This window comes from Euphorbia lathyris, chromosome 5 (assembly GCF_963576675.1).
Source record: "Euphorbia lathyris chromosome 5, ddEupLath1.1, whole genome shotgun sequence".
Lineage (NCBI taxonomy): Eukaryota > Viridiplantae > Streptophyta > Magnoliopsida > Malpighiales > Euphorbiaceae > Euphorbia > Euphorbia lathyris.
This window is the reverse complement of record NC_088914.1, coordinates 10,324,833-10,469,011: the sequence shown is the minus strand read 5'-3', so window position 1 is coordinate 10,469,011 and position 144,179 is coordinate 10,324,833. Positions and strand designations below refer to the sequence as shown.

Sequence of the window (144,179 nt, the reverse complement as noted above, 5' to 3'; positions counted from 1 at the left end):
CATTTCATTGATAGTGTTGGCGAGTACATCATCGGATTCAAATAAAGCAGTAATACAATTTTCATCATTCGAGTTCTCGTCCACCGCTCCCACAGTTGCTTCAATAGTGATGACCTGCTCCTCAGCATTCAGATCTAACATCATGATCTCCTCGACGAAGCAGCTCGCCTCTCCTTTGCCCCCACTGGTAACATCATTGAAAATCTCAAAACCTGGCAGGATCTTTCCTTCGGTGCTAGTCCATGACTCGGAAGTCCCCGAATAAACCTTTCCGTGCCCCTCATTCACAAAATACTTCTTTAGGCCCACCTTTCCTTCACCACCTGTGTTGGACGGACCTCCCAGCTCATATCCCAAACCCCTCCGGGTTTTCTGACTCTTGAAGTCCGGAAACTCTGGCAACCCTTGATGGTGTGCTCCCAAGCCCATACTAGGGATGAAGCCTCCTTTCATCATCTTCACCACATCGGTGGTCATGCTAGACTCGTAGATCCCAGAAACTTGGAATCCGGAGAAAAGCTGAGGCTCAATTCCCAATGCCGCCACTGAACTCAATTTCTCAGCTCTGATCGTCACTATCTCCTCCCCGAAGGGGAATTTGATCATTTGGTGGAGCGTGGAGGGCACACCTCCCAACTTGTGGAACCATGGACGTCCCAACAACACGGCAAACATCACCGGTATATCCAGCACAGTGAATTCAGTCTCTTCTTCATGCGGCCCTACTTTCAGCTTAGCCTTGAAGACTCCTTCGATGTGCCTACGGTTATCATCATAAGCCTTGATCACGGTTTCCGAGGCCGTCAGATCTCCTCTTTCTACTCCCAACTTGGACAAGAGTTTCAGCGGGCAAACATTAATGGTCGATCCATCATCAACCATCACACAGCTAGTCTTCTTCCCGTTAATTTCAGCTCGGATGTACAAAGGCTTGTTGTGAGCCTTACCCTCCTCCGGGAGATCTTCATCGGTAAAAGTGATTTCAGTCTTCTTCCGGGCCATAATTGCCCCTACTAACGCTGCCGGCTCAGTGTCGGTAGAAATGACCAAATTTTGCAGCTCCTTCATCAGATTCTCACGGTGGTACTTAGAATGGCATAGGACTTCCCACACCGTAGACTTAGCTTGTGTTTTCTTCAACTGCTCGAGGACTTGGTCATCTGGCTTGGGAGCCGATCCTTCCCCTATTTCTATCTCAACCATAGGCGCCTTCCCTTCGGCCACTCGACCTGATCTTGTCATAACGTCAATTTCCGGCTCATCATCAGATTCATCCCAAATATTGATAGGAATTCTCCGATCAGCGTCCTACTCGTCCGAGGAACTTTCCCAAATGTCCACAACCATTAGGTCCATCACGTGAGGGACATTTGGATTTAAATACAAGGGATCTGCCGATCCATACATAGCCCAGCCTATCAATTCATCATAGTTCCGGAGAAACACCCTGTTCATTCTTCTTGCTGCTAACGGAATAGCACCTCTCTGTATGCTCATGAGCTGCACCTTATCGCTCATCATTTCATGACATAACTCGTAGCGGTACCTCCACCTCCTAACATAATCCACGAATGGTTCCTCGGGGAATTGCCTGATCCTATCCAGATCTTCCAGGGATCCCGTCCATGGAACGTACATCTCATATCTCGACACAAAAGCATCCCTAAGAGGTATCCAATGACCCATTTCTTCCTCTGATAGGCCTTGGTGCCACAACAAGGCTTCTCCCATGAGAGTTTCTGGGAAGTGTTCATATAATTCACATTGAGGGAACCCAGCGTCATACATATGGTTGCGGAACAACCTTGCATGCTCAATAGGATCCCGGTATCCACCATACCGGGGCATTGCCAACACCGCTTTGGGTGTTTCATAAGAGGGTGAGTCCGGGGTTTGCTCCGCAAGCATCCATACTGGATATTCCTTAATGAACCTCTTGGTCATCGTGGCCCAATCACACTTAATACGCATCGGGAGAGACATATACCACATCAGCGGCTCCCCCATCAGTGAATTGCAAAACAGACTGGTGATCTCTTCTTCCTTAAAACCCAAAGGCCCCATGACCGATAAGTAGAAGTGAAGGTGTTCCATTGGATCCTTGTTGCCATTATACTTACTGACCATTGGCAAAGGGCGCTTGATAGGCCCAATCTGCAACGCGAAGTGCTCTGACATCCTGTTCTTAGTGTTCTTGTACTTTTCAAGGAATAGATCGGACAATTGTTCCCAATCATGCTTGCAAGAGTCGGGTAATGAGTGAAACCACCCCAAAGGCTCGCCTATCAGCGAATGGTGGAACCACTGAGCAATCTCGTCCACCCCGAAGGATTCAACAAACATATCATGCATATACTCACGCAAGTGCACATCGGGATTCTCTCCTCCACTAAATAGGCTCAATTCTGGCACAATAGTTCGAGACGACCCTTCCCCGGTCTCTTCAGCACTATCTTCATCATACGGTGCTCCACCGTCTAACCCTTCATCCATCGGTTCACCCTCCTGCTCATTGCCAAGGAAGGACACATACAAACCATTTCCCACATTGCTCTTCTCATCGGAGACCAACAACTCCTCTTCATTTTCCTCGAAGGATTTCATAACCACGCTTTCTTTCAGCCCAAATCCGATCATGCTCACCCTATGATTAGGCAGTGGATTACGCCTAGTGGAAGGGTTTGCTGACGAAGGATCAGCTATCTTCTTCTCCTCAATCAAATCTTGGATCTCGTGCTTCAACCTCTCACAGTTTTCAATAGTATGCCCGTAATTACTGTGGAACTCGCAGTATCCCCTAGCTTGTATCTGCGGAGTAGGCAGCGCCTTGTTATAATGAGTGAGGGCTTTCAATAATCCCTTTTTCTGCAATCGTTCGAAAACTTTTGCGTCGGTCTGATCAAACTTGGCGAACTGCCTTTTCTCAATAGCGTTAAGATCAAGCACTTTCACTGCGGCCGATTCTGTACTCGCGCTTGGCCCTTCGGCACTATATCCATACATTGTCCACTTGGTATAAGCTTTCTTCGGCTCTCCATCCCCCTCGACTGTCAAGGCGCAGCTATACATTTGACTGAAATCGGTAAAAGGCATATACCGCAGCTCATTCTTAATATACGGTAATGTGTTGCTAATTACCATTCGGATCTGATCCTGCTCAAGCGGCTTCTGTTTCATAACTGCGGCCTTGGCCCTTCATCTCCTCATAAAATCGGAAAAAGATTCCCCAGTCTGTTGCTTAGTGCTCTCTAGCTCCTTCAGAGTAACCTCAAGCATGGTGTTGAAGCTATACTGAGCGATGAATGACTTCGCTAACTCCTTCCAATCTCTCTTCGTAACCATCGGCAACGTATGGAACCATACGAGGGCAGCCCCCTCTAGATAAGTATTAAACAGCCCCAGGACTTGATCCTCAGTCAGGATCGTGTGCTTCATTACCGCGACATACTGATTCATGTGAGCCGTGGGATCTCCAGTTCCATCGAACTTCTTCATGTCCGGGAGCCGGAATTTCAAAGGCAAAGCAGTTGCCGACAAGCAGTTTTTCAAATTTTAAAAGTCTTGACTCCCGGAACTTCCCCCACGCAGATCCTGCACTTCCTGAGTGATGTGCTGCTTCCACTCCTCTTCCTTAGCTTTCTCTTTCTCAAGCTATTTCTGGAAATAATCCTGATAGTCATCCTCGTTCCCGAAGCGGGGACCGGTGTTTACTTCATTCTCAGCGCGTTTGCTACCACTCTTGTTATCCTTCAACGCTAGCTCAGCGAGCTGGGCCAAAATTGCGGCCAACTGATCGTTAATGTTGTTCACAGAGTTTTCCAATTCGGCCACCTTTTCATCGGTCGCAGACATACTGACAGAAGACTGAGTATACTCGGACGAAGATGATTCAGAAGCCACAACTGCCGATTCGGAATTGTCAATTCGTAGCTGATCAAACTGCCTGACTAGCCGGCTACTCTCGCGAAACCACAACCGCTTAATGATGAAGTCTACGTGAACGGTATCCATTAGTATGTATGCATGATTTTATATGCATGATTCGTGGTGTGTGCGTTTATTATTTACGGATATATAAGATAAGAAGAACAAACGTTAGTCTAATTACACGTATCACAACATCTCTCTTCCACCCTTATTCCTCCACACACTCGATGGTCTAAGTCTCTTTCCTAGGATTTTGGTTTGGGGCTCACATTGCGGCCCAGGGGACGCGTGATGCCGTCGATTATTGCGGAAAAAGTAAATCATCCATCAGACAATACAGTTCGTTTTTGACGTATCAATATCCAGTGACTAAGATATCGACCAAATGGATTGTCCTTTCGAATAACTCGTCTTTTGTCATTTCACGAGATACATTAGTTCGGGTTTTGATTCCCTCTTGAGCGTATCTCGAATTTAGACGTGGTATGAGTTATTTTTCTGGTTCAATCATTCGTTATTGACAATGACTCGTTCCCTTTTATTCGCGCGGGTTCGTGTCTCGATTTTTGGATTACAATGGGATCTTTTTGGATCTATCGAGAGACGTAACCACGTGTTCATTTAGTGATGAAAGAACTTTTTATTTTAAGGAACGGACTCATCGCGTAACGTGTTTGTTTTTAGCGTTAAGAATCTGTTTCGTTTTGGCTACGTAAAAAGACGACGAGTCTTATTTGAGCGCACGGTAATCTTTCGGCTAGCAACAAGTTTTTATTCCTTCCAATCTACGGGATATACCACCCTAGCGTGGTTATAGAAAATCAACTTTTCGTTGAATCGCATGCTTATTCGAAGCAGGGATATTATCGTTCTTTTTCAGTTAGGCACGAGTCAAGCAAACACGCAGATCGGGCCATACTTCTTGTAGTTTTGGTAACGGTCGAAATGATCGAGCCATTAATCAAACCCACAGTCTCGTCCATATGGCGCAATTATGCGGTTTTAGCTTAATTCGGCTTTATGATTTTAAACGGCGTACATACCGGCTCGAGGCACGTATTTAACGGCATTGGTTCATTTTCTTTAACTACCCTCGGGATGGATATACATCGTAGATACAGAATGATTTTGGTCGTTTGTTTATTTTTGCTTTTCTTTTATTTTCTTAGTCACTTTCGCGGACACGTCCATTTCTCTTAAGAACAACACAAGGCATAACGTAAGAGCTCGTCTTTTATTCGGAAGGGACGGTCCACGTTTGCGAAACTCTTTACGTTACAACGGGGTCATTCGAAACAAAAATGTTCTTTGTTTTCGTTTTGTCATAATCTCGTTTTATCCCAACCTATTTAAAGAATGTGAACAACGGCTACGATTAATATAGTCTTTTGAATCGAGATATAACTATCGTTAATACCAAACCGATTCGTATTAATACGTGCTTACGTCATAGCGCATTTCCTGAACATGTGCCTTCTTCGGGACACGGAAAGGGACCAGGCGGGTCGCACAAGTTCATTCATACGAGATGACTAAGTCGTCTTTAGTTCGAATCGTTTCGATGTTTTGGGGTAGTTTGTATATCGGTTTAAGAGTATATATTAACGTACCGTTTCATTTTCTTTACATATTTTAGGATTAGACACGTATCATGGCAATTTGAAAACACGAACAGATTCATTCATCACACCAAAAATAGTAGAGCGATGAATGGACTCTCGCTAGAGGTTTCGCGGAAATTACCCAAAAGGTTTGCAATAATGCTTATGAATGCATACGAAAAGGAATAATACGATATGTCCCCGTTAAGGGCTTAATACACGCCTTCCGGAATCAAATTTCTCGCTTCCCCAGCAGAGTCGCCACTTGTTAGACAAGGTGCCGAACGGCCTCGCCCGGGCGGACCGGGGGGTGGACACCTCATGGCGACGTAAGCGGTGATTGGCGCCGAAAGCAACCAATCGTGGAATCAAGCTGCTCGGCAGGACCAGAGCTCGGAGTATGGAAGAGTCGCCACCCACGAATGGGAAAATGAACACCGATCCCTTGTGGGAGACCGGTGAGGGTTCGGGAAACTTAGGTACGAGCCGAGAAGGCTAGCTCCTTTCCGGAGAAAGGCTACTAGGCACCCCGACATCGCCCGGTTATGAACCACCGGCCTCCTACTCAACGTGTTAGGCGATAACGGACTAATCGCATATTTCTTTAAGTTTAAAATTCATTTGAAACCTTTTCTTTCTCGCTTTGAAAACCGTTTTGAGCATGTCATTGAAAGCCATTTTAGTAAAGAATCACCCATTTTGCATAAATTTAAAGTATACATGAAAGAGAGGGGGAGAAGAGAGAATTAATTTATTCACAGTGTGATTTTATGCTTTAGACTATACACTAACTCTAAGCTAATCTCACTCCCTGAAAAGCGAGTTTATTTACACGGTTCGTACCTTAATCGCCGTTGGAACGATTTAGGTACGTTTCAAAACCCCGTTAATTTACATGACATCGAGTCGAATCGCCGTTGGAACGACTCAAGCGTTTGAAAACGTTTGAACAAGAAGTTTTAACCAAAAACATGATTAAGCATACAAGTTCATTCATTTTGTATAAAACTGTTTAGTTAGGAAAACGATTCAAAACTTCATTATTTACAATGAAAAGAAACGATTTTAATTACAAGGTTCGCTTAATCCGTCGTTGGAACGAATTAAGGTTTTAAAACGTGATGTTTAAGAAGATCGTTTGAAATAATAGAAAAAGCCTTTTATTTACTCTTTAGGAATATCTAGAAAAACTTTTAGTTTAAATAAGCAAATTAAACTCTCTTTTTGTGGTTTTATTTTCCCTTTTTTCACTCAATTAACCTCTAATCACAACAATTAAGAAATATAGTCTAAATCAACCCAAATATATTTATAGAATATGTACATATAGAAAACCTAAAAGGAAATAAATATCATATTTATACATATATACAAGAATGGTAAAAATAGTAATAATATATGTAGGTTAAATATATGGTAAGAAATAAAATAATAGTACATATATATAAGTGAAAATAGAGATAATACTAATTAAAATACCCTTTGATTTTGATTTAAGAAACAATGTAAAAATAGAGAATAAAATCCATAAATAAGAAAGTTAAATTCATCCCAAAATAGTTTTACATAATAAATATATAGAAAATAACCCCCACCCTAAATAATGGCTAATATAACTCAAATAAACTAAAAAACTATATATATATACAAATATGTTACTTTACAAAACTAAATTGATGTAAATTAAGTTTAAAATATAAAGTAGATAGATAAATAATATGTAATTAATAGTTATATAACCCAAAATAATTTTCATAAATACATTACATAATTATACACATATATATACAAGGACCAAAAGTCTAAAAGTTGAGAAAGAAGGACCAAAACAGCATTTTTTACATTTCAGCGGCTTTACCGACGGAAAATCCGTCGGTAAACAGCCTTTAGTGACAGAAAATGGAAAATTACAGAGTTAGTCCAACAATTTCCAGATTTATTCAAAAGCTTTAGATTAGATCTATTCTATCATTTTGGGTCCCCGAACTACCAAAATTGGATCATAGTCTATAACGGGGACTCCTAAAACGATGTTTTATTTTAAAACGTTATTTAGAAATATTTTCAAAACTTATAATTGCAACGTTTTTTTTAATCCCGAACTACCTTTGAATCGGATCACGGTTCGTATTGGGATATTAAAACGAGGTTTTTTATTTTAAAACAAAACCGAACATTTATTTAATACGAGACGAAAATTAAATAAATACGAAAAATTAAATAAAACGTGATAAATAAATAAATAAATAAAATTATAACATGAAAATAAATAAATAAAGGAAATAAATTAAATAAAACGAGTCTAGTCCTCGGATAATACCTCAAGATCGGTATCTGACAGTCGAAGTCGGTTGATTCCGCGAATCGTGATTTTTCGGTGTTTTTCGGGTTTTTAGTAAAAATTTAACTTTTAGGAAATTCGGACTTTTTGAGAAAAAAAATATTTTTCTCAAAAAAATTCACTTTCTCTCTCTAAAAATGTCTAGAGTGAGAAAGTTCTCCAAAATTCCCCTCCTCCAATGCATGGGGATCCGTGCCTTTTATAGGCACGGATCCCAAAAAGTTTTGGACGTAGCCCGACGGGCGTCGGGCTACGCTCAAAACATTTTGGGCCTACGCCCAAAATGTTGGGCGGACGCCCAAAATCAGTTGGGCGCACGCCCAACTGATGTTGGGCGCGCGCCCAACGAAAGTTGGGCGTTCGCCCAACGTAGTTGGGCGTCTGCCCAACGATGTTGGGCGTTCGCCCCACGTCGTTGGGCGCTCGCCCAACGGTTATCGGGCGTGCGCGCCCAGCGGCCGCTGGGCGGGCGTGCGCCCCGCGCTGTCGGGCGCGCGTCCAACTGTCGTCGGGCGCGCGCCGACTGCCACTAGGCGCTCGCACCACGTTGCCGAGCACTTTCGAACCGTCCACTCGACGACCGCAACTCTTACTGACCTCTCGTTTTTTATTATATATATTTTTTGCTTTTAAAACTTCCAGAACCAACCGCTTCAACCGTCTTCGTTACGGGTTTTCGTCACAGGTTCTCCGACTCGGTGTCTACAGCTGTCCATTACTCGGTCTCCCCTATTCTTCGGGTCTAACTATACCTTCTGGAAGAATAGGATGAAAAATTTCATTCAGGCTACAAATATGAGTGCCTGGCTATCCATAGTCCAAGGCCCATTTGTACCTGTCGAAGTTGTGGCTGGCCAAACAGTGGTTAAAGCTGAGGCCAAATGGACAGAGGATGATCTCAAGAAGCTACAAAATCATGCTTCGGCTATAAATATGCTTCACTATGCGCTCGATGCTGCAGAATATAATAAAATCTCAGGTTGTGAGTCGGCGTAAGAGATCTGGAAGAAGCTGGAGGTCACCTACGAAGGAACCAATAAAGTAAAGGAGTCCAAGGTGAACCAGCAGATGAGACTGTACGAGCTGTTCGAAATGAACAATGATGAGGGAATATCTGATATGAACGCAAGGTTTACCAACATCATCAATGAGCTCAAGAGACTTGGGAAGATCTTCACTGAGGAAGAACAAGTCAAAAAGATACTCAGGAGTCTTCCTAAAGACTGGCAAGCAAAGAAGACCGCTATTGAGGAAGCTCAGGACTTAACCACCTACAAATATAACGAACTCATCGGCTCGCTGCTGACCCATGAGATATCAATGAAAAACTTCGAGGTGAAGGAAAAGTCTGAAGACAAGAAGCAGAAGTCTCTTGTCATGAAAGCTGACTCCACTGATGGGAGCTCAACAGATGATGAAGAGATGGCTATGTTCACAAGGAATATGAAAAGGCTGTTCAGAAAGAATAACAAATATTCTAAGAAGCCCTACAGAAAGTTTGATAAGTATAAAGCTGAGTCCAGCGACAGCAAATACAAGAAAGACAACTCAAAGCCCATTACATGCTTTGAATGTCATCGAACTGGCCATATCAAGTCAAGCTGCCCCACGCTGAGGAAAGATAAGAAGAATGGCAAAAAGTCAATGGTGGCAACATGGAGCGACAGTGATTAGTCTTCATCAACAGAAGCTGAGGCCACCGAGTCAGCAAAGATATGCTTCATGGCTGACGAACTTGCTGAGCCATGCGTCTCTGAGCATGCTGACCCCTCCATTGCATCTGACGATGAGGAGCAATCAAATGAGGTAGTATCACTTTCTCAGCTCAGAAACGAAATGGGTAATGCCCTGAGTGACCTCTATACACTTGTCAAAAAGTGTAATAAAAAAATTAGAGCACTCAGCAGGCGCTGTGACGAGGTTGAAGAGGTCAAGCTAAGTGACCTCAGATACCTTCTTCAGGACAACTCAACTTTGCATGATAACATGGAGATCATACATAAATCTGTCTCTGAAGTCCAATCAGATTCAAAGAAACTGAGAAAGGACGTCACAAATATCCAGAACCAACTAAAGGTTCAAAACAAAAGAAATATTCCTCTGAATGCTCAGTACCGAAGTACTGGCTCGTGAACAGTTCAGCATACTGAGAGAAGCCATTGGTATGTTTAATCCTCTTCAGTAAATTCCTGTTCTAAAATATAAATTTATGCTGAGTGAATTACTATGCTGAATGATTTATGCAAATGCATACTGAGTGATTGTTATGCTGAGTACTTAACGCAAAATACATATCAATACTGAGTAAATATGCACACCGAGTAGTAATCTCAAACTGAGAAATCATCCTTTCATATACTACTGACCACTCAAAATATAAAATGCTTAGTATTCTAAACGCTGAGTGTTAGATCCGTTGCATTAAATGCAAAAGCACGCGAATAGCCACCTAGGATGACGTATGCGTCGAATGTGTCATAAAAGCTAGGATCTTTGTCGGTTGACAATCCCAAGGCAAAACTGACACATGGATTCTATAAGATCCACTCTTCACCGCTATAAATAATGGGTAAATCCCCATTTTTTATTTTCTTTACACTTACCGAATTTTCTGGCAAAGCATTCTCTCTCTAAGACTCTCAAAGCCTCCCAATCTTTTTCTGAAACAATGACTAGAGTTTCCGTCAACATCTCCGGTGCCGGTCACCCTAAGACCAGCTCCGATGAACCCTCCAGGCAAACTACTGTGCCTGAAACCACCAAGGTCACTACGCCGAGCAAAGGCAAAGCTGGCCAAGCTACCTCATCTAAGGGAAAGCCGACCAAGGCCAGAACCTATACCAAGGTATTTGAAGACATTAGTGAATGGAAAGTAGACTTCTCACGATGGGTTTCTGAGGCCTTCGTGACATCCGAGCAACCCTTCTGCGAATGGATATCGAAGAATGGCTGGACAGAGCTGTTCTCCATTAGAGATCACACTTATCCTGACCTAGTAAGGGAGTTCTACCACAATCTCCGAGTTGCTGATGATAACCAGGACTATCTGGTAACTGTGGTAAAGGAAAAGACCATTTTTATAAACCCTACTTATCTCGCTAACTTGCTGAAGTTAAAGAATGAGGGAACAAAACTGAGGCGATCTGGAGATCATGAAGGTACTGGGTATGATACCACCTTCTGTAAACCCTATGGCCATGTTGTCCTGTAAACAGACTCTAGCAAGTGCACTAGATACAAGTAATAAAGTGATAAGTGAGTATCGTCTCCACAGGGATTGTGATACAAATAAATAAGAGAAATTGTTGCTAAACAGTGTGTGTCATACAAGTGGCTTCCTTTATGGTTGTTTGTTTGATATTGGTTGTTTTAGTGACTCAGGCAGGATACTCAATCAAGAAAATAAGGTTACTTTTCAACGATTAAAGGAAGAGAACAGGCTTTACATGACCGAACACGGTGTGTTACATCTTACAACATTCGATGAATAAAAGATAATGCCAACGAAGCCAAAGTATCAGTTTTTGAGTGAGTTTGAGTCAACTGTCGTGTGTTCTCAAACTCCTAAGATTTACTAACATCTTTAGCGTCCTAAAGATACGTTCTTTCTAGCATTAAGAACAAAACTGCATTTCTAGATGAGAAAACCCTCGACACAACCTTCTAACTTGTCAGCTTCGAAGTTGGGAGATCAATAGAGATATCGGTGAAGATGAAAGCAGTGTCCTAACATTCATCTAACACATACATACATGCTTACGCAAGAAAGTTAAATCCTCATTGATCACAACATTGGCAAAATACTAAATATCATTACAACGTTGTAAAACTTACATCACCGGGCCGGCCATGCCGTGCCCGTTCAAAATGTCTACTCACTCATATCGAGCAGTGAGCAGAGGAAGGTTGTTGTTACAGCTTGAGACTCCATGAGAGCTCTCTTCTCCTTCTATTCTACTTTTTAAAAAAACTAAAGCTAAGAAAAAAATATCCGATCCCTAAACCTTCTCTGCTTTTCCTATTTAAAGGGAAAAGACCGAGACTGTCCAAAATTAGTACAACTTTCGTACCCTTCTTACAAACAAAGTCAACTACTTACTACAATTATCAAACTAAAGAAATGATTAACTTTTAGATTAACCCTTGAACACTCAAGGGGGTGAGACTTCAAATCATCATGCTACTTTGGGCAATCCCATCGCCACACGTTTTCACCTGCCCCTCCTGCCGCTTTCCTTTCACTGCCACCAACGATCTGTCGCTGTCCGTCATTGGATAATCCGGCGTTTAACCGCTGGACACAAGTAAGGCTCCACTCCTCATTGGCATTAGCGAAACAAGCTGTTTCCAGCGAGTTTGGCATTTTTCTTTGCTTATCTGCACAAGGACATTAATTATCCCTTATTCCTTACAAAATGATATAAAAATTACCCGAATTCCCTTATAAATTATCTGTTAATCTTAGTCAATTTCATGCCTAACAGGCCACTCTGGAGAAGTCTCAAGTACCTCAATGGGTCAGCACCAAAAGATGGCTCACTATCTGCTGACCTACTTCATTTATCCCAAGATCAACTGCACCACCTCAGCAACGAATTTTGAGCAATGCTTCATATGGCATATGCTGACATACAAGCCGATCAACATACCAGTATTCTTGATTGCTGGCTTCCTAAGGAGCACTGGAACTCTCAGGCTGGGATCACTCATCACCAGAATCCTCTTAGATCATCAAATTGATCTATCTGAGGAAACTAAGGCTAGAGGATCTGAGATAACCGCTGCTTCGCTGAGGGCTTTGAAGTTCAATCATCCACTAAAGAAAGGAAAAGCTGTTGCTGAACAACAAGCTGAGGAAACAGCTCCAAAACAAAGCAAAAGGACAAAGGCTCCAGCTGCCTGCAAGAGGAAAGCTGTTGGGACTCCTTCAAAGAAGGCTGAGCCTCAGGCCAAGAAGCCTAAGTCAGCTGCTGAACCTGGTCAAGAGAGACCTAAGTCAGCTGAGAAAAGGAGCAGGCAAGATGAGCCTGAAATTGAGGAAAGAACAAATGCTGATGAGCAACCTCAAAAGAAGCAGAAGTCTTCTACACTGACTCCTATTAATGCTATCCCTACTGACGTCGTTGTTCCTGGTGATTCTCACTACACACAGTGTCTAGGAACTGTAGCTGTGCATCAAGAAGATGATGTGCATTTGGATGATCAGTTCATTGCACAAGTTGAGGAAGAGTTAGATGGCGATAGTGAAGAAGAAGCAAGCGGTCAGGATGACGCTGAGGACACTGAGGAGATAGCTAGTGAGGTTGGAGCTGAGCCAACTAATACTGAGTTGGCTGCTGGAGATGAACAAGAACCTGACCAACCCAACGTAGTTCAAGAACAAGAACAAGCTGACAAGCTTAATGCTGATCAAGAAGAAACTTCCTCCTCAGGAGAGTCTATTCAAGCTGACACTCCTCCTCGAAGAAAAAGATTAGTTAAGGCAAGTCAGAAGTGTGACGTCGTCCCTCCTGTTCAGAAACCAACTGTCCCTGACTTTGTTATCCAGAAGCCGACCCAAGACCCTTCTAAACTCAAGCTGAAATTTTTCAGAAAACAACCATCTTCTACTCCATCGGCTTCCCTTGAAAAGCAAGCCTTTGTTTCTTCACCAAAGGAACACGCCGACTTGAATGCTTCTGCTAACTCTACAAGCCAAGTGGAGCCAATTCCTGTCAATACTGTTGCTACAAGTATTGTGCTGACTCAGGACATTCCTGCTCCAGTCAGCACAGACAGCATTCGAATTACTTCTTCTCCAATCAACACTTCTGCCGATCAATCAGTTCTACCCGAGACTCAAGTGCAGATTGGAAACACACTTCCAGTCACTGACCATGTTATTCCTCTGACTCCTCTTCCAACCGGTCATACTGAGGAAACTGGACAAGTTCATGAAGGCTCTCTCAGCTACTTACATGCCACCGAGTCTGGAAAAAGAATCATCGACTCGGTGCAAACATTAATCAAAGACCTTCATCAAACCACTCCACCTGCTGATGGGTCTTCTACTGTTGAGACAACTCAGCTCTCCCATGTAACTCAGCTTCTCAATGAAGTTAAGGGATTCAAGGATTTACTGAGTGTCATAGTCTCCTTTCAAGCACATCAACCTAAGCAGGATTCCATCACAAAGCTGGCTGAGCTCCAGCTGACAATTGTTCAACATCTCAACTCTCTTCAAGGTCAAGTTCAGACCCTGTCAGCTGCGAACACGCGATATGCCACTTCTGATGAAGTTAAAATGCTCTTTGCTCAGCTTCACACCGAGCAAATCAAGACCAACGAGCAAAGGGTCTCCTATTCTCAATGCTCAGTGGAGCAAATTGGTGAGGCTGTTCGACTGTTGAACTTGAACAAACAAGAGATGGACACTGACGCCATGAAGCAAAATGAAATATTGTCTGTCACCAGACAAACTTTCAACCATGTACGTCACAGCAATATTCAGCGTCAATACTACGACACATCCTTACTGAAGACATTTCATCAAGTCGTTGCTGGTCTGTCCGAAGCACTTACCTGGATAGGTAAATCTCAAGCTTTCATAGTAAGCATGATCAGCGCTGCTGAACTTAATATACCCGCCGAGGTCTCAGATGATGGAGTTGCTATTTTTGATGGTGTCAATGAAAGCGCCGATAGACTTAAGGCGCTGTCCACGGAACTGACCAGAGCCATCTTAACCGACGCCTTTAGGATTCCTCCTCCCGATGCTGACAAAACGGGGGAAAAAGAACAAGCTAGAACACAGCATGAGCATAGTCAGTCCAAGCAAAAGAAAAAGAAATAGAAATTAGGCTAGCTCAGTTATGCTAAGTTTGTAGTCTCTATGTTTATGCTTTTCTTTTGTTGTATACGCTGACTACTTCTAGTAATATCAATACTTGCATCTTTTTATCCAAAAACTGAGTTATGAGTTATTATCTATGATGCTGAGTATTAAGTCATTATGTATCTTCAATTACATCAGCTATGGTTAATGCTTATAAAACTTATTGATTGAACCTAATGCTAATAACATGTTTGACATTGACTTGTATGTTTATATAACATTGTCTTATAAGACTCATTGAACAACAAATTACTCATCGCCCTCTGAATGCTATAACTTCCGCTTAAACACTGAGTAAAATAGAATATGTTCCATGAGCTGACCTATATCTGAAAACTGACCTTAGACTTACTCGATTAAACCTTCAAATGTTTAGAGTAAAACTAAGTCAGTAGCTCAACCCTGACGGGGGAGTTTGCTAAGTTATATTAGGTCAACTATCATGGGGGAGCTCAATACTGAGTTCTTCGCTGAATAGTTTTGCCAACATCAAAATAGGGGAGTTTGTTGAAACACCTTTCCACATAATTTTGATTTGACAAAATTGTTTAAGTATAATTAAAAACATATTCTAAACACACTAAGTTTAAATGCTTTGATTTATTCTACTAATGTGTTTGTTCAATGTTGAGTTAAATTGTTTATAAGACACAAAGATTAAAAGGCCCAAAGCCCAATATGGAAGTCAAAGCCCAAGTCAAACAGTTAAAGGCAACTCGGCCCGCGTATGTCAAAACGCTGTCGTTATGTACAAAACGCAGCTCAGCGGAAGAAGGATCTAGAAGACCTTCGTGGAACAACTTCGGGACGAAGCTGCTGAGTTGATTCGACAAAGAGTACAAGACAGCAGCTGACTAAGAACAACTTCCAGACAAAGTGTTTCCACTTTGGGTAAAGTTCAGACGACACAGAATGCTGTCTAGTTGACCTTACCATAAATGGAGAGACATTCTGCCGAGCTGACCAAAAACTGACCGAGGACAGAAGATACTCAAATCTGATTGGCCGAGAGCTCTAAGCAAGACAGGATGACAACGACAGGAAGCCGTTTCCCTCCAACGGTTATTTCGAAATTCGAAATGACCGATGCCTCAGACGTCTCTATAAATAGAGCCCTTCAGTTGCTTCATTCAACACAGAACTTGATCAAGCCATTACGCTGACCAAATCTCTACGCAAAGTTCTGCAAGAAAAAGCAAAGCAATCTTACACTAAATTTCATATCTTTTGTGTAAAAGTCTAGAGTGATTATTCAATCATCTAAGGTGTCTTAGTAATCATTGTTTAGGACAAACACTTATCATTTCTAGAGATTAGAAAGGAGAGGCTGAGTACTCGGTTATAGTACTCAGCGAGAGATTAGGATTGAGTAGAGGTATAGAGGAAGGTACTCTTGTTATACTCAGTTGCTAAGATTGTAAAAGGTTTGATGCTTTACCGTTAAAAAGCTCAGTAGAGAATTCAAAATCTCAGAACGTGTTCCGGGGACAGGACGTAGGCTTGGAGGCCGAACCTGGATAAATCTGCTGAGTAACACATTTCTAACCTTAAACTCCTTTATATATTTATTGCTTGCTTAAACAAAAACTGACCAAGTAAAGAGGTCAAGCTGAGTTGTGCGCATTGAATACCTGAACTCAGGAATAGACTCTAAGTGTTATCTCCTGACTCAAGTAAAGAAACTGACCTAGTCACCAGTTGACTAAGCCAGTATCTTGCTATTCACTCAGCGCCGCTGTTAAAACCTTTTTCTCACGAAAAAGAAGTCTGCCCTAACTTAAAATTTTTAAATAGTTCCTAACCCCCCCCCCTTGGAACTATACTTGTAACGTTATAAGGGACCAACAGTATCTCATCCTCCCAAGATCTGTCATGTCAAATTCATTCTTCATAGAACTTTTGAACTCAAATATCATCAACTCATCTTTACCAGAGACAATAAGATCATCAACATATAAACTAACAATTACCATTTTATTGCCTTGTCTCTTTATGAACAAAGTATGTTCATATTCGCATTTCTCAAGACCTTCCTTCATGAAATATGCTTCTATGCGACTATACCAAGCACGTGGAGCTTGCTTAAGCCCATAGAGTGCCTTTTTCAGTTTATACACCTTCCTCTCTTTTCCATGTTGAATATAACCACTTGGCTGCTCCACAAAAACATTCTCAGTTAATTCACCATGCAAAAAGGCCGATTTCACATCTAGTTGATAGATAGGCCATCCTCTTTGAGCTGCTAATGCCACAACCAGCCTAATGGTCTCCATGCGTGCAACAGGTGCGAATACCTCCGTATAATCTACTCCATGCTGCTGCGAATACCCCTTCACCACGAGCCTAGCCTTGTATTTATCCACCTCTCCATTCTCATTAAATTTGGTCTTATACACCCATTTGACTCCTACCTTCTTTGCTCCCTTTGGTAATTCTGTTAATTCCCATGTGTTATTCTTTTGTATAGCTTCAATTTCTGCATCCATGGCTTTCCTCCATTTCTCACTTTTAACAGCTTCTTCAAAATGAACAGGATCTTGAGTTGTGGACATCACCATGTAAGCTTCATTATCTTCTTCTGACAACCCTTCTCTAGTCGCATAATCTCTCATCCAGGTAGGTGGTGCTTTTGCTCTATTTCTCCCTTCATCTGTACTTGAAGAATAATCTCCACTCGAGTAATCCGAGGAAGGATTTTCTGCATCTGTATCAAGTTCAGCATCTGTATTGAGTTCAGCTTCATCTTCTTCTGCATATTCATCAGTTCCATCTATTTCATTTTCTTTATCTCCCCATTCTAAGTCACATACAATAGAGCTATCAAACTTTGGTTCCCAATCCCAAATCTTGTTTTCTTCAAACCTAACATCCCTACTGATGATTATTTTTTTGGAATTGGGATCATAAAGTCTATAAGCTTTTAACTCATCACTAACTCCCAGTAAAACACAAACAATGCTCTTGTCATCTAATTTAGTTCTTTTTTTTATCAGACACATGAACATGAGAAATGCAACCAAATACACGAAAATACTCAACTGATGGTTTGGCTCCACTCCATGCTTCTTCTGGAGTTTGATTTTTAACAGCAAGAGTTGGACTTCGATTCAGAACATGTATTGTCCAATTGACAGCTTCAGGCCAGAAGGTTTTAGGAATCTTCTTTGCGGAGAGCATGTTGTGTACCATATTCATAATGGTTCTATTCTTGCGTTCTGCGACACAGTTTTGTTGTGGTGTATACGCAGTTGTCAGTTGTCGTTGAATGCCATTGTCATTACAAAATTTTGTGAATTCATGTGATGTAAATTCTCCTCCTCGACCAGTTCACAAACATTTAATAAACGAATCTGATTCATTCTCAACATGAACTTTAAAATTTTGAAAAACAATGAAGGCTTCCGATTTTTCTGTCAAAAAATAAACCCAAGTTTTTCGACTGAAGTCATCGATGAAAGTAATCAAGTACCTTTTTCCACTGTTTGAAGTAGGTTTAATTGGTCCACAAATATCAGCGTGGATTAAATGAAGAATTTGTGGGGCTCTCCAAGTGCTGTTCTTTGGAAATGGCGCTCTTTGTTGCTTGCCCACCATACAGTCCTTGCAAATCTCTGATGAAGATCTGAGTTCGGGTAAGCCATTCACCATATTCCTTTGTTGAAGTGTCTTCAAACCTTTATAACTCAAGTGCCCATATCTGCAATGCCAAAGCTGAGTTTTTTCTTCTGTGAGAGTGCTGAAACAGGAAGGTGTTGCAGTTTTAGCATAAAGCTTGAACATTCGATTCGCAGCCTTCTTTGTATCCATGATCAAACCTTTCTCAGAATGATACATGATAGGGGCGTTTCGTCCCTATCTTTTAGCGTGATTTATGGTTTAATTTTAGAAGAAATAAATAAGTTTAATTACAAAAATAAAGCGTTTTGATAAAATAAAGAAATAAGAATAAATTTCGTACCTTCAGTTAATTTTCCGTGTTTTTGATTAGTTTAGAAAATAAAAACGTCAAGCTAACTCGGCTCTTAAGATTTGTATTTCAGGTACGAGCAAGGAGCAAAAATCTACTCAAATATGCGGGGCGTATCATCCTTTACGCAGGGCGTATCATCCCTTACGCGGGGCGTAAAACATGGTGTCAGCAATAATTGCCTTATCCGCAGACGCCATGTGGAATTGACTCAGCATACGCGGGGCGTATATCATCCTACGCGGGGCGTATGACACATGTCAGAAATAATTGGCCTAATCCTGAAAGTCAGACTGCACTGTCTCCCCGAGTTAACTCTCCATACGCGGGGCGTACCACCATATACGCAGGGCGTACCAGGCAATTCCTCAATGATAAAATCTCAGAAACTCATTTACGCGGGGCGTACTTCAGCTACGCAGGGCGTGTTTGAGACAACAAGACATATAATTGGTCCACATGCAGGAGATTTCTGATGGAATGGGCACTTACGCGGGGCGTATACCACCTTACGCGGGGCGTATCATGGGTTTTCTGCACCAAATAATGTTGCTCCATACTTGTACCTTGTGAAGTTACAATCCTACCCCTAGCTTGATGTATAAATAAGAGTGACTAGCACTCATTTAGACATCTCTTGACACCTTGTACATAGCTACATCTTATTTCTTTTGATAGAATTCTTCTTGTTTTAGATTCAGTTTTATGTAATAAAACTCTACCACCTCGAGAGCTTGTTCATTTGATCCGTCATTTCCTCGAAGTTCCGTTCCACCTTCGTTCACCAAGCTCGAGAGTTCCACCTCCAAGTCCTAAGAGACGGCCTTGAGTCCGGTTAGCTAGTCCCGAGGGCCGATTCTTCCCTGTTTACTTGCTAATTAGCTTGATCTCATCATATGTACTAGGCTTGGTTGTATTCTATATTTTTATCCTCCATATTTATAATTTATGATTTGCAATTTCCGTTTCTATATACGTGTTGATGTTTATTGCTTGTTTTGATACTCATAATTGACTATTGTGTAGGGGAACGCGATTTCCGACGCCATTCGGGCTATCTTTAGGGATGCATATAGGTGTTGCCTTACCGGAAGTGACAAACCGGAAACCGTAGGAATTGACAAGCCACGGAACTTACGAGCCCTAGTTTCTGATCCCCAGCATTAGACACGCCTTGACTAGGAACCACGTAGTCTAAGTACTTCATGGGTCGGTCGAACTACACGTAGTCGTCTTTGCAAGAGTAAATCGTCAACCGAATATATTCGGAGTTATTGCATATTATATTTATAACTTATCGTCACCCATATCACTCCGTGGAGTTTTCCATTACATAAATCTGTGTCACCAATAGGTTAGGAGTAGTTTGTAGTTGTGTCTCACACCAACTCAAAGTATTCACCGCTTAGATAACGTATAAAACCGAGTCGTCTAATACTTGCAGTTATAAATCCCGTGGATTCGATACCCGGTCTTAACCAGATTATTACTTGATACAACGGGGTACACTTGCCCCTAAGTAGTCGTGACGTCTAGTAAAGATAGAGCATTTAGAAAGATCACATCCATAGATATAGAGTCCGCACTCATAGTATATACATTTCATCGTGAAAACACTACACTAGACGGTACGCATCAAGTTTTTGGCGCTTGTTAAACGAGGTGTCGCGGCCTAATCTCCCGGGCGGACCGGGGGGTGGACACCTCATGGCGACGTAAGCGGTGATTGGCGCTGAAAGCAAACAATCGTGGAATCAAGCTGCTCGGCAGGATCGGAGCTCGGAGTATGGAAGAGTCGCCACCCACGAATGGGAAAATAAACACCGATCCCTTGCGGGAGACCGGTGAGGGTTCGGGAAACTTAGGTACGAGCCGAGAAGGCTAGCTCCTTTCCGGAGAAAGGCTACTAGGCACCCCGACATCGCCTGGTTATGAACCACCGGCCTCCTACTCAGCGTGTTAGGCGATAACGGACTAATCGCATATTTCTTTAAGTTTAAAATTCATTTGAAACCTTTTCTTTCTCGTTTTGAAAACCGTTTTGAGCATATATTATTGAAAGCCACTTCGGTAAAGAATCACCCATTTACATTGATGCCAAATATATATAAAAGAGAGAAGGGGAGAAGGAAGAATTGATTTATTTTACAGTGTGTCTTATGCTTCGATTCACATGTTAACCCTACACTAAACTCACTCTTCGAAAACGAGTTTATTTACATGGTTCGTACCTTAATCGCCGTTGGAACGATTTAGGTACGTTTCAAAACCCCATTGATTTACATGGCATCTACTCGAATCGCCGTTGGAACGACTCGAGCGTTTGAAGACGTGGAATAAAGAATTTTAACCCAAAAACGTGGTTAGACATACAAGTCAATTTATTTTGTACAAATCATTTAAGAAAACGATTCAAAACTTTATCATTTACAATAAAAACGATTTTAATTACAAGGTTCGCCTAATCCGTCGTTGGAACGGATTAAGGTTTCAACACGTGATATTTTGGAAATAGTTTAAAAGGGGTCAAGAAAACGTTATTTACACTTTAAGAATATCTAGAAAACTTAAGTTTAAATAAACAAATTAAAGTCTCTTTTTGTGATTTTATTTTCCCCTTTTCACTCAATCAACTCTTTATTCACACATAATTACACCAATGAACCAATTAAACCAAAATTCACCAAGTAAAACTCATTTGGAATATATACATGTATACCAAAAATAAAATAGAAATACATATATATATATATGATTTTATCTAAAGATAAGGATATATTATATATAAAAATAAGCGAGAAATACTATATGATATAATAAAGAAAATGAAAAAGAATACAAAATATAATACATTTTCATCCTAACTAAAACTATGTAAAATTAATGGAAGACCATAAATGCAAAAATTGATATAATAAGTATATAGAAAACCCCTCCCCAAATAATAGCTAAACCCCACATTTTGATAACCCAAAATATATATATATGTACAAATAATGAATCAAAACAAATTAAATTTCAAATATGGAGTAAATAACTACATAATAGATAATTAATAGTTATATGACCCCAAAAATAATTTTTATAATCATATTATATAATTACATACTTATATATAGAAGAATCAAATACCAAAAGGTGGAGAAAATGGGCTAAAAAGATGAATTTTCGTTTTCCAGTAGATTACAGACAGAAAATCCGTCGCCAATCTGCTGTTAGTGACAGAAAAGGGAGAATTACAGCAGTAGTCCAAAACTTTCCAGATTCGTTCAAAAGCTTTAAATTAAGTCTAATTCGATCGTTTTGGATCTCCGAACTACCAAAAATGGATCATAGTCTATAACGGAGTTTCCTAAAACGACGTTTTTATTTTAAAACGTTATTTGGAAATATCTTTTTAAACTTATGATTACAACGTTTAATAATACCCGAACTACCTTTTAATCGGATCACGGTTCATATCGTGATATCAAAATGAGGTTTTTTATTTTAAAACAAAACCGAATTTTTATTTAACACGAGATAAAAATAAATAAATACGGGAAATTAAATAAAACGTGACAAATAAATAAAACTATAACATGAAAAATAAATAAATAAAGGAAATAAAATAAAACGAGTCTAGTCCTCGGATAATACCTCAAGTTCGGTATTGACGATCGAAGTCGGTTGATTCCACAAATCGTGATTTTCCGGTTTTTTGTGTTTTTCGCCTTTTTTAGTAAAAATTTAACTTTTGGGAAATTCGGACTTTTTGAGAAAAAAAATATTTTTCTCGAAAAAAATCACTTTCTCTCTCTAAAAATGTCTAGAGTGAGAAAGTCTCCAAAAATCTCCTCCTCCCCCTAAATGCATTGGGATCCGTGCCTTAAATAGGCACTGGATCTCGGAAGCTTTGGGCGTCGCCCAAAGCCGGTTGGGCGAACGCCCAACTTATGTTGGGCGAACACCCAACTTTCGTTGGGCGGACGCCCAACATTAGTTGGGCGAACGCCCAACATGGTTGGGCGAACGCCCAACATGGTTGGGCGAACGCCCAACTATCGTTGGGCGTCCGCCCAACGTCGCCGGGCGCTCGCCCAGCGGCCATCGGGCGTGCGCCTTGTGTTGTCGGGCGCGCGCACCCCACGGTCGTCGAGTGCGCGCTGAACGGACGTCGAGCGTGCGCCCCGCGCTGTCGAGCGTGCGTCCAACTGTCGTCGGACACGTGTCGGCTGCCGCTAGGCGCTCACACCACGTCGCTGAGCACTCGCGAGCCGTCCACTTGACGACCGCGACTCACATTAACTTTTCTTTTCTTATTATATATTCGCAGTATCCCCTAGCTTGTATCTGCGGAGAAGGTGGAGCTTTGTTATAAGGAGTAAGAGCTTTCATCAACCCCTTTTTCTGCAATCGTTCGAAAACTTTTGCGTAGGTCTGATCAAATTTGGCGAACTGCCTCTTTTCGATAGCATTAAGATCAAGCACTTTCACTGCTGCAGATTCTGCACTCGCGCTTGGCCCTCCGGCACTATATCCAAACTTCGTCCACTTGGTATACGCCTTTTTCGGTTCTCCATCCCCCTCAACTGTCAAGGCGCAGCTATACATTTGGTTGAAATCGGTAAAAGGCATGTACCGCAGCTCATTCTTAATATACGGCAATGTGTTACCGACTACCATTCGGATCTGGTCCTGCTCAAGCGGCTTCTGCTTCATAACCGTGGCCTTGGCTCTCCATCTTTTTACAAAATCGGAAAAAGATTCCCCAGTCTGTTGCTTAGTGCTCTCTAACTCTTTCAAAGTAACCTCAAGCATGGTGTTGAAGCTATACTGAGCGATGAATGACTTTGCTAACTCCTTCCAATCTCTCTTCGTCACCATTGGCAACGCATGAAACCATGTGAGGGCAGCCCCCTCCAGATAAGTGTTAAACAGCCCCAGGACTTGATCCTCAGTCAGGATCGTGTGCTTCATCACAACAACATACTGATTCATGTGAGCGGTAGGATCTCCAGTTCCATCGAACTTTTTCATGTCCGGGAGCTGGAATTTCAAAGGTAAAGCAGTTGCCGATAAACAATTCTTCAAGTTATAAAAGTCTTGGCTCCCGGAACTTCCCCCACGTAGATCATGCACCTCCTGAGTGATGTGTTGCTTCCACTCCTCTTCCTTAGCTTTCTCTTTCTCAAGCTGCTTCCGGATATAATCCTGATAGTCGTCCTCATTCCCAAAGTGGGGACCATCGTTCATCTCGTTCTCAGCGCGCTTACTGCCACTCTTGTTGTCCTTCAATGCCAGCTCAGCTAGCTGGGCCAAAATCGCGGCTAACTGCTCATTAATGTTGTTCACAGAGTTTTCCAATCCGGCCACTTTTTCGTCGGTTGCAGACATACTGATTGAAGACTGAGTATACTCGGACGAAGATGATTTGGAAGCCACAACTGCCGATTCAGAATTGTCAATCTGTAGCTGATCCAACTGCCTGACTAACTGGTTACTCTCGCGAAACCACAACCGCTTAATGATGAAGTCTGCGCGAACGGTCATCCATTAGCATGTATGCATGATTTTATATGCATGATTCGTGGTGTGTGCGTTTATTTATTTACGGATATATAAGATAAGAAGAACAAACATTAGTCTAATTTACACATATCACAACATCTCTCTTCCACCCTTATTCCTCCACACACTCGATGGTCCAAGTCTCTTTCCTAGGATTTTGGTTTGGGGCTCACATTGCGGTCCAGGGGACGCGTGATGCCGACGATTTATTGCGGAAAAGTAAATCACTCATCAGACAATACAGTTCGTTTTGACGTATCAACGTTCAGTGACTAAGATATCGACCAAGCGGATTGTCCTTTCGGCATAACTCGTCTTTTGTCATTTTGCGAGATGCATTAGTTCGGGTTTTGACTCCCTTTGAGTGCATCTCGGATTTAGACATGGTACGAGTTATTCTTCTGGTTCAATCGTTCGTTATTGACAATGACTCGTTCCCTTTTATTCGCGTGGGTTCGTGTCTCGATTTTTGGATTACGACGGGATCTTTTGGATCTATCGAGAGACGTAACCACGTGTTTGTTTAGTGATGAAATCACTTTTTATTTTAAGGAACGGACTCATCGCGTAACGTGTTTGTTTTTAGCGTCAAGAATCCGTTTGCTCGTTTTTGCCACGTGAAAAGATGGCGAGTCTTATTTGAGCGCACGATAATCTTTCGGCTAATAACAACTCTTTATTTCTTCCAATTTACGGGACATATCACTCTAGCGTGGTTATAGAAAGTCAACGTTTCGTTGAATCGCATGCTTATTCGAAGCAGGGATATTACCGTTCTTTTTCAGTTAGGCACGAGTCAAGCAAAACACGTAGATCGGGCCATACTTCTTGTAGTTTTGGTAACGGTCGAAATGATCGAGCCATTAGTCAAACCCACAGTCTCGTCCATATGGCGCAATTATGTGGTTTAGCTTAATTCGGCTTCATGATTTTAAACGGCGTATATACCAGTTCGAGGCACGTATTTAACGGCATTGGTTCATTTTCTTTAACTACCCTCGGGATGGATATATATCGTAGATACAGAATGACTTTAGTCGTTTATTTCTGTCTTTCTTTTATTTTCTTAGTCACCTTTGCGGACACGTCCATTTCTCTTAAGAGCAACACAAGGCATAACGTAAGAGCTCGTCTTTTATTCGGAAGGGACGGGCCATGTTTGCGAAACTCTTTACGTTACAACGGGGTCGTTCAAAACAGAAATGTTCTTCGTTTTTGTTCTGTCATAATCTCGTTTTATCCCAACCTATTTAAAGAATGTGAATAACGGCTACCGTTAATATAGTCTTTTGAATCGAGATATAACTATCCTCAATACCAAACCGATTCATACTAATACGTGCTTACATCATAACGCGTTTCCTGAACATGTGCCTTCTTCGGGACACGGAAAGGGACCAGGCGGGTCGCACAAGTTCATTCATACGAGATGACTAAGTCGTCTTTAGTTCGAATCGTTTCGATGTTTTAGGGTAGTTTGTATATCGGTTTAAGAGTATATATTAACGTATCGTTTCATTTTCTTTACATATTTTAGGATTAGACACATATTATGGCAATTTGAAAACACGAACTGATTCATTTATCACATCAAAAATGGTAGCGGGTAATCCTATGGCAACTTCTAAGGCTACTATATGCTGACACGGCTGATCGCGGGACCTCACAGGACCGCACAAATTCGCCCCTAACGAATGGATGGGGACCCTTTGGCGCCTTACTGTAAGGGGGAACTTACACTAGCCTCTTTCAAGCGACGAATGGACTCTCGCTAGAGGTTTCACGGAAATTACCCAAAAGGTTTGCAATAATGCTTATGAATGCATACGAAAAGAAATAACACGATCCGTCCCCGTTAAGGGCTTAATACACGCCTTCCGGAATCAAATTTCTCGCTTCCCCAACAGAGTCGCCACTTGTTAGACGAGGTGCTGCGGCCTAATCTCTCGGGCGGACACCTCATGGCGACGTAAGCAGTGATTGGCGTCGAAAGCAACCAATCGTGGAATCAAGCTGCTCGGCAGGACCGGAGCTCGGAGTATGGAAGAGTCGCCACCCACGAATGGAAAAATGAACACCGATCCCTTGCGAGAGACCGGTGAGGGTTCGGAAAACTTAGGTACGAGCCGAGAAGGCTAGCTCCTTTCCGGAGAAAGGCTACTAGGCACCCCGACATCGCCCGGTTATGAACCACCGGCCTCCTACTCAGCGTGTTAGGCGATAACGGACTAATCGCATATTTCTTTAAGTTTAAAATTCATTTGAAACCTTTTCTTTCTCGTTTTGAAAACCGTTTTGAGCATATATTATTGAAAGCCACTTCGGTAAAGAATCATCCATTTACATTGATGCCAAATATATATAAAAGAGAGAAGGGGAGAAGGAAGAATTGATTTATTTTACAGTGTGTCTTATGCTTCGATTCACATGTTAACCCTACACTAAACTCACTCTCTGAAAACGAGTTTATTTACATGGTTCGTACCTTAATCGCAGTTGGAACGATTTAGGTACGTTTCAAAACCCCATTGATTTACATGGCATCTACTCGAATCGCCGTTGGAACGACTCGAGCGTTTGAAGACGTGGAATAAAGAATTTTAACCCAAAAACGTGGTTAGACATACAAGTCAATTTATTTTGTACAAATCATTTAAGAAAACGATTCAAAACTTTATTATTTACAATAAAAACGATTTTAATACAAGGTTCGCCTAATCCGTCGTTGGAACGGATTAAGGTTTCAACACGTGATATTTTGGAAATAGTTTAAAAGGGGTCAAGAAAACGTTATTTACACTTTAAGAATATCTAGAAAACTTAAGTTTAAATAAACAAATTAAAGTCTCTTTTTGTGATTTTATTTTCCATTTTTCACTCAATCAACTCTTTATTCACACATAATTACACCAATGAACCAATTAAACCAAAATTCACCAAGTAAAACTCATTTGGAGTATATACATGTATACCAAAAATAAAATAGAAATATATATATATATATATATATATATATATGATTTTATCTAAAGATAAGGATATATTTATATATAAAAATAAGCGAGAAATACTATATGATATAATAAAGAAAATGAAAAAGAATACAAAATATAATACATTTTCATACTAACTAAAACTATGTAAAAGTAATGGAAGACCATAAATGCAAAAATTGATATAATAAGTATATAGAAAACCCCTCCCCAAATAATAGCTAAACCCCACATTTTGATAACCTAAAAATATATATATATATATATATGTACAAATAATGAATCAAAACAAATTAAATTTCAAATATGGAGTAAATAACTACATAATAGATAATTAATAGTTATATGACCCCAAAAATAATTTTTATAATCATATTATATAATTACATACTTATATATATAGAAGAATCAAATACCAAAAGGTGGAGAAAATGGGCTAAAAAGATGAATTTTCGTTTTCCAGCAGATTACCGACGGAAAATCCGTCGCCAATCTGCTGTTAGTGACAGAAAAGGGAAAATTATAGCAGCAGTCCAAAACTTTCCAGATTCGTTCAAAAGCTTTAAATTAAGTCTAATTCGATCGTTTTGGATCTCCGAACTACAAAAAATGGATCATAGTCTATAACGGAGTTTCCTAAAACGACGTTTTAATTTTAAAACGTTATTTGGAAATATCTTTTTAAACTTATGATTACAACGTTTAATAATACCCGAACTACCTTTTAATCGGATCACGGTTCATATCGGGATATCAAAACGAGGTTTTTTATTTTAAAACAAAACCGAATTTTTATTTAACACGGGATAAAAATAAATAAATACGGGAAATTAAATAAAACGTGACAAATAAATAAAACTATAACATGAAAAATAAATAAATAAAGGAAATAAATTAAATAAAATAAAACGAGTCTAGTCCTCGGATAATACCTCAAGTTCGGTATTGACGGTCGAAGTCGGTTGATTCCACAAATCGTGATTTTCCGGGTTTTTTGTGTTTTTCGCCTTTTTTAGTAAAAATTTAACTTTTGGGAAATTCGGACTTTTTGAGAAAAAAAATATTTTTCTCAAAAAAATCACTTTCTCTCTCTAAAAATGTCTAGATTGAGAAAGTCTCCAAAAATCTCCTCCCCCCTAAATGCATTGGGATCCGTGCCTTAAATAGGCACCGGATCCCGGAAGCTTTGGGCGACGCCCAAATAAAATTAGGCGTCACCCAAAGCCGGTTGGGCGCGCGCGCCCCACGGTCGTCGAGTGCGCGCCCAACGGACGTCGAGCGTGCGCCCCGCGCTGCCGAGCGTGCGTCCAACTGTCGTGGGACACGCGTCGGCTGTCGCTAGGCGCTCGCACCACGTCGCTGAGCACTCGCGAGCCGTCCACTTGACGACCGCGACTCACATTAACTTTTATTTTCTTATTATATATTTTTGTTTTAAAACTTCCGGAATCAACCGCTTCGACCGTCTTGTTTACAGGTTTTCGTCACAGGTCCTCCGACTCGGTGTCTACAGCGCTGTTGCTAGGGATTTATAATTTCTTGCAATATTAGACAAAAACGTTTTATTGTTAGTCTGAGCATTTGTAAATATCATTTTCTTTTTGTGAATAATTTATTTTGTTTCTTGATGTTACTAATAAGTTTCTTTCCATGGTATGACGTCTTATAATTGTCATATGTGGGACGACCTCATGGATGACGAATGTTCCCACCAACAATCTCCCTCGCAATTTGATGTGGTAATCTCTATCCTTAAAGATATTCAAGTGAGATTATCTAACAATGAGGCATATTGCATGGATTTGGGAAATCAAATCACTAGATTGACGTCTCGTATTGATTCAACCGCGGACGAATCAATTCGAGACGCCAATCCGGGTGGTCAAGTTGTAGGGGTCGAGTTAATTGAGCCCTCTCAAGAGGAGTCCCCAAGTCATGTAGGATGTCTCAACTGCGAGGAGCCGGAAATCCTAATCGATAAGCCGGTTGTGTGCGGGCCCATGGAAATAAATCCAAAGCTAGAAGAGTTTGAGGTTCCTTCTACCTCGGAATATTTCACTCTTTTTGAACTACCAAAGGAGTCAAAAAGGGAGCAAACGAAACTCTTCAATAATTTCTGTAAATATAGTTTTTGGTTTTTGTTAAATTCTTTTGAAGCTAACAATCCGTTTTGTAGGTACGGATTGTTTATTCAAGAATTTGCATTTCTAACGCGAATGGAAGCATACACCTAGGAGGAAATGCTAAGTCGAGCTCACTGACTATAACGTAGCGCTTCTTGGGAGGCAACCCAAGCTCGAATAAGGGAGTTTTCTTTCCCAACTTTTATTTTTCGCATGTCATTTCTTTTAAAATAAAATAAAAAAAAATCCCACTTTATCCAAAGGAGAATAAGCCACGCGGGGCGTACACACCTATACACCCCGCGCACCGTGCTTGTTATTTCTGTTTTTGCGTGAGTTAATAACATTCACGCGGGGCGTATCCCTATTACGCCCCGCGTGCTCCACCTTTTCCATAATAAGATGGCTCAGAGCTCGGAACACGCGGGGCGTCCCTCTACGTGCACCCCGCGTATCTGAGTCTCTGGCCCCGGTGCACTTAAAAAGCCTCTTCTACGCGGAGCGCCCCCAGAGATACGCCTCGCGTAGGATCTGACCTTAAGGGTCCCTTTTTCAGCTCATTCTTTATTTTTGTTTTTGTTTTATTTTCTTTTTGCGAAGCCCTTGGAATAGGCGTCATTTTAATAACGCGGAGGGACGTGCAACCCCGCACTTTTAGTTTGGTTTGCACTAACAAAAACAAAAATAAAAATCAAATAATTATCAAAATAATTAAACAAATTTATTAACTCTTGAAATTCTTCCGACACGCTACACCTCCCTCGGAAATTAATTAAAGTTCTGTTATTTGTCGTTAAAAATAAAAACATCGGAACACAAAGGATGGTTTAATTGAGAAATTTTAGTCTTGGTTTTGAAGTTAGGGAATTTATGAAAAGCTTAGGCTAGTACTAAACAAAAGCATTGAGTCCTAACTCACATGTCATCTCCATAATGAACTTTAAAAAGGCAATAAAAACGGGATAGTTGAGAATTTAGCGAAGACTTGATAGTACACAATTTAAACCCGAATCTTTGTGAGGTATTTTTGAGCCTAAAAGAGTTCGTACGAGAACTCTAATTCTTTCACAATTTTTTGAGAGCTTGGACTTCACTCGACTCATAGAATTTGCATCCAATTCCGGGTTAAGTACACTTATTTTTGGTAAAAAGGCAATAAATGATAAACTGAACCTACTTAGTCTAATTTTTCTTAATTTATTTTTCTCGTTTTCATTAAACATTAGGAAACCCCTTCGAGCCTATTAACCAACTTTTTTGTTAATACCCTTTTAACATTTAACACTTTTTCCTCTTGTTCAAATACCGACAAAATCAATTTGCACCCGAATAACCCGAAATAAGTCATGGCCTTAGCAAATGAGCACCATAAGCTTTCAAAATATTGTTTTTGTGTCTCTATCAAAACAAAGGATACAATAAAAGTAAAAAGGCATTCTCAAGCTCCACCCGAGCAATTTTGAAGTATATCTTGTAAAATTCGCTAAGGCCGAAGCAAAATACGGTGCGATCATAAGTCGGTATTTTGGAACTTGAGTCTCTTTAAACTAACCACTAAAAAGCCACTCACATTACAACCCCCATCCGAGTTCATTTTTAATGTTGCCTAACCATGCTATAGGAGGAAAAACCCGGATGAAAATGCAAATTCAACATGATCTTGAGTAAGTGCAAGGAGGAGTGCGAAAACACCGACCCACCAAAAATTGAGCGTAAGAGTGAAATTCCTTGGTGAGGTACTACCGAGTTCTCAAAAGATGATCGGCTCCCGTTAATATCGCCTATTAAACTTAATCATGGAGGTCTCAAATAAGTTTTTGTACTCAATTGCTTACGTAGGTACTTACCGAAACCTTTGCATAAAACCGTAACTTTGAAATCACGCACTTGGTAAAACCAACCTTCGGTTTGTTTCTCAATTATCTCAATCCCTTGTCTTTCGATTTCTTTTACTTGAGGACAAGTAAAACTTTAAAGTCCGAGGAGGTTTGATAGAGGCGTTTCGTCCCTATCTTTTAGCGTGATTTACGGTTTAATTTTAGAAGAAATAAATAAGTTTAATTACAAAAATAAAGCGTTTTGATAAAATAAAGAAATAAGAATAAATTTCATACCTTCAGTTAATTTTCCGTGTTTTTGATTAGTTTAGAAAATAAAAACGTCAAGCTAACTCGGCTCTTAAGATTTGTATTTCAGGTACGAGCAAGGAGCAAAAATCTACTCAAATACGCGGGGCGTATCATCCTTTACGCGGGGCGTATCATCCCTTACGTGGGGCGTAAAACATGGTGTCAGCAATAATTGCCTTATCCGCAGACGCCATGTGGAATTGACTCAGCATACGCGGGGCGTATATCACCCTACGCGGGGCGTATAACACATGTCAGAAATAATTGACCTAATCCTGAAAGTAAGACTGCACTGTCTCCCCGAGTAAACTCTCCATACGCGGGGCGTACCACCATATACGCGGGGCATACCAGGCAATTCCTCAATGATAAAATCTCAGAAACTCATTTACGGGGGGCGTACTTCAGCTACGCAGGGCGTGTTTGAGACAACAAGACATAGAATGGGCACTTACGCAGGGCGTAGACCACCTTACGCGGGGCTGTTGAAACACCTTTCCACATAATTTTGATTTGACAAAATTGTTTAAGTATAATTGAAATACATATTCTAAAACACACTAAGTTTAAATGCTTTGATTTATTCTACTAATGTGTTTGTTCAATGTTGAGTTAAAATTGTTTATAAGACACAAGAATTAAAAGGCCCAAGCCCAATACGGAAGTCAAGGCCCAAGTCAAACAACTCAGTACAATTCGGCCCGCGTTTGTTAAAACGTTGTCGCTTTGGACAAAACGCAACTCAGCAAGAGAAGGATCTAAAAGACCTTCGGGAACAACTTCAAGATGAAGCTGCTGAGTAGTCTCGACAAAGCGTACAAGACAGCAGTTGGCTAATGAAAACTTCCAGACAAAGTATTTCTACTTTGGGTAAAGTTCAGACGACACAGTATGCTGTCTAGTTGACTTTACCATAAAAGAAGAGACAGTCTGCGGAGCTGACCGAGGACAGAAGATACACAAATCTGATTGGCCGAGAGCTCTGAGCAAGTCAGGATGACAACGACAGGAAGCCGTTTCCCTCCAACGGTTATTTCGAAATTCGAAATGACCGATGCCCAGACGTCTCTATAAATAGGGCCATCAGAAGCTTCATTCAACACAGAACTTGATCAAGCCATTACGCTGACCAAAATTCTACACAAGTTCTGCAAGCAAGAAGCAAAGCAAATCTTACACTACAATTCATACATTTGTGTAAAAGTCTAGAGTGATTATTTCAATCGTCTAAAGTGTCTTAGCAAATCATTGTATAGGACAAAACACTTATCATTTCTAGAAATAGAAAGGAGAGGCTGAGTACTCAGTTATAGTACTCAGCGAGAGATTAGGATTGAGTAGAGGTATAGAGGAAGGTACTCTTGTCATACTCAGTTGCTAAGATTGTAAAAGGTTTGAGGCTCTACCTTTAAAGAGCTCAGTAGAGGATTCGAAATCTCGGAACGTGTTCCGGGGACAGGACGTAGGCTTAGAAGAAGCCGAACCTGGATAAATCTGCTGAGTAAAGTATTTCTTACCTTTAACTCCTTATATATATTGCTTGCTTGAAATAACCAAAAACTGACCAAGTAAAGAGGTCCAGCTGAGTTGTGCGTGTTGAACATCTGAGCTCAGGAATAGACTTTAAGTGCTATCTCCTGACTCAAGCTAAGAAACTGACCTAGTCACCAGTTGACTAAGCCAGTATCTTGCTGTTTACTCAGCGCCGCTGTTAAAACCTTTTTTCCTTAGAAAAAGAAGTCTGCCCTAATTGCGAAAAAGTTTAAATAGTTCCTAACCCCCCCCCCCCTTGGAACTATACTTGCAACCTTATAAGGGACCAACAAGTGGTATCAGAGCTTAAAAGCTCACTGTAAAACGTCTAACAACCTTGAGCTGATCCCTACCATGGGCGAAAATAGCACTCGGTTTCTCCCTGGAAACCAAACAACTCAGATATTGCCTGAGGGGCTGTCCATTACTAGGCCTCCCCTATTCTTCGGGTCAAACTATACCTTCTGGAAGAATAGGATGAAAAATTTCATTCAGGCTACAAACATGAGTGCCTGGCTATCTATAGTCCAAGGCCCATTTGTACCTGTCGAAGTTGTGGCTGGCCAAACAGTTGTAAAAGCTGAGGCCAAATGGACAGAGGATGATCTTAAGAAGCTTCAAAATCACGCTTCGGCTATCAATATGCTTCACTGTGCGCTCGATGCTGCAGAATATAATAAAATCTCAGGTTGTGAGTCGGCACAAGAGATCTGGAAAAAGCTGGAAGTCACCTACGAGGGAACAAATAAAGTAAAGGAGTCCAATGTGAATCAGTAGATGAGACTGTACGAGCTGTTCGAGATGAACAATGATGAGGGCATCTCAGACATGAATGCAAGGTTTACCAACATCATTAATGAGCTCAAGAGACTTGGGAAAATCTTCACTGAGGAAGAACAAGTCAAAAAGATACTCAAGAGTCTTCCTAAAGACTGGCAAGCAAAGAAGACAGCTGTTGAGGAAGCTCAGGATTTAACCACCTACAAATATGACGAACTCATCGGCTCGTTGCTGACCCATGAGATATCTATGAAGAACTTCGAGGTGAAGGAAAAATCTGAAGACAAGAAGCAGAAATCCCTTGTCATGAAAGCTGACTCCACTGACGGGAGCTCAACTGATGATGAGGAGATGGATATGTTCACAAGGAAGATGAAAAGGCTATTCAGGAAAAATGACAAATATTCTAAGAAGCCTTACAGAAAGTTTGATAAGTATAAAGCTGACTCAAGCGACAGAAAATACAAAAAGGACAGCTCAAAGCCCATTACATGCTTTGAGTGCCATCAAACCGGCTATATTAAGTCAAGCTGCCCCACATTGAGGAAAGACAAGAAGAACGGCAAAAAGGCAATGGTGGCTACATAGAGCGACAGTGATGAGTCTTCATCTACAGAAACTGAGGCCACCGAGTCAGCGAAGATATGCTTCATGGCTGACGAACTTGCTGAGCCGTGCGTCTCTGAGCATGCTGACCTATCTGTTGCATTAGATGACGAAGAGCAATCAAATGAGGTAATTACTCTTCCCCAGCTCAGAAACGATATGGTTAATGCCCTGAGTGATCTCTACACACTTGTCAAGAAGTGTAATAAGAAAGTTAGAGCACTCAGCAGGCGCTGTGACGAAGTGGAAGAGGTCAAACTGAGTGACCTCAGATTCCTTCTTCAGGACAATTCAACTCTGCATGATAACATGAAGATCATACATAAGTCTGTCTCTGAAGTCCAATCAGTTTCAAAGAAACTGAGAAAGGACGTCACAACTATCCAGAACCAACTAAAGGTTCCAAATAAAATAAACATTCCTCTGAGAACTCAGTACCAATGTACTCAACAGAGATGGAATCCCCAGCGAAAAGTCCAGTGTGACTTTTGTGGGAAGAAAGGACACACCACTAAGGTGTGCTGGCACGCTCAGCACTGGGGTGCTGACAAGTCAGTGAAACATCCTAAACAGAAGGTCAGTTATGACTTCTGTGGAAAGAATGGCCATACTGTCCATGTATGCCGCCATAAAATAAAATATGATGCTTTACCTGTTGCACCTAACAAGCAAGGACCCAAAAAGAATTGGGTACCTAAAAGTAACTAGTTACAATGCAGGTAAGCCTGAGATGTGCTGAGAAGTCAAAGATGTGGTATGTTGACAGCGCATGCTCAAGGCATATGATGGGTGATGAAACTCAGTTCATCACGTTTGAGCATAAACGAGGAGGGAGCGTAAGTTTTGGAGACAACAAGAAGGGTAAGATAGTAGGGTCAGGAACCATCGGAGGTAATCCTACTATTGAATCTGTCTCCCTAGTCAGCGGACTCAAATATAACTTACTCAGCGTAGCTCAGCTATGTGACAATGGGAGAAAAGTTATATTTGATGCTACTGGATGTAAAATATACGAGGATAAAACAAATGAGTTAATCTTAACTGCCCCTCGCATAGATAATGTCTTTATGCTAGATTTAGAGAAAAAGTTTTCAAAAACTGTGTGCTTAGTATCAAAGGAAGAGAATTCCTGGCTATGGCACAGGAGACTTGGTCATGTAAGCATGGACCTCCTGGCCAAACTAGCAAGAAAGCAATTGGTTGAGGGACTGCCTGAACTTAAATTTGAAAAAGATCAATTATGCCACGCTTGCCAAGCTGGAAAACAAACCAAACAATCTTTTCACAGCAAAAATATTGTCTCAACTAAGCGTCCGTTAGAGTTACTACACTTGGATCTCTTTGGTCCAGTCCAGCCGCTGAGTCTGGGTGGAAGAAGATTTTCCTTGGTCATTGTAGATGACTTCTCTCGGTACACGTGGGTCATCTTGCTGACCAGCAAGGATGAGACCTTTGAGACATTTTCAAATTTGGTTAGAAAAATTGAAAATGATAAAGACCTAAAATTAGCTCACATCCGTAGTGATAATGGTGGAGAATTCAAAAACCAAAAGTTTGTTGAATTCTGTGAAGCCAGCGGCATTGACCATAATTTTTCTGCTCCTAGAACACCTCAACAAAATGGGGTTGTTGAAAGGAAGAACAGAACTCTGATTGAAATAGCCAGGACAATGCTGGATGAGCATAGGCTTCCAAAGTATTTTTGGGGAGAGGTTGTTAACACAGCGTACTATATTCTTAATAGGGCTCTAGTTAGACCTATACTCAAGAAAACCCCCTATGAACTTTGGAAAGGACGAAAGCCCAATATTGGATACTTTCGTGCCTTTGGCTGTAAATGTTTTATTTTAAATACCAAAGATAGCTTAGCAAAGTTTGCTCAAAAGCTGATGAGGCTATCTTTTTGGGCTACTCAACAAACAGCAAAGCATACAGAGTTTTTAATAAGCGAACACAAGTTTTAGAAGAGTCAGTACATGTAGAGTTCGACGAAACTAACCCTGCAGGAAGATACCAGCCGCTGACCGAAGATGATCCACACTCAGTAACCACCGCTGACCAAGAACCAGCTACTGAGTCATTCACTAAAAGGCTGACCAAGAGTAAGAGTGAACCTAAGATTACTTTTACTGACCCATCTACTTCTGCAGAGATTGTTGAAACACAGACAGCACAAGACATGAATCTACCTAAAGAGATAAGGATCCCAAGAGGGCACTCAGAGAGTGCGATCCTTGATTCTGCTGGGAATACCCTGATGACGAGGAATCAACTCAGGAAGTACCTCAGCAATGTTGCTTTCGTCTCAGTACAAGAACCGAAGAATTTTGCTGAAGCTGAGTACGATGAATTCTGGATGAACGCAATGCAAGAAGAGCTCGATCAATTCAGAAGAAACGATGTATGGGAGCTAGTGCCTCATCCAAAGAGTCAAAAGACCATTGGAACAAGATGGGTCTTCAGGAACAAGATGGATGAACAAGGAAATGTAGTCAGGAACAAAGCAAGGCTTGTAGCTCAGGGCTACAGTCAGCAAGAAGGTATTGACTATGGTGAGACCTTTGCCCCAGTGGCAAGGCTAGAGGCAATTAGAATTCTATGTGCATATGCATCTTACATGAACTTTAAATTATTCCAAATGGATGTCAAAAGTGCATTTCTTAATGGAGTTATAAACGAGGAGGTTTATGTTAATCAACCTCCAGGTTTTGAGGACCCTAAGTTCCCAAACCATGTTTACAAACTCAAAAAGGCTCTGTACGGCCTCAAGCAAGCACCACGTGCTTGGTATGAGAGGCTGACCAGTTTCCTACTGACTAGAAACTACGTCAGGGGCAAAGCTGATACAACCTTATTCATTAAGAGAAAGGGTAAAGATACCCTGCTGGCCCAAATTTATGTTGATGATATAATATTTGGTGCAACTAACGAATCAATGTGCAAGGAGTTTAGCAAACAAATGCAGACTGAGTTTGAAATGTCCATGATGGGAGAACTCAACTTCTTCCTCGGTCTTCAAATTAAACAAGGAAAGAATGGCATCTTCATCAGTCAAGCCAAATATGCCAAGGAGATATTAAAGAAATATGACTTGGAGAATTGCAAGCCAATATCCACTCCTATGGGCACTGACACTGTCCTCTGCGCTGACGAGAATGGTAAGTCAGTAGACAGCAAATTATATCGAGGTATGATAGGCTCTCTACTTTACTTAACAGCCAGTAGACCGGACATTCAGTTTTCAGTATGCTACTGTGCTAGATATCAATCTAACCCTAAGGAATCTCATTACATTGCTGTAAAAAGAATCCTTAGATATTTGCAAAGCTCAGTGAACGCATGTTTATGGTATCCCAATACTCATGATTTCACACTCATTGGATACACTGACGCTGACTATGGACGGGATAAGCTGGAACGTAAAAGCACCTCTGGAGGATGTCACTTCTTAAGAAGCTGTCTTGTATCCTGGTTCAGCAAAAAGCAGGCGTCAGTAGCCTTGTCTACCACTGAAGCTGAGTACATTACTTCTGGTCATTGTGTTGCTCAAGTCCTATGGATTAAGCAACAGCTTGAAGACTATGGTGTTCAAACGAAGACAATTGAAGTCAAATGTGACAACAAAAGTGCAATTGATCTTTCAAAGAACCCAATTCAACACAGCAGAATGAAGCATGTCAGCATCAGACATCACTTCATTAGAGACCATGTACTCAAAGGTGAGATCAAGCTGACCTTTGTCCCAACGGACGAACAGCTTGCGGATATCTTCACGAAGCCACTGGCTCGTGAGCAGTTCAGCATACTGAGACAAGCTATTGGTATGTTTAATCCTCTTCAGTAAATTCCTGAACTAAATGAATATGCATGCTGAGTGAATTACTATGCTGAATGATTGTTTTTGCTGTGTACTCATTGAAATTAATTAAACAGCAAATACTGAGTAAACTTGCACACTGAGTAAGTTAGTTTAAACTTAAACTTAGAAATCATCCCATTATGCAATACTGACCACTCAGAATATCAAACGATTAGTATTCTAAACGTTGAGTGTTATATCCGTTAGAATAATTGCAAAAGCACGCGTATAGCCACCTAGGATGACGTACGCGCCGAATGTGTCATAAATGCCAGGATTATTGTCGGTTCACAATCCCGAGGCAAAACTGACACATGGATTCGATAAGATCCATTTCTCACCTCTATAAATAATGGGTAATTCCCCATTTTTATTCTTTACGCTTATCGAACTCTCTGGCAAAGAAATTCTTTCTCTCTAAAAACCCCTCTAAGCTCTCAAATCTTCAACAATGACTAGGATTTCTCTCAACATCTCCGGCGCTGGTCACTCTAAACCTAGCTCCGATGAACCTACAAAAAATCCTCCAACACCCAGCAAAGGAAAAGCTGGTCAGGGAAAGCCTGAAAAAGTTAGGACCTATACCAAGGTTTTCGAAAACGTCCGCGAATGGAAAGTTGAGCCCTCAAGATGGGTATCTGAAACCTTCGTACAAAACGAACAACCCTTCTGCGAGTGGATTTCACAAAATGGCTGGACGGAGCTGTTTTCGATTAGGGATGACACCTACCCTGACCTGGTAAGGGAGTTTTACCACAACCTTCGCGTTGCAAATGACAACACTGACTATCTGTGTACAGTGGTGAAAGAGAAAACCATCTTCATCAACCCTCTCTACTTAGGAAATCTGCTCAAATTAAAAACTAAGGGAGCAAGGCTGAGAAGATCTGGAGATCAGGATGGTACTGGGTACGAGGTCAACTTCTGCAAACCTGAGGGTCACTCAGGAGAAGTCTCAGCTTCATCTATGGGTCAGCACCAGAAGATGGCTCATTATTTGCTGACCTATTTCATCTACCCAAAGATCAATTGTACTACCTCAGCAACGAACTTCGAACAATGCTTCATCTGGCATATGCTGACGTATAAACCAATCAATATGCCAGTTTTTCTTATCGCTGGCTTCCTACGCAGCTCTGGTACGCTGAGGCTAGGATCGATCATCACCAGAATCCTAATTGACCATAAATTTGATCTTGAAGGTGAGGAGAAGACTCGAGGATCTGAGATCACAGCGGCTTCGCTGAGAGCCTTAAAATTCGGACAGCCTTTGAAGAAAGGTAAAGCTGCTGCTGCTGAACAGCAAGCTGAGGGAACTGCTGTGCCAAAGAAAGGGAAAAGGACTAAGGCCCCAGCTTCCCAAAAAAGAAAAACTGCTGAAACTCCTTCCAAAAATGTTGAGTCTCTAGCTAAAAGGCAGAAGTCAGCTGGTAAGTCAGCTGAGAAACGAAGCAGGCAAGGTGAGCCTGGAACTGAGGAAACTACTGAGCAACCTCAGAAGAAGCAGAAGCCTTCTACACTGACTCCCCTCAACGCCATACCTACAGACTTTGTTGTACCTGGTGACTCTCACTTCACCCAGTGTCAAGGTACAGTAGCTGAGCATGACGAACATGAGGTACAACTGGATGATCATTTCATCTCACAAGTTGAGGAAGAACTTGATGGTGATAGTACAGAAGAAGAAGAAGAAGAAGAAGAAGAAGAGACCAGCGGTCAGGATGACGCTGAGGACTCTGAGGAGATAGCCAGCGAACATGAGACTGAGCATGCTGCTGGAGAAGAGCAAGTACTTGACCAACACAATGTTGATCAAGTCCAAGTGCAAACTGACCAACCTAATGATGAGCAACACGAATCTTCTCCTTCCCACTCAGGAGATGCTATTCATGGTAACACTCCACCACGAAGAAGAAGAAAATTGGTTAAGGCCAGTGAGAAGACTGTCAGTGAACCTCCTGTGCCACCACCAACTCTTCTTGAGTTTATTATTTCAAAGCCAACTAAGGACCCCTCTACAGTCAAGCTGAAATTTTTCAAACGACAACAAACCTCTACTGCTTCAGCGTCCTTAGAAAAGCAAGCCTCTGTTTCTTCTCAACAGGAACATGCCGACCAAAATTCTTCTGCCACCTCAACCAGTCAGGTTGAGCCGATTACTGTGAATGCTATTTCTTCAAGCATGGTGCTGACTCCACACACTTCTGCCCCCGTCAGCACAGACAGTATTCGTATTACCACTTCTCCAACTCATCTATCTACCGATCAATCAACTATACCTGAAACTCAAGTGCAGATTGAAAACACTATTCCAGTCACTGACCAGGTCACTCCTTTCACTCCTCTTCCTTCCGGTCACACTGATGTCCCTGAAGGCTCTCAAAGCTATCTGAATGCCACTGAGTCCGGCAAAAAGCTCATTGACTCAGTGCAAGCGTTGATCAGAGACCTTCAACATTCCACTCCTCCTGCTGTTGGGTCTTCATCTATTGAGACTACTCAGCTCTCCCAGGTCACTCAGCTTCTCAACGAAGTTAAGGGACTCAAGGACTTGCTGAACGTCATCATTTCTTTTCAAGCACAGCAAGCTAAGCAGGATTCAATCGCCAAGCTGGCTGAGATCCAGCTGACAACTGTGCAACACTTAAACTCTTTACAACAACAAGTTCAGACATTGTCAGCTGTGAACACCGACTATGCCACTTCATCTGAAATCAAGATGCTCTTTGCTCAGCTTCACACCGAGCAACTCAAGACAAATGAGCAAATGGTTTCTTACAATCAGTGCTCAGTGGAGCAAATTGGTGAGGCTATTCGCTTGCTAAATCTGAATAAGCAAGAGATGGATACTGACGCAATGAAATAGAATGAGATGCTGTCTATCACACGCCAAACCTTCAACCACATTCGTCATACCAATATTCAACGTCAGTATTACGACACCACCCTTTTAAAGACCTTTCACCAAGTCTTTGCTGGTCTTACTGAAGCACTCATCTGGCAAGGCAAAGCTCAGGCGTTTAACGTCAACATGATCAGTGCTGCTGAACTCAACATACCCGAAGAGTTATCCACTGATGGAGTTACAATTTTTGACGGCGTCAATGAAAGCGCTGAGAAACTCAAGGCGCTGTCTCAAGAACTGACTCGAGCTGTCTTAACTGATGCCTTCAGACTTCCTCCTCCTGATGCTGACAAAACGGGGGAGAAAGAACAAGCAGCTAGAGCTCAGCATAAGCGAAGTCAGTCTCAACACAAGAAAAAGAAATAGATAGGCTAGATCAGTATAGACTAAGTCAGATGTAATCTATATGCCTTATCTATAAGTTTTGTTGTGTAAACACTGACTACTATCAATATATCATATCTGCATCTTTAATTCTATTCCTGAGTTATGATATATGTTATACTGTGTACTGAGTCATTATGTATCTTCCATTAAATCAGCTATGTTTAATACTTATAAATCTTATTGACTGAATCAAATGTTGATAACATGTTTGACATTGACCTATATGTTTATAAAACATTGTCATATAAAACTCATTGAACCAACAAATTACTCAGCGCACTCTAAATGATTAAACCTTCCGCTTAATACTGAGTAAATAGAATATGTTGAATAAGCTGACCTATATCTGAAAACCGACCTTAGACTTACTCGATCAAACCATTAAATGTTTAGAGTAAATCTAAGTCAGTAGCTCAACCCTTACGGGGGAGTTTGCTAAGTTATACTAGGTCAACTATCATGGGGGAGCTCAATACTGAGTTCCTCGCTGAATAGTTTTGCCAACATCAAAATGGGGGAGTTTGTTGAAACACCTTTCCACATAATTTTGATTTGACAAAATTGTTTAAGTATAATTGAAATACATATTCTAAAACACACTAAGTTTAAATGCTTTGATTTATTCTACTAATGTGTTTGTTCAATGTTGAGTTAAAATTGTTTATAAGACACAAGAATTAAAAGGTCCAAGACCAATACGGAAGTCAAGGCCCAAGTCAAACAACTCAGTACAACTCGGCCCGCGTTTGTTAAAACGTTGTCGCTTTGAACAAAATGCAACTCAGCAAGAGAAGGATCTAGAAGACCTTCGGGAACAACTTCAAGATGAAGCTGCTGAGTAGTCTCGACAAAGCGTACAAGACAGTAGCTGGCTAATGAAAACTTCCAGACAAAGTATTTCTACTTTGGGTAAAGTTCAAACGACACAGTATGCTGTCTAGTTGACTTTACCATAAAAGGAGAGACAGTCTGCTGAGCTGACCGAGGACAGAAGATACACAAATCTGATTGGCCGAGAGCTCTGAGCAAGTCAGGATGACAACGACAGGAAGTCGTTTCCCTCCAACGGTTATTTCGAAATTCGAAATGATCGATGCCCAGACGTCTCTATAAATAGGGCCATTAGAAGCTTCATTCAACACAGAACTTGATCAAGCCATTACGCTGACCAAATTTCTACACAAGTTCTACAAGCAAGAAGCAAAGCAAATCTTACACTACAATTCATACATTTGTGTAAAAGTCTAGAGTGATTATTTCAATCGTCTAAAGTGTCGTAGAAAATCATTGTATAGGACAAAACACTTATCATTTCTATAAATAGAAAGGAGAGGCTGAGTACTCGGTTATAGTACTCAGCGAGAGATTAGGATTGAGTAGAGGTATAGAGGAAGGTACTCTTGTCATACTCAGTTGCTAAGATTGTAAAAGGTTTGAGGCTCTACCTTTAAAGAGCTCAGTAGAGGATTCGAAATCTCGGAACGTGTTCCGGGGACAGGACGTAGGCTTAGAAGAAGCCGAACCTGGATAAATCTGCTGAGTAAAGTATTTCTTACCTTTAACTCCTTATATATATTGCTTGCTTGAAATAACCAAAAACTGACCAAGTAAAGAGGTCAAGCTGAGTTGTGCGTGTTGAACATCTGAGCTCAGGAATAGACTTTAAGTGCTATCTCCTGACTCAAGCTAAGAAACTGACCTAGTCACCAGTTGACTAAGCCAGTATCTTGCTGTTTACTCAGCGCCGCTGTTAAAACCTTTTTTCCTTAGAAAAAGAAGTCTGCCCTAATTGCGAAAAAGTTTAAATAGTTCCTAACCCCCCTCTTGGAACTATACTTGCAACCTTATAAGGGACCAACAGGGGCGTATCATGGGTTTTCTGCACCAAATAATGTTGCTCCATACTTGTACCTTGTGAAGTTACAATCCTACCCCTAGCTTGATGTATAAATAAGAGTGACTAGCACTCATTTAGACATCTCTTGACACCTTGTACATAGCTACATCTTATTTCTTTTGATAGAATTCTTATTGTTTTAGATTCAGTTTTATGTAATAAAACTCTACCACCTCGAGAGCTTGTTCATTTGATTCGTCATTTCCTCGAAGTTTCGTTCCACCTTCGTTCACCAAGCTCGAGAGTTCCACCTCCAAGTCCTAAGAGACGGCCTTAAGTCCGGTTAGCTAGTCCCGAGGGCCGATTCTTCCCTTTTTACTTGCTAATTAGCTTGATCTCATCCTATGTACTAGGCTTGGTTGTATTCTATATTTTTATCCTCCATATTTATAATTTATGATTTGCAATTTCCGGTTCTATATACGTGTTGATGTTTATTGCTTGTTTTGATACTCATAATTGACTATTGTGTAGGGGAACGCGATTTCCGACGCCATTCGGGCTATCTTTAGGGATTCATATAGGTGTTGCCTTACCAGAAGTGACGAACCAGAAACCGTAGGAATTGACAAGCCACGGAACTTACGGGCCCTAGTTTTTGATCCCCAACATTAGACACGCCTTGACTAGGAACCACGTAGTCTAAGTACTTCACGGGTCGGTCGAACTACACGTAGTCGTCTTTGCAAGAGTAAATCGTCAACCGAATATATTCGGAGTTATTGCATATTATATTTATAACTTATCGTCACCCATATCACTCCGTGGAGTTTTCCATTACATAAATCTGTGTCACCAATAGGTTAGGAGTAGTTTGTAGTTGTGTCTCACACCAACTCAAAGTATTCATCGCTTAGATAACGTATAAAATCGAGTCGTCTAATACTTACAGTTATAAATCCCGTGGATTCGATACCCGGTCTTAACCGGATTATTACTTGATACGACGGGGTACACTTGCCCCTAAGTAGTCGTGACGTCTAGTAAAGATAGAGCATTTAGAAAGATCACATCCATAGATATAGAGTCCGCACTCATAGTATATACATTTCATCGTGAAAACACTACACTAGACGGTACGCATCAATACACCTTGCATCTATCATTTTGAAACAAAATAGCCAACCCCTTCTCTTGCAACTGCCCTATACTCAGCAAATTATTCCTCAAGTCCGGCACGTAAAATACTCCTGTGATGACCTGCACCAACCCATTTACATGCAGTCTTATATTGCCCTTCCCAATCACAGCCAAGCTTATGTTGTTGCCTAGCTTCACCATATCTTTAAAATTTTCATCAAAGTCGATGAAATATTCTTTTTTCCCGCACATGTGATTGCTACATCCTGAATCAAGAAACCATATATCTTCTTTATTAATGTCTTCCACATCCAAAACTGCCATCAGCAACATTTCTTCCTGGGTTTCTGCATAGTTTGCTTCTTTGCTGGAACATTCCCATTGAAAATGTCCTAGCCTGTGACATTTATAGCATTCTACAGTGGATTTGTCAAAACTTTGTCTGCCTCTCCCTCTTCCTCTTCCTCTGTAACCACCTCGTCCCAGACCTCTTATGCTGAATTGTTCTCCAGAGGAAATCTGCAATGCCTGCGTTTCTTTAACTAGACAATGCATATTCATGCATTGTTCATGTACCAATAAGCTGCTCTATAATTCATCAACAGTTAAGATGCTTGTGTCTCTAGATTCCTCAATGGAACACACAACATAGTTGAACTTGGAGGTCAATGATCTCAATATTTTAGAGACCACATCAGCATCTGTCTTGTTCTCGCCATTTGATTTCATCTTGTTGACTATTGTGAGAGTTCGAGCAACATAGTCATTGACAGATTCACCAACCTTCATTTCGAGAATCTCATACTCCTTTCGTAAAGCCTGTAGATGTGCACGTTTCACCCTTGTTGCTCCTTGAAATTTCTGTTTCATAGAATCCCATATGCTTTTGGATGTATCCTTAGTAAGGATTGTCTCCAAAATCGAACGATCTAATGCCTGGAATAGATAGTTCTTTGCCTTCAAATCTTTCAGTTTTTATTCCGCAACGTATTTATTCTCCTCTGTTGCTGCTGCAGGTACCCCATTCTCAATTACAATCCAATATTCTTTGGATCGTAGAAAATTTTCCATGAGCATTGCCCAGTGCTCATAGTGACCATCAAATTTGGGAACAGCTGGTTGAACATATGAGCTTTCTGTTGCCATCTTGAAACACTCACTCACTCACTTTAGAGAGCTGCTGCTTTCTGATTTAATCAAATGGCTCTGATACCAAATGTTAAAATAAAGAAAAGAGTCTGAGATAGATGGAAAAACTATGTTATTGAAATAGGGAAAATGGCTTTATATAGCCATACATTACAACAGCGAAGAGAAAAGAAAGGAGTCCAGTACTCCACAAGTTTGAACAATTCAAACAACTAAATATCCCTACATATCAGGGATTTACTAGATATCCCTACATATCAGGGATTTATTAAACAACCTAACAGGTTGTGCACTGGAACCTTTCCACCCACTCTTTCAATGATTTGCTAGTCTCTTGCACAAGATAATTCAAATCTTACATCGTCTTATTCTTAGGGATGGAAGTAATGAAATGATCAGCAAATTCTTTAGACATTTGCTTAAAGGACCTGATGGATCTGGGCAACAGCTGGCCATACTAATAGGCAACCGAACCTCTCAAAGTTATAAAAAATAATCAGCACATGAGGGCATCTATTGTCGTCGCAGTTTGAAAAGCCTTGAGAAATTTTTTCACATGAAGAGTAGGGTTGGTCATACCATTATAATCTTTGAGAAGTGGATATTTGAATCCTTTTGGCATAGGTTGACTCATGTTTTTTGCATTGAGAGGAGTATCCACATCAGTAGTCTTTAGCATTCTTGATCCTAACCATTTATCCTTCATGGCATACTGAAGCTCCTTTCTAATGAGCTTATAAACTTCTTCTTTTAAAGAACTTGCCTCTTCTATATTCGGTTTTGGTTTTTCCCTTTGGTTTATTTGATTTGGAGATCTGGAAACCTCCGACCATTTCTTGTGTGTTTCATAACGATGAATCAAGGATTTGGTGGAATCATGACGAACGCCTCTACGTCACTTTGGAGATCTTGAACTTTCACATTTTGGAATCTGTTTGAGAGGTGAAGGTGACGGATAACGCCTTCAGTATAAAGGACTGACATGTTTCTCTTTGGATCTCCCACGAATCACTTCAAGCTGAGATTCTTTTGAGAATCCTCTCTTCTTCGGACAAGTTCAGACTTCAGGGTATCATGTAGAACAAGCCATTGATCCATGCCTATCTCGATACCTACCATCTTTCCTTGCTTCAATCAGGTCAATTTTCATGACTTACATCTGAGTTGCATGCTCCGTTCTAAAAATGTTCATAGACTCCTAGATGGATTTGATGTTTTATCAAATGCTTCGTATGGCCATCCATAAGCCGACATTGCTCATGATCTAAGGATCCTAAACAAGCATCAATCCTCTGATCTAGAGCCGAAGAATTGTGCAACAGTTCTAGTGGATTATTGCTAAAATCCACTAGACCACGATTAGGTGTAGCCGATGTGCTTGGAATATCTACAGTTTGTTAGAGAACTGGTTGAACTATGAAATTATGTAAATGAGTTATTTACATGAAAATTGTCCACATTCACCACACCAGTTGATGTCTTCAATTCTGAATACCCTTTTCAATTTGTCTTCTAGTGACCTGAATCAATAGCAAACAATCATGGAGGGGCCAAAATCTGATATCCCTTATTTGATGCTTAAGTTAGTAGGATACTTAGGAGTAAGTAATAACCTGAAAGCATTTAATGAGAGATTGTGAATAGTGAACATACTTGGATCTCAGTTTCCAAGGTTATTTATAGATAATCACATACCTAAAATGTAATGTACTTTACATGTGTCAGCTTCTGATTGGGTTCAGTCAAGTGCCTTTCCACGTGTAGATCGTTGGTTGGATTCAGACTCCTTTCGCTTTATGTCACTCCATAATATCTGGTGTGATCTAGGGAATAAGAGCGTACCTTTGAGGTTTGAAGCTCCCATTGGTCCTCATGTGAAACTAGATGACTTCTTATTAATGTTTCTTCTTAACTGCCTAAATCAGCTTCTTTAGATTGCTTTGATATTGGCCCTTGGTTCATGCCCATTAGATTGATTCGGTTAGGCCTTTATTCAAGCCTTAACTCTTTTATCCTATATCATCGGGTTATAAGGTTGTTGTTCATTCTTTACAACTATCTTTATCTGTATGATCTTCTTCCATTATGAATCAACAGTTTTGGAGGTTTTAATGGTCAGCAGAAGCATCGGCTAAATTTCTTCATAATGTCTGGTGTGCAGCAACAAATATTCTACCAAGTTCTTATAATCTCTCAAAAAAGGGAATTGATTTGTGTGATAGGTATATCTTTTGTAGCTAGTCAGAGGATTCTCTATTCACCTGTTTAAATTCTACTTGATTACTAAGCTATATTGGAAATCAATTGTCAGTTAAAGTTTATTAATTAACAAGTAGTGATTGTCAGGATTGGGTTTCTATGGTTTTTAGTATTTATCACAAGAGGAATGACTATTTTCTCTGGCATGATATGGGTTGTGTGGTATGAACGCAATCGGGGTTATCATGGCCAGCCTAGGCTTGGATCGCAACGGGTTGTGGAGTGTGTGTACTCGGTCTTGAATGGGTTCTTATAGGGTCAGGTGGTGGGTTGTACTCGCATTGTTCAGGAATTTACTAGGCAAGGAACGACTGGTTCGGTCTACTGGTCTCTACAGCTGCTTCATCAGTATAAGCTTAATTGTGATGCGACGTACTCTGTTTGGTCTAATATGAGTGCTTTTGGTATATTTGTTTGTGATTATGCATATATTTAGTCGCTCTATCGGGTGGAGGACCAATGTGTGTGATTTTGTCTGCTTTACCTGCAGAATTATTGACAATTTTATCATCAATACATGTTGTTTGTGAATCGGGATTTCATTCAATTCAAATTGCTTTGGATTGTCTATCTGCTATTCGTCTTCTACACGGTGAAGAAAGTACTTATAACTTATTTGATGTGATTGTTAATGATATTCTTAAAGAAATAAAGTCATTCTCACATATTGAATTTATTTATGAAAAGCGTCAAAAGAATATAATTGCACATAATCTGACTGTCAGTGTTAATTTTCTTTACATTAATAAATTTCTCATTGTTTTGGTTTGTATTCAAATTGAGTCTCATCTTTTTAAATGGCCATTAAGTAACAAATTTAATCTAATATTTACTCTTTTTACGAAAATTGAATGATGATTAGGTGTGAGTTTAAGTGTGACAACTAAGCAAAACACATAAAATTAAAATTCCCTAAACTATATATTATATATTTAATAGTAACACCACAAACCTTATCTTTGAAAACACAAGCTCAACACACGTTTGATTGGGCATTTCTTTCACATACCACGTGTCCACTGTTTACCAACCACATGCCTAAGATACTAATTAATTAAAATAATTTGCTTAATCTAATTTTAGAGATAATAAATTGTGAATTCTTATAAAAAAAACAAATTAGCTAAGAAATAAATACATTATTAAAAAAATTTAATTTATCTGCATGTTATTTTATTTTATGTTTTTTAGTTAAATTATTTTAATTGGGTTATAGTATTATTTAAATAATTGAAAATGTTAAAATTCAATTAAAATTTTGAAAAACTTAATTTAAATGAATAAATTATATTATTATTAAAGAAAATAAATGGTGGACCCAAAAAGCCATAAATAAGAGCATGCTGGTTGTACTGACTGATAAAGCAAAATATTCCACTTATATAAAATGGCTTATCCATCAAAGATTCCCTCCACGTGCCATTTTCTCTCTTTTTGTCTATTGTCTTCTCTTTTTCTTTTAATCAAACAAAGAGAGTCAAATTTTCTAAATATTTTATTTAAGGGTTAATTATAAAATAATATGTGATTACACTGATTTAAAGATTAAGATAGAGAACCCATTGGACTGAGCGAGGGGATGGTTCTTAGTAGACGTCATGTGTGCCGAGGCACCTGTGTCTGGATAGCGGGTAGAATCATCAAGTTGGAGGGCAGCAAGGGATTTATTTCTGGAACCAGCTGCAAGCGAACATCGAGGGGGTGTTCTTCCTTGTGCCTTCCCATTCCCGCATTCGAGAGCAGCTACTTCTCCCCCTTCTGTGGCATTTGTCCCGGAGACTATTGCTGCTCTTCTTTTCTTAGGCCGATTTTCCAAGATTCCTTTCGGAAAGGATCTCGAAAAGAGCAGGTTTAGTTAGGCAATTCTTGGTGAAACCGGTAGCGATGGGGCTCTCAACTCACACCACTCACACTTCAACTCTCGGCTCACCCACTCAAGAAAGTAGAAATTCCTGTCAGTGAGGAATGGAATAACATATGAATGAGAGTCTCGAGCAAGGCGAGAGGAACGAAAAGTAACTCGAGCAAGGCGAGAGGAACGAAAAGCAAAGATTTGGAAGCCTGGGATTAGTTCAACAGAAAGGGAGCTCGGGCTGATTGACCGATTTGTCCATCTAGTGAAGGACTATCTGAAACTCCTCCTTTAATTCAGTAGTGCTCACCTGAATCCTGAATGACCAAATCAATTTAGTCATTTACTGTTAGTAAGTTTACACAATTTCAAAGAAAAAATTGAATTACTGTAAGCAAGTTTAAGGGTCAATAGGTCACTTTAAACAAATTCAGATAACCAATATATTAGTTTAACCAAGTTGAGTGAGCTAATAAAACACTTTATAAATTTAGGGGTCAATCAAGTTTTTGGAACAAATTCAGAAAAACGTTGATTATTAAACCACTAATTTAATATAAATTATTAAATAATTATATACTTATATATTACTTTTAAAAAAACATTATTATTTATAGAAGAAAAATAATTAATTTGATCATTATTTGTATATCTCTAAAGTTTGACTAATGGCATTAAAAGGTTTCTAGTAGTTGCTTATGGTTTTTCAAAAAACCATATGATTTTAAATATGACTAGAGGCATTTTAAACATGATTTTTGGTTTTAATAATTTGTTAATTGCATTATATGCAAATTATTATATATTATTGTACAAAAGTTTTCTTCAATCTAATCATTTTAATTTTATTCAACTACATTTTTGGTTGGATTTTGCTGTTTTGAACTTATTCATTGTACAATATGCAAATTGTTAAAAAAAATGTATATGATAATTTTGTTTAATACCAAAAGTTTCATGTATCCATATTCTCTTATCATATCTTGTCTCATTGTCTGTAAACCATAATATAATATATGCTTAAACATATTTTGATTTTAATATTCACAATTTGTTTATATTATTTTTTATGAATTTTGTCGGAATATAGAAAATAAATAAATAAATAATTCAAATCATTTTTTGAAGAATAAAAAATACATTAACTCATAAACAGTGAATATTTACCAAAGGCATCAAGTAACCAAATAGGAACCGAAAAAGATAATAACTTGGCTAGCAATGAACTGGAGATGTGTCGTGTAACGATATGGATTGTTCTGTTTGCTAGCCTAAATAAAAAAACACTTGAAACACTTGGAAATCGTGTCTGCTAATTAAAAGACATTTACAATCCTGAATAACAATCGAGCTTGGCCGAGTTTACCCCATTACAGCTTCTTTAGCATCACATTCAATTAGTTTATATTCTTTTGGTGGAAAAAAAGTGTGTTAAATATAGGTCTATCCACTCCCTTCAGGACAAACACATGCCTCGATGAGATAGCATCTTTTTTATTAGCTGTTAAATTTTTACTAGTTAATTAATAATTAACTAATCGAAAGTCCGTATGATTTTCAGATTATGAAATTATGTTATTATTTTTTCAAAAATGATAAGTAATTAGATAAATTTTATAGTTTAATTAGGTTAGTGTATTACATAGTATATATAATATTTCATATTTAATTTAGTTTTAATTAAAAAAAACATTAAATTTAAATTGTGTAAATTAAATAATTTTTTTAATTTTATTTTTTTAGCATAGATGGATACATTTAATCAAGTATGGATACATTCAATCAAGTATTATTACATATTATTTTTTATACAATATAAATATTAACATTATCAAATTTTAATATTTTAATTATATGAACAAACTTTTTATGACAATTTTTATAATCCAATTAATAAAAATCTATAAATTATTTATATTATAATAGAAACAGACCACTCCCATCTAAAATATGGAGAATTAGTCATTATTTGACAGGAAGGTAAATGGAGGTAAATTAGAATAATGGAAGGTTAAATATCACATTAACCTTGTTTAGAAATTGTTTTTGGAGAATAAATAAAGGTTAATGAAAGTTAAATGTCTACTTTCTTTAACCTCCAAACCCTAACCATCAAATTTGGGGTTAATGAAAGTAATGTAAACTTTATTAGAAAAATTTATCTATGCACGATAATTTTAACTTTCATTCCCCTGCATATTTAAACTTTCAAAAACAAAGTTAAACTTTTAATCTCATTTGTATTCTATAAACTCCCAAACGAGGTTAATTTTTAATTTTCATTTCCATAACTTCTATTTTATTTCCATTACCTCCTTTAACTCTCACCCCCATTAACCTCCAAACATCCAAACAAAGGCTTAAGGTTAGGGTTTTGTAGCCTAACTGAATACTATAAATAGAAATTGATCCCACAGAATACATAATTCTCTTGTGCCTCCTCCCCCTTCTACGCCACCCACTCTCTATATTAGACGTCAGCTTTAGTTCATGGACTCGCAGTTTTCACCCCGTGCTTGATATCTACGTGGGTGATTGTTTCGTTACTTTATATTCCCAACAAATTCTGCCTACAAGAGGTAAACTTTAAATCTGTGTTTATATTATGATTATTTATTAGAATAATCCCTTCAAATTCATATTAGCATATTTTGATGAATATATAAATAAATATAATTTAAATAATTAAATTAATAAAAATATAGATTTTTCCACCAAAAGAATTAAATATATACTATTACAAATTTATATATTAAACGACTTATAAATTTGAGAAAAGAAAAATAAATTTCATTAAAATCTAAGAAGGGTAAATAAATGAAATTTGAAATTTTGTTCAAAATGAATAGATATAGGTATGGGATATTATTAGAGCAACAGTCTCTTGGTTTGACTCTTAATTTAAAATTTGAATAGAAAGAGTTAAATATCGAATTTAATAGTAACTTTCTACCTCTTCAAATCATTGAAAGTCGCTCAATCATTTCTATTAATGGAGAGCGTCTAACAATCTCGTAGTGCCTTCTAATTTCATTTTTTTATTAATAATTTTATTTTTTTCTTAATATTTTATTATTGAGGAGTCCATCTTCTTTCACTATTGTTGAATATAACTATAATTAATAATTTTAATTATAAATAATAAATAAATAGTGAATACGAGGAGTATTGTTGGAAAATTATATATATTAGTCACTCGTAAATCACTAAGAGTCAATTATTTATATTAATTTTAGACTATGAATTAAAAATTTCTATGCTCTTAGACCTCATTTATTTATAGAAAAATATTGCGTAGAAAAGTATTCGCCTAATTTTCCGATTTTTCTTCATTAAAAAAATTAATCGATAGAAAATTTTAGATTAGTCCATACGAAAATTTCTGAAGAGAAAAAAGTAAATATTTTACTTTATTTCATTCCTTTTTACCGTTTTTGATTGAAATTAGTATTCATCTACTATTTATTCTTAATTTTCAGTATTACAGTCAAACACCGAAGAATAACCCAAAAAGTTATGGATAACATTTGTAATTAAAATGACAACATAATTCCGACATATAAAATCTCTAAAAATTCTTACCAAAAAAAAAAATCTCTAAAAATTGACATCTGTAATTAAGCTTTTGACTGCTGAATATTAATAGTAATTAGCACTAATCATTTGCTTAAACAAAACCATAATTTCTCGGTTTGTTCTCATCTGCATAAACTGCAAAAAGACACCATTTTCGATCATTTAATCAATATAATACTCGAAATTCAAAAGAGATTTCACAAGATACAGTGATGGCGATTGCTGTTTGGTACACTTATTTATACGAATCCTACGTTCTTCTCTCTTCAGCTCCGTAGGTCTTTCACCAACTCTCTCTAAAGTTTTCACGTGTTTTCCTGCTTTCCTGCACTGTTTTTCCCTTTTCTTCTTTGTCTGTATATATATATCAGCATAACTCCATTAACAGCGACTGTTCATTGTTTCTTTTTTGATGATTGTTTTCTGTCTGTGTTTTTTTTGGTATTTTTGGCAGGTTTTCCCGAATTGATATTGGTTTTGATTGGATTAGAAATATGATAAGCTGAGGATTTTTTGTTTGATTTCTAGATCCAGAGAAATAGCCAATGTTGAGTTCTTTGTAGTGTTAATCGCTTGGTTTTTTATGGTAATGTTGATAAAGAGGAGAGGTGATTTTAAATTTTAATTCAAGCATGGAACAATCTTCATCTTCCCGTTCTACCAGAGTCACCATTACTGTGCTCTGTAATTTCTTGATTTCGTCTCTCAATTTTGGTTTTGGGCTATATGAGTTTTGGAATCATCGGATTGTTGATTATGGTTTCATCTTCTTTGCTCTAACATGGAGTTTAGCTACTGCTGTTTCAATCTATTGTAAAAGAACAGTGTTAAGAGAAGGTAATAAGTGGCCTTTGGTTCTGATTCTTTGGTGGGTGTTTTCCTGCATTTTCTACTCACTTTCTGTCTCCATTTACTTGCTTACCTGTTTCACCTCCGTTGAGTTTTCTGTTCCATTGCCTGAATTCAGCAATGAAATCTACATTGTTGATTTTGTTTCCTTCCCGTTGTCAATACTACTTTGCTTCCATGGTTTAACGTATAGTGGTAGTAGTAATAAGATGCAAAGTGATGTTGAAGAATCTTTGCTTGTAAAAGATCGTGAAATCAATTCAACTAGCTTGGGTAATGCTGGAATTTGGAGCCAAATCACATTCCAATGGCTGAATCCACTGTTTAGTAGGGGAAGAAGGCAAAAACTGGAACTATCTCATATACCAGAAGTTCCACAATCAGAAACAGCAAAGCATGCTTCCTCGTTGCTTGAAGAATCTCTTGGGAAAGGGAAGACTGAGACCTCTAACTTGCCAATGGCCATTTTCTATTCTGTGAGGAAATCTTTGATCATAAATGGGATATTTGCAGGTAACTTGTTGTTTCTTACTCTTTGGATTCTGTTTATAAAGCAGATTTTATCCCATCTTTTTGAACTTCTACTTTTCATCTTTTGCAGGCATTAATACGCTTGCCTCCTATATGGGTCCTCTTCTGATAACAAGATTTGTTAGTTTCTTATCTGAGAAACATGATGATTCGAGCCATCTCTATGGATTAATTCTCGCATCCATCTTCTTCTTCTCGAAGACTATAGAATCATTAACTCAAAGACAGTGGTATTTCGGAGCTCAGAGGATTGGCATACGAGTAAGAGCAGCGCTAATTGTAATGATCTATAAGAAATCTCTATCTGTCAAATATGCTGGTCCGAGCAGTGGTAAAATAGTAAATATGATCAATGTAGATGTGGAGAGAATTGGAGATTTCTGCTGGAACATCCATGGAGTTTGGCTGCTGCCACTTCAGGTCTTTTTAGCCCTTATAATTCTTTACATAAATCTTGGTGCTGCCCCTTCATTGGCTGCTCTTTCTTCCACAATTTTAGTAATGGTGAGCAATACTCCCTTGGCTAATAAGCAAGAAAAGCTTCACTCTAAGATAATGGAATCTAAGGATTCTAGAATTAAAGCAACTTCAGAAACTCTTAAAAGCATGAGAGTTCTCAAATTGTATTCATGGGAATCAACATTTTTGAACAGGCTTCTTCAACTTAGAGAAACAGAGAGAAATTGGCTAAGTAAATACTTGTATACAAGCTCAGCCATAGCCTTTCTGTTTTGGGCCTCACCGACTCTAGTTTCTGTTATCACCTTTGGGGTCTGCATCTTGTTAAAAACACCATTAACAACAGGCACAGTGCTTTCTGCTTTAGCTACTTTCAGAATTTTGCAAGAGCCAATTTACAACCTACCTGAGCTCATTTCCATGGCTGCTCAAACTAAAGTGTCCATTGATCGAATCCAGGAGATTTTAAGAGAAGAGGGTCAAAGAAAGCAGATACCGTCCAATGTTCCATCAGTATCTGACCTTGCAATTGAACTTGAGGCGGGAGAATATGGTTGGGATACAAGTGACTACAACTTCAAGAAACCTGCCATAAAAATTGTAGACAATATCAAAATAATGAAGGGCTACAAAGTTGCAGTTTGCGGATCAGTTGGGTCTGGAAAATCAAGCCTACTTTGCAGTATACTGGCTGAAATCCCCAGAATTACCGGAGCAGCAATAAAGGTCTTCGGAACAAAGGCTTATGTTCCCCAAAGTGCTTGGATTCAAACAGGAACAGTGAAAGAAAATGTGCTGTTTGGCAAGGATATGAATCAGGCCTTCTATGAAGAAGTTCTGGAAGCTTGTGCTTTGAACCAAGATATTGGGGCATGGATTAACGGGGATTTGACTTTGGTAGGAGAGAGAGGGCTCAATTTGAGTGGAGGGCAGAAGCAGAGAATTCAACTTGCGAGGGCTGTTTACAGTAAGTCGGATGTTTATATCCTGGATGACCCTTTCAGTGCTGTTGATGCACATACTGGAGCACATCTGTTCAATGTAAGCGCCTTTCTGTTATTATTTCAAGCTCTTTGTATGTAACCAAAACAATCATGTATCTCTAGCTTTATCTAAATGTTGGAAAAAAAATTTGTGCAGAAATGTCTGATGCAACTCTTGTCTCAAAAGACTGTCATATATGCTACACATCAGCTTGCATTTTTAGAATCTGCAGATCTTGTTCTGGTAAATAACTAGTAACTTTCTTCCTGATTTGAAGCCTATCATTTTTTTACTGACAAATGGATCCTTTATAGGTGATGAAAGATGGTAAAATTGGTCAGTCTGGGAAATATGAAGAGTTAATTGCAGATCCTACTGGTGAACTTGTCAAACAAATGGCCGCCCATAAGAAGTCTTTAAACCAAGTGAACCACCCCGAAGAAAAAGACAAGGTCTTAACCAGTGTAGCCTCTCAGCAAACTCAAACTGAAGTTACAGAAGAACTACCAGTTAGTAACAACAACTTTTTGGAAAAAAATCCTGAAGAAGAGACTGAAACTGGTAGAGTGAAATGGAGTGTTTACTTAACTTTTGTTGCTTCAGCTTATAAAGGAGCTTTGGTTCCCGTGGTCCTCCTTTGCCAAGTCCTCTTCCAAGGACTACAAATGGGCAGCAATTATTGGATTGCTTGGGCATCGGAGGATAGACACGGTGTTTCTAGGGAGAAAATGATTTGGATATTTGCTTTGTTATCTGGTGGAAGCTCTGTCTTTATATTAGGAAGAGCAGTTTTGATGGCAACTATTGCTGTTGAGACTGCTCAAAGACTTTTCCTGGGAATGATTAGATCAGTTTTTCGAGCACCTATATCGTTCTTCGATTCAACACCTTCAAGTCGAATTCTCAGCAGGGTAAGAATCTCCATCTAATTCTCAGTTCAGTAGCTATATTTCTGTGTCCGCCTTTAGAAATTGATGTCATTCTTTGTCCTTGCAGTCTTCTACAGATCAAAGCACAGTTGACACGGACATTCCCTACAGATTAGCTGGACTGGCATTTGCGCTAATTCAGCTGCTAAGCATAATCATGCTAATGTCTCATGTTGCTTGGCAGGTCTTCCTTCTCTTTCTCATCGTTATCGGAATTTCTATATGGTACCAGGTAAGAACAATTAATCATTCAAAATATAACATTCCCTCACTTCTCGCATTACATTTCTCCCAATTGCAGATATGGATTACAGTTTCTTATTCGTGTTTTATGGAAATTTCTTACAGGCCTATTACATTACAACAGCAAGAGAATTAGCAAGGATGGTTGGAACAAGAAAGGCTCCTATCTTGCATCACTTTTCCGAGTCAATTGTTGGGGCACCAACTATTCATTGTTTCAATCAAGAAGACCGTTTCTTGATCAGAAACTTGAAATTGATCGATGATTATTCGCGTGTTGACTTCCACAACACAGGCACAATGGAATGGCTATGCGTTCGAATCAACTTTCTATTCAATTTCGTGTTCTTTCTAGTTCTGACCATCTTGGTTAGCCTGCCTAGATCAGCTATTGATCCCAGTAAGTTTCTCCGGACCTTAATCCATTGAATTTTCACTTTAGACTATGTCAATGTTAAACTAACGAATGCTCAACCGAATGACAGGCTTGGCAGGGCTAGCAGCTACATATGGTCTGAACCTAAATGTTCTTCAGGCTTGGGTTATATGGAACCTATGCAACGTTGAGAACAAAATGATATCAGTTGAAAGAGTTCTTCAATTCACCAACATACCTAGTGAAACTCCGTTGGTGATCGAAAATTCCAGGCCGAATCTCGAGTGGCCAAGCGAGGGAAGAATCGAATTAATGAATCTGTGTGTTCAGTATTGTTCTTCTCTCCCAATGGTTCTCAAGTCCATAACTTGCACTTTCCCTGGAGGGAAGAAAATTGGTGTTGTTGGTAGAACAGGAAGTGGAAAGTCTACTTTGATTCAGGCTCTTTTTCGGGTCATTGAGCCTTCGAGTGGACAGATTTTTATTGATGGATTGGACATATCCACAATAGGTCTGCATGATTTGAGATCTAGGCTCGGTATAATCCCTCAAGATCCCACATTGTTTCAAGGAACTGTGAGAACCAATCTTGATCCTTTGCAGCAACACTCAGATCAAGAAATATGGGAGGTAAGCATCGAAAATCTTCTTTCGAAGCAGGGTTTCGAAATTATATGTACTCAATCTATGTGTTTCCTCAGGTTCTCAAAAAGTGTCGCCTGTCTGATACAGTAAAGCAAGACCGGAGGCTCCTTGAAGCACCAGGTACATTCTCATTACTAGAAAATTCTGAAGAAAGGTTTCTTAGTGTGATAAAAATCACATTTCTGTAATCAATACTGAACTCTCCTGGATGATGCAGTAGCAGAAGACGGAGAAAACTGGAGCGTTGGTCAGAGGCAGCTCGTTTGTCTAGCTCGAGTTCTGCTAAAGAAGCGGAGAATCTTGGTATTAGATGAGGCCACAGCTTCTATTGACACAGCAACAGACAACATCATTCAGGCAACAATAAGAGAAGAAACAAGCCAATGCACAGTCATAACTGTAGCGCATCGAATACCTACTGTTATCGATAATGACATGGTTTTGGTTCTCGACGAAGGTAAGCTGAAGAACAGGAATGAGTAGTTATTGTCAAAATTGCATACATACTCTTTATCTGAACTAATTGCTGCTATGTTTATGAATGTAGGCAAGGTGATCGAGTTCGACTCTCCTGTACAGTTGCTCAAGGATAATTCTTCTGCATTTTCGAAACTGGTTGCAGAATTCTTGAGGAGATCGTCGAAGAGAGAGAGAGATTATCTTAAAGTAGGAGAGATCAGGCTTCATTATCAGAAGCTCATAGCAGTAAAGCAGAAGGCAAAGCTAACTAGGAGAATTTGAACATAAAAGCCCATACATTGTACAGAAGAGAAGACTAGGTAGCAAGTAAAATCATAGTGCAGATAAATTTTTGATGAGTCTTAATTTCTAGTGTAGGATTTCTAACGGTGTAGCAATTCGGGTTATAGTGTCATAATCGTGTTATGTTATCCGTATATTCCATTTGATTAGAAAAAATGTAAATTCAATAAAAATGATAATTGTGACGCGTATAAGTCATGTTACTGTATCACAAGTTGCCACCCGTAATGAGTATACACTTGTGCAATAACCTGAATAAACTGCAGATCAGTTAGAAGTTACATTTTGATGAATTTGTAATTCATGATTGAGAGATTGAACTAGAGATCAATCAATCTGAAGCATTTCTTATGTTTATAATGATTTCCCGTAATACTCCTTTCATTAGTGGAGTGTACCATGATAACAGTTGGAATTGTGAATAGAAGGGAAGTTTGATTAGGAGTTTGGGTGGCAATTCGTGCTAATGGGTTTGTGTTGGTGTCGTGTCAATTATCAAGTTAACACCAAATGAGTCAATGCTATAATTCAAAAAATTTAGTTTCACAATTGTATCAGTCAAATTAGATTTGTGTCCATCTTGTATCGTGTAACATGTAAAGATATTGCTAGATCCGAATCATATTTGCAAGGCGCTTGTATGTTATTACCTTAGTTAAGATAGAAACATGACCTAAAAATTTAGGTGTTAATTTTGTGTCAACCCTAAAATAACTAGAGCGTAATGTAGTTGAGCTTTGACTTACTCATGCTCGGTTTGTTAGGAAGTTGATGAGTTCGACCTCAACATCCTATTCGTGAGCTTGTTCATGAGCTTTGATCGCGAGCATTAATTCTGTTAATGAACTTTGCTCGCGAACAAGTATGCTCATTTAAAATTAACACAAAACTACATAATTTTGAAACCAACAAAAGTTTATACAAAATTACGTTGTTTTCCATTTCCCCATTTATAGAAATACTATTACGTTGTTCACGAACTTATTAATGAACCTATAACTGAGTATGTTCGCGAACTTTCAAATCGAGTTTCACCATGCTGAAGCTCCGTTCATTTACAAATCGAGCAAAACACAATCATACTTTTATCGAGCCATTTGCAACCCTAAAAATAACTCATTACATATTTATTAAAACTCACAACTCACTAAATTCATATTGGGTCCATATTGTGTTATGGTGTCAAGGAAACAAAGCTACTGTATTTTGGGCTACATTCAAACAAACAATATATTTAAAAAGCAAAAAATATTTATACATATTAACGACCTATTCTAGATAAGTCGTTTGGTTCAACTTTTGTTTTGTTACTTGATTTTTCTTTCGAAATAACTATAAGTATTCCTACTTATCCAAACATTCATATATCCAGCTAAAAAAAGGAGAATGAAACAGGCACCTACTAATAGCAAACACATTTATTATTAAAAACTGATTGATCAAAATTTCCAATCTGCAATGTGCAAATGCAATTAAATGGAAGAACAATAATTTGTCATCAGAATCAGAAACTTGAAATCTGCAATTACTGTATTTTATTCTTCTAAGAAGAAGTAGGAAGGTCAGGCTTAGAAAAGAAGGAGTTGACAGAAGGCATGATCTCAGGAGACTTGTTGCGTACAAACTTCCTTACAAAATGTTGTGAATATCTCTCACCCTCTGCATGATTGTCAAGAATTCCAGCAGTCCTATGTTCCAGTCGAAATTTGTGCGTGCTAAATCAGTAAATAAGGGTGTTGAAGGTTCAAAATTGGCAAAATTAAGTGTGTGAAATGTCCAAGTATAAGTTCAACAAAACATTTCGGAGTGCCAAGCGACAAAACGTGACAATTTTAGATGTGCAAGTGTAATTATGTGTTAAGGGTAAATAATTTGACCCCTTATCTCAATATAATTCACGTAAATGCTTTTGTATATTGCTACATTGGAGCATTATTCCATTGTAGTTGCTTGGTTAGACATAATTATGGGCGAAGTGCTCTGCTAACCAGCACGAAGTAAGACGATTTTCATCCAATTTCATAATTATAAAGAAATCGGATGAAAATCATCCAATTTCTTCACCAACTACATAACCCAAGCAAGCAATAACGCTCTGATTATGTTTTTTATTGTTCTTCATGCAAGGAAGTCGGACAAACTTGTCAGATTCCCTGTTGTAAGGAAGTTGGACATGTGGGAAGAATGATTTCCAGACAATCTTTATCTCACTTTCTTGCAGCAAGAAGTTGGACAATTTCAAAGTGTCAAACGATAAAACGTGACAATTTGAGGCATGTAAGTGTAATTATGTGTTTGACTAAAAAATGCATCAACACAATTTAGATGGTATGACTATGATAATGAAAAGCTGAAATTTGACCTTTATCAACACAATTTGAATAAATGCTCCGGATAATACTCCATTGGAACATTATTCCATTGTAGTTGCTTGGCTAGACATAATTATATGCCTAGTGCTCCGCTAACCAAGGCGAAGTAAGTAGATTTTCATCTGCTTTCATAATCGTAAAGAAATTGAACGAACGAAAATCGTCTTATTTCTTTACCACCTACACAAGCCTAGCAATAATTTTTAGGTTAAGTTTTTGTCGTTCTTCACACAAGGTTGAACAATCTTTGCCTGATTTCATGTTGCAAGAAAGTCGGACAATTTTTATCTGGTTTCATATTGCAAGGAGTCGGACGTGTGAGAAGAACAACTTCCAACAGTGGATGGGACGATCTCAATCTTTGTTTGACTTTCTTGTTGAATGTTGGACAAACCTCTAAAGACCTACTTGGATAAAGGTTTGATAAGGTTCACTAGAGAGACCGGGAACATCCCACCAAATTGGTAGGGCTGAGATTTAGGTTATTTCAAGGTTTTTTAATCTCCGACTTTCCAAGCAAAGATAGTGAAATAACCTGCTTTAATTAACCTCCCCTAACCCGTACCCAAAAATTAAGTAATGCTAAGGTTACATAGATGGTGAAGAAATCAACAATCTAATTTTAAAATCGGCATTATCATACACATTTCTAACCGCACAATCAACTTGAAGTGAAATTGTGCTACAATGGAGCATAATCCAGGGCATTAATTGCTGAAATTTGATGAACAAATGTGAGGCTAAGTGATAAGAAAAAAGAAAGATGTACCTGACTTCAGGATTGGTGCAAATGTTTCTAACAAGCTGCATAGCACAAATGCCAACCGCTACACCAACAGAAGCAAACAGAGGAAACACCTGTATTGTATATATAAACTTGTGTTAACAGATAAATCCAAGATCATGACTAGGATTAGAACACCAAAAAATCATTATAAAAATTGATTGGAAATTCCAACTGCTACTAATGCATAATAACAAAAGTTAGATCTTTGACCACATATGAATAAAAAAAATTAGGTGAAAAAGAAGCGATTGAGACAATAAAATCTATTCTTTTTTCTTTTATTGAAGATAGAAATTACATACCTCAGGCCTGATCCATCTTGAACCACCCATGGTATCCAAACAAACAACAAGAGAACGAAGAAGACAAAACAAAACCCTCTTGTTTTTGTTGTTGAAGGAGAGAAAAGGGAAAGAAAGTTGGAAACGGCAAGAGAAGAATTTGAATCGGATACAAACACCTAAATTTAATTTTTATTGAAAAGAAAAGTAAAGGGTTGTACTTGGGCAACAAGTCAGTTCAAAAGTAACGGCCACCCGCTGCCAACCTTGGGAATCAGGACTCCTACAAAGCCATGTTCTAGAACTTTCTGGCAGCCGCAAAGGTCAAACCTTTTCGTTTATTTTATTTTATCAAATATAATTTCATTTTTTTTAATGTACAAATTTAATTGGGGCTAGGTAGGGATGCAAATGGGGCGGGGATTTCCCGTCCCCATTGGTGACCCGTCCCGATGGGAACAAGGAATCGCCGATAAGGATTCTTATGGGATAGGGATGGAGATAACTTTGTCCCCCATGACGGAGATGAGGCGGGGATCCCCGATCCCGCCATGTTAATCCCCAATGAGAATCCCAGATTATTCCTTGTAATATTTGATTTTTTTGGATGATTTAAATAAATTTTAGTTAGGTGATTGGTTGAATTTTTATTTTTTTTTATTTGAAAATTTGAGAATGGTTGTTAATATTTAGTATTATTAGCCACTGTTTCTTAAACATTTTTTCTTTTACTGATTTTTTAAACATAAACGGTGATTCCCTACGGTGAATGGGGAATGGGGAATGTGGATAACGTTTTTAGAACATTTATAAACGGGGATGGGGATGGAAATTCCTAGTGGGACGGAGATGGGAATGGTGAATCCCCGACTAGTCAGGGACGGGGATGGGAAATGCATTCCCCGCCCCGTTTACATCCCTAGGGCTAGGTTACAAAATACTCTACATTAATAATTTTAATAATAAAATAATACATAATTAGTGAATATAAGGAGTATTGTTGGAAATTATATATATTAGTCATTCTTAAATATAGTGGTAACTTTCTACCAAAAAAAAAAAATATATATATAGTGGTAACTTTATTGACGTGAAATTTCTTCCCTCCATGAGACATCATGGTGATTCACGAGTTTTTATGGGTTTCCATAACGTGGGAGACGTGCTCTTTCATGGCAATGTTTAAAGGGTCTCTACATAATATCTAATCTGGACTGGGTCATAATAGGTGACTTCAATTATATGTTATTCTCTTTCGAAAAACGTGGAGGTAGAAGGCATTCGACATGGCTATTGACAAGTTTTAATGAGGTTCTAGACTACTATACCCTTTCAAAACTACATATGTACGGATATTCGTTTACCTGGGTCCGAAACATACAGGGACATTTGCTAATTGATGAAAAATTAGATCGAGTCATAACTAACCAGTTATGGCATGATCAGTTTCCCACGACTTCCATCCTAATTATTGCTACAACACAATCAGACCATTCGACATGCATCCTCAAATTGTGTGACTCGTCTCCTGCAGCATCGTTTCAGTTTCGTTATGAAAACGCGTGGAGACTCGAGGAGGGTTGTCGCCAGACGATCGTTGTGGCCTAGAGTGTTAATAGCAGGTTATGTTTTACGGATCGGATGCAGTACTGTAGAGGGAAGGTGCATTAATGGAGAAAGAATTTTCAGTTTCGCTTTCGGGGCCAGTCGAAGCGGCTAGAAGACGATCGTTGTGGCCTAGAGTGTTAATAGCAGGTTATGTTTTACGGATCGGATGCAGTACTGTAGAGGGAAGGTGCATTAATGGAGAAAGAATTTTCGATTTCGCTTTCGGGGCCAGTCGAAGCGGCTAGAAGACTGCCTGGAGGGGTTGCGTGGTGCGTCTGAAAGGGAGGAGACCCGACATGTCAGTGAGGAATTATAAAGTGCGGCAGGAGGAGACCCGACATGTCAGTGAGGAATTATAAAGTGCGGCAAGAGCAAGAATTGTATTGGAAGCAACGTTCGAAGGTTCAATGGCTAAGGGAATGTGGCAGCAATTCATGTTTTTTTCACTCTTCAGTTCATGCACATAGACAGAAGAATGATTTTGGTGGTTTGGTAAATGAAGCGGGGGATCACAATACATGGAATTCGGGACTGGCGTAGAGCCTCGACATCCTCGATTTGGTATAGACTCGTGTGCTTGCAGGGCAAAGGCAACAAGGGTTTACAGTGGAATTTACAGATCACCTACTGAGGGCTAAATTTTGACGGAGTGGGGAATCGAACCTCAAACCTGTCAAGCAGAGGTTCAACGCCTTACCACTCGGACCAACCCTCATTGGCACATCTCTCCACTTCTTAGTGCCTTCTAACTTCATTTTTTATTAATAATTTATTATTGATGTATCTCTCTCCTCACACTATTGGTAAATATAATAATAAATAATAATCTCGATAATAAAATAATAAATAAAAAGGGAATATAAGGAGTGTCGTTGGAGATGATATTTCTTAGTTACTCTTAAATCACTAAAATCAATTATTTATATTATTTTTAGACAGTTCATTAAGAATCTCTTAGAGATGCTCTTACACTCTTAAATTTATCAATTTTAGAATTTCCACACATTTTAATTGTTGATTTGACAAATTTCAAATTTAACATTGTATATAGGGCTGTAAATGAACAGAGCCGCTCATGAGCAGCTCGGTGATCGGCTCGATAAAAGCTCGGCTCGATTTGTAAACGAGCCGCTCATGAACACGATTTACTGGTTCGATTCGTAAACGAGTCAAGCTTGAGCAGGCCAAAGCTCGGCTCCAAAGCTCGCGAGCAGGCTCGATTAGAACATTTATGAACAAATTTTAGTTTTGTAGAAAACTATATAGTTTTGTGTTAGTTCACAAATATCTAAACTTAATATTATTTCATTTGCTATTAGATGAGTTCGTTAACAAACATAATAAATGAGTAATAGACGAACTATTTGTAAGCATCTTGTTTATTTATTCACGAACTTTGCTTGTGAGCTTGTTTATGTACACAATTAAAAAGTTATTTGCGAGCAAACTTCACAAATATAATTAACAATTTACTCACAAACAATTCATGGTTAGATAATTTTCTTAATGAACCAAGTCCAAAAGAGGATTTTGAGCTCGAAACAAGCTCGAAGCTCGGCTCAAGCTCGTTGAGCAACCCAAAACTCGGCTCGGGCTCGGCTCATTAATTTTATAGGAAGCTCGGCTCGGGCTCGAGCTCGTTAATTTTATAGCGAGCCGAGCTTGAACAGGCCAAAGTTCGGCTCGGCTCGTTTACAGCCCTAATTATATATTAAATCTATTATTTTAATTTCTCGATTAAGTTGAACATATCCAAAATACATCGATTAGACATAAGTACGAGTTTGAAAGAAATAATTCAACCAAAATAAATTCTGAAAATTCAGATTAATGAAGTTGGGAAAGGAAAAGAACAAAAACTAATATTCATAACCATAAGTTTGTCATCTTTGAACAGCCAAGGTTTCGTGGTGTAGTTCGTTATCACGTCAGTCTAACACACTGAAGGTCCCCGGTTCGAGCCCGGGCGAAGCCATGTTTTTGCTGAGTTATTTTCGTCTTTTTAGCTAATTTTTGCTGTTTATATTCTGTCGTTTTAACTAATTAATGATATGCCTATAGTGGTCTTGGATTTAATTGATGGGCTGGATTTACAATTCTCCTAAAATTCGAGTTCAACTCAGTTGGAAGTCCACATAAAAAAATGAAAATTTATTTTAAAAAATTGTCTACAAATGTGAAGTAATAAAATAAATTATTTTTTTTAATATATTTTAAAGACTAATATTTATAAATTAGGATTCAAAATATAATTTTTAGGGTCTAAAATTTATGGATTAAAGTTTAAAATTTATAAATTAGGATTTAAAATCATATTTTATTTATGATATATAAAAAATTAATGACATATTAAGAATTATTTTTTGAAGTGTGATTTAATTATAAATTGTATAACATAGATAGTTACATGTAAAAAAATATGTTTTGGGATTCAACCAAATCACACATGATATGTTTTTCTATTTTAATGCAATACAATAGATAATTTTTTGAACTTTTTAATTTTTTTTCACATGTACGCATATCTTTGATTTGTTACTGATAGATCTGTTTATATAGTTGTATTCAGACCGAGCCTAATCGGGATTCGATATGTAATTACCTTGTCCAAGCTCAACTCAGTACAATATTTACATCGGGTTTGGACCGAATTCGATCATACTATGAAAACTAATTTCAAAGCCCAACCTAACCCGTCGAACTAATATATTTATATTAAAAAAATAAATTAAAATTAAATTATCAAGCTTCATTTGCTTGAAGTTTTCCCCTGTTTGTGGTTTCTTGAATTGAATTGAAAGTGAGTTCACGTTTAGAGCATAAATTAATTGTTTTAATGGGAAATACTCTCTCCTCCGTTCCATTTTATAAGTCGTTCTAGTTTTTCAAGAATTTTTAGTTTAGTTTTTCGGTCTAAGTATTCTTTTTTTTGTTTTAATTTTCAATGTATCCATGTGTTTTTTAACATTTCAATGCTTATTCCCGAACCATTACATGAGAGATAAAAAAATTTAAGTTAACTAATATTAATTCATTAATTTAACTCTATATTAATTGTATTTTTTAATTTGTGTGAAACACTCTAGAATTACTTGTATAATAGAACGGATATTAAGTATTTGTCCTTCTTCTAGAAAAAATTAAATATTTTTCCATCATTTTAAATAAATAAATAATTATTACTTTGTTATTCTTAATTTATTAGCTCTGTTATTTCATATTATATAAAAGATTCCCCTTTTATATACTCCAATCTACTAGACTCAATTGATGAAATTAATTACATGTGTTTTTATTAAAAAAAAAAATATATAGTATAAGAATGGTTCGGGCCAAGCCATGCTGACTTGAGCTTTTAAGACAAATTTCAAGCTCAACTCATTTTATATGCGGGTTTGAAGAGCCTGTGTTTGTCCTGAGCAAACATCAAATATGCATTATCCAAGCTCAATCCATAGTGGGACGGGTGAGCGGGATCATGAACATGTCTAGTTATTGATAAGTGATAGTATGTTATACATATGGAATGGAGATAACAAAAGTGATGATTTCATAGAGTATTTCATTAGAGCATCTCCAATAGAGAGTGCTTAAAAAATGTCAGGTGATGTGGTATTGAGTTTGTCAACTTTCAAATGGTGCCTACTATTGGAGTGATGATGGGTGCCCAGAAAGGTTACCAATTTTTGACAACCTTGCTTTAAGGGTACCAAACTTTTTTTAATATAAAAAAATGATTTACTTGAATACTATTATGTATAAAGTAATGATTTGTGGGATCATTGTGGTAACTTTTAAAATTGCTTATTATTGAAGCATTTTTTAACAAAAGTTGCCAAAAGTGATGTGGATGATTAAATTAATAAAATATTATATTTTAATATAATAGGTTAAGTTTTGACACTCTTTAAAGCAACTTCTATTGGAAATGCTCACAATCGATAAGTTTCAAACGTTAAGAGTAAAATTGACCCAGTTTATAAAAGTTTAAGGTAATATTACACCATTTTGAAAATTGATAATAAAATTGATCCTACGATCAACATGGAAAGTATTTTTATACTTTATCTCTACTAGAAATCCGTTGATCCGGCCCGAATCCATTCAAAGTCTGACTCACAAACTCGGCCAGAACTAAATTAATTAAATCATGATTCAATATTTCATGATTCTTCAATTGTTTAAATAGTTGTTTAAGTTTCCAGATTAGATCACAGATTCCCTATTTGCGCAATGCACCATGCTAATGCTTTGTCATTTCTTAAACATTAGTATTGACATCAATTGAAATTGTAATGAAGGTAGATGGAGTTGAGAGGTTGACTCTAGAGTATTTATTTATTATTTAGAATTATGATAAGTTATCGGTAACTCCCACGATCGCATGTTGGATTCTTCTGTCTTCTACCGAGAATACACTTTAACGGTCAAATTAGTAAAATAGCAAAAAAAAAAAAAAAAAAAAAAAGCTTAAAAAGAGAACGAGAGCCACTTTCTTAGTCGCCATTTATGGTATTTACAAGATTTGGGATGTGGTGAAAGGTCTAAGAGCATCTCCAACAACCTGTTAGTTGGGTTCGTAAGTTAAAATTTAAGAAAAGATAGAGTTAAAAACCAACTCCAACCACATCTTAGTGACTCATTATTCTCTCTATTATTGATTAGTCTTTCTTCTCTCACTATTGGTAAATATAACAATACTTAATAATTTTAATGATATAAAATAATAAATAAGGAGTGAATATGATGAGTATTGTCGGAGATGATGGATTAATCATTCCTCAAATTACTAAGAGTCAATTACTTATATTATTTTCAGAGGGTGTGTTAAGAGTTTTTTTAGAGATGCTCTAACATGCCCTTAGATCTGCCCGTTTATGGAAAGTGAATTTGGGTCTTCATAACCTGTTTGGGGGTGCTTTTGAGTCGCGGATTTGGTTTGGGACCTTATTTGTCATGTGTGAGCTTATATTAGACCTCCTTTTATGTGGAAACCACTTGCCGCATAAAAAAGCTCCATATGCCAAGTGGTAGAAGAGATGCAGACATTTGATGGTAACCGATTTATCTACTTAGGGGCACGTGATAAGAAGCATATGGTTAGCTATGGAGGTGCATTAATGCATTTGGAGCATGCCTGGTGGAATTCAAGATATTTGATAGTCTCGTGTCGTTTTTCGAACTTGGGAATGAGAACCAAGGTGACAGTTTGTCTTCCTTTTAGGTGCTATAAATAAGACACTTAGGTCTTTCTTCAGATCATTTGCTTCCTTGCCTTTTCTAGAGATATGCTTTGAATGAATTTAACATCTTTAAGACCTACTGGGCTTGATTCTAGCTTTTGGGAGTATATAGTCGTCAATTTTTTTTTGTCAATCCTGAGATTAGCCCACTTTGTTTCTGTTCTCGAAATTTCAGCTCTTCATTTCTTTATTCCGTGTGTATTCTTTGAGTAAATAGTTATTTCCAAATTACGATCTTCTGATATTTTTTTCCCTAAGTATACCGAGAAGCATCTAACATGCCTTTGACATGTAATAAGCCATCCTATGAGAATGAGATTTCTAACAACTCTTTGGCACCTAAAATGTGGTCAAAGAAGAATAAGGAAAAGAAGGTCGACCCTTGAAGACCAAGACCGAGTGGGATTGTTAAGGAAAAATGATGTGTGGTGTCCTTAAAGTGTATATGCGGATGTGATTTAAAGACAACATACCACCACTTTGTTGACAAAATGTGGTCGAAGGGAAGCTTTAAAAGGAAGAGGTTTAACCTTTTCAATAGAACTCTAAATCTAAAGTCTAAGAAATTGGATGATGCATCATCGAGATGGATTTACAGGCAATCTCGACAGTATATCGAATAAGGAGACTGCATCGCTTATCTATAAATAGGTTGATCGAGAGGGTGAACGATCTCGTGTAGCAAAATAAGATGATCATTTATGCAGATCAACTAGATATCGATATGTGAATGCCGATGTTGCGCTTTTTGTGGAGGTGTTGAAGGCGTTTAACTTGGCTCTTAGGCATATATTTGGCCAATGGAGAGTGATGTTGGCGATGTATTCATTATGTTGAGAAGCTGGGGTTTGATTAATAGGGTTGGTCTTCAGGAAGTTCTTCACTCCCATAGTTGGGAATAAGTCAAGGCATGTGCATTGGGTGCATCAAAATTCAATTATGTGGGTTTTCGGATAAGCCATCGGAATGGAGACATCGTTACTTTAAGATGCCTACTACGAACTTGGAATTCTCATAACCCATGAACTACAACCATGATTTGACATCCCAATGAGCGGATTGGTCAAGTAGAATTTGATGGTGAATGAGATGGATATGTTATAGTGGTTGAATGACATCGTCTATTCTCCCAAACGTGATGTCGATGAGCTTATTTATAACTTTTTGGATAACGTCTGGTTTATATATTCCAGGTGGAGGATGACCTACCTCAAGGGTATGAGGTAGGAAGACTTGTTGAAATATCTAAGGGGAAGGGGATTGACAATGGGGAATCAAAATAACTGTGGCAAAGCATTAACGACTTACCAAAAGTACATGTCTAGAGATGTATATTTATGACTTTGTTACTTCACATGCTTTTCAAAACCAACATTCTCTTCTTGATTTTGCTTTGTAGGTGCGATGGATACTGAGTGCTCAAAATTATTCTCATTGGACCTTGACCATATCAAGTTTGATATTAAATTATTGCCTCTTGGTGAGGTATGTTCGACTGCCCTAAACAAGTGTATGCTTCCTTTAGACCTTAATTTCAATCTTTCTCTATATCAAACTAGGCGAAGGAGCATCTTGCCAACCTATCTACTCCGAACAAGAGTGGGCTCAAGGTTCGGTGTGTGTTCATGAGACATAGCATGAAAAAGAGATTATGCAACTCCATAGCTTAACCTAGGCCCAAATTAAAGTTGAAGGGGCGAAGACAGATCACCGTTTAAAGAGAACCACCCAAAAGAATATGTTGGTGCCATTAGCGACAAAGAGAGCGGTAGATGGGGCCAATGTGTCGAAGGAGACCATAGCTGAGAGATCCAAGGTTACGAAGGTGATCAATGTCGAAAACACGCCTACTTAATAAGAATGAGTCACTCTCTCTCCATTTTTGATGTGAGATTCAGTTCATGATTGCCTCATCGTTATCCTTTAGAGCCAGTACTTGCTCAGGGCTTCCTACCCCAACGCAACTCGCTTTAGACCGAGTTGTTATAAGTCCACCAGCTTCCACCTAATTTGTCCCGAACCACACACCATACATGGAGAGTGGGCTCTGATACCAATTGTAACAATTTAGCCCAATACCAAGTAGATATTGCCCATTTTGTCCCAAATCCAACACATTGAGTCTCATGGTTAAAAAACACGTCTACATGTGTTAGAAACACATCCTACAAATAAACCTTAATCACGCCATCTCCATTTTCGATGTGAGATCCAGTTCATTCTTACTCTCATTGTAATTTTTTAAGACCGATCCTTCCTCAAGCCTTTCTACTCTGATGTCACACACTCCTAACCAGTTCGTTATATATGACATCCTAATTTACTCACATGATATTAAATGTTTAGGTGTAAATTTGACTTAATGATGCTATGTCAAGTTTTAAGTTTGCAAATAAATAAATAAAGGGTGTGACATATCTAAATTTAATAAGTTTAGGTGCATGATTGATAAATATAAATATAAGTTTGAAGTATAAAAATAAAAATAAAAATTAAGAGAGTAAGTAATTATGTATTAAGCCAAATAAAGGAAATTGGAAATGGGATATGTTTTGAAATAGGAAGATCGGACGGCATGCATGATGTCAAGCTTCACGCCCAATTTAATGTCATAACTAATCACCATCATGCCTTCAAATCATTATTTGCTTATTAGTTCTCTTTCTTTCAATTTACACTTATTAAAATGTAAAAATATGATTATAAAAGGTTAATTACATGTTCAGTTTTTTTTAGTTTGTCTGATTTCTCGTTCGAGACTTGTCGGACATTTTTTAAGTGGATTCTCTTCTAATTATTTTTTTTTTGTGTATACACTAGAACTCTAACTCGATCTCTAGGTTAAGCGATTTGAGGCCTTTAATCACTCAAACCAATTACATATATGGTCTTTTAAGTATTAGAAATTGACTATTAACATCACAAAATTTAATTTTTTACGTTAAAATAATTTAATTGTATATATATATATATATATATATATATATTTGGTAGGAAAAAGAAAGTAAAGACAAAACAAACACCACAACAAATTAACACGGGATTAGCCTAGGAAAGCTAACCCCCACAATATCTTCAGAAAGCAAAGAAAACAGGAAATCAGGAGGAGATGAGAAAATAGAGACGCCCAAAGCCCTCTCATGGCCCTCAGCAGCAAGCCGATCTGCCACCCGATTTTGCTCCCTGAAAACATGGCAAAAGTTGATAGAATCGAAAGAGGAGCAAATCCTTCTAATTGCTTTAACTAAATTCTGACTCCCTAAACACAAAGCCCTTTTATCAGAAATTATCTTGACTGCTTCGAGATTGTCTGACTCTAGTAGCAGCCTCCTAATCCCCAGATCCTCTGCTACTCTAAGCTCAGAAAAGATACCACAGAGCTCAGCAAGGAAAGAGGAGCCCAAACCCAGATTCTGAACAAAATCTGACATGCAAGCACCTCTTGCATCTCTCAATACACCGCCGACAGTAATTCTTCCGTCCTCTTTACACGACCCATCGGTGTTCAACTTTACAATCCCTTCACCTGGTCTATCCCATCCTATCAGATGAACAATTGTCTTTTACTTAGATTCTACTGATAGCAATCACTAAAAAGAACATGTAAACCATATCAAAGATAAATTTTTATATATGGATTAAAAAAATATACATGTCGTCAAACCCAATTTGTTCTATTTCATTCGTCCTCTCCCTTTTGATTTCTCTTGTGAAAAGAATTTAGGAAGGTCAAATTAGGTAAAAGAATATATTTTTTTAATTTTTTTCGTGAACAAAGAAGGCTCAAGGCCCAGGGAGAAATAAAGAAAAAAAAAGAAAATATATTTTTTTTATTGTACATGTAAAAATTTGGTTCATGTATTGTTCACGTGTCATTATCTGTGGCTGTTATTGTAAAAAATCGGATAAAATGATTATAAGAGAAATGAAATGCAAGCTAAATGACTTTAATGTTAAAAAATTAAAATTTCTGATATTTAAAAACCATGTGTAATTTACGGTTTTGATATATGCAGCCCTTAGGGATGCATATAAGCATTAAATACAATAGAATATTTTTTTGTATTTTCAAGATATATATTTATTATGCATTGAACTTCTTTTTTTTTTTTGGTAGGAAATGAAAGAAAAACAAACAAACAAAGAAACGCTCAACCCGTGATCAGCCTAGGAAAACTTACTCCCACTACATCCTCCAAAATGAAAGAAGAGATGAAGACCGGAGGAGAAGAGGAGGTAGAAAAACCCAACAAACTAGAGTGCCCTTCCAACGCAAGACGGTCCGCAACGCGGTTCTACTCCCTATAAATATGAGTAAATCTAATCGAATCAAAGGAGGAACCGATCCTTTTAATGCTTTTAATAATGTTTAGGTTAATCATGCAAACAGCATTGCCCTCAGAAATCATTTTAACCGCTTCCTGGTTATCTGATTCCACCAGAAGCTTCTTCACCCCAAGACTCTTAGCAAGCTTCAGGCCAGAGAGAATCCCCCAAAGCTCTGCAGAAAAGGAAGAACCAATCCCCAAGTTCTGAGAGAGGCCAGAAATCCACCTACCTCCATCGTCTCGAAGGACCCCTCCTGCAGCAATTCTCCCGTCTCTTAGACAAGAACCGTCAGTGTTGAGCTTAACCACACCTTCACTAGGCCTACACCAGCCTATAAGATTGACCTCATTCCTCTGAACATCCCTAGCTAAGAGGTCTTCAGAAAATCTCTCAATCATATTATTAATCTTTTTAGAAAAGAAATCAAGGACATTTGGCTGATAGACCGCACCTCCTCCAAAGATATCCTCATTCCGCCATCTCCAAATCTGATGGCAAGCTACCACAAAAAGAAGAACACATTGATCTCCAGGTAGAAGACTCCCTTTAATATCATCAACAAACCAATCCTCTTCAAAATGGGCTAAAAAAGAAGGAAGCACATCCCTAGGGATAATTTTCCTCCAAATCTCCTTAGTCTTCTCACAATCCCTGCGAGCATGGCACAAGGTCTCCTCAAACCCTCTGCATCTGCTACAGGCCCCAGAATCCACCAGGTGCCTCCTTTTCCTGTCTGAATTAGTAAGCAACCTATTCCTATCCCCAAGCCACAGGAAGCTCCTAATGCGAAATGGGACTTTCAAGGCCCAAATCGTCTTCCACACCCCAGAGGAGGAAGAATCCAAATCCTGATAGAAAGCCTGATAAGCAGATTTACACGAATAGGTCCCATTGTTGGTCAGTGTCCAACAGCAACTGTCCTTGTCCTCATTTAGATTACTAATGTGAACACCTCTAATAGTAAGGAGCGTTTCAAGGCTTAAGTAGGGATCAAATTTATCCCAAATCCACTCCCCCTCGGAATCCACCACATCAGCGATTTTCCAGTCCTGAATGTCCACCGGAGGCAAGGAAGTACAAACCTCCAATAAAGGCTTCCCACCTATCCTTCCAGAAGCTGATGGACCTGCCATTACCCACATTCCACCCAATCCTAGAACAGAATTCAGAGAAGACCGCACTAATGCCTTTCCAAAGAAAGGAGCAATTAACCACTCTGTCCTTAGGCCCCCCAAACACTTTATCCTTTCGGTACTTCCCGCATAAGAGCTGGACCCAAAGAGCCGAAGGAGACTGCCACATTCGCCAAAGGAGTTTCATAAGTAAGACTTTGTTATTATCTTTGGCCTTCCTAATGCCCAGACCTCCAGTATCCTTAGGCTGACACACCTCACTCCAAGGAACAAGATGGATCTTTCTCCCCTTATCAGCCTCCCCCCACAGGAATCTACGGTTAATTTTGTCAAGGTCTTTAAGCACAGGATTAGGAAGATGACAAGCCTGCATAATGTGATTGGGAGTAGCACAATTAACAGAATGAATCAACGTAAGACGACCAACGAGAGAGAGAGAGTCTTGGCCTTCCACATGGCACACTTCATGTTAGCTTTATCCAAAGTATCCTTAAAGGACATTTTGGACACTCTCTCACTGTGGAGGGGGATACCCAGATACTTCCCGAGAGAGCTCGTCAGAGGAATACCCGACAGATCACTTAGCCTTTTACAGACTCCCTGGTTCATATTTTTAGAGCACATCATCCTAGATTTATGGACATTAAGCTTCTGACCAGAGGCCGAGCAGAAACAGTCAAGAATATCCATAATAATACCCAACTGCTCCTCATTACCTTCCAGAAAGATCAAAACATCATCTGCAAAGAATAAGTGAGTAATCTGGGGACAGAAACTATTGATTGCCACTGGTTCGAAACTCCCATTATCAACAGCATCTTGGATCAGATGAGATAACCTTTCCATAGCAATAACGAAAAGGAACGGGCTCATTGGGTCACCTTGACGGATACCCCGGTCCGGAGAGAATTCCTCCGACATATCACCATTAATCATAATTTGAAACACAGGAGAAGAGATACAAATCTTAATTAAACTTCTCCAACTGTCAGGGATCCTTGCTCTCTCAAGACTCTCCATCAGGAAACTCCAGTTAATGCGATCATAGGCTTTCTCCAAATCCAACTTAAGAGCCACAATGCCTTTCTTCCCTTTCCTGATCTTCATAGTGTGGACCATCTTTTGGGCAATCACTACATTGTCCATCATTTGTCTACCAGGCACAAAGCTTCCCCCTAATTCTGACAGATGATCTCAGGAAGAATGCAGCGGATTCTATTAGCCACAATCTTAGTAACAGTCTTATACAGAACATTACAAAGACTGATAGGCCTCATATGCAAAAAGGAAGAAGGCTTCTCAATTTTAGGAATCAGAACCAGAAGGGTTCTATTCACCAGCTCTATATCCTGAGAACCATTAAAGACACCTAAGATAAAGTTATAGATACCTTCTTTCACCACCTCCCAGTGCTTATGGTAAAAACCAGCATGCAGAACATCAATCCCAGGAGCTTTAGAAGCCCCAATACTAAAAATGGCTTGGTCAATTTCCTTCAGGGAAATAGGGTGGAAGGCATTCCGAATGCTATCTTCTCCAACCATAGGAAAGGAAGCAACAGAGTGAGCCCTCTCCAGATGAACAGGCTCCTCTTTAAACAGATCCTTATAGAACTCCAAGGCCAATCTCCGAATATCCTCGTCCTCATACACCCAATCACCATTAGAGTTCTTAATAACATCAATTCTATTTCTCTGTCTTCTAATAATGGTAGAAAGATGAAAATACCTGGTATTTCGATCCCCATCTCTGATCCAGGACTTCCTCGACTTTTGAAACCAAAGAAGCTCCTCTTGCCTGAGCATAGCTTCCAGCTCCTTCTGAAGAGATCTGAGCAGGCCATTCAAACCATAATCAAACCTAACCTCCAAACTACGCTGAATGCCCTCCATTCTATTCAATAATTTATTCTTCCTCCTAATAATGTGACCAAAAACATTTTTATTCCAACCCTGCACATTATTCCTGAAACCTTCAGCAGCTTGAAGGTCATTCAAGTGGGGTTTCCAATTATCATGGACGAACTCTTTAAACTCAGGATGAGACTTCCAAGCCAAAAGATAACGGAACGGTCTCTCTCCCCTATGACGATTGCCTCTCACCAGCCTAAATAAAATAGGACAATGATCCGAATGACGGAAAGGGAGATTCAACACAGAGCTTTTAGGGAAAGTAGTCTGAGCTAAAACATTAGTGTAAACTTTGTCCAAACGAACAAAGGTACTGTTGCGTTTCCAAGTGAACTTATGACCAGAGGCCCCAGGATCAGAAAGCCCACATAAATCCATGCTATTTTTGTGGTGAAGGCAACGATTAACATAATGATTAGAACCCCCTCTCTGATCACTCATAAAAGCAATATCATTAAAGTCACCCGCCACAAACCAAGGCTCAGATATGCTGACACTCAAAGAGTAAAGAACCTCCCAAAGTCGTTTCCTATTGGCTAAAATAGGGTCGGCATACACCAGGGTAATTAAGAAAGGTATATTACCGGAGACCCTCACTTTACAATGAATAAACTGCTTATCCATGCTAATAACATCAAAATGAACCCGATCTGGCTTCCAGAAAAGCCAAATCCCTCCAGCCCGGCCAGTAGCCTCCGATCTAATACAGTTCCAGTTCCTAAACTTTTTAACCACCTCATCAGCTTTATCTCCACTAATCTTAGTTTCCATTAAAGCAAAACAAGAAGGATTAAATTGTTTAATAAGATCATTAACATGGATACGGGTAGCCTTGCTAGCAGCACCCCTAACATTCCAGCACAACAAATCCATAGAAAGGAGGAAAACTGACTGCACCCCCACACCTAAGCCAGGTATTTACAAGGGGCTCCTGAGAGCCTTGCCGAGGTACCCGCATGCCCCCTCTTCTCTGGAAAAGACATAGTGTTTTGGACACTTTTTTTGCTTTCCTCTAAGCTTTTTCATACTAGTTTTGTTAACTCACATAGACTTCCCAATCCCAGGATCACCACCAAGAATAGGAATACTAACCTCATTTGATTTCTTCATCCTTCGAGCTGCCAGGGCCAGGGTCCCCCCCCGGGCTTCATCTTTAGAGACAAAAAGCGGGTTAACAGATTCAACCACCTTCTCGACTGGATCCACAGACTCCAAACCTGGCATGCTTTGATCCATATGATCCTCATCCTGGTCCGAATCTTGAACTTCCTCAATCGTCAGGGCCCCAAATCTAGAACCAGGCATGACAGCTGAAGAAGCACCAAGCTCCTCCCTAGCTTTGAGGATAAGCTTCTCATTGACATTTGGAAGAACAGTAGGCTTTAGTGGAGAGGACTTGAAATTTGTGTTGATGTCAGGAGGACGATTGTGAACAACTGAAGGTTGAGTTCTACGTCTAGCGGGCCTCTTCGCCACCATCCAGGGACCAAAGTTCCCTCCGTTCCCCTGGTTCCCTTCAGTTCTCCCCACACTATCCTCAACAATCTCCTTAACAACCTTCTCCCTTTTAGGGCACCCCTCCTGAGAATGACCATACATGTCACAATCATAACAAATGTTATGTAAGCCTTCATACTCAATAAAAAGCACTTTATCACGAACACAGAATTTTGACAACAAAGGTTTAGCCAGATCCACATCTATACAAACCCTAGCAAACTTGCCCCTAATGGCCCCAATTGTAGTTTTGTCCACGTGGTGGACCTTCCCAACCAGACCTCCTATTTTACTGAGAAATTTTTCACTGTAGTACTCAATGGGAAGGCCCGGGAACCTCACCCAAGTCAAAATCCTGTTAACCGAACAGTCGTGAGGATTAAAATTAGGAACCCAAGGCCGTAAGGCCAAAACATGGTTGGAGATGATATACGGGCCTCCCTTGATTACCGAATTATAATCCTCAACCCTGGTAAATTTAATGACATAGTAGTCATTTTCCAGGTCAGTAATACTGACTTTACCTTTCCTTGCCCACTGAGCTTGTATCCTTTGGGCAAAATAGTTAAAGCTAATTCTCTTACCCAAGACAGTAACTATTAAAGACACCTTCCACTTCTCTCTGAGCTCACGCTTCTCTGCAGCGGAAAGTCTAATAATCGGACAGAGAGGATCATCCTGGCCACATTCCTCCTCATCAGAATCCGAGAACATATCATCAGATTCTCCCACCATTAAAACTTCCTCTAAACCCGGCTCTTCCTCAACCACCCCCATAACCGGATCCTTCCAAGAGTTTTTACCAGTCTCATTCATATGAACCCTAGGTCTGGGGGAAACCGCGTTTCCCTGACCTAGAACTCCACCCTCAACACTAACCATAGCCCTTTTATTAGAATGATCCTACCCCGAGACAGCCTGCCCCCTGCCGCTGCCCCAGCCTGTCCATTGCTGCCCGGCATTCTACAGCCCGCACTAGGCACTGCGCCGACAGCCCCAGCCCACCGTCCGGCAGAGGAGCCGGCAGAACCCGGGCATTGTCGGCACTATCGGCGCACAACCCCGCGCCAGGCACCCCCCGCCCAGCATCTCCCCCCGAGATCGGGGGCGCCTTACCCCCGGCATCCGTCACCACTGCCGCCCGCGGATCCCGCAGATCCGCTCCCAGTCGCAAAGGCGCCTCCCGCGGCACCGCCCTATCATCTCCCATGATCCCCCTCCCGACGCCCCTAACCTCCCCTGCTGCCGATCTGCCGAGCGCCCCACCCAGATCCACACCATGCGCGCGCCCTCCACCATCCAGCCCCTCCTCACACCTTGCGCCCCATCCATCCAGGCCGCCGCCCCCTTCCCTGCCTATATCCCCCTCTTGATCTGACCAGAACCCAACCGCCGCCAACCCCTCACCGCCCACAGCCACCCTATCCCTAGATCTATCCCTAACTCGCTTCACCATAAACCCTAGCCGAGAGAGAGAGAGAGAGAGAGAGAAGAAAATGCTATTAGCAATTGGAAGTTTCACAGTTGAGAGATAGAACAATTGATAAATTAATAATTACTTTATTGTCCTGATTTTTTTTTTTATTAATGACCTTTATAACGAGATTTCTATTATGCATTGAACTTCTAAATACACCAAAATTCATTTTACTGTAATCATAAATTCTTTTATATTTTCTATATCTGCATTAATTTTTTATTTTTTATTTTTTGAAAAGATATATGCATTTATTATATATTGAACTTCTAACGTTTTTTAAAAAGTGCAGATTTACTCGTAACAATGAATTTGTGCAATTTTACCCCTAACAATGTCAAGTAAGTTCAATTTTATCCTTACACAACAGAAAATTTGCACTTACTGATTTGACAGTTATTTGACTATCACATTAGATATTCCAAACACGTTCGTCGATAAAATAAAGCAGTTAATTGTATTTTGACGGGTTGTATGCAGTTTTTTGTGTGTAACTTTTATCTGTCATACTTAAACATTATAATTTCGACAGGTTATTTGTAACTGTGTTATTTCGACAAGTTATTTGTAACTTTTATTCTATTACTAACATAGTTACAAATAACCTGTCGAAATAATAAATGCAGATATCTTTTCAAAAAATAAAAAATAAAAAATTAATGCAGATATAGATAATATAAAATAAATTATGATTGCATTAAATGAGTTTTGGTGTATTTAGAAATTCAATGTCTAATAAATATACATTTTGAAAATACAAAAGAATATTCTATTGTATTTAATGTTTATATGCAACCCTAAGGGCTGCATATATCAAAACCGAAATACTAATTCACTCTCTCGTAAAAAAACCTAAATGGCCTCAAATCTAAAAAGTTAAAGAATTAAAGTTGCTTAAAATATCATTTAATTCTTAAAAAATTTCATTTTGAGATCATTATCGGCTAAATTTGAAAAAATAAAATTTTCATCAACTACAAGTACCGATCCGTAAACGATGTGAAACCACAAGATTTTATTTGAAATTAACCCTTTAATTTTTTTTATCCACTCCACAATTCATAACTTCTACAACTCAACATCAATATAAATAGACGAAGCTTAGCTCAAGATAAACAGATTCATCCATATTTACATTATAACGTTTACTGATTGTGATCATCCTCTAATATTCTCCACAAACTGATTTAGGCATCACAAATGGGTTCGTCGTACAAACATTATTCCGTTAACTTTATTTTTATACAATTACAGATTGACATGTGGACTTTTAGGATTCAAGCACATCAATTATAAAACACAGATATTTTGCTCGTTATTCTACATCAAGTAATAACAATCGGGTAAACTGATAAACAAAAAAGTAATCAACTGATGTAATGGGAAAAAATTGGAAAGTTAATATCCAAAAAATTAGAATGGTTAGAGACTTGTGGATGTTTTTGCAAATACTATTAAACTGATCTAGAAAACAGAAAAAATAAGACTTTTCGGAACAATCTAGAACTTGTAAAAAACCGTTTTCTAACCACAGTCAATTCAAACTTTCTACCCAACTCACTATTTCGGACCACCAAACCTCGAGCCCACCGGAACAATCGTCTTAAACCCCGAATATTCCCCTTCCATAGCAAATCCTATCCCACTCTCACCACCGCGACTGCTCAACACCTCCTCAATCCACTGATCAAAAACGCCACCGATGCAATGGAAGCGCGTGCATTTACCTTTTTCCCAAACCCACGGCGGCAGTCACCTGAATCGGTGTTCTCAGCTACTTTTCTTTTTCCCCAAGAAAAATTTAAAAAGGAAAATACCGCTCCTAACCACTGGTTTTCACTGTCTATTCCTTTATATACCCCTGCATTCACTTCTCCTTCTCCTCATTATCTGATATTCCTTCTCATTTTCAATCTCAATCTAAATCTAAATCTCGTTTTTGTTTAATTCAAATGGGTAATTTAATTTGATACCGTTTATGTTAGTTTTTTTTGCTAGTTCCAATCCTGTTAGAGCTTTGCTGATTTGATCTTGTTTTTGTTTTTGTTTTTGTTTGTCTGTAACAGCCGGAGACAAGAAGATTAAGATCGGTATCAATGGTAATTTTCTGATCTGAGATGATTTTTCTGGCTTTTGGGCTGGTTGGGTGAGCTGAGGTTTTGAACTGGGGTTTTACTTTTTTCTAGGGTTTGGAAGGATTGGTCGTTTGGTTGCTAGAGTTGCACTTCAGAGGGATGATATTGAACTCGTTGCCGTTAACGATCCATTCATTTCTACTGAATATATGGTAATTTTTGGGATAAATCTGACTGTGTCTTTATTGTGTGTGATTTTCATATCTAAATTGGTATGATGTACTTGGAAATGCAGACATACATGTTCAAGTATGATTCAGTTCATGGACAGTGGAAGCACACTGATTTGAAACTCAAGGACGAGAAGACGCTTCTCTTCGGTGAGAAGCCAGTCACTGTTTTTGGAATCAGGTACGTAGCCTGTTTATTGCTCGAAGTTGATTTGATTTTGGGGTTTGATTTGTGCTATGGAGTTGAGATTGAGCTTTTTTGTGTGTTTTTCTGCGATTGTAGGAACCCAGAGGAAATTCCATGGGGTGCAGCTGGTGCCGACTTTGTTGTTGAGTCCACTGGAGTTTTCACTGACAAGGACAAGGCTGCTGCTCATTTGAAGGTTTGTTTCTTGATCTATTGTTTTCATTTGCTTAATCGATTGTTGGTTAATATCCCTAAACCCTAAACCCTAAACCCTGTCTTTTGGAGACATAATCCATAAAAACCCCTTTCATTTGGTAGAACATTGAATTTACCACATTTTGCATTAGTTGTTTTCCAATTTAAGTTTTCAAACCACTTGAATGTTTTTTTTTTTTTTTTTTGGGTGAATTCTAATTGACATATGAGATTTTAGGTTGGTAGATATCCGTAGGGTGTTAAAAACGAGTTATCATTTCATAGTTGTGTTATGTGATGTATATATTTCACATAATTACATATATACAAAAATGTTAATTGTGTCAAACTGAGTTATCTATGTAAATCTTGTTGACGTTTCTGAAATTGACAAACCCTAGATGGATGCATCTTTAGATTTGAATAATAATATGATAAGCGTTTGATCTTGATTTTCTCTTTTTATTGTTACAGGGTGGTGCAAAGAAGGTTATCATCTCTGCTCCTAGCAAAGATGCACCCATGTTCGTCGTTGGTGTGAATGAGAAAGAATACAAACCGGAGCTAGACATTGTTTCCAACGCCAGTTGCACCACCAACTGCCTTGCCCCCTTGGCCAAGGTGATTGATCTTGCTAACTTCTGTTTTGTACATTGTACGATGTTTGTGCTTTTCAAATTGTTCTGTTTTCGGTTGTTGACAGATTTTCCCCCCTTGTTTATAGGTTATCAATGACAGATTTGGAATTGTTGAGGGTCTCATGACCACTGTCCACTCCATTACTGGTAAATTGAGGTTCATCTTTATGATTCTTTCCTTTTTCTGTATACATGAATTTGGATGTAATTCAATTTCGTTTATGTCCGTTATTCCAGCTACCCAGAAGACCGTTGATGGTCCATCAATGAAGGACTGGAGAGGTGGAAGAGCTGCATCCTTCAACATCATTCCTAGCAGCACTGGAGCTGCTAAGGTATATTGTCGTACTCCGGCTTTGCATAATCTCGTTCGCTTTGGTTTGTTCACCAGCTTGATTAATTGTTCATTTCTTCTTTTACATTACCTAGGCTGTTGGAAAGGTTTTGCCAGAACTTAACGGCAAATTGACCGGTATGTCTTTCCGTGTTCCTACTGTGGATGTTTCCGTTGTTGACCTCACAGTCAGGCTCGAAAAGAAGGCAACATACGAGGACATCAAAGCTGCCATCAAGTAACAACTCAAACTTCTTATCTGCATTCTATTTAGATGTTGATTGATTTCAATCATTGCTCATTTGTTCATTCTGGTTCTTTACAGGGAGGAGTCTGAGGGCAAGCTCAAGGGAATTTTGGGTTACACCGAAGATGATGTTGTGTCCACTGACTTCGTTGGTGATAGCAGGTAAAGCAAATTGCTCTTTCGTACGTTCGTTAATTCAAACGTTCCAATGGCTTATTCTTTAATGTATTTGGGATGATTCTACAATGTGCAGGTCATCCATCTTTGATGCCAAGGCTGGAATTGCTTTGAATGAGAACTTTGTGAAGCTCGTCTCTTGGTACGACAACGAATGGGGATACAGCTCTCGTGTCCTGGACTTGATCGCTCACATTGCCTCCACCCTTCATTAAACAAAAATTGATTCAGATTTTTGGATGCTGTGTTGAGTCACAGTTTAGATGCAGATTCCAATAAAGAAACTGAGCAAGTTCTTGTTTTTGATTTTGAATTTTGATTGTTAACATTTGCTGTTCAAAACAAATATGTGCTGTATTCAAGGATTAATAATACAAGTATTAGATGGTTTTACAGTACAATTTCCTTCCCTGTTTCTTTGGTTTTGATTTTGCTTATAAGTTGCAAATTTTGCTACCAATTCCTAAAATTGATATTGATATTGATATTTAGAAGTAATGTTTTTAGTGTCCAATTGCATTTTAAGAGTAGTTATTTTTGCAGATTCATGTAATGTTTTCTTATTTTTATAATGGCATTTAGAATTGAATCAAACAAAATTTGATTATTTTGACTAATCATTCAAACTACTTGTTAAAGAGACGAAGTGAACTTCAAAAACATTGGGGGTTATCGTGTCATGTGATTACATTTTATATAATTTCCGTGTTATGTGATTTTGATTTGGACGCTTTACATAAGTATAAATAGAATATAAATGCAATAATAATAATAATGTTTTACATAATTATATGTCAAATATAAATGCAATAATTGTGTTAAATGACTTTAAATATCGCTGTACAAATTGTGTTAAGCGGGTTTCAGTGTAAATTGTGTTGTGTTAAGTGAAAACAATTTCTTATATTGTGTTAAGTGAAAACATGTATAAATTGTGTTAAGCAAGTTTCAATGTAAATCGTGTTGTTTATATAGTATCAAAGAGGAGTATATTGCCATGTTAGAAATTAAGAGAAGTAATTGTATTTTTTTTTTTTTTTCGGTAGGAAGAGAAGTAATTGTATTGTATAGAGGGAATTAGGAATAAATTTAGGGTGTTGTTAAACCCAGCCTCAAATTCCCACCCCTAGTCCAGTGAAAGGACGAAATTGCCCTTTCATGGGTTTTGGGGAGGGGAATTTCTGTTTTTTTTGCCAATCCGACACGCGGGCGTGTGGCCATCACGCCTCACCGTGCGGTCGGGCGTATAGATATCACGCCTCATCGTGTGGTCGGGCGTGATAGCCCCACGCCTCACCGCAAAGTCGGGTAGGTGGCTGTCACGTCCGACCACGCGGTGAGGCGTGTGTCTATCACGTCCGACCACGCGGTGAGGCGTGATAGCCACACGCCTGCGTGTCGGATTGGCAAAAAAAAAGCCTTTTAAACCCGTAAATAGGCCGTTAAAACCGTAACTACAGAATTGTACTTAAAACCTAAAAATACCATACAATTTAGTCCTAAAATCAGTAAAAATAATATAAGTTAATTAATAAATATTATTAATTATTCACCACTCAACCGCCCAATTCAGCGATTTCCATAACCTTTATCTGGAATTTGCAACCACAGTACTTTGTTTTTTTTATTCTTCCGTAGTATAACATCCATATCCATATCCTTTTTCCTTTTATAATTCTTAACACCACGAGCACATTTAACCAATATCCACTTTGACTTGCGCCCCGTCTTGTGCGACGCTATGGTTAACTCGAACCCGATCCCAATTGCCGTCTGTTTTGCCCAGTTAATAGCTTCATGATATGTTTGAAACGTTTGTTTGGGAAAAAACTGCGAACTGTAATCTATGCCGTTTCCGTCAAAATCTTCCCACGAAACCTCCTGTAAATGATAAATAACGAACATTACATTCCAAAACGTGACATTTCTACAGCGTTTCGGTGTCTAAACCCGAAAAACAGCCACAAATATGCTCGGGCGTGTGAGCATCACGCCTCACCATGTGGTGGGGCGTATGAGTATCACGCCCGACCACATGGTGAGGCGTGATGCTCACACGCCCGAGTGCCGAACCAGATTTTTTTTAATTCAAATTACAGAAATGCAAGAAAGTTCAATCGGAAAAATACCTCGAATTCAGACACAGCATCACTCCCGTCTCTTCCCGGTGATAACGGATTGCCTTCCATCAAACGTGTTGTCTTTGATTCGGATGAAAATGTATTTGGGAGACTTTGAGAGAGTTTGAGAGGGATTGAAATTTTCAGTTTTTGGTTAAAGGGCGGTTACGTCTTTTTCCGGGGCTGGAAGTGTGAAAATGGGGTTGGGTTTAGTAACCCACTAAATTTACCATATCATTAACTCAATAAATATGAGATCTTTTGGATTCAGCTAAGTGACAGATATAACAAAAAAAAATAATAATGAACTTAGACCATCTCTAATGATAGATATTTAGTTGTTACTTTTTCACGTGGAGTAACAACCTATAATTAGGGAGGATGTAATCAAAAGAAGTTTATCATTTGTTTTGGTTACAAATAGTAACCGTTGAATAACGAAGCTAAATTAAAACAGAATAATAAAGCAAAGATCGAACACAAGGATTTGTTAACGAAGTTCGGCAGTTTTGAATTACATACATCTCCGGGAGCGATGAGCGGTTTATTTCTTATTGATCGTATAAAAGAGATACAGTTTACATGTATTTATAATTTGTAATAAAATTACTCAAATACCCCTGTACCATACCGCGGGGGCTCCGTCCCCACACCCTGGCCCACTAATCCTAGCGTGTCAATGTCGTTCCAGGATGCCCCTTGGATATTATGAGCCATATCCAACAGTAACTTATTCCTACAAATCCGAAATCTTACTTTTTTAAAGTCACGGAGGGACCAGAGATATCAAATCGGGCGCGTGACTTACATGCTCCAGATCTAGTGAGTAAGGCCTCTTTGTGGCCTCAAAAATCTGTATTTTCAAAGTTAGATATTCAGGGGGTGTTTGGTTTGGGGTCTTTAGGAATGAGAATGGGAATGAGAGGGTTTCATCCCTTTTGTTCTTGTTTGTTTTAAAAAAAAAAAACTCATTCTCTCTACCCATTTTAGATTATGGGTTTACCCCACTTTAGGTTAAGCCCATTACCCCAAACCATGTAGGGAATTGGATTCCCTTTACCCCATTCCATTTCCTAGACATATCCAAACACATAGGGGAATTAATAGTTATTCATTTCCTTTCCTTTAGTTTTCATTTTTTGATTCCTTTTCCCTTACCCCTTGTGAACGAAATGTCCCCTCATGGTTTCAGTCCTAAAAAATTACAGTTTTAATTCATATTTATAATTAATAGTTTTTTTTACCCATAAAATTTTGAAAGTAACAACCCTTCTAATCGGGTGTTACTAAACTTTATCTTTATATCCTAAAAAATCAGAATGGTTGTAATGGATGCTCTTGTATCCACACAAACAAGTTTTATTAAAATTGTTATCTTACAATATATATATTTTTTGATATTTTACAATATTAATTTGATAATTTCAATTAAAGTATGTTTAATTCAATTGCGACGTCTAGGTCCCAGATTTTCCATATCTGATATTTATTTATTTTTTTGAAAGAATATCTGATATTGTTTTAATCAACCAAATCTCGAGATATCCGAAAAATGGCATACAAGAGGCTGTGTCCTAACTCCTAACTGTTTTGGCTGTCCAAATGTTAACATTTTAAAGAAAAGCTTTTAATAAAACTTCTTTTTGGAATAATTTAATAAAACTTTTTTGGGTAAATTTATTCATTTTAATAGTATGACCATTGAATTTCAATTCTTAACGGTATGACTGCTGAACTTTACATTTTTTAACATCGATGACACTCAACACTTCAAAACGATTGTTGACGGTCTCAAAATTAAAAATTCGAAGATCTAATGATATTCTAAGGAAGTTTAATTCTTAATTTTTTGTTTTGAGATCATTTATTTATTGTTTGGTTAGGAGAGAAAGTGAATTTTTAGAAAGAGAAGGATTAAAAAAAATGTGATTTTGGAAAATAAAAAAAATATGACTGTTAACAGTAATTTTGAAGAGTTATTTAAAGTTGGTGGCTACCAATGTTAAAAAGTGTAAAGCTTAGGGGCATACCGTTAAGAATTGAAGTTCAGTGGCTACAATATTGAAATACGTAAAGTTTAATGGCCATGAGTGTAATTTAACAAAATTTTTATTTGGTAACTGTACTACTAGTGTATATTAAAGAAAAAAAAGATATTTTAATGAGTAAATTAAAGAAAAAAAAATAAAGTGTACCCGCTCATACTTCAGTTACTCTACCTTCTATCGGTTTTCTCTCTACCACCGGCAGCGAATCGCTCTACCTCCGATCTACTCTCTCCGGTAAGACTTCTCATTTCTTTCGGTTTTCTTATTTACTGACTCTAAATTTTTTTCTTTCTCAAAACCCTCAACCGACGACTCTGCTCTAAAGAGATTAACACATTTTTGAAGTTCTGGATCGTCATTTCCCCCCTCTTTTTTGTTTGAATTGTATTACTGGATTCTGAAAAAAAATTATTGATTAAATGTTTTGAGGTTGCAATTAGTTGTAATCGTGAACTGGATGAGAGAGTAATTTATCAATAAGGAAGACAATTTACTTGGAATATGGTATTGTGTAAACTGTGTTATACTGCGAAGGAGGAAGACAATTTACTTGGAATATGTATGGGACTGAGATATGATATCGTCAAACTTACCAATTTTTTGTTGGAACTTTGAATATAGAAAATTAAATTCTTTTATGCAGACAAAATTTGATCTGATATCCTCTCCTACAAAGACAATTTCAAGTCCACTCCCTCCTTTCCGATCCCCTGCATCCTTGGTGGACTATATTCTAAAATGGCTGCTGCTACACCTGAGACCACAGCAATGACAACTGCAAAGTGGCTCCGAACTGTTATTTCTCCACTTCCATCAAAACCCTCATTAGAGCTTGAACGCTTCCTCACATCATGTGATAGGGATGTAACTAATGATGTCATACGTAGAGCACAAATAATCTTGGAGGCTATATTTCCAAGTAGTGCGTTGGGAGAGCATTATGTGACCGGAAGTTTGCATAATACAGACCCTATGGAAAATTTATGGGCAGAACAGCGAAGAATGGAGGCACTGAAGTTATACTATAGGGTTTTGGAAGCTATGTGCACAGCAGAGGCACAAGTATTGCATTCTACTAATTTGACCTCTTTATTAACTAATGAAAGGTTCCACAGATGTATGCTTTCATGTTCAGCTGAACTTGTTCTTGCCACGCATAAGACTGTCACCATGCTGTTTCCGGCAGTTTTGGAGCGAACAAGCATTACAGCTTTTGATCTGAGCAAGGTGATAGAGAATTTTATTAGACACGAAGAGTCTCTCCCAAGGGAATTGAGGCGGCATTTAAATTCATTGGAGGAACGACTTTTAGAAAGCATGGTATGGGAAAAGGGGTCGTCCATGTATAATTCCTTGACAGTTGCAAGACCATCACTCTCTTCAGAGATAAATCGTCTTGGGCTATTAGCAGAACCAATGCCATCGTTGGATGCAATTGCCATGCGTATTAACTTTTCTTCTGGAAGCTCTCCACCTTTGCCATCTGTGCAGAAGCATGATTTGTCTCCAGGTATTATTTCTATTTGAAAGAGAAACGCGTAATCTTAAGTTGGTGAGGTTGGTTGTCTACACTATGCAGGTTCTTGTTTCTGGCAAACACAAAACATTTAATGGCTGTCTTGAATCATTTTTCCAGGTGAGAATGCAGATATTAGGTCTCCGAAGAGGCCATGCCCAGATTACCGGAGTGTGTTAGTGGAGCGGAACTCCTTTACATCACCAGTGAAGGATCGCCTACTTGCTTTAAGCAATCTTAAATCAAAGCTACCTCCACCTCCTCTGCAGTCTGCATTTGCCAGGTAATTCTGGTATTTTTGGGGAATATAAAGTGGCATCTCCGACTTCTGGACCATGTCACAGCTTTTATCTGTTATCTAATTATGTATCTTTTTTTTTTTTTGGATATTTCAGTCCAACATGTCCAAACCCTGGGAGAGGAGGGGAAACATGTGCAGAAACTTCCATTAACATATTCTTTGGCAAGGTAATACATAAAATGTGCTAATGTCAATGGTGATTGCATCACCAATAACCATCTCCATAAACGAGAATATTGTGAATATTCTTAGAGCTTTAGATAAGTTCTCCCCCCGTTTTTCTCTACCAGTAGTAGAGGGAAGCGTTTTTCTTCCTTAATCTTTTAATTTGGAATTTATTTCGGAGTTGATATCAAATCAATAGAGAAAAGAGATGGGTATTGGAGTACTGAATAGAAAAGTTCTGCTGATTAAGAATCCAGAAGCAGAAATAGAAAAGAGATTAGAAGGAAACCTTTCTTACTCTCAGAAAGCGGATGATTTTCATTAGGGTTCATATTAGAAGCTTTACAAAAAAAAACTAGCTGCAATTTAATCCAAACCTTATGATTGTTAATTGTTGATAGCAGCAGCCTAGGGATTTGCAATATATTGCGTTTCTTGCTTAGGAAAACAATAAGGGTAGCTTGGTAATTACACATTAGCAGAAAAAGAGTTCATTTGAGGAAAATTTCAACTTAGCAAGAGTGGTTTGTGTTTGGAGCCAAACTCTAGGTATGTCATTGGCTTGTGAAATGAACCTGGCTAAATTCTGCTTACTATCTCATGCACCGTTCAAGAATTAATGTGCAAACAAGAACGGAGTAGCTGATCTCAGTGGCTCAAGACTGATCCAAATGTTTGGGCCTATTGTTAAATGAGTGTTAGCGGATTTTCCACTAAGCATCACTTTTGAGATTTAACTATGATTACATGAAATGATTTTGTAATGTTCCAAAATTTACTTATGCAAACTTTTTCTCCTTCCTAGATTAATAAGTTAGCTGCTGTCAGAATCAACGGTATGATTGAAAGGTTACAACAATCTCAGCATCATATAAGAGAGAATGTCTATCGCCTTTTTCAACAAATACTTAGTCAACGGACGTCTTTGTTCTTTAACCGCCATATCGATCAGATCATCCTTTGTTGTTTCTATGGAGTTGCAAAGGTTTGCTGTCTGTAACTCGTGAGAATTTATTGGATGCTTTTGAGTTGTTACTGTCACACCTAATTTTTTGTTCTCATATTGGTGTTTTGGCCTGCAGATTTCTAAACTGAACCTAACCTTCAAGGAGATCATTTGCAACTACGGGAAGCAACCACAATGTAATCGACAAGTATTCTGTAGTGTGTTTGCCGATCGGTTATCTGCACGCCAAAATAGGGTAGGTTACATCATCAGTAAGCCCTTTGCCGTTGCATTTTGTGGAGTCTAATTGTTTGAATGTTATGACAAACAGAGGACAGGCCAAGATCATGTTGACATTATTACTTTTTACAATCAAATATTTATTCCTGCTGCAAAACTGTTGCTTGAGGAGGTTGGTCCTGCTGGAACAATTACAAAAACCATTCAAGTTCCTGAAGTCAACAACAATAAATATGGTAGTGCTGCTGCTGTTATTAGTTTTTTGGCATGTTATTAGCTGAGTTTATGTTATAATTGGTATCTCCTGCTGCTGTTCCAAGTTATCATATGACATGTGTTTTTGTTTGTGTTGAATAGGTCAATGTACTGCATCACCTCAAGTTTCCACTTTTCCAACTCTCCCGGATATGTCTCCGATGAAAGTTTCTCCGAGACATAATGTTTATGTATCTCCATTGCGCACTTCAAAGGTACTTGTTATTTCTCAACTGTGTCTGATTAGGTCATATTGATTGTATTATGGTTTGTTTGGGTGCATATCATATTCATACATGCTTTCCAAGTTATTGTTTCTCTCGTCTTTCAGTACTGAGTAAGAAATTGAGTTCTATACTTTTTTTGCCTTGCTATAGTGCAACCCTGATTCCATCTCACCTTTTCTTTTACTGTACATTGTCAAGTGCATGACAAATTATTGTCTTCTGATATTTTATATTTATTAGGAGATATTCTGGAATAAGGTTAATAGCTGTAACTGAATCTCTTACATGAAGTATGAAAAATGGTAGTATTATGAAAATTGATTAAACATGAGATGTCAATGTTATTCTGCTGTGCTGAATAACTGCAATCGTTTTTACTGGGGCACGCTTATCAATTGAGCAGACTCATATTAAGTTTCTGTGAAAAATTAGTGAAAGTAAAATCCAGCCCAGCCCTTGTAATATATGTTCCATGGGTTGGCTACTGCCATCAGGACAGATGCACAGTCAACATAGGGTGCTGCACTTTGTTGTGATGCAACAGAAGTTTGTGAATCCAGTTATTAACATGGAAATTAAACTAGTGCATTGTAAATACAGCATGCCTGTGTACTTATTGTTGTATTCTATGTAACTTGATCTGCTTTCCTGCTTTTAGATGGATGCTTTAATATCACATAGCTCAAAAAGTTACTACGCATGCGTGGGAGAAAGCACTCATGCATATCAGAGCCCTTCAAAAGACCTAACTGCTATAAATAACTGCGTGAATGGGTATGCTTTCCTTCTGCATTAGCGCTAGAGAGCAACTCTAAATTCTTTAATTTAAATCAGTAATATTTCTCTTTTGTTTTACTGTTGCTTCAGTAACAGGAAGGTTAGAGCTACCATTAACTTTGATGGTGATGTTGGTTTGGTTAGTGATTCAATGGTGGCCAACAGCCTATACCTTCAGAATGGGAGTTGTGCATCCTCATCAGTTACACTTATAAAATCTGAGCAACCTGACATCTAGGTTGCTTTTCTTAACCTTGTAAATTCTAGCTCTGCGCAATTTCTTCTACTTTTGCTTATATTAAGAAGTGTATCCCATGGGGCCTCGTCTGTGAGACGAGTTGTAGAATAGCCACCGCCTCTCCCCTGTTTTTATTTTTTTCTATCATAGATACTGAAATGAAAAATGTAAGTCTTCTCAACCCTGTTTAAATAAAGCTTACATTCTCTTCTACACTGCTTCTTGTGGAAACTATATTCCTAACTTTGTACTTATTGCATCTCTGGATTCTCATGAAAAGTAGCTGAAATCAAGCAAGTCTTGCTATCAGATAAGCCCAATAACTTTTCTCTGCAATGTGTTGTTGATCATTACTGCAAGAAATTTAGCATAGTTTTTCTTGATACAAGTTTTCTTGCAAACTTACAGTATGAGGCACCATTTGAGTTTAGATTTCTGTTTGAAAACCAGCAAACCTATTCTTTGTTCAAGTAATAACTAAATTGCCCATCTAGATGCATTCTGGTGCTTCTCTATATTTCTGACAGGTCTAGAATTCAAGTCTTGCTGACAGTTATAAATAAGAAAATGAGGACTAAATCAGCATTAACTATTCTAACTATGTATGTACAATTGAAAAAAATGTGAGAATACCAGCATGAGATGTAACTTCTTCTAATTATCAGTAACGGGTTTGGGATCTAGTTATGGGACCTTGTACCCTAAATCTTCTAGGAAAGAATGCTTAAAAGTCTTCCTTCCTTTACCTTTCTTGTTGAAACAGGCAGGAGCTCGTTAAGAGAGAACCTCTTGATCTCAGAATTGTTTGGAGCTCGTTTAAGAGAGAACTCCACGATCTCAATTTGCTGGAAATTTCATCTTGCTGTTATTAAACGGCAATAGCCTATAAGTAAGACTTACAAGCAGTCCTTTATTAGGAATTAATTACTGCAATTAAAAATAGAATCCTCCTATAACTTGGAAAGCAAAATCCTAAATGGAACCTAATTAATGCATGAACCCTAAATAGTTACAACTACTATTATGGAAATAAATCTTAGACGGAAACTAACTAATGCGAATCCTAATTTTAATATTCCTAATAGAAATAATACTTTAAAGAAATAATTTAAAAATAACAGAATACTAATTAGGACTCTAAAACAGCAACAGTCCGTTCATGACAAAGTCATTCTCTGATTGGCGGTGTTGTTGAATGACCAAAACTGAAACATCAACGTCTCATTTGGAGCAACCGAAGTTCTCTGTCCAGTGCTTGGAACTCAAGTGAGGTATGTTTCTGACCGAAGTACTTTTCTTTTTTTTTTTTTAATAGAAAAGCTACTAGTGGTGAGGGCGAGCCTTGGCGCAACGGTAAACGTTGTTGTCTTGTGACCGAGAGGTCATGGGTTCGAGTCTTAGGAGCGGCCTCTTGCCAAAATCTTGGCAGGGGAAGGCTCGCCCCCAATACACCCTTGTGGTGGGACCCCTCCCCGGACCCTCGCTTAGCGGGGACGCGTAATGCACCGGGCCGCCCTTTTTTAGAAAAGCTAGTAGTGGTCCTGATATCATTGTTTTAAACTTTTAATCACTACTACAGTTACCACTAAATTATGCAAACTTTGATCCCATCATGACTCAATCTGTTCATAAACAACACATGATTAGGAATAGGTGATATATTTTAATGGTGATAAGTTCTATCAGATTACCAGAACAGCTAACCATGTCAGATCGCAGCACTCCAACTAACAGAAGCTCAACATGGCCTTTCAAGTTAAGTAAAAAGCAAAGAACAAAACTATCAACTGTTGGAACATTCAGGTAATGACACACGAGCACAGTGCCGATAAGTTTGCGTCCTATACTCAATATGACCACGTATAACATTTCTGTAACTATTCAGGTACATGGCATTGAGCTGAAATTCTATATATCCAAAATAAATTGGGAGACTGAGGTTGTGAACAGCATAAGTTAGCTTAATCATCAATATCTGAGTATTTTTCCTTCTCGAGGGTACAACAAGCTGATTGAGAAACAAGCAATCGGGCTACTGAATCAATATTCTTCGACAAGAAATGAGAGAGCAAGCACAATAGTTAAGATAACACACATATCCGTGTTTGTCACATACTTTTGGTTATTATTCCTTTGGTTACACCAAGAAGCCATGTAAAGAATCAAAAGACTTGAAACTTTCCCCCAGACATGTAGGCAACATCCAATTTGTTGTATGAAGCATGATGTCTATCTGAATTTGCAACTGTAACAAGCTTGTGGTGAAAATGAGATAGTGGCACCTAGCAATCGAATTAATGGTGAAAATAATTTCTTTTGAACAAACAGTTGACGATGAGTTTTATATTGATGGCTACTGGCCATTTCTTTATTCATCAGAATTGCTGACTGACATTATTAATAAAAGTTTTGGTCAATTTCTTTCATCAGGTTTTTGGTTCATCAGCTCAAATAATATGTGGTTTGAATCTTTGTAACTAAGATCATCCATGAAGGTCTACAGCACGAATCTGGTAAGCTGGCTACTTTTTGCATATTCATATCTGTTTCTATATCTGCTTACAAATTTGAGTTTTACTTCTTGTTGTTTTATCAATTGCTCATTATTATTTACAAAAATTGTAGTTATTCATTCTGCATTATTTATTTTTCTTTTGTTATTTGGTGGTCCAATGGATGATAGATATATCAATCATGCTTGATGAACTTTACCATTTGATACTGAAATTTTGAAGTATATATACTTTTTTTTTCCTATTGCGTTATGTGAACAGTCCTTTCTTTTTCGGTGCAGAGAGTGTGTTTCTTGTTTGTCTTTCGGCTAAGAATAGGACGAAGCATTGGATCCATCCTCTTTCAGCTGTGGAAAGGTAATATTACATGGTTTTGTAGTTGCAACTAGGGAGCTGTAAATTATTCACATTACTACGTTTCCCTCTCCCTAACAGCTCTTCTATAAGATTCTTTTCTTTCCGCTAATAATTGGACAAACTTTGTACTTTTTGGTTGAATCCATATGAGTAGGCTGTTACTTTATATTCGTATGGCTGGAAGATAACAGTGAATCCTTGAATATTGCTTTGCGAAAAAATAAAAAATCATATATTTAACTTTTAAATATAAAATTTCTCTACAATAAATTCATAATGTTCAATTGTTTCATGCTGATCATCTGCATTATATGTCTGAAACTAAAACAGACGTGAACCGAACTTTATCTTTTGATTTCCTTCATGCCTTGAAATACGTAAATTTTAAAACATATTATCTCTCATGATCTATAGTTATAAAAGACTGTTAATGTTTTTGTGTGGTCTTGTTGTGCTTGTCATCATGTGTTAGTTTGCCTCCTTTGAATTATTTGCAGGTTAGAAAATGCCATATGCCACAATTGAAAGTGTGTGATTCCTCTTTCATTTGAACAGCAAGTTGAATTGCAGCGGTAATATGGGACCATGGAGCGATAAATGAATCACTTAAACCAGCAGCTAGAGCAACAAGATCATGGGGTAGATAAGCGGCTAGGATCAAGTTCTGCGAGTCTCCCATCTTAGTAACTTACCGCGTCTTGCTTTTTTTTTGTCCAACTCCAAAATGTAGATAGTCGATTGTCTTTGCATTTTTATGCTTAGAATTGTGATTTTGGGGATAGTCTAATTTGTTCTAGATGTTCTAAATTTATGATGATACATGTTACCGTTGGTTTGCAGATTATAATTTGTGTACATCTATTTACATGTTCCCACATTGATGATGACATTCCGATGATGTTCATGTTACCGTTGACATATCGAGAGTGATATGAGTTTATTGGGGATTGAGAAAAATATGGTAGTGGATAGGACGGACTGGAGGGAGAGAATTTATATCGCTGACACGACTTGTATGATGGTTCATGTTAGCCGATTTTTATTTGTCTATGTATACAATGGCGTTTGGAAACATACATATTACTCTCTCCATTTTTTTTATAAGTCATTCTAGCCATTGAGTTTTTTTTTCCAAAATATAAGTCTTTCTAGTTTTCCAAGAATTTTTGGTTTGGTTTTCCGGTCCGAGCATTAAAATTTTTGTTTTGATCCATGTGTTTTTCAAAATTACAAGATTTATTCACCAAGAAATTTTTTTTAGGTAACCACGGTAAATTCATTAATTTCAATTTATATTAATTGTATTTCTTAATTTGTGTGAAACATAGAACGACTTATATTTTGGAACGGATGGAGTAATATTTACATTTAGATGAACCGGTGGTTTTCACCTGGTCAGTGACTGACCAAGTGAATTTGGTCAGTCACCATTAGATTAAGGCTTATTAAAATCCTACGGTAGAGATTAAGATAATCATAAGGTTTAAATTTACACCATATAGATCTAATAGTGACTGATCAAATTCACTTGGTGACCAGGTGAAAATTACTGCAGACCGACGAATATACTTTCGCATCTCAATATTACTGCCAAGTTATGGATACAAATAACTTAATATATTTGGCACCAAATCTGTCAAATATTGTAGGCAAACTTCTCGATGATATAAAATTACTGATGACATAACGAGGCTAACCATCACAATTAATTACGAGAACTATTAAATCTAAAGATTTTTTTTCTATAATTATCAATGTCAATTATACCTGTCCACGGGCCCGGGTACCCTTCCGGTCCGTCTAGGCCCGTGTCCTTTGGGCCAGGCTTGGACAATGAAATTTACTCTTAGGCCCAATCCGGCCCAGGTCTGCTAAAGTCCGCCTATTTTTTGAGCGGGCTTGGGCCATATGAAAATATCATGGGCCGGCCCGCCTTATTAATATTAATTAAAAATATTATATATTTATAATTAAATATTTATTTTAAGTATTTCAAAAAAAAATATTTATTTTAAGTATAAATTTAATTTTTTATAATTAAAAATTAATAATATTTTTTTAGATGGGCTTATATGGGTTGGGAGTGGGATTTGATTTTTAAGCCCGAACCCAGCCCGGTCCGAGCCCGTCTAAATTAATACTGGGCTGGGCTGAGCTTGGGACGAGCACTTTTACACAAAAGCCCGTCAGGCCCGACCCGAACCCGACCCAGTCCGACCCATGGACAGGTCTAATGACAATGGTGTTGCATATTCCGGCGACAAGATCATGTCGTCGGTATGTTTTTGCCGACAGAGGAATCACCTTTATGTACATATCATTGGTATGTTGTTGCTAATGTCATTTAATGACGAGAATATGATCATCATTGTGGCCAGTGGACTGTTAATTTTTTTTTTTATCTTGGATCTCACGGTTTTAAAACGCATTTTCCAATTTCAATGTGTGAGTAAGTAGTTCATTTCTACTCCTATCGTCATCTTTTAAGGCTACTCTTTACTTACGTTTTCTATCCCGACATTACCTTCTCCAGATCGTTACATGTGATCCCATATTATTTATAATTGCTGAAGTGGCAATTTATTTTTGGGAAAACTTTGAATTGTTTTGTTCATAGGTTATAATAGTAACATTTGGACAGCAAAAACAGTTTTAACTCAGCCTGTTGTATGATATTTTTTGGAGATCTCGAGATTGATTGATAAAAACAATATCAAATCTGGGCCAATATGTCCCAATTGAATTAAACATATTTTAATGTAAATTAATTATTTAGCCAGCCACCATGTGAATGTAAATCAAGGAAAAATAAAATAAAATAAAATAAACACCCCTTAGATCTCAAAAATTCTCTCTAAAAAAATATTAAAATAAAACTACCACATAAATGTAAGTATATTCTTAACATCTTTTACGCTGCAATTTCAAGTTGTTTACTATTTTTCACGATTTTATAAATAATTAAATAAAAAATATATAATTAAATAATTACATAATATTAATATTTTATTAATTAAGGTGTCAAATATTATTAAATTATTGCTATGACACACGAATGAGGTGGTGCGTAACAGGCATACAAATTAAAATCTCTCCTCAATTTCTTTTTAGGGTTAATTTCATATAAGTGCCATGTGGTTTTTTTTTTTTTTTGCAGATAAGTTCTTATGCTTTGTTTTTGAGCAAATAAATGATTGTATTTTTCTCCGTTTGCGGAATTGAGGAAGAGACACAAACAGAGTCAGAATCGATGACGTGTCCAAGGGCAGTTTTACCATTTTAAAGAATTGGTATATATTAACCTTTCAAATTTATATACCGATTTTTTAAAATGGCAAAATTGCCCTTGGACACGTCATCGATTCTGACTCCGTTTGTGTCTCTTCCTCAATTCCGTAAACGGAGAAAAGTACAATCTTTTATTTGCTCAAAAACAAAACACAAAAATCTATCTGCAAAAGGGTAAAACTACAGGGCACTTATATCAAATTAACCCTTCTTTTTATAAGCAAATATGAGTGAAAAAGTTTAAAAGGTTTAGAATCTTTTGGTAACTAAAAAAGTTGGGTAACAAACAAGTATTTATGTAATTTTTTTTCCAAACGGGAATTGGAGCTTTTGTTTTGCTAAAAACGAGGATCTTTTAATTTGATACTATAAAACTGACTGTTAAAAATTGTTTAGTATTATATTTATTATAAAATCAAATTTTTTATTTTCAAAAACCATCATTTTTAAAGCTTTCTCTCTAAACATTTATTTTCTTTCTCATCATCAAACAGCACATAAATGACCTCAAAAATTTAAAAGTTAAGAATTAAAGTTTCTTAAAATATCATCTTTTTACGTTGATTTTAATTTTGAAATCTTTATTTTTTAAAATCTCAATCATATCTTGATAGTAAAAAAAACATCATTTCCTATTTGGATAATTTTTTTTTTTTTTACAAAAACGTGAAACCATAATAACTTTTTTTACATCACCAAGAAAAAATTCTATCTATTGCTATTTTTTCTTCCAATGTGCATGAAATTGTGTGTTGGATTGGATGTGTCTTTTTTTTAGTGGAGTGTTGACTATTTGGTGGATATAGGATATACAACTTCACATGTTGTTGTCTTGTCTCTACTCTATGGTTTTATTACTATATAAAGTTAGTGCTCTCGTGATCCAATGTTTTCTTTTAAAAGTAGAATGTGAAATATTACCCCATACATACTTGCAAATGTGACCTAAATTCCAAGACCTAAGTGTACAAGGAGGTTTTTTTTTAATTAAAAATTATGCGCAATGCACTCACATCAAATAAAGAAAGATTACATTAAAAGAAAGAAAAAACTTCAATCCACTTTACGATTATCCATGTGATTCAAACCCATCATCTTTACAGTCATATGTAAGCTCTCAATCAACAGGCTAAAAGTTTTACCACTAAGTGTATAAGGAGGTTCCTATACATTTGGCACAAATAGCCATCCATGTACATGATGGGTTACTCTTATTGAGATATAAATATAGAGAATAAGGTTTGAGAATATCTATTATTTTATATTGAATGAATACAACATATGTACAATTTAGTGATCGTTTTTTTCATTTTTCGGAACTACTTTTTATCTTTTAATTCTAGACATGAGATAAAAAAATGTTCGGTAAAATCCTAAAACAACTGCTTTTAGCAGAAAAACAACTAATATCTACTACATATCAGTACAACAAACGCAAACAACTAACAACAATGGTAAACAACAAATATAAACAAGTGAACTTAAGGATTTCTACTCAAATTAAACTAATCACTTAAACATGATGAGAATAAAATCAAATATAAACAATGGAATAAATACAAGATAATCATCACACTAATCACATGTGATGGACTTGACTATCACTAACACCCCTCCCTCCTCAAGTTGACGATGAGCAAGACGGGCCTTGAGATAGTTACTGTTACATCTGCAGAAAGAAAATTCTAAAGTTAAAGGCACTTAAATCATATTTATGATCAACTATGTCACAAGCAAGAATAAATGGATTAAATTTATTGTCTATTAAACATGATTTGTTTGAAGATTTTGATTAAAAGAGTATAATTAGTGATTTTCATTCGAAAATGCAAGAAGAACTATTTTTACTTTATTTTATGTAATAAAATTCTAAAATGTTGTGTGTTTCACTTTGTTAATTGGGCAGTTTACTTTAGTTTTGTACAGGGCACTCGAAATCTCAAGATCGATCCCGATGATGAGGACACACTATAAGACAAGATCAAAGCAAAGGAAAGCGTGTATGCCAGAACGACTTGCTCAGAATGTCAGTCACATGATCATCAATGGAAATAAAACAAACATGCATGTGCGAATACAGAAGCAACTTGTTCTCGAAAAAAACTCAATAGTCGAGTTAATGTGCTTAGTCCAAGCGTGAAACAACAGATTCATTGTTAGGTAAATGACCCCAACGTTACCACACCATAACTGTACTGGTATGGGCATAGTTTCTTTTAGCAAAGACGAAAGCCATAAAAAAATATTTTTGACATCGATAACAACCTTGTACTCGCTTTCTATAGAGGAGCAAGCAATAGTTGGTAGTTGGGAGTCTTCCAAGAAATAAGGTTAGAGCCAAGGAATACACAGTAAGCACTATTGGAACAATGATCATTATGAACCTACTTTAGTCACTATCAGAGTAGCAGTGAATTTCCTGAATGGACCAATGTAGAAATAGAATTCCATGACATGGGATCCCTTGAATGTAGTGAATCACTCTTTTGACATATTTCTAATGCGCATTAGTCGGTCAGTGCATAAATTGACCAAGCTTGTTGATGGGAAAGGCAAGGTCAGGGCATGTGATAATCAGATATTACAATGTGCCAATATCTTTAGAGAGGATGATCGTCGTGGCTATTGAGTGAGATAAGGACTTACATATAACCATGTTATTGCATTCTAGAAGCTCATCAAAATATTTGGCATGAGAAAGGTGCATCCCCTTGTATGTGTATTGAATTTCCAAGATAAAAAATAGGTCGATGACAATCTTTTAAATCAGAAATTCATGTTCAATCTGAGTAACGACTTGATGAATAAAAGTGGCTAGTATATATGATCAATATGTCATCAACGTAACAAATAATAAATAATTTATCAGTGTTAGTTTGTCGATTAAACAAAGAGTGACCTGCCAAAAACGTATGAAAACCAATATATCGAAAGAAGTCTTTCAAGCGAGTGAACCATCTAGTTGATTGATGTACCAGTTGTTAGCTACAACCAAGGAAAGATAGTTTGGACTATTATAGCTTTGACCACAAAACTAAATGCTTCTTTGTAATCCATGCCAGATTGTTGTAATCCACGAGCAACTAGACGAGCCTTATATCTCTTAATAGACCCATCACCATTTTATTTTGATATAATAAATCCATTTACAATTGACTATGTTACAATGAGAGGGTCAAAGAACTAGTTTCAACATGTGTTTGTCAAGAAGAAACTTGATCTCTAGAGACATGACATGTCTCTATTGTGGCAACTTATTATTCTGTGAATGTGGATGGCTCAATTGATGGTGAGGTTAGATTTGAAGTCATGGAAGAAAAGCAACCTCAAGAGTTAGGTCTAGATATGGAGAAGGTCATTTGTAAACAGAGGTTTGTGGTTTAAAAGTTTACAAATAGAGGTATGTGGTATGTTTTTAAAAAAAATAAAGTATTTGAAATTACAGACAATTAGAGCATTTTTATTTTTAAAGAAAAAATTACATTTACATAACACAGACCCCAAAACCGAATTGCATTTGTGTAAAACGAACTTAACTATGAATTTAGTTCATAAAACATAAAATGTTCACCATATGACTTATGTTTCGATTTAGAGAGTTGTGTTTTGGAAGGCTGTGTTTTGTCGATATGTAAAAATATGTTTTTAAGATAAAAATCTCATTGGTTGTAATCAAAATTTAATAGTGCAATTTTTAATACTTTATTTTGTAAATAAAACATATCACTTACCTCTATGTGCATACTTTTAAACCACATGTCTCTGTTTGTAAATTGCGCAAACTACATATGTTTTTTCGTACTTTTCCCTTTATAAATTCTAGATACTAAAATATATAACGTGACATCAAATTATTGATTCGGCGCATGATGAATGACATGATATGTCGAACGTGTAGTATAATTTTTCCTCCCAACAATTCTCTCTTGATTACTTTGTTTGTTCTTTACTTTTACACGCTCTTACCAAATAAATATTCCTTCTAATTTTATTTGCTATAAATAAAAATTCTATTTCTTTTTAATTGCTATTATTTAATTAGAATTGTTTGTATTAATATTTAATTTCTACCGTAAATAAGGAAAATTTTGATTTTTTTTAAAAAAAAAATGCATTGATGATACAAAACCTAATATAAAAAAGAACAAATTAATTGATAATCCGAAAACGATATCTAAATCGGGGAGTAACGAATGTAGGTGTTAAATTAACATGAAAAGAACATCTTTTAAATCTGCAAATACTGATCTATCTAAGGTTGATTTTGGCAAGTTAAATTTCATTTTATTTTAGTGTGTGAAAGATATATAGGTCAATTTGATAATAAGTTAAAGAGTCATTACAATAAAATAATCTTTGTATTAGCCAGGCCCGTCCCTGAGCATGGGCAGGAGGGGCGCATGCCCAAGGCCCAAGTATGAGAAGGGCCCTAATTATAGTAATATATTAGCACCTATTAAATTATATTTGATTAAATTCAAAAAAAAATTATAGTTGATTAAAAACGTTGGCATTAGATTCTTTCCAAATAAAAACCGTTGGAATCAGTTATTAAATAGTCTTTCTAAATTCCCTAATTTATCTCAGATTCTTTCCAAATTTCCTAATAAAAACTTTGGGCATCAATTCCCTAATTTATCTCAAAGTATTTCTATAATTATCTTTCTCACCTATCAATCCCAACAAAAATTTATAATTTATCTCTCCCTTTTTTTAATCACACTCCAATCCCAAAGAATATTAAACAGTAATATTATCCTACATCATCAGTTCATCTTCTCAATTCATCAGATTTTGCTTTACTCGGTCTTCAAAAGAAGTTTGGGAAAAACATATCAAAATCTTCCAATTTCAAGAATTTATACGCTAAACCTCGTTAAATGATGTGATTTTTAAATTTGGTTTTTCATTTTTCTGTTATCATGGTTTATATCGTAAAGAACATAAAATCTATTAGAGCTATTTCATAATTTATTAAAGGGTAAATTCCAAAAAAAAACCCTGTGGTTTGCGTCGTTAACCAAAAAACGGAAAATGGCTTAACGGTGTTAAAATGCTGACGTGGCACAGGGGTAAGGTTGGAAATTCAATTTTTTTTCCCATCTCTCTCTCTCTCTTCCTTCTTCTCCTTCTTCTTCTTCTTCTTCCTCTTCCTTCTTCTCCTTGTTCTTCTTCTTTTTCTTTTTCCTTTTTCTTCTTCTTCCTCCTTATTCTTCCTTTTTTTTTCTTTTTTTTAAGTTTCCGGAAATCTGGAAATTTCCAGATTTCCGGAAATTTTCCAGAAATCTGGAAATTTTCAGATTTCTGGATTCTGGAAAATTTCCAGATTTCTGGATTTCTGGATTCTGTGATTTGTCGAAAACCAACAGTTCCTAATTAACATAAAACACCAAAACGAGAAGGATCCATAAACTTCAAATAGATGAAGAAAGGGGAAAAACCTGTAGCTAACGTGTCTGATAGAAGCAGAGGAAGAAGAAAAGGAGTAATTGAGATTCCCATTGAGGTAATTTTCCTTGACACCAGCCGATTTCTCCATTATTAGGGTACACAAAATCAACTGCAGAAATCGTATCTTCGACGGAGAAAAAGCTACCGACGGTTAATTGAATCGAAGAAGAATTCTTCAGCAGCTTAAATTGGATTATTAGCTCCCCTAGTTCACGGCAAGTAGCTACTACAGAGACAGAGAAAAGGGGGATTTTTACACAGTAAAGAGAAGAAGAACAATGTTATTTTATTTATTTATAAATAGAATTTTTAGTTGGAAAATGAATTGAGTAATTTTATCAATCATAAGAAGAAGAAGAAGGAGAAGGAGAAGGAGAAGGAAGAAGGAAGAAGAAGAAGGAGGAAGAAGGAGGAGAGAGAGGGGAAAAAAAATAAAAAAATAAAAAAAAATTCGAATTTCCAACCTTACCCTTGTGCCACGTCAGCATTTTAACACCGTTAAGCCATTTTTCGTTTTTTGGTTAACGGCGTAAACCACAGTCTTTTTTTTTTTTGTAATAACAAACCACAAGGGTTTTTTTGGAAAAACATCAAACCACATGGTTTGTTTTTGGAATTTACCCTTTATTAAATTTAAGAAATTTACTTCTAGAAATGCTTATAGACATTATTTTGTATAAGAAATTGGATACTTAAAGCAATATAAAATGTTTTTATTAGATATTTTTGTTAAATGTAACAAGAAAAGTGTCATTTTTAAGTAATATTCTTTTATACAATTATTTTTTTATTTCCACTTATTTATTAGGGCCTCATTTGGTAATTCGCCCTCGGGCCTCTAAAATGCCAGGATCGGCCCTGGTATTAGCACTTAATAAGGAAAATTAGTATTTAATCCAATGGATTAATAAGAGGTTGTTATTGTTGCATTTGGAGTTAGAGCATTGGTCTTATCATCAATATTAATTGTTGAAAACAATGGAGATCTAGTTATCTATACTATATATAATTACCGAAGCAGAGAGAAATGAAAAGAAGTGTTTTAGAGGTCTTTTTGATGAGTTGTCAACGTAGTAAAAAATCAGATTAAAAATATTTAATTAATTAAAAATAACAAATTTATACTTATAATATATTAAATAATTGCCAGCCTATTAATTAAAATAATAAAAGAAAGCAAGAGTTACGGGAAGATGAAAAAACACAAAGCAAAGGAAATCCAAAAGTCACAAATAAACTTCTATATAAAGCATGATAGATAGTATTCCATCATTATATTCATTGGTCATGATATATAGTATTACATTTCTGAAGGTAAATATTCGATTTTTTTCATATGTTGTAGTTATTTTGTTCTCAATTATGTTGTTGTTTTATTTTTATTAAACAATAGTTGTTATAGTTTCATCTTTCAGATTCATTTCTGTTGTTACCTAGGTTCTATACCTCTCGCTATGTTATCCATGTTTTCTTTTTTATTTGTCTTTTTTTTTCAAAAGGATAGCTTCAATTGAAGAAATCCGACAGAAATAGAAGGTGCATGAACAACTAAAACCGGAAAATATAAAAGTGTCAAAAATTACAAGAAATTCTTATGTTTCTCAAGGTAATTATTCGATTTTTTTCATATATTGTAGTTATTTTTGTTCTCAACTGTGTTGTTGTTTTCTTTTTATTAAACAATAGTTGTTATAGTTTCATTTTTCAGAGATGAAATTCCATTTCTGTCGTTACCCAGGTTCCATACCTCTCGCTACATTATCCATGTTTTCTTTTTTATTTGTTTTTTTTTTCAAAATGACTAAAATAAAGATTTTGTAAATTTGCATTCTTTTTTAGTATATGTTCCTAGGTATTATCGTTTCGATTGCTAACTCTTAACTAAAATTTAGATTTTCGGCTTTATATGAACTCAATTTTTAGTTTTAATTGAAGTTAGATTAATTTTTCTAATTCGGAACATGTTGAAATCCACTCATTTTTTTAGTTTGAGTTTAGCTAATTGATATGGATTGTATTTTTTATTTTTATGCATTTTGGTACAAAATAGATATAAAGTTTCACACGATAGTTGTTCATTGAAGTTTGAGACATATTAAATAAAATATTAAAGAGATATTGGAATATTATACTTACAATGAAGTTTATTTCAATATAAATTATGTTATATTATTATTATTATCAAGAAGTTATTTTTTCCCAATTTTCTAGACAAGAAGATTGTAAGCGTCTAATACGCTTGATAAGATGTTTATTCTTGAAGAATGTGGATTATGCTAGATACGAATTCAAAATCAATGTAAATAAAAAGAAATTTTGATGCTCAAAATCCTAAAAATGTACATTAATTATGGATATTGAGATAATTGCTTTTGCAACATTGGCTTATATAATTTTTAACTATTATATTATGGTTCGTACAAAATTGTTAGTATTTCAAGAGTTTTTAACAGATGAAAATGAAATATGATCATAGGACAAATTATTGAAAAATATTAATTAAGAAAATATTATTATTTGAATCTCTTCAAATTCTCAAATGTTGAACATAATGGTTCTAATTAATATAATTAATTTCACATATTAATTATAAAACTTTTTTTAACTGAGTGGTTACAATTGCGATTTAATTCTATTTAACTAAAATTAATTTATGGACTTAATACTTCATTAAGAAAAAATAAAATGTTTAATTAATGGGCAAAAAATATTTTCACTCTCCTTTTTATACGCTTATGTCTCGACATTGTCTCTTATTTAAAAAAAAAAAAAACGAGAGGAAGATGGTTCTCTCCTAATTATCTTTTTCGTCCCTTCATTTTTTTTTTCAATTATTTTGTTTGTTTTTCTTACTTACAAAATTCAAGAATATATAATTATTAGAAAATATTAATGAAGTCAAATAAGTGATATCTACGAGTATGGCTGATATTCTATATAGTGAAAGAATGAAGAACAAATTGATCGAATGTCTTGATGAGATATTACGAGATGAAAATATGAGAAATCATCATCTTAAACTGATTCAATTAGATATATTGGGTTATTGTAGCAGAATGAATAATTGAATTCGAATACTTCGTGATCATGAAATTTCATCAACCAAAATAATTATCATCAAGATGAATTTGTGACTAATTCTTACGAATTTTATTTTTTTATATGTAACATATTGAATTGATAAAGTTTCTTCATATGCAACATTAGAAAAGTATTGATTGTAATAGTTTATAGAATAATATATTGATGTTGCTTCCATTTTAACATAGATTGTAATTCTTTTGTATCGTAGATATAATATTTAATTTTAATTATAGTTTAATTCAATTTTTGTTTAACCTATATTATAATTCTTTTGTATCATAAATATAATATTTAATTTTAATTATAGTTTAATTCAATTTTTGGTTTTTTATTATATTCTAATATATTTCTTAATTAATCTGCTATTTTATTATTATTGTTTCACAGAATATTTGGAATATGAAAATTTATTAAAATTCCTAAAAAGTACAAGTCATTGAATTTTTTAAAAATAAATAAAGCATTCATGTTTAGTTAAAATTCTATAAAAAAGTAGTCAATTATTTTTAAAACTAATTTAATTTGAATTATCATTAAAAAATATATATTAATTTCAAATATACATAAAATAGCATGATATAAAATTATTTAAAAGTAAATATGTCAATTTATTTATTTATCTAAATTATATAAAAGTTTCATACCCCGTGCATCGCACGGGTTTTCGACTAGTTGGACCTTTTTTTTTTGATAGAAATTGGGACGAGACAGAACTTGAGCGAGGTGATTACCCGGGGCCCAAGAACTGACAAACCCATAATATAATAAAAAAGAAAATGTGAGTGTTTGAACAAGAGGAGAGGAAGAAGAACAAACACGAAGAAAGGGAAAGGAGAAAAGTTTAGGGAAGGTCAAGAAAAATGCAAGTGAGAAATATTACAAATGTCATCATTGATAAACCTGTGGCAAAAAGCAGGAGCTGAAGGCCACCAATTGATCCCTGAGGAAGAGACTCCAAACTTTGCTAATGCATCAGCAACTCTATTTCCTTCCCTGAAGATGTGTGTAAAAAGAATGTTCATCCTAGAGCAAATGCTGAGACAATGCAACCACTCTTGACGAATACTCCAAGGAACATCCATGGAACGATGTCGAAGCAGATTAACTACGTACATAGAGTCTGACTCAACCCAAAGCTGATGCCAATCTTTCTCCCAAGAAAGTTCAATTGCGAAAATATCGGCTCTCAATTCAGCCAAATAAGCAAAAGAAGGAGGGGTAGAAAAAGCAAAACAACCTTTGGGAAAGCCACGATAGTTGCGAAAAATGCCTCCCGCTCCTGCCTCACCAGGAGTGCCAAAAGCAGAGCCGTCACTACACCATAGATGGTCTTTTGCAACCTAAAATACATGTGTTGCTTGAAATATGTTGCACTTTTTATGATTTTTTTGGATCTTTTGCAACATGGTTTATGGAATGTTGCAAAAGACATGTCAAACTCACATAACTTTCAAATTTTAGAACACTAATTATAAAGTGTTGCAAGAGATGTATCAAAATTGAAACACTTTTTATGTAAATAATTTTTCTTAATTCTATTAGATGCAAAACGACGTCGTTTTGTATATTTCAGGATAAAAAAATAATAAAAAATAAAATTATCTTAAGGGGGAAAACTTTTGTGTTCTGAAATTATGGAGGGAACAAATATTTTTTCCCCCTAAAATTTTAGTTTCCTTGTCCTTCTGTATATCTCACGATCAAAAAATCAAAACCTAAAAAGTACTATCGTAAGAACTTTCTCTCTCAAAGTTCTATTCTCTCTCAATGATACTCTCCATGGCTTGCCGTTTCTAAAATTTTGCAGCGACAGCCACTCCGTCCTTGCCGTTGAGGTTTTCATCAGGCCCTTCAGTTCTTCTCTCGAGGTAAGCTTTGATCTCCGCTTTGTTTTTTCAGCAATAGAACTTCTATAATGGTATTTTCACAATGGTTAAAAAAGCTTGGAGTTTCTGGAATTTAATTCAAAATTACCTTAATTCTTTTTACTTTAGTGAACATGTTCCATATGAATTTGGTACTTTGTGTTGATATGCAACCCAGAACTAATTTAAGGGAAAACCTTCTCCTAATTAGAGTTTAATCTATCCCTAAATTCGTAATTATTACCATTTAAATTTTATACTGAATGAAGTTATGGTTTCAAGACTTAATTGTATCCCTAATTTAGAAAGGTAGTAGCCACATGAAACAATCGGACTGAAAAGGTCATGATGATACGATGTTTAATCTAATGCCCAGTAAAACTGATGTGATATTGGTTATGAAAAAGAGATAATAACCAAATCAACAAGTTTTCCCGATCTATCTTAAGGAATTAATAGAATCAAATAACAAACATAAATTGGTGATAACAAACCAATCCCAAAGAATTAAAGACAATGAAAGGAGATTTGACCTTACACCTTCGAATAATTAAATTGGAACCTGAGTGTTTGGCGATTCACAAGTACCTTACCAAAATACTTGTTCACGATCAAGATAATATTGCAAGAATGATGACCCGGTCTCTCAAGCTCACAATAAAGAATTCAATCCCGGATTGAAAATAATTCCCAAAGGAAAAGAAGAACTTTTGTTCATAAAAATATTGATTTCTGATTGATGAAAATAATGAAGAATACAAGCCTTTATATAGGCTACAAAATAAACCTAAACCTAAACTAAAAAGAAAGTTGAATCCTAGTGCATCAAGGTAAAAGAAATCCTAATTAGACAAGGAAAAACATTAAATTCGTTTTTGTCCTTTAGAGCCCAATTTCAGCCCATTAATTAACATTATTTGGGCCTTTTAATTAGCTAGAAATAAGCCCAATCAAACCTATAAGGTTATAGCATTAATTTTAATGAGTCCCAATGGGTTTTGCACATGCCAAACACATGCAAGTCCAAAGCTTCTCTTAAAATATGATCAACCTTTTTACATATCACTATTATGGGCTTGGGCTTGGATACAACACAAAAACACACCATCTTTAATGACTTCGCTAGAATTCATTCCTTGTTTAAAGAAGCTCAAGATGAGTCCATTAAGCATTTGTTGGTCTTTCTTTGCACGATTCTTCGTCATAGGTCCAATTGACAGCTCCAATGGATCCCTCATGCTTCTACTAGGCTCCTTAACTCCAAGCTCCTTTGTTCCATGCTCTTGTGCTTTTGATATCACATCATTCCCTCTCTCTTGAAAAGGATTTGTCCTCAAATCTTCATCTCCTACATCAAACAAAGATAAATCAGCCACATTAAAAGTTGCATGCACACTATACTCACCTGGCAAGTCGAGCTTGTAGGCATTATCCCCAATTCGTGCGACTACTTGAAATGGACCATCGCCTCTAGGATGTAGCTTTGATTTTCTCTGAGGGGGGAACCTTTCCTTGCGCATATGCAACCACACCCAATCACCGGGTTCAAATAGAACACATTGTCGACCCTTGTTAGCTTGCTTTGCATAATGCTCATTCTTCTTCTCCAGTTGTTGTTTCACTTGTTCATGTAACTTAAGCACCATTTCTGCCTTTTTCTTTCCATCTAAACTTTTCCTTTCATCAACAGGCAAAGGGATCAAGTCTAATGGTGTCAAAGGATTAAAACCATAAACAATTTCAAATGGTGAGAAGTTAGTAGATGAATGTATAGCCCTATTATAAGCGAACTCAATAAATGGTAGGCATTCTTCCCATGACTTAAGATTCTTTTGAATAACTGCCCTAAGAAGTTGTCCTAAAGTTCTATTTACTACTTCGGTTTGACCATCAGTTTGAGGGTGACAAGAAGTAGAAAACAACAGTTTAGTCCCCAATTTATTCCACAAAGTCTTCCAAAAATAGCTTAAAAACTTAGGATCTCTATCACTAACTATACTCTTTGGCATCCCATGCAGACGAACAACCTCTCTAAAGAACAAGTTAGCAATATTAATAGCATCATCAGTTTTATGGCATGGTATGAAATGTGCCATCTTAGAAAAGCGATCTACAACCACAAATATGGAATCATTACCTCTCTTAGACCTAGGTAAAGCCATCACAAAATCCATGGATATAGCAGTCCAAGGTTCATTCGGCACAGGTAATGGAGTGTATAAACCATGAGGCATAACTCTAGACTTAGCTTTCTTACAATTAATACAACTAGCACATATTCTTTCCACATCACGTTTCATATGAGGCCAAAAGAAATGTTCAGAAATCATGTCCAAAGTCTTAGCAACCCCAAAATGCCCCATCAAGCCTCCACCGTGGGCTTCCCTCACAAGAAATTCTCTATGTGAACATTTAGGCATGCATAATCGATTATCTCTAAATAAGTAGCCCTCATGTCTATAAAATTTTCCAAAAGCAGTAAGTTCACAAGCTTTATAAATAGATGCAAAGTCTAGATCATCAACATATAATTCTTTGATATACTCAAATCCTAAACACTTAGCATGCATCACATTCAATAAGCTAACTCTCCTACTTAATGCATCAGCAACTACGTTTTCCTTCCCTTGCTTATACTTAATCACATAAGGAAACGTCTCTATAAATTCCACCCACTTGGCATGTCTTCGGTTCAATTTTTGTTGACCCTTAAGATGTTTCAAGGATTCATGATCGGTGTGGATCACAAACTCTTTAGGCCATAAATAATGTTGCCACATTTGCAAAGCCCTAACTAATGCATAGAGTTCTTTATCATAAGTGGGATAGTTTAAGGTTGCACCACTAAGTTTTTCACTAAAGAAGGCTATAGGTCGACCCTCTTGCATTAAAACAGCACCAATCCCTACTCCCGACGCATCACACTCAATTTCAAACGATTTATCAAAGTTTGGAAGTGCTAAAACGGGGGCAGAAGTTAGTCTTGCCTTAAGCATCTCAAAAGCATCCTCTTGTGCTTTGCCCCACTTAAAGCCAACATTCTTTTTTATTACCTCGGTTAGTGGTGCGGCAATGGTACTGAAGTTCTTCACAAACCTCCTATAGAAACTCGCCAAGCCATGAAAGCTCCTCACCTCGGTAACTGAATTTGGCGTTGGCCACTCTTGAATGGCTTTCACCTTTTCAATATCAACAGAAACTCCTTGTGCTGAAACAATAAAACCCAAAAACACAACTTTCTCCATGCAAAATGAGCACTTAGAAAGGTTAGCGTATAATTTCTGTTCTCTCAAAACATCTAATACAACCTTAACATGTTCTATGTGTTCTGCCTCAGATTTAGAATAGATAAGAATGTCATCAAAATAAACAACAACAAATTTACCTATAAACTCTCTCAAAACATGATTCATTAATCTCATGAAAGTACTAGGTGCATTTGTTAAACCGAAAGGCATAACTAACCACTCATATAAACCATGCTTAGTCTTAAAAGCCGTTTTCCATTCATCTCCTAATGACATGCGAATCTGATGGTACCCACTCTTAAGATCTATTTTAGTGAAAATAACAGCCCCATTTAATTCATCCAACATATCATCTAACCTAGGGATAGGATGACGATACTTTACCGTGATTTTATTGACGGCTCTACAATCGATGCACATCCGCCAAGTTCCATCTTTCTTTGGTACTAGGATGACTGGTACAGCACACGGACTCATAGATTCACGAATCAACCCTTTTGCCATTAGTTCCTCGACTTGCCTTTGTAGTTCTTTTGTCTCCTCAGGGTTACTTCTATAGGCTGGTCGATTTGGAATTTGTGCTCCGGGAACAAAGTCAATTTGATGCTCAATTCCTCGAATCGGGGGTAACTTATTAGGCATCTCTTCGGGGAATAAATCCTTGAATTCCTGCAAAAGAGGGGAAATACTAGAAGGAAGGTTAGACTGACTTACAGAAGATAAACAAAAACTCTTACAATAAAATAATAATAAATTTTTGTTTTCAAAATCAGCTTGCTTTACATCCCTCAATTTAGCATATAAAGATAGATTTTGGCTTTTGTTAATGCTCCTCTCTTTTTCTCTCCTCTCACCCTCATTTCTCGACCTCACTAATGCCTTTTCACTCACCTCTTCTCTCTTCACACCCTCACTGATTTTATCACTCTTATTTTCTCTCGCCTTAACCTTTTCCCTTCTCACAGATTGTTCTTGTAACATTCTTTGCATGTAGAGCTGATCTTCAAACACTTCAGCAGGTGATAAAGGTGGCAAAATATACTTCTTCCCATCCTTAGCAATAGTAAATTTATTTGTTCGACCATGATGTAGTGCTGATCGATCGAATTGCCAAGGCCTCCCCAATAACACATGACATGCTTGCATAGGTACTACATCACATAATACCTCATCAGAAAAAGAACCAATAGAAAAGTTCAGAAGCACCTGTTTAGTAACTTTGAGTTCGTTACTATCATTCAACCATTGTAACCGATAAGGATTGGGATGTGGAATTGTTGATATCCCTAATCGGCTTGCTAACACATTGCTTACCACGTTGCAACAACTTCCTCCATCAATAATTAGTAAGCATGTTTTTCCAAGTATGTTGCAATGAGCATGAAAGATGTGCTCTCGTTGCTCAATGTCACCACTCACTCCCATCTTCAATGTTCTACGAGTGACTAAGTTAACTCCATGTCCTCCTTTACTATCCACCTCTTCTATATCACTACAATCTTCTAAGGTGGGCATATCATCTGATTCATGTTCGGACTCACTTTCGGATATTAACTCACCATGCTTCATAACCATCGCCTTTTGATTCGAACACTCTCTTGCATAGTGCCCTCTCCCTTGGCACTTAAAACACACAATTTCACGAGTTCTTGTGGGTTTTTCAGTAGTTTTGTATTTTGGAGTAGTTCCACCAATTTGCAACTTCCCAAATGCTTTTGAATCAACCTGAGGCGTTTGGTCACTTTTAGAGCTAAATTCAGATTTAGTTTTGAAATTACCTCTTGGATCTGACTTCCATGGAGTGGAAGTAGTGCCTTTGAACTTTGATCTCCCTTTCTCAACCTCTTGAAGTTGTCTCTCAATTTTTATCGCTTTATGGAGCATCTCGTCCATGTGGAAATAAGTTTGTAGCTCAAGAGGGTTGCGAATCTCCCTCTTCATTCCCATGAGAAATCTAACCATGGTAGCTTCCTCATCTTCTTGTATATCAGCTCGGATTAGTGCCATCTCCAATTGTTTGTGATAATCTTCAACAGATTGGTTACCTTGAGACATGGATTGGAGTTCTTTCAACAACTCCTTATAATAGTGAGCCGGCACAAATCTCTTTTTCATGACCTTCTTCAATTCACCCCATGTTCTTATGGGTTCATCACCATCTCTTTTTCTTGTGCGCTTTAATTGGTCCCACCAAACAGCCGCATATTCAGTTAGTTCGGATACTACAAGTTTCACCTTCTTCTCCTCGGAATACTCATGTATGTCAAAGATTGTTTCAACCTTTCGTACCCAATCAAGATACGCCTCTGGGTCACTAGCTCCTCGAAAAGTAGGCATTTTAAGTTTGATAGCATTAAGATTACTATCTTTTCGATCGTTACCCCTTTTTCGGTATCCAAACTGCTCCTCCTCTTCAGACTCGGATAGTTCATCATCAAAATTCAATCTCCCGCGTCCTCCTTTCTTTTGGCTTGATTTCTTTTGGTTTGAAACCAAATCAGCCACAATAGCCCCTAACCTCTTCATCTCACCTACAATAGCTTGTTGCCATTCTTTAGAATCAACATCGTTAACGTTGTCCTTTTTAGGTTCGTTAGACATGACAAAATATATAAAGAATGAAAAAAAAGTGAAATCTAGTCTAAAGCAAGAAAAGAAGAAAAAGAAAGTAAAAGAAGTACCTCACAACCGGTTCAATCACTCTTTTATATTATCTTGATAGATCACAAGGATTATCTCGGGTAATATAAATGCCAATGAAGCAAAAGAATGACAAAATAAAGTAGAGCAGAAACTAGAAGCAAAGAAGACTAATATTGTAACGATAACCAAAGTTTAGCACACTAAGAATAGAATAAAAGACGATTTTCGAAGAAGAGACAAATGTTTGAAAGAAATTTTAAGAATGTGTGTTTAGCATGCAAATTCTAGAAAACTTGTAACTTTAGTACAAACAATGAGCCGATTTTTTTTTTTTTTTTTCCTTTTTTTTTTCTTTTTTTTTCCTTTTTTTTTTCTTTTTTTTTTTCCCTTTTTTTTTTAAACTAGATTGGAATTGATTAACAAATTAAACTTGCACTAATGATTTAGCATGCAAAAAAAAATTGAAGAAATTCACACACATAAATGGGTTTGGCTAGTAAGAATAGAATCCAAAAATAATCAGTTCGCTACAACTAAGAACCTAAATAACTAGATGCAAAGATATGAGGAACTCGATCAATAATTAAAGACTCTAGATTGGGGTAATTTTTTTTTTTTTTTTTTTAATTTCGACAAACAAAACAAAAACAACAAATTCCTTAAGAGCCAAAGCTCTGATACCAATTGATGTGATATTGGTTATGAAAAAGAGATAATAACCAAATCAACAAGTTTTCCCGATCTATCTTAAGGAATTAATAGAATCAAATAACAAACATAAATTGGTGATAACAAACCAATCCCAAAGAATTAAAGACAATGAAAGGAGATTTGACCTTACACCTTCGAATAATTAAATTGGAACCTGAGTGTTTGGCGATTCACAAGTACCTTACCAAAATACTTGTTCACGATCAAGATAATATTGCAAGAATGATGACCCGGTCTCTCAAGCTCACAATAAAGAATTCAATCCCGGATTGAAAATAATTCCCAAAGGAAAAGAAGAACTTTTGTTCATAAAAATATTGATTTCTGATTGATGAAAATAATGAAGAATACAAGCCTTTATATAGGCTACAAAATAAACCTAAACCTAAACTAAAAAGAAAGTTGAATCCTAGTGCATCAAGGTAAAAGAAATCCTAATTAGACAAGGAAAAACATTAAATTCGTTTTTGTCCTTTAGAGCCCAATTTCAGCCCATTAATTAACATTATTTGGGCCTTTTAATTAGCTAGAAATAAGCCCAATCAAACCTATAAGGTTATAGCATTAATTTTAATGAGTCCCAATGGGTTTTGCACATGCCAAACACATGCAAGTCCAAAGCTTCTCTTAAAATATGATCAACCTTTTTACATATCACTATTATGGGCTTGGGCTTGGATACAACACAAAAACACACCATCTTTAATGACTTCGCTAGAATTCATTCCTTGTTTAAAGAAGCTCAAGATGAGTCCATTAAGCATTTGTTGGTCTTTCTTTGCACGATTCTTCGTCATAGGTCCAATTGACAGCTCCAATGTATCCCTCATGCTTCTACTAGGCTCCTTAACTCCAAGCTCCTTTGTTCCATGCTCTTGTGCTTTTGATATCACATCAAAAACTCTTAGACAATGAGTAATCAGTTTGGGTGGGGAAGTAAACTAGCATTGAAAGGCCCCAGTTCAAGAGATAGACCACTGAAATTTGAAATGTTCTTGTTCCACACTGCTTTCTTTTTGTTGAAACTTTACCAAATTCTGACTCATACTCCTATTTTTGTTCCTTGCGTGTTGCCTTTTCAATTTTTTTTATTAATAGTAGTAATTTCGGTAATGTATGGGAGATTTACTTTCTGTGGAATGATATATTAAATAGTTTTTCAAATTAGTCATGATAGATCATATTCGAAGCTGGGAATGAAATAGGAAAAATGGAGAAGTATGCTGTTCCTTTTATCTTCACTAGTCAAGGCTCTATAAATGATTGTTTCTTGCACAATTTTAATGTAACTGAATCTTTGTAGTTTCTATAATCTCGTCTTCTTTGTCAGTGACATAACTGGATTGGGAACTCCAACATAAAAAAAAATATATTGTTGTTGCTATTATAGCACCTATTTTTGGATGCTACGATGATCTAAGTTTTAAATGTCCTAGCATGTAATCATTGTTGAGGAGACTTGATCCTTTTCATGTTGGTTGCACTTGGCCTCTAAAAGGCAGTACTACTTAAACTTTTTGCCCATAATTTTGAAATTTGATTCTTTAGAGAGGTTGACCTGGACATGAGAGCTTTTCCTTTCTTTAGGTCAGGCTGTTGGCTAGAATACTCACTTACTTGAACTTTCCTGTTGGTTCTGAGTTCTTCTGCTGATGATTTTTCTCCTGTCCTTACTCACGGAGCATATGTGAAATATCTGTGATAGCATATTAAACATCAATCTAAGGATAGACCAATAATGGACCGTAGGTCCTTTGTGCAGATGTATTTACAACTTATTAGGTTTCCTTTTCTACAAGAGATAAAAAAATTCCTGAAAATTTCACTTGCATATATCATATTTTTAGAATTAATGAGCGAGTTTATGAAAATCAGTAAGAGGATGAAAGTGAATATCAGTTGTGATGCATGTCCACATCCAAGTGGACAGGACAGACTCAAGAAGAAAGCCTTCCATTCCTTCACCATTTGAACACTTTAGCCTTTGAAGGAAACCTTTTTTGTTGAAATCAATGATCTGTGCATGGCAACTTGTGTAGGGATCAATAAAACCGTAGATCAAATCAAACAACTCAAATGGAAGTCTTCTTCATTCTTGTAGCTTTTACTCATGTTTCAGCTTTCCTAGCATGTTTTCTGGCCACTGATACTGTAGAAGCTTAAATATGTACTATGAATTTTTTCTTCACTTCGAGCAGTAGAAGTTTACATAATCTCTAAAGTGGCTGTGGTTTTTGTATTTTTATTGGAAAAAACATGAAAAGTTCCTGGGCATTATTAATTAACATTTTGATATGCATAAGTCTGTTGTCGGTTGAATATGCTTTCACCATGTTTGCTTACTGTGCTTTAACAGTGAATTGTAAGATGCTGACTTGTCAACTCTGAATATCTTTACCTCCGCATACTGCATTTGAGCATGTAGAGATGACATGGAGATGCACGGTTATGGTTCTGGTTAATGTTCATTTTAGTTTCTCATAAATCTTATATCAGGATAATTACATATAATAAGTATGCAAGGGGATGATCTTTTCCAGGATGTGGCTTTCTTTTGTTATTGTATTCTTTAGCACTGTCATTCTTTTTTCTCTTATAATTCACCCTAATATGTTGTTTGGCCTTTCTGAAATAACTATGCATGTTGCAGAAAGTGGCAACACGCCTAATTTTTGGACATGAGACGCTGGTTGTTGATTCAGATGAGAGAACTAAGAAGATAAGAAAATTCAATGAGTCTGCTTGGAAATGCATTTACTTCCTTTCAGCAGAGGTTATAGTTTTGACTGTTACTTGCAATGAGCCTTGGTTCACTAACTCAATTTATTTTTGGGTGGGACCCGGAAATCAAGTCTGGCCGGACCAAAAAATGACATAAGATTTTCGAATTATTGTTAGGAGCTGCCATTGTATGAATCACCAATTTTGTTTGATTTAATTATCCATATATTGATTGTTTTTTGGAGCAATATGCAGATGTCAGATAATGAATTCTGCAGTTATATGAAATGAATTGCAGGTTAAAATTGAAAGCAGTATACATGTATGCTGCTGGATTTTACACTTACTCCATATTTGCACTGATATTCTGGGAAACAAGGCGTTCGGACTTTGGGGTGTCAATGAGTCACCATGTTGCGACTGTTATTCTCATTGTGCTGTCCTACATATTGAGGTGTGTTGTAATCAAGTTCCTTTTTTTTGCTCACAAGTATATTGTTAATCACCAGCATAAGAGATGGGTGTTTTGTTGGTTTTACCTGTTGCAAACAAGTGAAGTCATAACTATATCATCTACATGAAAATATGATGCTATGGAAATTGTTTTCTAGGGCTTGTTAATAGCTGTAGTCCGATGTATGTATCATACAAGGATCACTATCGAAGTTCTCATGCATCTTCCAACTTTGTCTCTTGCTTGCAGGTTTGCTCGCATTGGTTCAGTTGTTTTAGCTCTTCATGATGCTAGTGACATATTTTTGGAAATAACAAAGATGTCCAAATACAGTGGTGCTGAAGCGATGGCTAGCTTTGCATTCATTCTTTTTGTTTTATCTTGGATCATCCTGCGGCTCATTTACTATCCATTCTGGATTCTTTGGAGTACAAGGTTTGTGGACGGTGATGCATATGTTATTTCCACTATCGAACGTTTTTTTCTCTTTACCCTTAAATTGTTCTTGTTCATAAAAATAAAATCTGATTTATCAGCATATGAAAACCAAACAATCAACTAAAAAAGTAAGGACTACTGATTAAATGTGCTGATTGGGGAAGCTAATATGCTCCACATATGATATTATTATTGATGTGTTAACTACATTAATTGTCTTGCTTTTTGATACATCCGTGGCAGAAACCCGTTTTGTTAATCTTATAGTAAATATGGACCTTCTCCCAAAACAACCCATCCCCTACCTTCTATGATATCCTGTACATGTACAGTTTTGCTCACACAGAAGGATTACCATTTTGCTTACCTTATTTGGCATACATTCCAGGTGATGGAAGATTGAATATGCGTTTTTGTATTAGGATGTATACATGAGCTAATGTATTATGAGATTTTGTTTAATATCCTTCTTGTTTAAAGTTACCTGACTCTTTGATTTTTTCATATTCTTCATAGTTATTTAATGATTTATCAAATATTCTCTTAATTTTCTTTGCTTCAATTGCAGTTATGGAGTTATCCAGATGTTGGACAAGTATTGATTTATTTAGTTTCCTTGTCCTTCTGTATATCTCACGATCAAAAAATCAAAACCTAAAAAATACTATCGTAAGAACTCTCTCTCAAAGTTCTGTTCTCTCTCAATGATACTCTCCATGGCTTGCCGTTTCTAAAAGTTTGCAGAGACAGCCACTCCATCCTTGCTGTTGAGGTTTTCGGTTATCAGGCCCTTAAGTTCTTCTCTCGAGGTAAGCTTTGATCTCCGCTTTGTTATCTGTCCTGGCTCTGTTTCAGCTAATTAATCATGTTAACTTGATGTTATGCATCAATGGAGACTATATTCAATAATTGCTAGTGTCAATGTCATTAATAATTTTGATAATTATTTATTTCTTATTTTACTTGTTAATTATCGCATGACTATTCCTATTTTATCACACTGTTTCATTCTCATCCATAACCTTCACTCATCACTATTTTTACTTTTGTGTAACTATTTAGCTGGTCAATGACTTAAACCTCATCCATTGTCTTTTCTTTATTTTTCTACCTATTTCTTTCTTGTATTATATTTTTTGGATTGATCTTAAAGAAAGCGAACCGTTTTCTCGGTTGCTTCTATGACTATATTGTATCTACTTCTATTTTCTTGTTTTTCTACTACAGCTTGGTCTTTCTTTTCTACTAATTACAATTTTGGATTTAGAGAATCTCCTTTATAGACTTGTATTTATGGTGAATGAATGCAAGAGTGTTGTTGATTTTATAGTGTGATTGGATTGTAATTATAACAATTAATCATGACTTCTATATACAAGTTCCTAAGAATTTCAATAAAAAAAAAGATAAGGTACCAATATAGGCTTATGATTTTTGGAGAAGTATCAATTTAGACTCCACATACAAAATAAAATATAGGATTAACGTTTAAGAAAGGTATCATTTTACAACTGTTGAAATTAGTTGAAATTTGAATGAAATGGCACTTGTATGAATGCAAATATTAACAAGTGTTTTAGTGTGGTGTGGTGTGTGACAGTTGTTATTTCTGCGAATTGCTGAGATTGTTATTCCAATTTATGTGATGGTGAGAGTTGTAGCTGTTATCCAGCGTAGACGCTTTCAACAGGTAAATTCTTGACACTCACAGTATGCAAATCAGTAATCATCATTTTTTACAGTCCTCAATGTTATTGAGGATTGTGTATATATTTGTTTGATTAGGAACCCCCACCCTCAGATGATGAAGAAGCTGAGCATCCGAGCCTGCAGGAATTGAAGGAACAATCAACTGGAAATGTTTCTGATGCCTATGTAGAGGAATTAACAAAGATAAAAAAACCAATTGCAAGGAGAAATGGAGGAGAAAGTTATCCAACTTGAAGAAGCAATGGAGGAGAAAATGAAACAAATGGACCAGAAAGTGAGGAAGAGCTCGACATTATTCATAAACAAATTGGTAGAAGTTAATCTCAATCTCAACATTGATATTGAGGATATATATGGTGGCATTCAAATGAAAATGAGAATGACACTGTCTTTTCTAAGGAGTTTGAAGGATAGGTTACATTATGACTTTATTATACTTTTTATTATATGTTTTGGATCATTTGAGAATTTTAAATTTCATTGTTAACATATTGACCTATTATGGATTTGTAATTGCAATTAAGGGTTTTTTTATGCTATTATTTAAATTCAAAATTTCTTTTAATTTTTTTCGTGTTGCACGAGTTAAAGATTATGTTGCATATATTACAGTGTTACATTAAAAACTGTTAAAATTTCAAACACAAAGCGTTAACATAATATAAAAGAGTTGCTAAAAAAATGTTATTAAAAAGTGTTAAATTAAAGAGTTGCTCAAAAAGTGTTAAATTAAAAAATGTTGCAAATTGTATATGAAAGAGTTGCAACTAAAAATCAATGTTGCATAAAAACTTGTTGCAAGAAAGTTCAAAAGTGTTGCTTATAATTTTATTTGATAAAAGTGTTACCTGTTCAACGATATAGGCAATGCTTTCATTTAAGTTGCTATAGGATAGGAAAGTGTTGCCACAGATACGTGTAGCAACATTTGTATCGATGTTGCTAAAAATGTGAAAAACTGTTGCTTAAGACATCTTTAGCAACGTGCAAAAAAGCAACTCTCTTTTCTGACAAAAACTGTTGCCAAAACTTCTTTAGCAACACAATAACGACTTTAGCCAACACTTGCTTGGTGTTGCAACAAACCATCTATGGTGTAGTGGGCCACATTGACTTTAACCCAGCCCGGAGGAGGTTTAAGCCAATGGACTGGAATAATGTTGGGAGCAGGAGGCGGCCTAGGAGAAGCCAGAAGGCGAGATAAGATAGCAGCATCTCTTCGAGAAGAGCAAAAACCTTTAGAAGTGGCCAAGGCCTCTCGAATCATTCGAAAGAGAGCGATCTTCGAGTGCTGAATAGAAGGAGAAACTTCCTTAAAGATTGCTTCATTCCTGAAATGCCAGATTAACCAGATGCAAGTGACAACGGCAACACGCCAGATCATCAACACCTGTGAGCTAAAGTGAGTGCTACGAAGTGTGCTGAAGAAGTGGATGAAGGAGGCAAAGAGCAGTCAAAATGAATCTCAAGGGTCCTCCAAAGAGAATCTGCAAAAGAACAACTAATGAATAAGTGGTTAATGGACTCAGCATCCCTACCACATAGAGCACAACGAGAGGCAATGGAGAAACCAAGACGCTGCAGGAGGTCATGAGTTGGAACCCGTCCATGCAAAACTCTCTAGAAAGTGAAGGAACGAGAAGGGGGAGTCTGAGCATTCCAAACAAATTTATACCAGTCCACCGAGGAGGAACTAGGAATGAGAACCGAATAGTACTCTTTGGCAGAGAAAATACCCTTCGTAGAGGGCTGCCAAGCGCAGAAGTCAATATCATCTCTACCCCGGTGAATAGATCGAATACTGTCTTGAACAGCCGAAGGTAGAGTGCATAAGTCAAGCCACTCTGAATTTACCAAAAAATTATCCACAGAATTATAGCGAGAACGCTTATCCTGAAGATCAAGACCCAATCTGTCCGCCACCGATGGTACGATCCACCTATCTGTCCAGAAATTAAGCGATGAAGACTGACCAATCCACCAAAAGGTTTGGTCCCAAATAGAAGAATAAACAAACTTACAAGAAGACCAGATCGAGGAAGGAGCAATGGTAGCTTTAGGCAAACCAGAGACAGCCATAAATCTAGACTTCAATAGAGAAAGAGCTAGATTGGTACCTTGAATCAATTCCCAACACATCTTACCCAAAAGTGCCTGGTTAAAGATCCTAAAGTCCTTAATGCCCAAACCACCCCCTTCCAAACTTTTGCAACAAGTCTGCCAGGGCACCGTGATTAGCTTCCTCTGATCAATACAACTCGTCCAAAGGAAGTTCCTAATACTTCTATTGAGCTTATTCAACAATCCCACTGGCCATTTATAGATCAAGAATGAGTGAACCAGAGAACCAGTAATAGCAGACTTAATAAGAGTTAAACGCCCTGCAAAGGAGAGAGAGCTACCTTTCCACTTGCTAAATTGAGAGAGAAACTTGTCAGTAAGACTGCTGAGATGACGAGCCCTTGGAGCTCCTTTGAATAGAGGGACTCCTAAGTAATTAAAAGGGAGGGACTCCAAACGGATGCCAAGACATTGAGCAAGACGAACCCTCCTTGGAGGACTCACCTGAGAACCAAAAAAGATAGCAGATTTGTCCCAACTGACCTGTTGACCGGAGATCTGACCATAGAGCATGAAAAAATCCTTAAGAGCATGCAAGTTGCTTAAGGATGCCACTCCAAAAATGAGCATGTCATCAGCAAAGAGAAGATGAGAGGGAAAGGAATTTCCTCCAGAATAATACATGGGAGAATAAGTACCTTCCCTCACCATCTTAGCAAGCCAACGAGAGAAAAAATCCTCAGCAATGTCAAACAGAAGAGGAGAGAGGGGGTCCCCTTGTCTAACCCCTCTAGAACAAGAAAAGTAACCCTTTGGAGAACCATTAATCATCACAGAAATACGAGAAGATGCCAGAATGTTTAGGATCCAATCCCTGAAAGTGAGAGAAAAACCAAAGGAATCCAACACAGCCAAGAGGAAGTTCCAATCTAAAGTATCAAATGCCTTACGAATATCAATTTTTAAGGCCATGTGTCCACCAAAACGTTTTCTGTCAAGCATATTAACTCCCTCAGAAGCTAAGGCAATGCACTGATGAATGCTTCTACCTTTAAGGAAACCATACTGGTTGGGAGAGACAATCCTTGCTGCAATAACTGCAAGGCGATCAGCAAGAATTTTTGAGATGATTTTAAAACCAAAGTTACTCATCACAATTGGACGAAAATTCTCAATTCTGTCAGCTTCAGCAACTTTAGGAATTAGAGCCATAATACTAGAGTTTAAACCAGGTAGGATGCAACCATGATCAAAGAAAGCCTGAACCATATTGCAAACATCCTTCCCCACAATATCCCAAAAGAATCGATAAAAAATTCCCCCAAAACCATCAGGGCCAGGGGCACTATCAGGATCCATGGAAAAGACTGTGTCTTTAATAGTTTCAATGGAAGGTTTAGAAGTTAATTCCTCATTTTCCAAAGAAGTTACTAAGTTGGGAATTACCTCATTAATTGAAGAGAGATCAACATGCTCCCTAGAACTACGAAAGAGATTAGAGAAATATTCAATTATATGATCAGATAATCTAACCGTGTTAGAAGTGGGACCCTCATCACCGATCCTCAAGTGATGAATGCCGGCCCATGTCTTCCGAACTCTAGCAGACCTTTGGAAAAAACTAGTGTTTCGATCCCCCTCTTTAAGCCACTTAACACGGCTTTGCTCTCTGTACATCATCTCCTGCCGAAGAAGCTGTAAATCAAGGTTGGAACAGGCGGTAGAAGCAGCATTACTCAATTCCGGAGAATCACCATGTTCTGAAATTTGATTTTGAATATCGGCAAGATGAACTTCAGCCAGGTGGATATTAGAATCAATTCTGCCAAACACGTTTTTATTCCAATCCCTGAGAATAGGTCTGAGGGTGCGAAGTTTATGACATAATAGTTGAGCAGGATGGAGAGAGATGTGGGATGTAGTCCAGTGATTAGCAATTACCCCCTTCAAAGAATCATTAGTGGTCCACATTGCATGGAATCTGAATCTAGCAATCCTTGGTTCCCCAATCCTGCATTGAAGGAGCATCGGGCAATGATCAAAACTATACCTTGCCAAAGCTGTGCAAGAGATAGAGTCCCAAGAATCCAAAAAGCCCTCTGACACTAAAGCTCTATCCAGTCGACATTCAACATGAGCCGCCCCATGCCGACCATTGGACCAAGTAAACCTCTGACCCAAAGTATCAATATCAATAAGATCACAATCATCAATAAAATTCCTGAATTCCCTACAGGATCCAGCAGCAGGAGGGGAACCAAGCTTCTCATGAGAGCCCGTAATAGCATTGAAATCCCCAAACACCAACCAATTATTATTTGGAAAGGCACAACTATAAAGAGAAGACCATAACTCCCTTCTTTCCGAAACCAGGTTACTACCATAAACAAAAGAAAGCAGAAAAGACTTATCACCCAGCTGGTGATGAATAGTAACATGTTGGGCATGAGAAGAATGAAGAGAAAGAGAAGAAGCATCCCTAGAGAAAAGCCAAAGAGTCGGTGAATCTTTATCATTCCAGGCAAAGAGGGAAAGACCCAGAGATCTCCAAAACCGATCAGCAGTGTCACTAAAACAAACAAGAGGTTCTGCAAGACACAGAAAATCAGGACGATGTTGTTGGCACAAAAGCTTCAGGGCTCGTTGAGTGCGATCATTACCGATGCCCCTACAATTCCAAAATAACACAATCATTGAAACCGCACAGGCGGCTTGCTATGCCGTTTACCACTGACCTCAAGGGGAATGTTGTTATCTTTGTGCTTCTTCCTTTTCTGGACTTTAGACCAAGTCTTTTCCTCTGTATCATTAACCACCTGCAAACAGTCACTGTTTTCTGAATGCTCAATGATTTGCAAATTAGGAAATTCAGAAGCCTGAGGATTGGGGTCCGTGCCAGAATCAGAATCAAGAACCGATTCATTAATCTTGACAGAACTATGAAGTACCATCTGCAAGTCACAGTTATTAGGTTTGACAGACTCTTCAATGTCAGGAGCCCCTTTAGAGGATTCACCAGTAGCAATGTGAACTCCAGGCTTCTGTTGCCAAATCCGAGTAACTGACCTACCTCGGGGCTCGGGAGATCCCATCTTTTGCTTCCCATTTCTTTGCTTTATGACAACATGTTCTTCACGATGAAGATTCCTCCTATAAGCTCCAGCAGAATGACCAACAGAATGACAAGTGGCGCATAAGTCAGGAAGTCTTTCATATTCAAGGGAAATCCAATGCATTGAGGTGTCAGTATCCACCCTTAGCTTGTATTGAATTTCCTTAGAAAGGTCCACATCAATCAAGATACGAGCATAATGACCCAATTCACCCTAATTACAAGGACTTTTGGATTATAATCATTATTTATTCATGGAAACATTTTATTTATTTTATTACCATTAATATTAGCTGCAAAAATATACGTAATTATCTTTATTAAGGGCTGTCTAGGGCTTCCTATATTTAGAGAGCCCAAGTTAAAATATTATTATCCCGTATCTGAATTCATATAAAAAGCAAGAATATAAATTGCTAAAATAAAATTAAAAATCGATAACAATAGCATATATTATCTCTTTTTTTTTCAATCACCGCTCACAATAATAATAGCATAATACATTAAAAGATTTTGAGTCAATTATTTAATCAAAAAATACTTGTGGTTTTTAATTTATAAAGTCATTATATACGAGATAATTTGTAAAGTCAAACATTTTAATTATTGTAAATAACTTCTTTTTGGAGTAAATAATCATTTAACAGAATGTATGAGAACTACAAAAATTAGTCTTATTTGCGAGTTTTAAAATTATGAGAATGAGTAATCACATGTACCATGGCAAAAAAACATTCATGAACTTTACATGTTTTAAGGATCGATCTCCTAATCAATTATTTTTCTATATTGAACGTTTAATCATTGATTTCACTATGGATTCAACTTTTATTTAACTTTTTCGTTGAGTTTGGATGGCACACGCTGTTAAGAGGGTTCTGTTGAAACACCTATTCCACAAGATTTTGATTTGACAAAATCATCCATGATTAAGAGGCAATTAAATTTAAATGCTTTGATTTAATTGTACTAATGTGTTTGTTCAATATTGAGTGCAAAAATATATATAAAGTAAAGACAGGACAAAAGTCAGTACAACCAAAGCTGAGTAGAACGGAACTCAGCATGACAGAATGGAAGCTGAGTAGAACTCAGAAGCAAAACGAAGCTAACTAAATTTGGAGACTTCTTCAGAAGCGTTTAAACAGAACGGAGCTGACCAAGAAGGAACTCAGCTTAGAAGTTGAACATCCGAAGATAACGAATAAAGTTGAGTGACAGTCAGGACATCATGAAGGATCCGTTCACTACAAGACAAAGTCTGCCAATCCTCTGCACCAATAATTGGAACCTCGAAGATACACAAAAGACTAATTCCAAGAAACATGGGACATTGGATTATTGGTAAAAGACAACTGGCGCAAAAAGATAAGTCTGGTGCAATAAGACAAAACCTGACGCCTGAAGAAAACAGAGGAAGGGAATGGCGGAACAGACTGAAGCTGACCAGAATTTGTCCCCCAAAAGAGCCGTTTTGGTGTTAACGGTAACAACAATTCAAACGATCCAAATCTGCAATTTTCCTTCTATAAAAGGACAATGAAGAACCTTGGATAATCACTGAAGCATCAAGAGAAAATACAAAGAGAGAAAATCTTGAAAGCACTCAAATACGAAAAGATCTTACACCAACTTTCTATTCTCTGTGTAAATGCTAGATTGATTGTTTTGTAATCATCTAAAGTGTTCTTTAGTTGAAAAAGAACAAGTCTGTGATCAATAGGAATATTAAGAGTATTAAGCTGAGTGCTTGGTTGTAAGCATTCAGTGGTAGAGAAATCTAGGTGCTGGGTTGTAGCAATTAGTAGGAGTTGAGTAAACGAATAGAGGAAGGTACTCTTGCATATTCAACTGCCTTGTAATTGGTTTGTGCTCTACCGTTAAAGAGCTCAGTATTGGATTCAAAAAGCCCGGAGGACTCTGGGGACTGGACGTAGGCAGAGAGGCCGAACCAGGATAAGTGATACTGAGTAATTTCTAAACTCTCTCTCATATTGCATGTGTTGTTTGCTTTATTTACTCAGCATATAAATTGCCAAAGCTGACCTTGAGTAAATAAGTGGTGCTGAGTTAGAAGCTGACCTCCAAGAGTGTCAATTCTCAACTCACAAAAAAACAACTTTAGTCAACATCTGACTAAAGCTGTCTTGAAACATATCTCACCAAGCTGACCAAAAGCCGAGTTAATAAACTCTCAAAATAACCTTCAGTCAGCATTAATAAACGTGAAAAAGTTATATTAGTTCCTAACCCCCCCTTGGAACTAATTACCAGGGACCAACAAGTGGTATCAGAGCCTAAGCTTTCTACTCAAAGATCTAACAATCTTGAGCTGATCCCTAAAAATGGGTGAGAATAGCACTCGGTTCCTTCCAGGAAACCAAACAACACAGATACTCCATGAGGGATTATCAATCACTAGACCTCCCCTATTCTTTGGGTCAAATTATACATTCTGGAAGAATAGGATGAAAAACTTTATTCAAGCCACAAACATGAGTGCATGGCTTGCAATTGTTCAAGGTCCACATGTGCCATACAAAACTGTTAACAATGAGAAAATTGTTAAAAGTGAGGCTGAGTGGACAGAGGATGACCTCAGAAAATTACAAAATAATGCTTCGGCTATAAATATGCTTCACTGTGCGTTAGATGCTGCAGAATACAATAAGATTTCAGGTTGTGAGTCAGCATAGGAGATTTGGAAGAAGCTTGAAGTAACCTATGAAGGCACAAGCAAAGTTAAGGAGTCTAAAGTCAACCAACATATGAGACTCTACGAGCTGTTTGAGATGAATGAGAGTGAAGACATCTCAGAAATGAACGCAAGGTTCACAAATATTATAAACGAGCTAAAAAGGCTTGGAAAGAACTTCACTGAAGAGGAACAGGTGAAGAAAATCCTGAGAAGTCTGCCTAAGAGCTGGCAAGCAAAGAAAACAGCTGTAGAAGAAGCTCAAGACTTGACTACCTATAAATATGATGAGCTGATCGGATCCCTGCTGACCCATGAAATCTCTATGAAAAACTTTGAAGCTAAAGAGAAAGAAAAATCAGAAGATAAGAAACAAAAGTCTCTTGTCATGAAAGCTGACTCGACTGAAGCTGAGTCAACTGATGATGAGGAAATGGCCATGTTCACCAGAAAGATGAAGAAGTTGTTCGGGAGAAATGATAGAAACGGCAAAAGGTCATTTAGAAGAAATGACAAGTATAAAGCCGAGTCAGGTGACAAGTACAAGAAGGACAGCTCGAAGTCTGTCACATGTTTTGAGTGTCATCAAACTGGGCACATCAAGTCAAGCTGTCCCAACCTCAAGAAAGAGAAGAAGGGGAGAAAAAAGGCTATGGTAGCCACATGGAGTGACAGTGATGTGTCAACATCATCTGAAGCTGAGCAAAATGAAACAGCCAACATATGTTTCATGGCAGATGATGGAGCTGACCAATCCCAATCTGAGCAAGCCGACCTCTCTGGAGATTCTGAGCAGGAGGAAATTAACAACGAGGTAACATCCCTACTTTTGCTTAGAAACGAAATGGTAAATGCCCTGAGTGACTTATATACACTAACTAAGAAGTGTAACAAAAAGATTAAATCACTCAGTAGGCGGTGTGACGAGATTGAAGAGGTCAAGCTGAGTGACCTCCGATATCTCCTCCAGGACAACTCTGACTTACATACCAACATGCAAATCATACATGAGTTTGTCACGGAGGTTCAAACTGAGTCAAAGAAACTTAGAAAGGATGTCACAACGTTACAAAGCCAAGTAAAAGGCTCAAGTAAGAATAAACCCCATGCTGAGTACGCAAGTACTAGTCAGCGTAAGCAATTCACTCTATGTGAATGCTGTGGAAAAAGGGGGCACACAAGGGATGTGTGTTGGCATAACAAGCGGATTGTCCAATGTGACTTCTGCGGAAGAAAAGGGCATACCACAAAAGTATGTTGGCATGCTCAACACAACAATGCTGACCATGCTCAGTTCAACCCTCAAGGGGTACCATTTTGTGATTTCTGTGGTAAGCCAGGCCACACCATAAAAGTATGCCGTCACAAGTTAAAATATGATTTTGCACCTGTTTATACTAACAAGAAAGGACCCAAAAGGAATTGGGTACCTAAAAATGAATAGTTTAAACTGCAGGTCAGCTTGACATGCGTGGAGAAGTCAAAACTATGGTATATAGACAGCGCATGCTCAAGGCATATGACAGGTGATGAAACCCAGTTCATCACACTAGAACTTAAACGAGGTGGAAGCGTAAGCTTTGGAGACAACAAGAAGGGTAAGATAGTCGGCTCAGGTACTATCGGAGGTAACCCAACCATTGAGTCTGTCTCCTTAGTTAAAGGTCTCAAATACAATCTGCTGAGTGTAGCTCAGCTTTGCAAAAGCGGCAGAAAGGTTGTATTTGATGATACTAAGTGTCAAATACTCGAGGGAAATACAAATGAATTGATTTTAACTGCCCCTCGTGTAGAAAATGTATACATGTTAAACTTAGAAAAACAGTTTTCTAAAAACATATGCTTAGTGTCTAAAGAGGACAACTCCTGGCTATGGCATAGAAGACTTGGGCATGTCAGCATGGACCTTCTTGCCAAATTAGCTAGAAAGCAATTAGTTGAGGGATTACCCAAATTAAAGTTTGAAAAAGATCAACTGTGTAAAGCTTGTCAGCAAGGCAAACAAACTAAAAAGTCATTTCATAGCAAAAATATTGTCTCAACCAAAAGACCATTGGAATTACTACACTTGGATCTTTTCGGACCTATCCAGCCACTCAGCTTGGGAGGTAAGAAATTTTCCTTGGTTATTGTAGATGATTTCTCTCGGTACACTTGGATCATCTTGCTGAGTAGCAAGGATGAAACTTTTGAGATGTTTACCACACTGATTAAAAAGCTTGAAAATGACAAAGACCTAAGAGTAGCTCACATTAAAAGCGACAATGGTGGAGAATTCAAAAACCAACAGTTTGATGAATTCTGTAAAACCAGTGGTATTGACCACAACTTCTCCGCTCCTAGAACACCTCAACAAAATGGGGTTGTTGAAAGGAAAAATAGAACCATTGTCGAAATAGCTAGGACAATATTGAGTGAAAATAGGCTTCCAAAGTACTTCTGGGGTGAAGCTGTTCACACAACATGTTACATATTGAATAGGGCTCTAGTTAGACCTATACTTAAGAAAACTCCATATGAGCTTTGGAAAGGACGAAAGCCCAACATTGGACACTTTCGTGCCTTTGGGTGTAAATGCTTTATACTCAATACAAAAGACAACCTCGCAAAATTTGATGCTAAAGCTGACGAAGTGATCTTTTTAGGGTACTCAACAAACAGTAAAGCATATAGAGTATTTAATAAAAGAACTCAGGTTGTAGAAGCGTCTGTATATATTGAGTTCGATGAAACTGACCCTACAGGTAAGTCAGCTCAGCTCGAAGAAGATGAACCAAGCTCAGCTTCCGTTGATCAACCAGAAGCCTATGTGTCATCTATACAAGGGCTGACATCAGGTAAGCAAGAAATTGAAATATCATTTGCTGACCAATCTGTTCCTGTAGAGATTGTAGAAACACCTCTTCCAAACAACTCAACATTGCCCAAGGAAATAAAGATCCCAAGAGGACATACAGAACAGGCCATTCTTGATGCTGCCAACAACAAGTTGATGACCAGAGATCAGCTTAGAAAATACCTTAGCAATGTTGCCTTCGTCTCAATGCTTGAGCCAAAGAATTTTGCTGATGCTGAGCAAGATGAATATTGGATAAATGCCATGCAAGAAGAACTTGACCAATTCACCAGAAATGAGGTATGGGATCTAGTACCTAGACCTAGGAATCAAAAGCCCATAGGAACCAAGTGGTTCTTTAGAAATAAACTAGATGAGCATGGAAATGTGATTAGAAACAAAGCTCGACTCGTAGCCCAAGGCTATAGTCAACAAGAAGGTATAGACTATGGAGAAACATTTGCACCTGTTGCTAGGCTAGAAGCTATACGTATATTGTGTGCCTATGCTAGTGTTGAGCGATTTCCGCAAGTGCACGGTATACACTTATAGTAATAAGAGATATCGAACCCACAGGGAACGCTTTTTAACTAAAACTTTATTTAATTCGGTTTAATCACGTGTTTAGGTTTAATAAAAGAAATACGTTTAATTGATGAATAGGTTTTGGTAAATTAGGATTAGATAGAAAGATTATATCGAGTTTAGAGAACAATTCCGTTTTGGAATTTTGATTACAAAACAGATATTTCCGTAATCGGAATAAAATAGATTTTATTTTCATAAAGCAAAGTAAACAACTTTAACTTTGTGAGATTATGGACATGTAACAATATAGTAATTCACTCAATTAAATGGTTTCGAACCATAGAAATCCCTCTAGCGTAGAGACGATTCCTACCTTAATCAAACTAGTGTTTTACTTCTGATAAGCCGCGATCAGCGATCATGTCATCCATAAAAACTAAATTTGTTAAGTGTTCAACAAAGTTCTTATATGAATAAGATGGAATAGAACATTTTAATAAAAACACCAATATATCATTTTGAAAATCATTTTGTCAGAACAATATCAAAATAACAACAGTAAGAATATATTGAATAAAGAAGGTATATCATTAATGAAATGTGAATTTTCACAAGTTAACAGAGAAGTAAAAACTTGGATAGCATTGTAACGAAGACTTTAAGATCCGGGTCGTCAATCTTTCTCTCAAACTTCGTAGGCTCGTCAAACCATATGCGCTTCAGCGGTCAATTCTTCTCGCTGGAACTTTGGAATAGAGACTGGTCTCGTCCACTATCAGAATGAAAACTAAACTAATACTATGTTTATAACTAATCTAAATACAATTCGTGCACAACACGATTGCTTACAGAAATGAAATCTAACTTTCTGATTCTTTTCTGAATCAGAAACTCAACATAACAACTTTCTTCTCTAATTTCTCTAACTTTTCCAACATAACCAACCTTGATTTTTGAAATGAATCACTTATTTATAGTTGGTGAAGGGTTGTAAATGACGGGTCGTGTCTGCTGGTGAAGGGTTGCTTTTATCCGAACGAACAGACGCGTTTTTCTGAATTTAACATGTGTTTTGTGTGCAGGAAGACTTGCTGTCGTGACTGAGATTCTGAAAATCTCAGTCGCGACAGGGGGTATAGGGGCGAGCTTGAATACGTTGTTTTCCCCCGGTCTGGCCTCCGCAAGTCGCGACTGAGATTTTGAGAATCTCAGTCGCGACAGAGAGTTTTCCTCCCTGGCGTTCGACTGTTTTTCGTCCTCCTCGAGCGTTCTTTTGACTGATATGCATTCTCGGTACGTTTTTAAGGTTTTTCCTCCATTTTAACTCCGTTTTAGCTCCGTTTTCGCTCCTATTTGGATTTAACCAAATAATTAAATACCTTGCATCAAAGAAGTAAATAAAGACGTAAAAGTATTCCAAATGAATATAATTAGCACGATTTCAATATAAATTTAACGTATTTATATAAGATATTTTAGGTATATTTTGGGCTTAACAGCTAGTTTCATGAATTTTAAGCTATACCAAGTGGATGTAAAAAGTGCATTTCTTAATGGCCTTATAAACGAAGAGGTATATGTTAATCAACCTCTTGGGTTTGAAGATTCAAAGTTTCCAAACCACGTTTATAAACTCAAAAAGGCTTTGTACGGCCTAAAGCAAGCTCCAAGAGCTTGGTATGAGAGGTTGACCAATTTCCTGCTGACCAGGAACTATGTTAGGGGAAAAGCTGACACAACCTTGTTCATTAAGAAAAAGGGTAAACATACCCTACTTGCACAAATATATGTAGATGATATAATATTTGTTGCTACTGACGAATCTTTGTGCAAAGAATTTAGCCAACAGATGCAAACTGAGTTTGAAATGTCGATGATGGGTGAACTCAACTTCTTCCATGGACTTCAAATCAAGCAAGGTAAGAATGGCATCTTTATAAGTCAGTCTAAGTACACCAAGGAAATGTTAAAGAAATTCAGCATGGTAGATTGCAAACCAATATCAACCCCCATGGGTACTAATATTGTCCTATGCAAGGATGAGAAGAGTAAGTCAGTTGATAGTAAACTCTATCGAGGTATGATAGGTTCTTTACTCTATCTCACAACTAGTAGACCTGATATTCAGTACTCAGTATGCTATTGTGCTAGATATCAAGCTGACCCCAGGGAATCTCATCTAACTACTGTAAAAAGAATTTTTAGATACTTGCAAAGCTCAGTTGATGCAGGTCTATGGTATCCAACTTCAAATGACTTCACACTCATTGGATATACTGATGCTGACTATGGACGAGATAAGCTAGAACGGAAGAGTACTTCGGGAGGATGTCATTTCCTCGGAAGCTGTCTAGTATCTTGGTTCAGCAAGAAGCAATCATCCGTAGCCCTGTCTACAACCGAAGCTGAGTACGTGGCTGCTGGAAGCTGTGTTGCACAAGTCCTATGGATAAAGCAACAACTTGAGGATTATGGAGTTAAAACAAAGACAATATAGATAAAATGTGACAACAAGAGTGCCATTGATTTATCTAAGAATCCAGTCCAACACAGCAGGATGAAGCATGTTAGTATAAGACATCACTTCATCAGAGATCACGTACTAAAAGATGAGATCAAGCTGACCTATGTGCCAACAAATGAACAGCTTGCAGATATCTTCACTAAGCCCTTGGCACGAGAACAATTCCATACACTAAGGGAAGCCATCGGTATGTCAAATCCACTCTAAATAAAACTGTATAATTGAATGATTGAGTGATTGCTATGCTGAGTGGAATGTTGAATGTTTGTACAAATGCCATGTTGAGTAAAATAACAATAAGAAACTTCTACTCACCAAGTTTAAAATGATCACCCTATGCTGAGTTGACATATACATTGCATGATTATACTGAGTAGATACAAATGATTCTGTGCTGAGTAGATAAACATATTGAATAATCACCTTATGCTGAGTAGATGCACATACTGAATGATCAAAGTATGTTGAGTTATTTAGAGATAGAAAAATCATGTATACAAAAACTAGGCACTCAACATCGCGAATGCTTCGAATTCCAGCGAAATAAAAAAGAACCCACTCGCGTAAAAGAAATACCTACACGTGTAACCTCTGGCATCTTGGAAAGACGCACATTAATGACAAATCCCATGCGCCGAAGATGTCATAAATGGCAGTATCTTTGTCGGTTGAACGTCCCTAGGCAAAACGGCTAGTTAAATGAATAGGGCCGCCATAAATCTATATAAAAAGTGGAAGGATCCCCACTCATTACTCTTTACGCCTACGATTTTCTGAAATCAAACTCTTCTATCCCTAAAACCTCAAAACCTTCAACAATGGCTTCCGGCAAAGACAAAATCCCTAACCTCACTACTCAACTTGGCCAAACCTCTGGCAAACCCACTCAGACTGACCCCGCGGGTCCTTCGACGCAAATAGAAAGGAAAATGATCAAAGTACACAAAAAGGTCAACAATCTAGAGGTTCTGAAATGCAGATGGTTCTCTCCAGGATTCATCACCTCTGAGAAACCATTTTGTGACTGGATCGAGAAGAACAAGTGGACTGGTCTCTTCTCTCTCTCGGGAACAACCTACCCTAGGTTAGTACGGGAATTCTACTCGAATCTATATGTTGATGAAGATGATTCTGATTTTTTGGAAACCACGGTCAAAGGTCAGAAAATCACCATAACTCCTGCCTATCTAGCCACTTTGCTAGATTTACCAGACGAAGGAATAGAGTTTAGGACAACAAAGGAGAAAGTACCAAAAGACAAGGTTGAGAAGATCAAGGGGTTCTGTAAACCCAAGGATCATAAAGGTGAAATACCCAGCACCTGTATGGGGAAAGAACAAAAGATGGTCCACTACATGCTGACCAACTTTATCTTCCCCAAACTCAGCTCAGCTTCATCCGCCTCTAACTTTGAGCAGTGCTTCATATGGCACATGCTGACCTACACTCCGCTCAATCTCCCCGTCTTCCTAGTTGGAGCTCTTCAACGAGGTGGTAAGAAACTCCGCTTGGGGTCTCTAATCACAAAAATTCTCGAAGACAAGCAGATCGAGACGATAAATGAAACAAGTAGCTTGGGGAGTGAAATCACTGCAGTTCTACTGGATGGATTGTTGTACAATCAACCTTTGAAAGGGTATGAAGATGTTGGAAATGCTGAGGAAGATGAAGAAGCTGAGCAACTAGAAGTTGAGCTTGAAAATGAGCCTGAAAAAGAAGTGGAGGCTCATGCTGAGTCTCCTAAGACAGCTCAGCCTGAGAAGAAGAAGAAGAAGAAGAGGAAGGCTCTTGAAACTTGCTCCAAAGACATACTTGCTGTCCCAAAGAAAGTAAGGCTGTCGTCTCAAGAAAGGATTAAAGCTGACAAAGCTAAGGAAAAAGCTGAGTCAGCAGAGAAGAGAAAGAGGCCAGAAGGGCCTGAAGATGAAGAAGAGGAAACTCCAGAATCCCCTTTGATGAAAAAGAAGAAGGTTAATTCCTTAAAACCAGTTGAAGCTGATCCCATAGATTGGATTGTATCCTCTCAAGGTCATGGAATTGACCTAGAAAAGGAAACTGAGGAAGAAACTGAGCAAAGAGCTGAACAAGAGCAGGAAGCTGAGAAAGAAACTGAGCAACAAGCTAAGCAGACAAATGTTGAGCAACCTCAGGATGAGGCTGAACAGAGAGTTGAAGAAGAAGAAAGTGTTGCTGTTGAGGATCATGCTGAGCAACTTGAGAATCCATATGTAGAAGAGGAGACAGTTGCTACTGAGTCCAGTAAAGGTATTCCACCTGACCCTTCATCCCCAAAAGCTCCGACACGACGAAGACTTAAAAAGAAGGCACAAAAACAAATTGATCTTATGGACGACTTTCCTGATGATGAAATTGAGACTGACCTCTCCAAAATCCAGTTCCAGTACTTCTCGAATGATGCTGAGTCACCTCTAGAAGATCCTGTACAAAAATAAGCCTTTGTTACTCAGGATGAGGAACAAGCCAAAACCCCTGAAGATCCAATCCAAGCTGCTCAAGAAGGATCAAATCCTACCTCCACTTCACCCATTCAAGTTGAGCAGGTCAACATGCCTAATCAAACTCCACCTCCAACTCAGCATGTTGACGACTCAGCTCATGAAATCAATCAAAGTCCAGGTACCAATCAAGGTACTCAATCTGGCAGAGAGCCAACTCCTCCACCACCATCAAGCTCAATACCAGCCTCTGAGTCTCATGCTGCTACATTCACATACTTGAATGCCACTGAGTCAGGACGCCGTATCATTGCTTCTGCTCAGTCCTTGCTTCAAGATTTGAACCTTCCTCAAGATAATGCTAATCCATCTACTCAAACTGCGTCCTCCCAATTGTCAGGTATCACTCAGCTTCTAAATGAACTCAGAGGACTGAAGGATCTGGTCAGTATCATAACTACGGTTCAAAATCGGCAACCCAATCAAGATCAAATATCAAAACTGACTGAATTGGTGCTCACAATGGCAAACCATATGAATTCACTTGAAGGCAAAATCCAACAGCTGACGACAGTCAATCCAGGGTATGCCACTTCTACTGAACTTCAAGGATATTTTACCAAGTTAACTGAAGAACTGACCAAATCGAGTGCACCCGGCAATGCTGAGTTTGCCACCTCTACCGAACTTCAACAATGCTTTACCAAGCTTAATGCTGAGCTGACCAGTACACGTGACCTAGTATCCTACTCTTCTCAGTGCACTATTGACCAACTGAGTGAAGCAGTCAGCCTACTCAACATCAACAGAGCACAGATGGATGTTGATCCAGTCTCCAACAGTGAACTCTTGAGCTTTTCACAAGCTATAATGAAGGCAATGCGCATCAACAATGCCCAGCGCATGTTTTATGATTCTGCCTTGCTCAAACTATACCATCAATCTTTTGGTCAGATCACAAGCTCGCTCACCTGGCTGAGCAAATCCCATGAATGTCTACTTAGCATGATCAGCAGCTCCCTCCGGGTTCCTCGGCATGTCCAGGATGACAGTGTTCCTGTTATTGATGGTTTGGGTGAAAGCACAAAGAGGCTTCAGCGCTACTCCCATTATCTCTCCACTGCAGCTCGCAATGAAACCTTCCTGTATAAGCCCGATGATGGCAAAACGGGGGAGACTAGTCAAGGAGGAACTCAGCCTGCAGGTAATGCCTCAGGAAGTAAAGACAAAGGGAAAGGAATAGCTCAAGATGACCACCAAGCTCAGAAGAAGAAAAAGAAGAACTAGATATAGTCTAGTAATTGTTTAGAACTTAGCATAGAAACCTCCACATATGTGTTTGTTTTTTTTGTGTTCAAATCTATGCCAAGTATTATTTTCTCAATATAGTCGAAAAAATTGAACAAACAAATTAAGAAGTAAAGCATACTCAGTATACATTAATACTAAAACACTTAGGTAATAAACTGAGTAACAACATACTTGAAAGCTGACTTAAAATTAAAAAAGATCAGATCTTGAAAAATCCAACATTAAACTAAGTCAGCATACACAAGTGTCTTAAAAATAATTCAATTAAACATTGGAAGGTTTAGAATTAAGTTAAAACAATATGTGCAACCCTTACGGGGGAGTTATTTCAAAAATGTCAATCATGGGGTAACTTATAACTGAGTTCCATAATTATGTATTTTGCCAACATCAAAATGGGGGAGTTTGTTGAAACACCTTTTCCACAAGATTTTGATTTGACAAAATCATCCATGATTAAGAGGCAATTAAATTTAAATGCTTTGATTTAATTGTACTAATGTGTTTGTTCAATATTGAGTGCAAAAATATATATAAAGTAAAGACAGGACAAAAGTCAGCACAAGCAAAGCTTAGTAGAACGGAACTCAGCATGACAGAATGGAAGCTGAATAGAACTCAGAAGCAAAACGAAGCTAACTAAATTTGGAGACTTCTTCAGAAGCGTTTAAACAGAAAATCTTGGATAATCACTGAAGCATCAAGAGAAAATACAAAGAGAGAAAATCTTGAAAGCACTCAAATACGAAAAGATCTTACACCAACTTTCTATTCTCTGTGTAAATGCTAGATTGATTGTTTTGTAATCATCTAAAGTGTTCTTTAGTTGAAAAAGAACAAGTCTGTGATCAATAGGAATATTGAGAGTATTAAGCTGAGTGCTTGGTTGTAAGCATTCAGTGGTAGAGAAATCTAGGTGCTGGGTTGTAGCAATTAGTAGGAGTTGAGTAAACGAATAGAGGAAGGTACTCTTGCATATTCAACTGCCTTGTAATTGGTTTGTGCTCTACCGTTAAAGAGCTCAGTATTGGATTCAAAAAGCCCGGAGGACTCTGGGGACTGGACGTAGGCAGAGAGGCCGAACCAGGATAAGTGATACTGAGTAATTTCTAAACTCTCTCTCATATTGCATGTGTTGTTTGCTTTATTTACTCAGCATATAAATTGCCAAAGCTGACCTTGAGTAAATAAGTGGTGCTGAGTTAGAAGCTGACCTCCAAGAGTGTCAATTCTCAACTCACAAGAAAACAACTTTAGTCAACATCTGACTAAAGCTGTCTTGAAACATATCTCACCAAGCTGACCAAAGGCTGAGTTAATAAACTCTCAAAATAACCTTCAGTCAGCATTACTAAACGTGAAAAAGTTATATTAGTTCCTAACCCTCCCTTGGAACTAATTACCAGGGACCAACAGGTTCAGCATGCTAATGTGAAGATTTTCATTGCAATATGCACAAATAAGAAAAAAATAAGTTTCTTGATTAGGAAAAGAGAGGCTAAAACAATTTACAGTCCAATAGGTTTTTTCAAGTTGAAAAATCAAGCTTGGAAAAATCCGCTAAAAATGAATTTTGGTGTTAGGAGAGAAGATCTATTTGACAATTCTGATGATGCATATCGTGAAATTGGAGAGAAAAAGATTGAACTTGAAAGAACCTATTGTAAATTGATTTCTGTAATTTCCTTTTTCCTTTTTACTCGTTTATCTCTTAGTTGAGAAATTTTTATTTTTATTTATCCACGTCAACTGGTCAAATCGCCCTAGTGGCATGCACCATCCAAACTCGATGGAAAGTTAAATAATGGTCGAATTCATAACGAAATCAATGATCAATGGCTCAATAAGGAAAAATAATGACTTAATATATGATTTGCCCCTGAACTTGTCCAAAAAGCTTGATTGGCTCCAGAACTTTCAAAGCGTCTCGATAGCTCTCTTAACTTGAATAAAATGTTAAGTTAGCCCCTTGAACTTGCATAAAATGTAATCAATTGATCAGTCGGCTGCAAAAAAAAAATATAAGTTAAATACGGAAGATGCATTCCACGCATTTTATACAAGTTGTTACATAATTCAAAAATAGATTAAAATGGAAGTGACGGTTGTCGAATCCACCAAAAATAAAATATAACTTCACAGCCCTTAGGCCTGCACAAGGGTAAGCAAAGGTCGTACCCAAAGGACTAATATTGATCTAATTTGTATATATAACCAAGCAAATAAACAAAAAGTAAAAAGGGGGAATTGGAATAGTTGATTGTTAAGTTAACAAAAGTAATAGAGTTGAGCTGAAATTGAATAAAATGATTAATTAGAATTTCAGCTAATGGATTCTCAGGCTAGGAATTTAGTTAGTCTTGATCATTGACAGAAATGATATTTCTTCTAAATTGCATATCAGACTAGTTTGGTATATCCTTCCTAAATAATGAATTAACCAAGTAAGACTGTAGTTAACTCCTAATTAATGAATAACCTTACCTCAGCGGCTAAGATTCAATCCATTAACAACGTTAGGAATTAGAAGAACCTAATCTAAGCCAACCGATTCTCAGCGATATCGATTCAGAAACTTAATTGCTCATTCACTTGATGATATAAAGCCGAAACTAGATGTATTAATGTTACATGGAGAGTTCTCAGTTATCAATCTGATTATCCCCAAATACAATCTAGATTTCAACTTTATAGCGTCAATTGGTACTAATTCAGATTTAACTAAATAATGACTCGTTGATTATCTAGTTTAATCAGACAGCTATATGCCAGTTTAATCAAATGAACAATCGGCCTTATCATTCAAAAGCAAACTAACAATTGAGATAAAATCCCTAAACACAATGAATAAACAAATGATATGAATAAGGAGAAAATACTAGAAGAGAAACGATCTCACAATACTTGAAGATTCTGCCTTTGAATTATCCCTTAACCGAAATAAAGGGTTTAGCTATGAATAGCCATAAAGAACAAAAATAAATGTTTCTAGTTTTTCCAGTCTCAAGAATGATACGTTCTCTGCAAAGTGTAAAAAAAAGGTTTTAGAAAAGAAGAGAGATCTAGTCTAATCTAAAACCTAATGTTTTGTAGAGAAAATATATCCCTAAAAATTAGCTAACAAAATAATATCTTTCCCAATCACAAATCTTTTCTAATCTTCTCATATCCCTTATTTTCTGCCTTCTTCTTTGAGTAGGAAAGAGTCATGATCAATCTAAACATCATCAGTTCGGAGGTCTTAGTCTTGGGCAAGACTAACTCCAGTTCGTTTCAGCTCCTTTGATTCAGCTCATCTTGGACAAGACTAACTCCAACTTCGTTTCAAGTCCAAAGTTTCTTCAAATTAAGTCCAATTCTGCTCCTTTTAATCATTTGAGTCCTGTGGAGACAAATCATACCAAAACAAGCAATAATATCCGAAATAACACTAAATTAATTAAATAACCTAGTACTAAAGTGGACATTTGAACGTTGAATTGGACACTTATCAGGAAGATATTATTTACTCAACATAAAGATTGTCTTCTCTAAAATTAGAACTGCATACTTCGATCTTAGTCGTTTTACATTTTCTTAAGACGCGTACAATATATTTTCTGCATTTAACTTACTCTTTTGCAACCGAGTGATCAATTGATTACATTTTACACAAATTCAATAAGTTAAATGAACATTTTATGCAAATTGAAGACACTATTGAGACACACTTTAAAAATTCAAAGAGCCAATCAAACTTTTTAAACAAATAAAAAAATTATATATTAAATAAAAAATAATTAATCAGAGACTCTATCTTTAACCGTCAAAATTCTTTTTAATTATGGCTTTTTTTTTTTGCCATAGTCCATTCACATGGATACTTTGTCTCTTTTTATTTTATTTTTGTTTCTCTTTTTGTAATTGTGCATGAACTTCATAGCAAAAAGAATCATTAGCCAACTACAAAACTTTATAGTATAATTTATTAGCCAACGAACATTGCCGCCTATATATTAATTTATTAAATTAATTAGGTATTCACGTGCATATGATTCTATTTGTTTTCCACTTTTTTCTTTAAGAATAATTAATTTCAATTTTCGAGTTTTTATTTGCTAATTCATTTTTCCAGAATCACACATCACAAACTCAACTAGCTTCAGTTTCTCTAATTGTTTTGAAGACTTCTCAAATCAACTAACAATTACTGTGATTGTTTAAGGGTGTTGCTACTTACCGCCTCCAAATTACCTCTTACCGCCTTCATTTGAACAATTTTACACTTTTAAAAGAAAAAACACCAATTTTGGTCTAGGTGGGTATCAGATCCGCCCAGCCAATGGGCCGGGCGGGTGCGGCGGATCCATCATCCGCCCAAGCCATTTTCCGGGCGAATGCTGGATCTGCCCAGACCAGTGGCTGTGCGGATGCTGGATCCGCCCAGCCCATTGGCTGGGTGGATCTGGCACCCACCTAGACCAAAATTGGACCTAGGCACAATCATAGACTCTTTAGCGATGAAAAATACAAAATTCTCCAATTTTTTGTAACGAAAAATGCTAATCGTCACAAAAAAAATATGCATTATGTTCATGATTTTTTTGAGAAAAAAAAATGTAAATTTTATTGTTTCCGACTCATAATCATCCATTTTCGAGATTCGGATTGTCGCATACCAATTATTTTCATAATTTCAATTATTATTGTTCGAGTTTGTGATTTTAGAGAAAGAATTTTTAGTTTTTTTATCAAAATTATGAGAGGAGCAAAAAAGTCCAAATTGGACGGTAACTAGGAATTTGGGAGCGGTATTGAACAATTCACTTGTTTAATGAGTAAATTATAAAAACCGTCTAATTTAGAGATCCATTTGCATATTTAAACATATTACACCATCTAGACTATTTCAATATGCACTTTCCCAAAATACCCTCTATATATATAACATTTAGTCGAAATTTCTTATTTCTTTCTTTCCTTCCTTCTTTCTACAAGCTCGTTGGTCTTTTTGTGCGAATTCATTGACGATTCCAAAGTTTTTCTTGACGATTTCAATGACAACAATTGGAAAGAAGGTAAGTAACTAACTTTTATCTGCGAGTTTATTCTAGGAATAGGGTTTTGTTGGCTCGTTTTTCCATTTTTTGCAATTTTGGTTTAGGATTTAGGATGTTTTTATCGTTTTGCGTTATTTTTTAGGAATATTTTGTGTAATGTAACTTAGAAATGACCTTATATTAACGAAAGAAGTGTTATTTCGCTAGAAAATAATTTTGCAGTTATGAGTTTGTTCCGCAGTTGTCACAAACTGTGAAGCTGTTGAGTGAACTGCGGAGTCACCGTTTGACTCCTGCTACCAATTGAGTGAACTTCGATTGAACCATTGTCAAAGAAGTCTCGGGTTAGGAAAACGATTGGCTTTAAATATCAACTGTCGGATTGAGGTGATAATTTTCAATCGTAAATAATCAA

At 37.4% G+C, this 144,179-nt stretch overlaps 5 protein-coding genes and 1 non-coding gene across 9 annotated transcripts; 5 read left to right on the top strand and 1 right to left on the bottom strand.

Moving 5' to 3' along the window:
• The first annotated feature begins 53,352 nt into the window (after positions 1-53,352).
• Positions 53,353-59,624, top strand: LOC136228774 (putative ABC transporter C family member 15). Of its 3 annotated transcripts, none has more exons than XM_066017253.1 (11): positions 53,353-53,662; positions 53,843-54,750; positions 54,839-56,268; positions 56,368-56,454; positions 56,526-57,122; positions 57,208-57,372; positions 57,489-57,783; positions 57,869-58,389; positions 58,461-58,524; positions 58,622-58,861; positions 58,952-59,624. In XM_066017253.1, the coding sequence occupies exons 2-11, from the start codon at positions 54,021-54,023 to the stop codon at positions 59,143-59,145; spliced, it is 4,323 nt and encodes a 1,440-aa protein (XP_065873325.1). In that variant the 5' UTR covers positions 53,353-53,662; positions 53,843-54,020; the 3' UTR covers positions 59,146-59,624. The 3 variants fall into 3 exon arrangements, with proteins under 3 accessions (XP_065873325.1, XP_065873324.1, XP_065873323.1); XM_066017252.1 differs by having other exon boundaries at positions 53,353-53,666; XM_066017251.1 differs by having other exon boundaries at positions 53,353-54,750.
• A 945-nt stretch (positions 59,625-60,569) lies between these two features.
• On the bottom strand, positions 60,570-62,880 carry LOC136228775 (uncharacterized). 2 transcript variants are annotated; one of them, XM_066017254.1, is made up of 3 exons: positions 62,628-62,880; positions 62,308-62,396; positions 60,570-60,881 (listed from the first exon to the last, which is right to left on the bottom strand). In XM_066017254.1, the coding sequence occupies exons 1-3, from the start codon at positions 62,655-62,657 to the stop codon at positions 60,710-60,712; spliced, it is 291 nt and encodes a 96-aa protein (XP_065873326.1). In that variant the 5' UTR covers positions 62,658-62,880; the 3' UTR covers positions 60,570-60,709. The 2 variants fall into 2 exon arrangements, with proteins under 2 accessions (XP_065873326.1, XP_065873327.1); XM_066017255.1 differs by having other exon boundaries at positions 60,570-60,854; positions 62,628-62,837.
• Positions 62,881-66,115: 3,235 nt separating this feature from the next.
• TRNAV-AAC (transfer RNA valine (anticodon AAC)) lies at positions 66,116-66,189 on the top strand. The gene has a single exon. It is a non-coding gene; the product is annotated as a tRNA-Val (tRNA).
• A 15,444-nt stretch (positions 66,190-81,633) lies between these two features.
• On the top strand, positions 81,634-84,287 carry LOC136230004 (glyceraldehyde-3-phosphate dehydrogenase, cytosolic). The gene is made up of 11 exons (XM_066018910.1): positions 81,634-81,759; positions 81,870-81,902; positions 81,990-82,090; positions 82,174-82,289; positions 82,392-82,491; positions 82,965-83,111; positions 83,215-83,275; positions 83,366-83,463; positions 83,558-83,700; positions 83,788-83,871; positions 83,963-84,287. The coding sequence occupies exons 1-11, from the start codon at positions 81,756-81,758 to the stop codon at positions 84,099-84,101; spliced, it is 1,026 nt and encodes a 341-aa protein (XP_065874982.1). The 5' UTR covers positions 81,634-81,755; the 3' UTR covers positions 84,102-84,287.
• A 3,894-nt stretch (positions 84,288-88,181) lies between these two features.
• LOC136230142 (retinoblastoma-related protein-like) lies at positions 88,182-92,932 on the top strand. The gene is made up of 10 exons (XM_066019084.1): positions 88,182-88,288; positions 88,698-89,564; positions 89,691-89,853; positions 89,966-90,038; positions 90,842-91,021; positions 91,119-91,238; positions 91,314-91,458; positions 91,580-91,692; positions 92,363-92,478; positions 92,572-92,932. Exons 2-10 carry the CDS (start codon positions 88,793-88,795, stop codon positions 92,717-92,719), a joined length of 1,830 nt encoding a protein of 609 aa, XP_065875156.1. The 5' UTR covers positions 88,182-88,288; positions 88,698-88,792; the 3' UTR covers positions 92,720-92,932.
• Positions 92,933-109,154: 16,222 nt separating this feature from the next.
• LOC136230682 (ceramide synthase 1 LOH3-like) lies at positions 109,155-121,652 on the top strand. Its single transcript, XM_066019840.1, has 7 exons — positions 109,155-109,280; positions 118,530-118,652; positions 118,899-119,054; positions 119,304-119,489; positions 120,061-120,301; positions 121,093-121,182; positions 121,278-121,652. Exons 2-5 carry the CDS (start codon positions 118,612-118,614, stop codon positions 120,092-120,094), a joined length of 417 nt encoding a protein of 138 aa, XP_065875912.1. The 5' UTR covers positions 109,155-109,280; positions 118,530-118,611; the 3' UTR covers positions 120,095-120,301; positions 121,093-121,182; positions 121,278-121,652.
• The last annotated feature ends 22,527 nt before the right edge of the window (positions 121,653-144,179 follow it).

Bases quoted from the DNA above. Each gene is read 5' to 3' on its own strand.
- LOC136228774 (XM_066017253.1), top strand. From the start codon at position 54,021: ATGGAACAATCTTCATCTTCCCGTTCTACCAGAGTCACCATTACTGTG. The intron at 54,751-54,838 runs GTAACTTGTTGT...CATCTTTTGCAG, and splicing joins CATAAATGGGATATTTGCAG to GCATTAATACGCTTGCCTCC. The intron at 57,373-57,488 runs GTAAGAACAATT...AATTTCTTACAG, and splicing joins GAATTTCTATATGGTACCAG to GCCTATTACATTACAACAGC.
- LOC136228775 (XM_066017254.1), bottom strand. From the start codon at position 62,657: ATGGGTGGTTCAAGATGGATCAGGCCTGAG. The intron at 62,397-62,627 runs GTATGTAATTTC...TATACAATACAG, and splicing joins CAAGATGGATCAGGCCTGAG to GTGTTTCCTCTGTTTGCTTC. The intron at 60,882-62,307 runs GTACATCTTTCT...TTACTGATTTAG, and splicing joins TGCACCAATCCTGAAGTCAG to CACGCACAAATTTCGACTGG.
- LOC136230004 (XM_066018910.1), top strand. The intron at 82,091-82,173 runs GTAATTTTTGGG...TTGGAAATGCAG, and splicing joins TCATTTCTACTGAATATATG to ACATACATGTTCAAGTATGA. The intron at 82,290-82,391 runs GTACGTAGCCTG...CTGCGATTGTAG, and splicing joins GTCACTGTTTTTGGAATCAG to GAACCCAGAGGAAATTCCAT.
- LOC136230142 (XM_066019084.1), top strand. From the start codon at position 88,793: ATGGCTGCTGCTACACCTGAGACCACAGCAATGACAACTGCAAAGTGG. The intron at 89,565-89,690 runs GTATTATTTCTA...TCATTTTTCCAG, and splicing joins GAAGCATGATTTGTCTCCAG to GTGAGAATGCAGATATTAGG. The intron at 89,854-89,965 runs GTAATTCTGGTA...TGGATATTTCAG, and splicing joins CTGCAGTCTGCATTTGCCAG to TCCAACATGTCCAAACCCTG.
- LOC136230682 (XM_066019840.1), top strand. From the start codon at position 118,612: ATGAGTCTGCTTGGAAATGCATTTACTTCCTTTCAGCAGAG. The intron at 118,653-118,898 runs GTTATAGTTTTG...AATGAATTGCAG, and splicing joins TTTACTTCCTTTCAGCAGAG to GTTAAAATTGAAAGCAGTAT. The intron at 119,055-119,303 runs GTGTGTTGTAAT...TCTTGCTTGCAG, and splicing joins GTGCTGTCCTACATATTGAG to GTTTGCTCGCATTGGTTCAG.